We start from the raw sequence: 144179 nt of genomic DNA, 5'->3' as shown, positions 1-144179 counted from the left end.
CGCACAAGCCCGCGGCAGCCCTGAAAACCATTCCACTCGTCTGGCCCTTCGCTGTTTGGGGGCTGGACATGGTTGGACCACTGAGAACGGGCAGGAGTGGCTTCACTCATGTGCTAGTAGCAGTCGACAAGTTCACCAAATGGATTGAAGCTAAGCCTATCAAGAATCTTGATGCTTGCATTGCTATCAGTTTCATCAGAGAGTTGATATTCAGATATGGAGTTCCGCACAGCATCATCACTAACAATGGGTCAAACTTCGATTCCGACAAATTCAGGGCCTTTTGCGCCTCTCAGGGCACACGAGTCGACTACGCTTCGGTCGCTCACCCCCAGTCGAATGGACAAGCGGAAAGAGCAAACGGCTTAATTCTCAAAGGACTGAAACCTCGATTGATGCACGATGTCAAGCACGCAGCAGGTGCATGGGTCAACGAGCTTCCATCAGTTCTTTGGGGATTGAGGAAAACCCCGAACCGATCGACCGGAAGAACCCCATTCTTTCTGGTCTACGGGGCCGAAGCAGTTTTGCCGAGTGACCTGCTTCACAACGCACCCCGAGTCAAGCTCTACTCTGAAGATGAAGCAGAACAAGCCCGGCAGGACGCAGTCGACCTCCTAGAAGAAGAAAGAGAAATGGCCATGATCCGATCGACCAACTATCAGCAAGACTTGCGTCGATTCCATGCCAGAAATGTGAAGAGTCGAGCCTTCCAAGAAGGAGACTTGGTCCTCCGAGTGGATCAACAGAAACCACACAAACTCGCTCCTACTTGGGAAGGTCCCTTCATAGTCACCAGAGTCCTCCACAATGGAGCGTACCACCTTTATAATGTCGATCGCCAGATTGATGAGCCACGAGCCTAGAATGCGGAGCTGCTCCATCCCTTTTATACTTGAATTCTCACTCGGATGAGATGTAAAACTTCTGTAGTTTATTTATCAAAGACAAGAGCGTTATAATTTTCCCAGTGATTGTTATTGTTTTTGTTTGCAAATCCCCCAGTGGGTGGCTTAGCTGCGAATCCGCTTCGCCTAAGTTTATAAAAATAATTTCCAACCGAGTGGTGAGCCAGCCTCTCACTCGGAGGCTTAGCTGCAAACCCGTTTCGCCTAAGTATTTGAAAATCCTACCGAGTGGTGAGCCAGCCTCCCACTCAGGGGCTTAGCTGCAGTCCAGTAATCGCCTAAGTATTTGAAAATCCTACCAAGTGGAGAGCGAGCCTCCCACTCGGGGGCTTAGCTGCAGTCCAGTACTCGCGTAAGTATTTGAAAATCCTACCAAGTGGTGAGCCAGCCTCCCACTCGGGGGCTTAGCTGCAGTCCAATACTCGCCTAAGTTTGAAAAATCCTACCGAGTGGTGAGCGACCTTCCCACTCGGGGGCTTAGCTGCAGTCCAGTACTCGCCTAAGTTTGAAAAATCCTACCGAGTGGAGAGCGACCCTCCCACTCGGGGGCTTAGCTGCAGTCCAGTACTCGCCTAAGTATTTGAAAATCCTACCAAGTGGTGAGCAACCCTCCCACTCGGGGGCTTAGCTGCAGTCCAGTACTCGCCTAAGTATTTGAAAAATCCTACCGAGTGTTGAGTGACCCTCCCACTCGGGGGCTTAGCTGCAGTCCAGTACTCGCCTAAGTATTTGAAAATCCTACCGAGTGGTGAGCCAGCCTCCCACTCGGGGGCTTAGCTGCAGTCCAGTACTCGCCTAAGTTTGAAAAATCCTACCGAGTGGTGAGCGACCCTCCCACTCGGGGGCTTAGTTGTAGTCCAGTACTCGCCTAAGTTTGAAAAATCCTACCGAGTGGAGAGCGACCCTCCCACTCGGGGGCTTAGCTGCAATCTAGTACTCGCCTAAGTATTTGAGAATCCTACCAAGTGGTGAGCAACCCTCCCACTCGGGGGCTTAGCTGCAGTCCAGTACTCGCCTAAGTATTTAAAAATCCTACCGAGTGGAGAGCGACCCTCCCACTCGGGGGCTTAGCTGCAGTCCAGTACTCGCCTAAGTATTTGAAAATCCTACCGAGTGAGGAGCCAACCTCCCACTCGGGGGCTTAGCTGCAGTCGAGTACTCGCCTAAGTACGAAACACATCTCAATCCACAAGGACGACGAGGTGCAGGTCGACTACCGCCTTCTCCTTGGGAGCTTCGCCACAAATACAACATGCGCTCCATCTCAATCCACAAGGTCGACGAGGTGCAGGTCAAATGCCACCTTCTCCTTGGGAGCTTCGCCACAAATACAACGTGCGCTCCATCCCACTCCGCAAGGACGACGAGGTGCAGGTCGACTGCCACCTTCTCCTTGGGAGCTTCGCCACAAATACAACGTGTGCTCCATCCCACTCCGCAAGGACGACGAGGTGCAGGTCTACTGCCACCTTCTCCTTGGGAGCTTCGCCACAAATACAATGTGCACTCCATCGCCGACCTGCAAGGACGACGAGGTGCAGGTCGACTGCTACCTTCTCCTTCGGAGCTGTGCCACAAATACAAAAGTTGTCTCGAGTGAAGAACGAGTTCCACTCGACGGAGGATTCGTGAAGATATTCAACGATAAACCAAGTTCAGATAAATCCTAAAGGTTCCGGACCACAGATCGAAGTGCTCGGGCATTCAGCCCGAAAGAGTTTAACGGTTACAAAAACCACTCAGCATTCCGAGGCAAATTTAAGGTGGGGCATAAAAGTTTGTTCACTCCGCAGGAGGAGGACTGCCAGGCTCGACGAACTCGTCCAGGTCGACGCCGTCCGTGATCCGAGTTGCTGCAACAATGAAAGTCTACATAAAAGTTTGGAAGTCATGCTTCTGGGTGTTGGTGACCTTGATTGCTGCCAGCTTATCGTGTGGCACATCCTTGCAGTGGACACGAACCAAAGACAGAGCCACATCGGCACCACACCGGGCAGAAGATTTCTTCCACTCCTACACTCGTTAACTCGAGTCATCAGGGACTCAAGATCATTCTGGAGCGTGGCCTCTGGCCAAAGTGCCGTGTCGATCCGTGACATGGCGACCTTCAGTCGAGCCAAGTAGTCCACAACACCATCGATGCGGGATTCCAGTTGGAGCAGATTCATGGCCGTTTCATCTTTCACGGGAGAATTGATTGGGTCCAAACCTGGCTCAATCCGCCCAGTCTCCCCTTCGAAGTTCTGGCAAAACTATGCATTCACGATCCAAGGATAAGTCAATTTTCGTATGCTGAGTCGACAAAAAACATCAGTCGGAACAAAATGTGTACCTTCAAGCTTGATGAACAACTTCTTGGCAAGGCTCCTCAGATAGCTCTCCAGATCGTCCCTCCTACGAGTGATGCCTTCCATCTTCTCGTACAGGTTGAGATTGTCCTTCTTCAAGCGCGTGCACTCCTTGTTGGCTTCGTTCAGAGCAGATTTCATCTTGGTGTTCTCTTCTTCCAGCTGGCCGACCGAAGCCAGTTTCTGTTCAGCCAGAGCGGTTCTGTCATCAGCTTCCTTTTGAGTAGCAGCCAAATCCTGATCCTTCTTCGCCAGAGCTTCTCTCAGTTTTTCTGCAAAGAAACGGTGCTTGATTCAGAAAGAGCAGAAGGGTACTCAAGCCTAAGACAAACCAGTCGACAAGCTCGTCTTACCATTGGCATCCTCCTTGGCCTTTTGCTGCTCTGCCTTGGCCAATTCCAGGTCAAGGTTCAGTTGGATCTGCTGTTTCTCCAAGTCAGCAAAGCGAGCTCCAAGATCACAAGATTTCTGCAATCAGGGAGGAGAAGTTATTTCACAGCGAAAAACGACAAAGACAATAAATACTAAGACTACGGTCGATTGTCTGCAGTACACCATAGTCTCGGGGACTACACCCAGTGGGTGCACTTTGCGTGCCCCCACCGGTTATGATCCCACTCGACCGGCCCACCGGAGTCGAGTGCAGGGAGTAAAAAAAGAAGGAGAGAAAGAAGAACTCATACCATAAAACTCAGACCACAGTCCACTGCCAGCAGTCGACCGCGGTCTTGGGGACTACACCCAGTGGGTGCACTTGGCGTGCCCCCACCGGTTCTGATCCCACTCGCCCAGACTGAGTAGAACATACAAACTACCAGTTCGGTTTACACTCGATGCGGCCACACCACATCGAGCGAAAGAATCAAAATACAAAGATTACAGTCGACTGCCAGCAGTCCACCGTAGTCTCGGGGACTACACCTAGTGGGTGCACTCAGCGTGCCCCTCTAGTTCAAAAATTCAATCGACGCACCCAGTGGGTGTACAGATGCAAAGATTTTCGGAAAGAGAGTCTTCAGATAGCATATCCTAACAAAACAAGCAGTGACCAACTAACCTGAATGTTGCTTTGGAGAGCCGAGCTGGCGTCGTAGGCGGCCTGACTGGCTCCTGCACCGTCTTCATCTTCTCCATCATAATGCCCGCCTGGCGTATGGCTTCCTTGGCAGCATTCACTTCATCCTCTGGGACATGATGGGTCGCAAAAACCGAAGGTGGGTGGACAGGGGCCTAAGCAGTCGACGAAGAAGGCAAGGCACTCGACAATGGCACGGCAAAAGTGACAGAACCCCGATTGGCATCACCAGCGTCCTGAACGACTGGTTCGGCCCTCGGCGTCGACTGTGGCACCTTGCTTGCAGGAGCTTGCCTATTTTTCCTCTTCAAAGGCCTCTCAGGCTCTTCATCATCATCATCGGGGAGGTCAATAATGTTAGGAACTGTTCAAAGTTCAATCGCCAAAATCACATCACCCAATGGTAGACATTGCAGTTGAGTCGACCAAATAAAGACAGAATGGAAGAAATCATACCCAGATTGGAAGTGACCGCATCCTCCATTACCTCATCATCGTCCCTGTAAGCTGAGGTCCCGTAAGTAGCAGCGCTGCCAGTTCCAAAGTTCGTCCGATTAAAGCAAGAAAAACAAACAGCATGGGGCGTCGAGTGAATACAAAGGGAGACACTCACGCAGAAGCGACGGGGATGTCAATCTTGATCTTCGGCAACGCCTTCCAAAGCTTCGGCTCGGCAACTTTGGGATGCTTTGAAGCTTTTTCAGTTGGAGTTGGCGAAGAGGTCCGAGGACGCTTTGAAGACTGACCAGCCTGAGCAATCGCCTTTTCACGGGCGCTCGGTCGTTCTTGGTCAAGCTTGGACCGCCTCTCCCTGCGAGGAGGCGACTCGACTTCTTCTTCGTCACTTGGGTCGCCGCTTTCTTCGTCCCCTTCACCGTCAGAATCCCATTCGCCACTGTTGCCGCCACTCGCCTCTCCTTCCGGGTCTTGCTCTTGCTCTCCGTTGGGCATTGAATACATTTTGATAAGGGCCTGAAAGAAAGCAGGGAGAACAAAGTCAGTCGATGCAGTATAGGCAACTGCGCGAGTGAATTCAGATTACAATCAGAAGCTCAGGATCGGACCTTCTCTGGTACATGGGACTGGTCGAATGGAGGAACTCTCCTGGCTCCCCTGGGGTTGTCCTTGTTTCCGGTCATGCCCGACAGCCACTTCTCCAATGTGTCGTCATCGACCTCCTCCGGGTGAATCCGAGTGGAGTCGTCAAGACCCGAATACATCCACATCGGATGGTCTCGTGCTTGAAGAGGCTGGATGCGCCGCTGAAGGAAAACCTCCAAGAGATCCATACCGGTGACCCCGTCACGGATAAGCTGGACCACTCGTTCGACCAGCACCCTAACCTGCGCCTTCTCCTCCGGGAGAACCTTCAAAGAGGAGGGTTTCCTCACTCGGTCCATGGTAAAAGGAGGGAGGCCAGTCGACTGGTCTTTGCAGTAAAACCAGGTCGACTGCCATCCGCGAACCGAGTCGGGAAGAATCATGGCTGGAAAGGAACTTTTCCCTCTCATCTGAACACCAAGACCCCCACACATCTGAATCACTTGTGTTCTCTCGTCACTCGGATTGGCCTTTTTTACCGTATGAGAACGACAGGTGAAAATGTGCTTGAAAAGACCCAAGTGAGGCCGACAACCCAAGAAATTTTTACACAAAGACACGAAAGCAGTGAGGTACACGATTGTGTTGGGAGTGAAGTGGTGGAGTTGTGCCCCAAAGAAATTCAGAAACCCCCAAAAGAAAGGGTGAGGAGGCAAGGAAAATCCACGGTCGACGTGGGTGGCAAGGAGAACGCGCTCACCCTCCCGAGGTTGCGGCTCGGACTCCTTCCCCGGAAGCCGCGCCGATCCATGGGGGATCAGACCTCCTACGGCTAGGTCGTCGAGGTCTTCTTGGCGGATCGCCGAGTGGATCCACTCACCCTGGATCCAGCCCTTTGGCAGGCCAGCTCGCGAGGAAGATCCACCCCGACTGGTCGCCTTCCCCTTCGCCTTTGCCGTCGCCTTCTTCGCCCACTCCAGAGCCACCGTCTTCCCCTTCCCCATCGTCGCCGGCGAGATGCGTACGGAGCGGTGGCGCTGGGGCGAGAGCGAGCGCGACGAAGAAGCTTGAAGAGGAGAAGAGGGAATGGGAACGCACTGTCCAAGAAACCCCCATCCGACGCCTTATATGAGGTCGCTTCCGAGTGGCTGACTGGTAGGCCCGGGCGGTCCTGTCAAATCCCGTAACAATCGCGCGCGCGATACGTGGCGAAAAAGGTGGCGCGGAGATCAAGGCGGCTCCACCCTATCCCATCCGATTACTGCGGCCTCCTCCGTCCCACGCGCTTCCCAAAATCCGAATCCCGCGAAATCTGCGGGCAGCAGAACAACTTGTCAGACGGAAGATCTCCTCCATGCCATCACTCGGAGCCTTTCAAGTAAAGAAACTCACTCGACAAAATACTAAGAATGGATCAAGGCGACTGAAAAGGAAGTTGTTGTCATCGCTCAGGTTCATTGATCCGAAACAAGATATGCTCATGGCATGAAAAATGAGTCGGAGAAATTCTCAACTCCTTCCCCACTCAAACCTCGATCCATTCAGGGGCTAATGATGAAGCTATGTACCTAGGGGAGGGTCATGGACCTGTCCCAACTGCCCTACCCAAGGACATCTCTAGATGTAATCACCTTTCAATCGACTTGGAGGTGTTCCACTCGACAGACTCGAAGACACTCGACCAAGAAGCAATCACTCGACCAAGACCCAACCACTCGACGGCCAGGAGACCTAAAGGCACTCCGCACGCTAACGGTCGGTTATTAAGTTGCTTTTATGGTCATCATAGCACTTTATTAGGGGCGTTACCAGTAACACCTGACCTTAATGTATTTAAAACCCTGCACAACTGAGGGCCGGAGGGGTCCGGCAAACTCTATATAAGCCACCCCCCTCCTCAGTGTAAAGGGTTCGCACCCCTGTAATTCATACACGCATAATCCAGTCGACCACCTCCAGGCTCCGAGATGTAGGGCTATTACTTCCTCCGAGAAGGGCCTGAACTCGTAAACCTCGTGTGCTTACAACTACTCCATAGCTAAGATCTTGCCTCTCCATACCTACCCCCCTAGATTACTGTCAGACTTAGAACCACGACAGCAGTGCCATAAATAAGTTGCACTATCATTATTAACTTTGCATCTTTTGGCTTCAATATTATGAATATGTGTATCACTACGATCGAGATCCAACAAACCAATTTCATTGGGTGTTTAACCATAGAAGGTTTTATTCATGTAAACAGAACAACAATTATTCTCTAACTAAAATGAATAATAGTATTGCAATAAACATGATCAAATCATATTCATGCTCAACGCAAACACCAAATAACATTTATTTAGGTTCAACTCTAATCTCGAAAGTATAGGGAGTGTGCGATGATGATCATATCATTCTTGGAACAACTTCCAACACACATCATCACTTCACCCTTAACTAGTCTCTGTTCATTCTGCAACTCCCGTTTCAATTTACTACTCTTAGCAACTGAACTAGTATCAAACACCGAGGGGTTGCTATAAACACAAGTAAAGTACACATCAATAACATGTATATGAAATATACCTTTGTTCATTTTGCCATCCTTCTTATCAGCCAAGTATCTAGGGTAGTTCCACTTCCAGTGATCATTTCCTTTGCAGTAGTAGCACTCAGTTCCAGGCTTGGGTCTAGCTTTGGGCTTCTTCATGGGAGCAGCAACTTGCTTGCTATTCTTATTTGAAGTTCCCTTTCTTTCCCTTTGCCCTTTTCTTGAAACTAGTGGTCTTGTTAACCATCAACACTTGATGATATTTCTTGATTTCTACCTTCGCCGATTTGAGCATCGCGAAGAGCTCGGGAATTAATTTCATCATCACTTGCGTATTATAATTCATCGCGAAGTTCCAGTAACTTGGTGATAGTGACTAGAGAAATCTGTCAATCACCTTTTTATCTCGAAGATTAACTCCCACTTGATTCAAGTGATTGTAGTACTCAGATAATCTGAGCACATGCTCACTGGTTGAGCTATTCTTCACCATCTTGTAGGCAAAGTACTATCAGAGGTCTCATACCTCTCGACACGTGCATGAGTATGAAAACAATTTCAACTCTTAGAACATCTTATATGTTCCGTGGCGTTCAAAACATTTTTGAAGTCCCGGTTCTTAGCCATAAAGCATGGTGCACTAAACTATTAAGTAGTAATCATACCGAGCTTTGTCAAACATTCATAACGTGTGCATCTGCTCCTGCTATAGGTCTATCACCTAGCGGTGCATCAAGGACATAATTCTTCTGTGCGACAATGAGGAAGTTGATGATAAATTATCATAAATTATCACCTAACTACATCGCAAGCTATTGATCTACAACATAGATATGCAAATACTATCAGGACTAAGTTCATGATAAATTAAAGTTCAGTTTAATCAAATTATTAAAGAACTCCCACTTAGATAGACATCCCTCTAATCATCTAAGTGATCATGTGATCCATATCAACTAAACCATGTCCGATCATCACGTGAGATGGAGTAGTTTTCAATGGTGAACATCACTATGTTGATCATATCTTCTATATGATTCACACTCGACCTTTCGGTCTCCAGTGTCCCGAGGCCATATCTGCATATGCTAGGTTCGTCAAGTTTAACCCGAGTATTCTGCATGTGCAAAACTGGCTTGCACCCGTTGTATGTGAACGTAGAGCTTATCACACCCGATCATCACGTGGTGTCTCCGCACGACAAACTTTCGCAACGGTGCATACTCAGGGAGAACACTTGTACCTTGAAATTTAATGAGAGATCATCTTATAATGCTACTGTCGATCTAAGCAAAATAAGATGCATAAAAGATAAACATCACATGCAATCAATATAAGTGATATGATATGGCCATCATCATCTTGTGCTTGTGATCTTCATCTCCGAAGCACCATCATGATCACCATCGTCACCGGCGCGACACCTTGATCTCCATCGTAGCATCGTTGTCATCTCGCCAATTATTGCTTCTAAGACTATTGCTACTGCTTAGTGATAAAGTAAAGCCATTACAGGGCGATTGCATTGCATACAATAAAGCGACAACCATACGGCTCCTGCCAGTTGACGATAACTCGGTTACAAAACATGATCATCTCATACAATAAAATATAGCATCATGTCTTGACCATATCACATCACAACATTCCCTACAAAAACAAGTTGGACGTCCTCTACTTTGTTGTTGCAAGTTTTACATGGCTGCTACGGGCTGAGCAAGAACCGTTCTTACCTACGCATCAAAACCACAATGATAGTTTGTCAAGTTAGTGCTCTTTTAACCTTCTGAAGGACTGGGCATAGCCACACTCGGTTCAACTAAAGTTGGAGAAACTGACACCCGCTAGCCACCTGTGTGCAAAGCACGTTGGTAGAACCAGTCTCGCGTAAGCGTACGCGTAATGTCGGTCTGGGCCGCTTCATCCAACAATACCTCTGAACCAAAGTGTGACACGCTGGTAAGCAGTATGACTTGTATCGTCCACAAATCACTTGTGTTCTACTCGTGCATATAACATCTACGCATAAACCTGGCTCGGATGCCACTGTTGGGGAACGTAGTATTTCCAAAAAAAATCCTACGCACATGCAAGATCATGGTGATGTATAGCAACGAGAGGGAAGAGTATCGTCCACGTACCCTCGTAGACCGTAAGTGGAAGCGTTATGAGAACGCGGTTGATATAGTCGAACGTCTTCACAATCCGACCGATCCAAGTACCGAACGCACAACACCTCCGAGTTCAGCACACGTTCATCTCGATGACATCCCATGAACTCCGATCCAGCAGAGCTTCACGGGAGAGTTCCGTCAGCACGACGGCGTGATGACGGTGATGATGTTGCTACCGACACAGGGCTTCTCCTAAGCACCACTATGATATGATCGAGGTGGATTATGGTGGAGGGGGGCACCGCACACGACTAAGGGATCAATGATCAACTTGTGTATTCTAGGGTGCCCCCTGCCCCCTTATATAAAGGAGCAAGGGGGGAGGTCATCGGGAACGTAGTAATTTCAAAAAATTTCCTATGCACACGCAAGATCATGGTGATGCATAGCAACGAGAGGGGAGAGTGTTGTCTACGTACCCTCGTAGACCGAAGAGGAAGCGTTGACGCAACGTAGAGGAAGTAGTCGTACGTCTTCCCGGTCCAACTGATCCAAGCACCATTACTCCGGCACCTCCGAGTTCTTTACACACGTACAGCTCGATGACGCACCCCGGGCTCCGATCCAGCAAAGCTTCGGGGAGGAGTTTCGTCAGCACGATGGCGTGGTGACGATCTTGATGTTTAACCGTCGCAGGGCTTCGCCTAAGCACCGCTACAATATGATCGAGGTGTAATATCATGGAGGGGGGCACCGCACACGGCTAAGGAACGATCACGAAGATCAACTTGTGTGTCCAAGGGTGCCCCCTGCCCCCGTATATAAAGGAGCCAAGGGGGGGTGCGGCCGGCCCTAGTAGGAGGCGCGTAGGAGGAGTCCTACTCCTACCGGGAGTAGGACTCCCCTCCCTTTCCTTGTCCAAGTAGGAGAGGGGGAAGGAAGGAAGAGAGGAGAGGAAGGAAAGGGGGGGCGCCGCCCCTCCCTCCTTGTCCAATTCGGACTAGGGGGAGAGGGGGGGCGTGGCCTGCCCTGGATGCCTTTCCTCTTCTCCACTTTAGGCCCATGAGACCCATTAACCCCCCGGGGGGTTCCGGTAACCCCCCGGTTCTCCGGTTTTATCCGAAACTTCCCCGGAACACTTCCGGTGTCCGAATATAGCCGTCCAATATATCAATCTTTATGTCTCGACCATTTTGATACTCCTCGTCATGTCCGTGATCACATACGGGACTCCGAAAAACCTTCGGTACATCAAAATACATAAACTCATAATGAAACTGTCATCATAACTTTAAGCGTGCGGACCCTATGGTTCGAGAACAATGTAGACATGACCAAGACACATCTCCGGTCAATAACCAATAGCGGGACCTGGATGCCCATATTGGCTCCTACATATTCTACGAAGATCTTTATCGGTCAGACCGCATAACTACATACGTTGTTCCCTTTGTCATCGGTATGTTACTTGCCCGAGATTCTATCGTCGGTATCCAATACCTAGTTCAATCTCGTTACCGGCAAGTCCCTTACTCGTTCCGTAATACATCATCTCACAACTAACACATCAGTTGCAGTGCTTGCAAGGCTTATGTGATGTGTATTACTAAGAGGGCCCACAGATACCTCTCCGTCAAACGGAGTGACAAATCCTAATCTCGAAATACGCCAACCCAACATGTACCTTTGGAGACACCTGTAGAGCTCCTTTATAATCACCCAGTTACGTTGTGACGTTTGGTAGCACACAAAGTGTTCCTCCGGTAAACGGGAGTTGCATAATCTCATAGTCATAGGAACATGTATAAGTCATGAAGAAAGCAATAGCAACATACTAAACGATCGGGTGCTAAGCTAATGGAAATGGGTTATCTCAATCAGATCAGTCAACTAATGATGTGATCCCATTAATCAAATAACGACTCTTTGTTTATGGTTAGGAAACATAACCATCTTTGATTAACGAGCTAGTCAAGTAGAGGCATACTAGTGACACTCTGTTTGTCTATGTATTCACACATGTATTATTTTTCCGGTTAATACAATTCTAGCATGAATAATAAACATTTATCATGATATAAGGAAATAAATAATAACTTTATTATTGCCTCTAGGGCATATTTCCTTCAGTCTCCCACTTGCACTAGAGTCAATAATCTAGATTACACAGTAATGATTTTAACACCCATGGAGCCTTGGTGCTGATCATGTTTTGCTCCTGGAAGAGGCTTAGTCAACGGGTCTGCTACATTCAGATCCGTATGTATCTCGCAAATCTCTATGTCTCCCACCTGGACTAGATCCCGGATGGAATTGAAGCGTCTCTTGATGTGCTTGGTTCTTTTGTGAAATCTGGATTCCTTTGCCAGGGCAATTGCACCAGTATTGTCACAAAAGATTTTCATTGGACCCGATGCACTAGGTATGACACCTAGATCGGATATGAACTCCTTCATCCAGACTCCTTCGTTTTCTGCTTCCGAAGCAGCTATGTACTCCGCTTCACATGTAGATCCTGCCACGATGCTTTGTTTAGAACTGCACCAACTGACAGCTCCACCATTTAATGTAAACACGTATCCGGTTTGCGATTTAGAATCGTCCGGATCAGTGTCAAAGCTTGCATCAACGTAACCGTTTACAATGAGCTCTTTGTCACCTCCATATACGAGAAACATATCCTTAGTCCTTTTCAGGTACTTCAGGATGTTCTTGACCGCTGTCCAGTGATCCACTCCTAGATTACTTTGGTACCTCCCTGCTAAACTTATAGCAAGGCACACATCAGGTCTGGTACACAGCATTGCATACATGATAGAGCCTATGGCTGAAGCATAGGGAACATCTTTCATATTCTCTCTACCTTCTGCAGTGGTCGGGCATTGAGTCTGACTCAACTTCACACCTTGTAACACAGGCAAGAACCCTTTCTTTGCTTGATCCATTTTGAACTTCTTCAAAATCTTGTCAAGGTATGTGCTTTGTGAAAGTCCAATTAAGCGTCTTGATCTATCTCTATAGATCTTTATGCCCAATATGTAAGCAGCTTCACCGAGGTCTTTCATTAAAAAACTCTTATTCAAGTATCCCTTTATGCTATCCAGAAATTCTATATCATTTCCAATCAGTAATATGTCATCCACATATAATATCAGAAATGCTACAGAGCTCCCACTCACTTTCTTGTAAATACAGGCTTCTCCGAAAGTCTGTATAAAACCAAATGCTTTGATCACACTATCAAAGCATTTATTCCAACTCCGAGAGGCTTGCACCAGTCCATAAATGGATCGCTGGAGCTTGCACACTTTGTTAGCTCCCTTTGGATCGACAAAACCTTCCGGTTGCATCATATACAACTCTTCTTCCAGAAATCCATTCAGGAATGCAGTTTTGACATCCATATGCCAAATTTCATAATCGTAAAATGCGGCAATTGCTAACATGATTCGGACAGACTTAAGCATCGCTACGGCTGAGAAGGTCTCATCGTAGTCAACCCCTTGAACTTGTCGAAAACCTTTTGCGACAAGTCGAGCTTTGTAGACAGTAATATTACCGTCAGCGTCAGTCTTCTTCTTGAAGATCCATTTATTCTCAATTGCTTGCCGATCATCGGGCAAGTCAACCAAAGTCCATACTTTGTTCTCATACATGGATCCCATCTCAGATTTCATGGCTTCAAGCTATTTTGCGGAATCTGGGCTCACCATCGCTTCTTCATAGTTCGTAGGTTCATCGTGATCTAGCAGCATGATTTCCAGAACAGGATTACCGTACCACTCTGGCGCGGTTCTCACTCTGGTTGATCTACGAGGTTCAGTAGTATCTTGTCCTGAAGTTTCATGATCATTATCATTAGCTTCCTCACTAATTGGTGTAGGTGTCGCACAAACAGTTTTCTGTGATGTACTACTTTCCAATAAGGGTGCAGGTACAGTTACCTCATCAAGTTCTACTTTCCTCCCACTCACATCTTTCGAGAGAAACTCCTTCTCCAGAAAGTTTCCGAATTTAGCAACAAAACTCTTGCCTTCGGATCTGTGATAGAAGGTGTATCCAATAGTTTCCTTTGGATATCCTATGAAGACACATTTCTCCGATTTGGGTTCGAGCTTATCAGGTTGAAGCTTTTTCACATAAGCATCGCAGCCCCAAACTTTCAGAAATGACAACTTTGGTTTCTTGCCAAACCATAGTTCATAAGGCGTTGTCTCAACGGATTTCGATGGTGCCCTATTTAACGTGAATGCGGCCGTCTCTAAAGCATAACCCCAAAATGATAGCGGTAAATCAGTAAGAGACATCATAGATCGCACCATATCTAGTAAAGTACGATTACGATGTTCGGACACACCATTACGCTATGGTGTTCCGGGTGGCGTGAGTTGCGAAACTATTCCGCATTGCTTCAAATGTACACCAAACTCGTAACTCAAATATTCTCCTCCACGATCAGATTGTAGAAACTTTATTTTCTTTTTACGATGATTTTCAACTTCACTCTGAAATTCTTTGAACTTTTCAAATGTTTCAGACTTATGTTTCATTAAGTAGATATACCCATATCTGTTTAAGTCATCTGTGAAGGTGAGAAAATAACGATATCCGCCACGAGCCCCAATATTCATCGGACCACATACATCTGTATGTATGATTTCCAACAAATCTGTTGCTCTCTCCATAGTACCGGAGAACGGTGTTTTAGTCATCTTGCCCATGAGGCACGGTTCGCAAGTACCAAGTGATTCATAATCAAGTGGTTCCAAAAGTCCATCAGTATGGAGTTTCTTCATGCGCTTTACACCGATATGACCTAAACGGCAGTGCCACAAATAAGTTGCACCATCATTATCAACTCTGCATCTTTTGGCTTCAACATTATGAATATGTGTATCACTACTATCGAGATTCAATAAGAATAGACCACTCTTCAAGGGTGCATGACCATAAAAGATATTACTCATATAAATAGAACAACCATTATTCTCTGATTTAAATGAATAATCGTCTCGCATTAAACAAGATCCAGATATAATGTTCATGCTCAACGCTGGCACCAAATAACAATTATTTAGGTCTAATACTAATCCCGAAGGTAGATGTAGAGGTAGCGTGCCGACCGCGATCACATCGACATTGGAACCGTTTCCCACTTGCATCGTCACCTCGTCCTTAGCCAATCTTCGCTTAATCCGTAGTCCCTGTTTCGAGTTGCAAATATTAGCAACAGAACCAGTATCAAATACCCAGGTGCTACTGCGAGCATTAGTAAGGTACACATCAATAACATGTATATCACATATACCTTTGTTCACCTTGCCATCCTTCTTATCCGCCAAATACTTGGGGCAGTTCCGCTTCCAGTGACCAGTCTGCTTGCAGTAGAAGCACTCAGTTTCAGGCTTAGGTCCAGACTTGGGTTTCTTCTCTTGAGAAGCAACTTGCTTGCCGTTCTTCTTGAAGTTCCCCTTCTTCTTCCCTTTGCCCTTTTTCTTGAAACTAGTGGTCTTGTAGACCATCAACACTTGATGCTCCTTTTTGATTTCTACCTCCGCAGCTTTCAGCATTGCGAAGAGCTCGGGAATAGTCTTATTCATCCCTTGCATATTATAGTTCATCACGAAGCTCTTGTAGCTTGGTGGCAGTGATTGGAGAATTCTGTCAATGACACAATCATCTGGAAGATTAACTCCCATCTGAATCAAGTGATTATTATACCCAGACATTTTGAGTATATGTTCACTGACAGAACTGTTCTCCTCCATCTTGCAGCTATAGAACTTATTGGAGACTTCATATCTCTCAATCCGGGCATTTGCATGAAATATTAACTTCAACTCCTGGAACATCTCATATGCTCCATGACGTTCAAAACGTCGTTGAAGTCCCGATTCTAAGCCGTAAAGCATGGCACACTGAACTATCGAGTAGTCATCAGCTTTGCTCTGCCAGACGTTCATAACATCTGGTGTTGCTCCAGCAGCAGGCCTGGCACCCAGCGGTGCTTCCAGGACGTAATTCTTCTGTGCAGCAATGAGGATAATCCTCAAGTTACGGACCCGGTCCGTGTAATTGCTACCATCATCTTTCAACTTTGCTTTCTCAAGGAACGCATTAAAATTCAACGGAACAACAGCACGGGCCATCTATCTACAATCAAACATACATAAGCAAGATACTATCAGGTACTAAGTTCATGATAAATTTAAGTTCAATTAATCAAATTACTTAAAGAACTCCCACTTAGATAGACATCCCTCTAATCCTCTAAGTGATCACGTGATCCAAATCAACTAAACCATATCCGATCATCACGTGAGATGGAGTAGTTTCATTGGTGAACATCACTATGTTGATCATATCTACTGTATGATTCACGCTCGACCTTTCGGTCTCCGTGTTCCGAGGCCATATCTGCATATGCTTGGCTCGTCAAGTATAACCTTAGTATTCCGCGTGTGCAACTGTTTTGCACCCGTTGTATTTGAACGTAGAGCCTATCACACCCGATCATCACGTGGTGTCTCAGCATGAAGAACTTTCGCAACGGTGCATACTCAGGGAGAACACTTCTTGATAATTTTAGTGAGAGATCATCTTATAATGCTACCGTCAACCAAAGCAAGATAAGATGCATAAAAGATAAACATCACATGCAATCAATATAAGTGATATGATATGGCCATCATCATCTTGTGCCTATGATCTCCATCTCCGAAGCACCGTCATGATCACCATCGTCACCGGCGCGACACCTTGATCTCCATCGTAGCATCGTTGTCGTCTCGCCAATCTTATACTTCCGCGACTATCGCTACCGCTTAGTGATAAAGTAAAGCATTACAGCGCGATTGCATTGCATACAATAAAGCGACAACCATATGGTTCCTGCCAGTTGCCGATAACTCGGTTACAAAACATGATCATCTCATACAATAAAATTTAGCATCATGTCTTGACCATATCACATCACAACATGCCCTGCAAAAGCAAGTTCATGGTGATGCATAGCAACGAGAGGGGAGAGTGTTGTCTACGTACCCTCGTAGACCGAAGCGAAAGCGTTGACGCAACGTAGAGGAAGTAGTCATACGTCTTCCCGGTCCAACCGATCCAAGCACCATTACTCCGGCACCTCCGAGTTCTTGACACACGTACAGCTCGATGACGCACCCCGGGCTCTGATCCAGCAAAGCTTCGGGGAGGAGTTTCGTCAGCACGACGGCGTGGTGACGATCTTGATGTTTAACCATCGCAGGGCTTCGCCTAAGCACCGCTACAATATGATCGAGGTGTAATATCGTGGAGGGGGGCACCGCACACGGATAAGGAACGATCACGAAGATCAACTTGTGTGTCCTAGGGTGCCCCCCTGCCCCCGTATATAAAGGAGCCAAGGGGGGGTGCGGCCGGCCCTAGTAGGAGGCGCGCAGGAGGAGTCCTACTCCTGCCAGGAGTAGGACTCCCCTCCCTTTCCTTGTCCAAGTAGGAGAGGGGGAAGGAAGGAAGAGAGGAGGGGAAGGAAAGGGGGGGCGCCGCCCCTTCCTCCTTGTCCAATTCGGACTAGGGGGAGAGGGGGCGCGCAGCCTGCCCTGGCTGCCTTTCCTCTTCTCCACTTTAGGCCCATGAGGCCCATTAACCCCCCGGGGGGTTCCGGTAACCCCCCGGTTCTCCGGTTTTATCCGAAACTTCCCCGGAACACTTCCGGTGTCCGAATATAGCCGTCCAATATATCAATCTTTATGTCTCGACCATTTTGAAACTCCTCTTCATGTCCGTGATCACATCCGGGACTCCGAACAACCTTCGGTACATCAAAATACATAAACTCATAATGAAACTGTCATCGTAACTTTAAGCGTGCGGACCCTATGGTTCGAGAACAATGTAGACATGACCGAGACACGTCTCCGGTCAATAACCAATAGCGGGACCTGGATGCCCATATTGGCTCCTACATATTCTACGAAGATCTTTATCGGTCAGACCGCATAACTACATACGTTGTTCCCTTTGTCATCGGTATGTTACTTGCCCGAGATTCTATCGTCGGTATCCAATACCTAGTTCAATCTCGTTACCAGCAAGTCTCTTTACTCGTTCCGTAATACATCATCTCACAACTAACACATCAGTTGCAGTGCTTGCAAGGCTTATGTGATGTGTATTACTAAGAGGGCCCAGAGATACCTCTCCGTCAAACGGAGTGACAAATCCTAATCTCGAAATACGCCAACCCAACATGTACCTTTGGAGACACCTGTAGAGCTCCTTTATAATCACCCAGTTACGTTGTGACGTTTGGTAGCACACAAAGTGTTCCTCCGGTAAACGGGAGTTGCATAATCTCATAGTCATAGGAACATGTATAAGTCATGAAGAAAGCAATAGCAACATACTAAATGATCGGGTGCTAAGCTAATGGAAATGGGTTATCTCAATCAGATCATTCAACTAATGATGTGATCCCATTAATCAAATAACAACTCTTTGTTTATGGTTAGGAAACATAACCATCTTTGATTAACGAGCTAGTCAAGTAGAGGCGTACTAGTGACACTCTGTTTGTCTATGTATTCACACATGTATTATGTTTCCGGTTAATACAATTCTAGCATGAATAATAAACATTTATCATGATATAAGGAAATAAATAATAGGGCGACGGGCGGCGACGACGGGATCGAGCGGCGCGCACGGCGATGTCTCGCGAGAGGTTGGAGACGAAGTGGGGAGATGAAACTGAAATTTTCGTAAGTGCTATATATATAGGATGGGCCTTTAGTACCGGTTCGTGGCTCCAACCGGTACTAAAGGCCTATTTTCGCCAGGCCAAGCAGCGGGAAATGAAGGCTTTTAGTACCGGTTGGAGCCACCAACCGGTACTAAAGGGGGGGCCTTTAGTACCGGTTGGAGCCACCAACTGGTACTAAAGGCCTTGCGCTGCCACCCCAAAGTTTAGTCCCACCTCGCCCGGCGAAGGGCAGCCGCACTGGTTTATAAACCCAGCTGCGGCTACCTCTTCGAACTCCTCTATATAGCAGGCTTCTCGGCCTAATTAATTAAGGCGCGCTGCCCTGTGAGTCTGCTGGCCCTTCTGGGCCTGCATTTGCACACCCTAGGTCTGGCAGGCCTACTGGGCAGCGCGCCAACAAATTTTTTATATAGTTTTTTCTTTTCTGCATTACTTATTTTCTTCTATTTATTTTTGAGTAGTTTTTTATATAGTTTTTTCTTTTCTGCATTATTTATTTTCTTCTATTTATTTTTGAGTAATTTTCTTGTATAGTTTTTTTATTTTCTGCTGGAAATTGAATGCTGCATACTGAACAATTAGGTAAATGACCGAAAAACAACAAATGATGTCAGAACATGTTGGAAATTGATGACATCGCTTTAAATGCTGGATACTGAACACAAAAGAAGTCCGGAGTTCAAATAAGTTTAAAAAACATTGAAGTGGCCATGTAACAGATGAAGTGCGTCCAGTTTTTGCCGTGACCCTCTCTACTCTTTCGCGCATGCTATGCGGGTGATATGATGATACCATGCCAAGTTTCAACATTTTCAGATTCATTTTGTAGTGATTTTCAATTTCACGGTCATTTAGCTCTCTAAACAATTAGGTAAATGACCGAAAAACAACAAATGATGTCAGAACATGTTGGAAATTGATGACGTCGCTTTAAATGCTGCGTACTGAACACAAAAGAAGTACGAAGTTTAAATAAGTTTAAAAAACATTGAAGTGGCCATGTAACAGATGAGTTCTCGTCCGAAACCCTGATACTCGGAAAGAGTATGTCCAGTTTGTACACGAAGTGCGTCCAGTTTTTGCCGTGACCCTCTCTACTCTTTCGCGCATGCTATGCGGGTGATATGATGATACCATGCCAAGTTTCAGCATTTTCAGGATTCATTTTGTAGTGATTTTCAATTTCACGGTCATTTAGCTCTCTAAACAATTAGGTAAATGACCGAAAAACAACAAATGATGTCAGAACATGTTGGAAATTGATGACGTCGCTTTAAATGCTGCATACTGAACACAAAAGAAGTCCGGAGTTCAAATAAGTTATTAAAAATAAAAAAGAGGTGCAATGCTGGTTAATTTGCTTCAAGCCATTCGGAATAGTGTAGACTGCACTGCACATAGCTCAGTGCAATCTATGCTATTCCACAAGGCTTGAAGCTAATAAACATGTAGGTGAGCATTGCAACTCTTCGTCATTGTCTGTGCACTCACGGCTTATAAACCGCTCATACTGCCTCTCTCTTGGCGAAGATCACAAGATAGTTTGGTTAAATTGCATTACTTGTAAGTCCAGTTAACATGGATGCTTATGATGCAAGAGCAACAGCAAAAGTGAAAATTTGGCACAAATAGGTAGTTGTGTAACTAAAATAGGTAGGAGGAGAGATAGCTCTTATGTCACAAAAAAGAAGTTGTATCAAACCTTTTATGTCGGATCTAGAACAAACCAATCAGTATCGCCATCATACAGCCCAACCGTGGCTCGTGATGCATATATATGCATATCAAATGCACGGTTGGACGTATGATGGCGAATCCGAATGATTTGTATTCAGTCGATGAACTGGTAGATGTATGCAGTCGATGAACTGGTAGATGTATGTAGTCGATGAACTGAAAGACTTATGCAGGGAAGGCGAGAGGTGGGCTATATATAGGGTCGTCTGGCTCACAAAGTGATTGTGGTAGTTTCGATCCAACGACTCACATGAGCTAGGAAGAAACACACCCTTGATCCAACGACTCGCAAGAGCTAGAAAGAGTTTGTCCAGTTTGTACACGAAGTGCGTCCAATTTTTGCCGTGACCCTCTCTACTCTTTCGTGCATGCTATGCGGGTGATATGATGATACCATGCCAAGTTTCAACATTTTCAAGATTCATTTTGTAGTGATTTTCAATTTCACGGTCATTTAGCTCTCTAAACAATTAGGTAAATGACCGAAAAACAACAAATGATGTCAGAACATGTTGGAAATTGATGACGTCGCTTTAAATGCTGCATACTGAACACAAAAGAAGTCCGGAGTTTAAATAAGTTATTAAAAATAAAAAAGAGGTGCAATGCTGGTTAATTTGCTTCAAGCCATTCGGAATAGTGTAGACTGCACTGCACATAGCTCAGTGCAATCTATGCTATTCCGCAAGGCTTGAAGCTAATCAACATGTAGGTGAGCATTGCAACTCTTCGTCATTGTCTGTGCACTCACGGCTTATAAACCGCTCATACTGCCTCTCTCTTGGCGAGGTGGGACTAAAAACAGCTTGCCATAACCTCATTAGTACCGGTTCGTGGTACGAACCGGCACTAAATGGTGATGGTGGGGCCATAGCCTGACCGCAGGTTGACACAGCCTCTTTAGTACCGGTTCGTGGCATGAACCGGTACTAAAGGTTCACCACGAACCGGTACTATTGATCGCCGCCACGAACCGGCACTAATGTACACATTAGTGCCGGCTCTAATTCAAACCGGCACTAATGTGCTTCACGTTTGACCCTTTTTCTACTAGTGCTTTGTCATCGGTATGTTACTTGCCCGAGATTCGATCGTCGGTATCTCAATACCTAGTTCAATCTCGTTACCGGAAGTATCTTTACTCGTTCCGTAATACATCATCCCGCAACTAACTCATTAGTTGCAATGCTTGCAAGGTTTAAAGTGATGTGCATTACCGAGAGGGCCCAAAGATACCTCTCCGACCATCGGAGTGACAAATCCTAATCTTGATCTATGCCAACTCAACAAGTACCATCGGAGACACCTGTAGAGCAATTTTATAATCACCCAGTTACGTTGTGATGTTTGGTAGCACATAAAGTGTTCCTTCAGTATTCGGGAGTTGCATAATCTCATAGTCATAGGAACATGTATAAGTCATGAAGAAAGCAATAGCAACAAACTAAACGATCATCGTGCTAAGCTAACAGATGTGTCAAGTCAATCGCATCATTCTCTAATGATGTGATTCCGTTAATCAAATGACAACTCATGTCTATGGTTAGGAAACATAACCATCATTGATTCAACGAGCTAATCAAGTAGAGGCATACTAGTGACACTTTGTTTGTCTATGTATTCACACATGTACTAAGTTTCCGGTTAATACAATTCTAGCATGAATAATAAACATTTACCATGATATAAGGAAAAATAAATAACAAATTTATTATTGCCTCTAGGGCATATTTTCCTTCAGTTATGCCTTGCAGTATGCAGAAGATATGAAGCGGTTCTTCAGATGTTCAAACAAAGTACAAGCGAATGTACGAAGTTGACATAAATCATTCTGCTACTTTCTCGAGCAAGGTAGATGTATTTGAACATATCATTAGCAGCACAGGTTATCCGTACTATGTTATATACTTAGTTTAAGTTTCAACCCTATTGTTTTAATTTTTTTGCAGGTTGCCTCTCATCTCTGTCCACAAGGCCTTGCTGGGTCATTGATCTACATGTCCTCCTCTGAACAAGTATCTATGTTATGAATTCAGACATGATGTTATTTAAGTAAATACTTTTGCATTCACACATATATAGATATGGCTCCTTTGTGACTCAATTAGTACCATGTTACCCTACTATATTGTAGGGATAAACTTCCTTTTGTAGATCTGAAGTATACATAGATTAAGATTGGTTTACTTCTTGATGTGTGCATTACCATTTATTCTTTGCAGATCGTAAGCACACAAAGTATCTCAAGAAAATTTGTACATTCCATTCATAGCGTCCCCATTTCAGAATCATTGTTCTTAGTGTACTTACATTCATTAATATTTATGTAAGTCACATGAGATTGCTTATATGTAATATTCTGATCACATAACTAACATTTTCAATCTCTATAATTGTCCTCCAAGTACTATGTCTATAGCAATTTTTTTCATCTTAATATCATATATCTACTGTGCAAACAAACTTATTCAATTTATGTAGTATCATGTGCATATGACTAATAGCTCCCGCAGCAATGCACGAGGTATTATCTAGTTATATAGAAATGAAAATTACTAAACCGGTTTCCACATTCAGAGACTTTAGAACTAGAATTTAAAGGAAGGAAATAACATGGGAAGAGGAAATCATTAGGAACTAAAGATCAAGTTTCAGTCAAGGCAAATCGGTAATCGATCCTCGGACTGTGAGAGCTCCAGCCCCCGCGTCGCTCCTAGGAACGGCACGGGCGGATCCCAGTGCCGGCGCCACCACTACTCCCCATCCCCTCCCTTCCTCTCGTCATTGCCGGCGCACGCTGCTACATCTTGAGCTTGCGTTGGTTTTCCCCGAAGAGGAAGGGATGATGCAACAGAGTAGCATAAGTATTTTTTTCAGTTTTTGAGAACCAAGGTATCAATCCAGTAGGAGGCCACGCTCAAGTCCCTCGTACCTGCACACAACGATAGCTACTCGCAACCAACGCGATTAGGGGTTGTCAATCCCTTCACGGTCACTTACGAGAGTGAGATCTGATAGATATAATATTTTTGGTATTTTTGGTATAAAGATGCAAAGTAAAAAGTAAAGGCAAAGTAAAAAAGAAAAGCAAGATTAAAGTAATGGAGATTGATATGATGAGAATAGATCTGGGGGCCATAGGTTTCACTAGTGGCTTCTCTCAAGAGCATAAGTATTCTACGGTGGGTGAACAAATTACTGTTGAGCAATTGACAGAATTGAGCATAGTTATGAGAATATCTAGGCATGATCATGTATATAGGCATCACGTCCGTGAAAATTAGACCGAAACGATTCTGCATCTACTACTATTACTCCACTCATCGACCGCTATCCAGCATGCATCTAGAGTATTAAGTTAAAAACAAAGTAACGCCTCAAGCAAGATGACATGATGTAGAGAGATAAATTCATGCAATATGAAATAAACCCCATCTTGTTATCCTCAATGGAAACGATGCAATACGTGCCTTGCTGCCCCTACTGTCACTGGGAAAGGACACCGCAAGATCGAACCCAAAGCTAAGCACTTCTCCCATGGCAAGAACTACCAATCTAGTTGGCCAAACCAAACGGATAATTCGAAGAGACTTGCAAAGATAACCAATCATACATAAAAGAATTCAGAGAAGATTCAAATATTATTCATAGATAGACTTGATCATAAACCCACAATTCATCGGTCTCAACAAACACACCGCAAAAAGAAGATTACATCGAATAGATCTCCACAAGAGAGGGGGAGAATTTTGTATTGAGATTCAAAGAGAGAGAAGAAGCCATCTAGCTACCAACTATGGACCTGAAGGTCTTAGGTAAACTACTCACACTTCATCGGAGGGGCTAGGATGATGTAGAAGCCCTCCGTGATAACGGTCCTCTTCCGGCGGAGCTCCGGAACAGGCCCCAAGATGGGATCTCATGGATACAAAAAGTTGGGGCGGTGGAATTAGGTTTTTGGCTCCTGTTCTGATCGTTTGGGGGTACATAGGTATATATAGGAGGAAGGAGTACGCCGGAGGGGCACCGAGGGGCCCACGAGGCAAGTGGCGCGACCTAGGGGGGCACCCCCCACCCTCGTGACCGCCTCTTTTGTTCCTTAGAGCAGGGTTTATTCCATTTGGACTCCGTGTGATATTCCGTTTCTTCGAAACACTAAAATAGGCAAAAAAACAACAATTCTGGGCTGGGCCTCCGGTTAATAGGTTAGTCCCAAAATAATATAAAAGTGGAAAATAAAGCCCAATATAGTCCAAAATAGTAGATAATATAGCATGGAGCAATCAAAAATTATAGATACGTTGGAGACGTATCAGGCATCCCCAAGCTTAATTCCTGCTCGTCCTCGAGTAGGTAAATGATAACAACAGAATTTTTGAGGCGGAGTGCTACTTGGCATAATTTCAATGCAAATCTTCTTAATTGTGGTATGAATATTCAGATTAGAAAGATTCAAGACAAAAGTTTATATTGACATAAAAATAATAATACTTCAAGCATACTAATAAAGCAATTATGTCTTCTCAAAATAACATGGCCAAAGAAAGTTATCCCTACAAAACCATATAGTCTAGCTATGCTCTATCTTCACCACACAAAATATTTAAGTCATGCACAACCCCGATGACAAGCCAAGCAATTGTTTCATACTTTAACTATTTCAAAACATTTTTAATCTTCACGCAATACATGAGCGTGAGCCATGGATATAGCACTATAGGTGGAATAGAATGGTGGTTGTGGAGAACACAAAAGGAGAAGATAGTCTCACATCAACTAGGCGTATCAACGGGCTATGGAGATTCCCATCAATAGATATCAATGTGAGTGAGTAGGGATTGCCATGCAACAGATGCACTAGAGCTATAAGTATATGAAAGCTCAAAAAGAAACTAAGTGGGTGTGCATCCAACTTGCTTGCTAATGAAGACCTAGGGCAATTTGAGGAAGCCCATCATTGGAATATACAAGCCAAGTTCTATAATGTAAAATTCCCACTAGTATATGAAAGTGATAACATGAGAGACTCTCCACTATGAAGATCATGGTGCTACTTTGAAGCACAAGTGTGGTAAAAGGATAGTAACATTGTCCCTTCTCTCTTTTTCTCTCATCATTTTTTTATTTGGGCCTTTTCTCTTTTTTATGGCCTCTTTTTATTTGGGCTTCTTTGTCCTCTTTTTTTTATTTTATTTTTCATCCGGAGTCTCATCCCGACTTATGGGGAACTCATAGTCTCCATCATTCTTTCCTCACTGGGACAATGCTCTAATAATGTTGATCATCACACTTTTATTTTTCTTATAACTCAACAATTACAACTCGATACTTAGAAAAAAATATGACTCTATGTGAATGTATCCGGCGATGTACCGGGATATGCAATATGACAATGATGAATGTGTCATGATGAACTAGATGGTGGAAAGTTGCATGGCAATATATCTCGGAATGGCTATGGAAATGCCATAATAGGTAGGTATGGTGGCTGTTTTGAGGAAGTTATATGGTAGGTGTATGATACCGGCGAAAAGTGCGCGGTATTAGAAAGGCTAGCAAAGGTGGAAGGGTGAGAGTGCGTATAATCCATGGACTCAACATTAGTCATAAAGAACTCATATACTTATTGCAAAAATCTAGAAGTTATCAAAGCAAAGTATTACGCGCATGCTCCTAGGGGGATAGATTGGTAGGAAAAGACCATTGCTCGTCCCCGACCGCCACTCATAAGGAAGACAATCAATAAATAAATCATGCTCCGACTTCATCATATAACGGTTCACCATACGTGCATGCTACGGGAATCACAAACTTTAACACAAGTATTCTTTAAATTCACAACTACTCAACTAGCATGACTTTAATATTATCACCTCCATATCTCAAAACAATTATCATGCTTCAATCTTTTCTTAGTATTCAACACACTCAAAAGAAAGTTTCACAAATCTTGAATACCAAGCATATTATTATTAAGCAAATTACCATGCTATTAAGAGACTCTCAAAATAATTTAAGTGAAGCATGAGAGATCAGTAGTTTCTTTAAAACAAATCCACCACCGTGCTCTAAAAGATCTAAGTGAAGCACATAGAGAAAAATTATAACGCTCAAAAGATATAAGTGAAGCACATAGAGCAAAACTACTTAGCTCAAAAGATATAAGTGAAGCACATAGAGTATTCTATCAAATTTTAATTCATGTATGGCTCTCTCAAAAGGTGTGTCAGCAAGGATGATTGTGGCATACTAAGACACAAAGACACAAATAATACAAGACGCTCCAAGCAAAACACATATCATGTTGGTGAATAAAAATATAGCTCCAAGTAAATTACCGATGGAAGTGGGCGAAAGAGGGGATGCCTTCCGGGGCATCCCCAAGCTTTGACTTCTTGGTGTCCTTGTATTATCTTGGGGGTGCCATGGGAATCCCCAAGCTTAGGCTCTTTCCACTCCTTGTTCCATGATCCATCAAAAGAATTCACCCAAAACTTGAAAACTTCACAACACAAAACTCAAAATAGAAAACTCGTGAGCTCCGTTAGCGAAAGAAAACAAAAGACCACTTCAAGGTACTGCAATGAACTCATTCTTCATTTATATTGGTGTTAAACCTACTGTATTCCAACTTATCTATGGATTATAAACTATTTTACTAACCATAGATTCATCAAAATAAGCAAACAACACACGAAAAACAAAATCTGTCAAAAACAGGACAGTCTGTAGTAATCTGTAGCTAGCGCAAGATCTGGAACCCCAAAAATTCTAAAATAAATTGCTGGACGTGAGTAATTTATATATTAATCATATGCAAAAATAATTAACTAAATATCACTCTTCAAAAAAAATTACAGCAGTTCTCATGAGCGCTAAAGTTTCTGTTTTTACAGCAAGTTCAACAAGACTTTCCCCAAGTCTTCCCAACGGTTCTACTTGGCACAAACACTAATTAAGCACAAAAAACACAACCAAAACAGAGGCTAAATAGTTTATTTTTTACTAATCAGGAGCAAAAAGCAAGGAATAAAAATAAAATTGGTTGCCTCCAACAAGCGCTATCGTTTAACGCCCCTAGCTAGGCATAAAAGTGAGGATAGATCTAGGTATTGCCATCTTTGGTAGGCAATCCATAAGTGGCTCTCATGATAGTTTCATCTGGAAATTTTATTTTCTTTCTTGTAAAGTGTTCCATGCCCTTTTTTAATGGAAATTGAAATCTAATATCCCCTTCCTTCATATCAATAATCGCACCAACCATTCTAAGGAAAGGTCTACCAAGAATAATAGGGCAAGAAGGATTGCAATCTATATCAAGAACAATCAAATCTACAGGCACATAATTCCTATTTGCAACAATAAGAACATCATTAATCCTTCCCATAGGTTTCTTAATAGTGGAATCCGCAAGATGCAAGTTTAGAGAGCAATCATCAAAATTACGGAAATCTAGCAAATCACACAAAGTCTTGGGAATAGTAGAGACACTAGCACCCAAATCACACAAAGCATAAAACTCATGATCTTTAATTTTAATTTTAATAGTTTTTCCCACTCATCATAGAGTTTTCTAGGGATAGAAACTTTCAACTCAAGTTTTTCTTCATAAGATTGCATCAAGGCATCAACAATATGTTCGGTGAAGGCTTTATTTTGACTATAAGCATGTGGAGAATTTAGCACATATTGCAACAAGGAAATACAATCAATTAAAGAACAACTTTCATAATTAAATTCCTTGAAATCCAATATAGTGGGTTTAGTAACATCTAGATTTTTATTTCTTTCAATTCCACTTTCATCAATTTCATCATTAAGATCTAAATACTCCGAATTTTTAGAACGCCTTCTAGGTAAAGGAAGATCATATTCAGTTTCATCAAGATTCATATTGCAAAACAAAGATTTAATAGGGGACACATCAATAACTTTTAGATCTTCATCTTGATTTTCATAGGAATTGGAAGAACACGCTTTAATAAAGGCATCTTTGAAAGCACGCATCCTAGCGGTTCTTTCCTTGCACTCATCAATGGAAATTCTCATGGCTTTGAGAGACTCATTGATATCATGCTTAGGAGGAATAGATCTAAGCTTTAAAGAATCAACCTCAAGAGAAATTCTATCAACGTTTCTAGCCAAATCATCAACTTTAAGCAATTTCTCTTCAAGCAAAGCATGAAAATTCTTTTGTGAATTCATAAACTCTTTAACACTATTCTCAAATTCAGAGGGCATCTTATTATAATTTCCATAAGACTTTTTGTAGGAATTCCCATAATTATTAGAAGGATTACTAGGATATGGCCTAGGATTAAAATTCCCTCTATAAGCATTGTTACCAAAATTATTCCTACCAACAAAATTCACATCCATAGATTCATTGTTATTCTCAATCAAAGTAGACAAAGGCATATCATTAGGATCAGAAGAAACACTCTTAGTAGCAAATAATTTCATAAGTTCATCCATCTTTCCACTCAACACATTGATTTCTTCTATCACATGCACTTTTTTATTAGAAGATCTTTCAGTATGCCATTGAGAATAATTAACCATAATATTATCTAGGAGTTTAGTAGCATCTCCTAAAGTGATTTCCATAAAAGTGCCTCCCGCGGCCGAATCTAAAAGATTTCTAGAAGCAAAATTCAATCCGGCATAAAAATTTTGTATAATCATCCACAAATTCAAACCATGAGTAGGGCAATTACGTATCATTAATTTCATTCTCTCCCAAGCTTGTGCAACATTTTCATGATCAAGTTGTTTAAAGTTCATAATATCGTTTCTAAGAGAGATGATCTTAGCGGGACGAAAATACTTAGAGACAAAAGCATCTTTGCACTTGTTCCATGAATCAATACTATTTTTAGGCAAAGACGAAAACCAAGCTTTAGCACGATCTCTAAGCGAAAAAGGAAATAGCTTTAATTTAATGGCATCATTATTGACATCTTTTCATAACAAGATTCAACAAAGTAGTATTAATTTCACAAGATTCAGCATTGGTAAGAGGAGCAATCGGAGTGCTAAACAAATCATTATTATTGGTATTGGTGAAGTCACACAATTTAGTAGTATCTTGAGCCATCGTGACAAACAAGCAATCTAACACACGGGCAAACAAAAAGCAAGCGGGCAAAAGAGGCAAATAGAGAGGGAGGATAGAGAGAGAGAGGGTGAATAAAACGGCAAGGGTGAATTGGGGGGAGAGGAAAAAGAGAGGCAAATGGCAAATAATGTAATGCGAGAGATAGGGATTGTGATGGGTACTTGGTATGTTGACTTTTTACGTAGACTCGCCGGCAACGGTGCCAGAAATCCTTCTTGCTACGTCTTGAGCTTGCATTGGTTTTCCCTAAAGAGGAAGGGATGATGCAGCAGAGTAGAGTAAGTATTTCCCTTAGTTTTTGAGAACCAAGGTATCAATCCAGTAGGAGGCCACGCTCAAGTCCCTCGTACCTGCACAAAACGATAGATACTTGCAACCAACGCAATTAGGGGTTGTCAATCCCTTCATGGTCACTTACGAGAGTGAGATCTGATAGATATAATATTTTTGGTATTTTTGGTATAAAGATGCAAAGTAAAAAGTAAAGGCAAAGTAAAAAAGCAAAGCAAGATTAAAGTAATGGAGATTGATATGATGAGAATAGATCCGGGGGCCATAGGTTTCACTAGTGGCTTCTCTCAAGAGCATAAGTATTCTACGGTGGGTGAACAAATTACTGTTGAGCAATTGACAGAATTGAGCATAGTTATGAGAATATGTAGGCATGATCATGTATATAGGCATCACGTCCGTGAAAATTAGACCGAAACGATTCTGCATCTACTACTATTACTCCACTCATCGACCGCTATCCAGCATGCATCTAGAGTATTAAGTTAAAAACAGAGTAACGCCTGAAGCAAGATGACATGATGTAGAGAGATAAATTCATGCAATATGAAATAAACCCCATCTTGTTATCCTCAATGGCAACGATGCAATACGTGCCTTGCTGCCCCTACTGTCACTGGGAAAGGACACCGCAAGATCGAACCCAAAGCTAAGCACTTGTCCCATGGCAAGAACTACCAATCTAGTTGGCCAAACCAAACGGATAATTCGAAGAGACTTGCAAAGATAACCAATCATACATAAAAGAATTCAGAGAAGATTCAAATATTATTCATAGATAGACTTGATCATAAACCCACAATTCATCGGTCTCAACAAACACACCGCAAAAAAAAGATTACATCGAATAGATCTCGACAGGAGAGGGGGAGAACTTTGTATTGAGATTCAAAGAGAGAGAAGAAGCCATCTAGCTACTAACTATGGACCCGAAGGTCTGAGGTAAACTACTCACACTTCATCGGAGGGGCTAGGATGATGTAGAAGCCCTCCGTGATGACGGCCCTCTTCCGGCGGAGCTCCGAAATAGGCCCCGAGATGGGATCTCGTGGATACAGAAAGTTGCGGCAGTGGAATTAGGTTTTTGGGTCCTGTTCTGATCATTTGGGGTACATAGGTATATATAGGAGGAAGGAGTACGCCGGAGGAGCACCGAGGGGCCCATGAGGCATGGGGCGCGCCCTAGGGGGGCGTCCCCCACCCTCGTGACCGCCTCTTTTGTTCCTTGAAGCAGGGTCCAAGTCTCCTGGATCACGTTCGGTGAGAAAATCACGTTGCCGAAGGTTTTATTCCGTTTGGACTCCGTTTGATATTCCATTTCTTCGAAACACTGAAATAGGCAAAAAACAGCAATTCTGGGCTGGGCCTCCGGTTAATAGGTTAGTCCCAAAAATAATATAGAAGTGGAAAATCAAGCCCAATATTGTCCAAAACAGTAGATATATAGCATGGAGCAATCAAAAATTATAGATACGTTGGAGACATATCACATGCTAGCGGGCAAAGCCCCAGCCGGTGGGATTTGTTTCCCCCACACGCGTAGGTGGTGGACGGGGCTCGGTGCTGCAAGTCAACGGCGGCTCTAGTGGCGTGGATCTGGCCCCTGGCGGCGCTCAGGCGGCTCTGTCTGCGTGGATCCAGCTGGTGGCTGCATGGGGCGGGCGGCTTCTACTGCTCGTCATTGGCCCTCGCGGTGGCTGCCGCGGGAGGTGCGGGTTGTGGCCCTCGGAGGTGGGCGGGCGTGTATCTGCTCGCGGGCGGCTGCGATGGAGGTGCGGCGCGGGCGCTCTTGAGGCCCGCGACGCAGATCTGCCTCCTGGGCTCGTGGGCAGGGACCGGCGACGTGGGGCAAGCGTGCGGGGATGTGCTTCGGCTGCAGTGGGGCGGATCTGAGAGCGTGGTGCTTGGACGCCGCGGCCCCGGACCTCTTCTTTGGCAACAGCGGCTTGGGTGGCTGCGTGGGCAGCGCCATGGCTGGAGCGCGGGGGCGTCGGTGCTCTGCGGCAGTGCGTCGGCCGTCGGTCACGCCAGGGACGCTTGGTGCTGGCCGGAGGGTTGGCTGCTGCTGTTGCGCGGGGCTTCGGATCTGACCAGACGTGGCCAGTTCTGGCTCCTACAGTGAAGATGGCGTAGCCTGGTCGACGGCTCTGCGTGGTGCGGGTGGCGGCGGCGAGGCTGTTCTGATCGGTGGCTCCGGGCTCTGGAGGTCGGTGGTGGTTCAGGCAGGCGGTGGCTCTCGTGTGCCGGTTCGAGGGAAGGGCTTCCTTTGGCTGCTCAGGGCGAAAGCCTTGCTCCGGCCTTGGCCGAAGCCGGCGGCGGCGACGCCTATGGGCGCCGCACACCTTCTTGGAGGCGTCGTCGTTCGAGGGCATTCGACCTCTTCTCTCACACTCCGGGGGAAACCCTTGCTCCAGTTCTTGGAGCGGATGATGGCGGCGCTCCGGTGTCGCGGTCCTTCATGGAGGCATCGTTCTGGAGTGGTCTTGGCCTAGGAGAGTCATCGGCTCGGGTGGTGCGCGGCCTCGGGGCCGGCGTGGAAGTCGGAGCGGCGGCTCCGGATCTCTTCATCTTGGAGGGGGTGCCGGCATTGGTCACGTGGGTGGCAGTGTCGTTGGCCAGCCTGGTGCGCGGCCTCGGGGTCAGCGTGGATGTCGGAGCGGTGGCTCCGGATACGGTGGTTTGGTGTCGGCTCCGGTTGCTCGGGTGACGAAGCTGACGGCTCGCCTGGTGCGTGGCCTCGGGGTCGGCGTGTGGGGTTTCTATCTGTACGTCGGAGTGGCGGCTCCGGAGATGGTTGTAGGGTGTCGGCTCCGGTTGCTCGGGCAGCAGAGCAGGCGGCTCGCCTAGTGCGCGGCCTCGGGGTCGGCGTGGATACCGGAGCGGCGGCTTTGGTCTTGGTTGTTGGGTGTCGGCTATGGGTTGCTCGGGTGATGGAGCTGGCAGCTCGGCTGGAGCGCGGCCCTGGGGTCGGCGTGTGTTTCTTTCGGTTATCCTTGATTAGCCGTGAATGTTTGGTTTTCGGGTCCGGTTTTCCTTATAAACTGGACCTACTCTCTTCTTTTTAATGAAATGCAGGAACCCCTGCCCCTTTCGAGGTGTTCTCGAAAAAAAAGTCAAGGCATCAAACAGCGGCATCTAACAAGAGCAGTTGGGATTTGGGAGAGCCTAAGACGGGGATACCCTTTGGGCCTGAGCCGCTGAGGTGGATTGATGAAGGGCACCGGCCGCCATGACTAGACTGGATGAATAGGACCGCCGCCTCACCAGGTAGCATGTTGCCTTGTCGAAAGAGAGGGCCTGCCGCCCAGCAGGACAGGACATGGAAGTGGAGTATTGCCCGCTGCCACACGTGGTTGGCCACCTGGCAGCGACAATGAGACGCAGCGGCGGCTCAGCAGGGTAGGGTTCTTCCACACTGGTTCGTTTCTTTCTTTTCTAGTACTACCTCCGTCCCATAATGTAAGAAACAATCTTACATTATGGGAAAGAGGGGGTAAAAAAAGACTCATGCAGGCAATGTCACGCATATCATCGTTCTTTTCACCTTCGCGCAGTACCCCGAGCAGCAACCTTTTTTCATCGGAGGTGATCTTGGGTGTGTGATCAGCCGAACAGTACTCTGAGCAGCAACTTTCAGCACCCCAGGCACTACTTGGGCCCTCGATATGAAATCGGATGGAGATGACCTAAACATCATTTTTCTCCATTTTGATGAGATGGAGATTTTTCATGTTGATCACATTCTCATTCTAGGCCATCCTATTTATTTTTATTGCCATGCCAAAATGTGGTGTCAACATGTTTTAAACTTTTCTTATAGTTATTAAGAACTCAACCGGAGAACATTGCATTTGGTACCAGTAACGTCCTTGACAAAGAGGTGAAAGATTGAGGAAGCTTTAATTTATTCCCAAAACAACAAACTCAGATCGAAGACAGTTCACGCGTGCGCACCATCCATGACGATCAGACCCTAACAACCAAGTAACAACAGTTCAACGAGCACAACACATCTGGAAAACATCAACTCAATCTGAAGGCGAGTGTAGCAAAAGCGATGGAACAAGATGACATGATCTCTAATTAGTTTCCGGCGCAGTGAGCGCGGCCTTCCACTTTGGATAAAGAACTGTTGAGATGTACTTCTCCACCTTGTCCGCCTCAGGCAGCAGCCCCCAGATCGGCTCGGCGGCCCTGAACCACTCCGCCCACGCGGCCAGCTTCGGTGTCCTCGTTGCGTCGAGGAACGGCGGCATGCTGGCAAGGCAGCCTATCGCTTCGATCCAGGGAAGATAGCACCCAAGCGCGATGTCGAGCAGCCCGAGAGAGCCACCGCCAAAGAACAACGCCTCCGCCTCCTCTTCAATTGAGCATTCCGCCAAGGCAGCCTCTAGGAGCCCGAGCGACGACAAGGTCTCCTCCACCTTGTCGGCTCTTTCCTGCGGCTTCCTCGTCTTGAGGATGCCGGTGCACGAAGGGAACAGCTGCGGCAGCACATTGATTATGTGATTTTTTCAATAACCGATATTTTTCATTCAATGGATATATAAGATAATACAACTCCGACCGAATGCCCAACATATGCATAACACAATGCATGCAACCAACATGTCCAACTCAAAACAAAAAAAAAAGTAGTATCAATTTAATGAAAATAAAGTCAAGATGGGCCAAACTAGACGAGAGGAAACAAACCTTGTTGTCCACATAGGTAGCCCAGAAACGAGCAACAACACGGTGGTAGGGGTCAGTAGGGAGGATGGAGACGCCATTTCCGGGGAAGGCGTCGTCAAGGTACTCCAAGATGATCAGCGACTCGCAGATGGGCCTACTGCCGTGGATGAGGACAGGCAGCTTCTTGTGCACGGGATTGGACGCAAGGAGCAGGTCGCTCTTGCACCGGGGGTTCTCGGGGAGGTAGTCGTAGGTCAGCCCCTTGATGCCGAGCGCCATCTGGGCGCGGATCACGTACGGGCTCACCCCGGACGCCGCCCCCAGCAGCTTCAGCCCTTGCTCTTGAGCGCTTGCCATCATCATCGTTGAATGATCTCTGTAGCTACGTGTTGATTAAGTGTAGTATGTATACGATATGGCACTGCGTCGTCATACGGCGAGTGTGCATTGATAGCCGTCCATGCGCCTTGAAATGTGCAATGGGCCATCACTTTATCGCAGCAGCGTTCCACGATCGTTATCCAACCACCAGCCCATTCTCAAAGGCCACGAGCTAGTCATGGGGAAGGTGTGTGGCCTCTTTACTTTGTGGCACAAGGACCAATGAAGCCATGTGTACCATTGATCTAGTTATGTCTAAAGTGTGCATTGCCACGCCGTTCTTTAGTTGTAATAATTAAGTATCATCTTTTTAGTTTGCACTAGCAAAGTGGCCTTCGCAAATGTGAGGGCAACATCTTTAATGTCTTAAAATTAGTTGAAAATGAGCTAATAAATTAGCATAAATTTTTAATATGTGAATTTAACTTTTTTTTCATACTGGTTCCTGTATTTCTGCGTACATGAAGAAATTTCATCTAATAGTTTACACAAAATTCAGTAGGGAAATGCTGTGAAGTATCAGATCAAATGTTGAATATGTAAAAGTATCAGATCGGATTAATTGGAAATTTTCAATTGAAATTATGCCAATACACGTGTAAGTAGATGAGAACTCATGTGTTTTCTTAAACAGAAATATACATGCAGTTGATCTATTACATTCGGTTTTTGGTATAGAATTTATCTATATCTCTGAACATAGGAGTGGAACATTACGGTTTATAGAGAATGTTCCTATTGTACTTCTGTTCTATGTTGTCTAAAAAAATTCCAAATAGTAAATCATTTGGATAAGCTACTATATGCTAGTAATAGGAATGTGATCGTGTTTTGTGCCTCAAGAGGGATCTTTGGTCTTGAAACAATGATGAAGCCAACATTTCTTGAAACATATAAATGCTTATTTGCCATTTACATAGTGGGAAATAAGCCAAAAGAAGCTATAGCTAGCTAGATTGGAACTAGGGTTTGATCGAAGAAAACTAGTGGATTTGATCGAAGAAAACTAGTGGGTTTTGCCGTTTACATAGTGAGAAATAAGCCAACTAGAAGCTATAGCTAGATTGGAACTAGGGTTGGAATGTAAAAGATTGCATCAAAGTCTTGGACGGTCTCCCCTGAGTATTCAACAAGCGTGCTCGTGTCATGGTTGTAATATCTCAAGGCTTCCATGTGAAACATAATGTCAACTCCTTGAGGAGTTTGCCGCCATAGAGAGTCCGAAATGTCTCGGAACACTATCTCGTCATTAGACGTGCCTATCAGCTGGTGAAAAGAAAATGGGAAGTTGAGTACATGACGTCTTTCCCATCGTGGTGGGCTAATGCTTTCCACATCATCACACATCCATATCTGGACTGATTTATAACCTGGACGCGGCATGGCTAGCTCCCCGTTTAGCTCGGCTAAGGGCATCTCCAGCCGTTGGCCTCTCAGGAGGGGCAAAAAATCGCCCCCGGGGGGCGCGCCGGCGCTAAACCGCGCACTGGGGGCGTGATGCCCCCCAGTCGCAAACACGACTGAAATTTAACGCAAACATCGGCGAGTTCGTTCAAACTTAAACATATTTTACAAAAAAAGAAAAAAAAACTTCCGCGGGCTACCCCCGCCGTCTCCCTCGCCGCCCGCCTCGCCGCCCGCCCACGCGGTTTACATGCCGAGGAGGCTGTAGAACCGCGTGTAGTCACCGCCGTCGTCGTCGTCGTCGTCGTCATCGCCGTCATCGTCGTCGTCGTCGTCGTCGTCATCGCCGCCCCCGCCTGCGCCTCCGCCGTCCCTGCTGCATCCCTCCCCCTGTTGGCGTGGCGGGTTGGACGGTCCGGGGTCGTCGTCGCTGTCGAGGACCACGACGCCGTGCTCGTCCTCGCGCCCACGCTTGCGGGCGGCGATCTCCTCCAGGGCCCGGCGCTGCCGGACCATCTCGTCGTGGAGGTAGTCGTCCCGCGCCCACCGCAGGGCGTCCTCGTCGGAGATGCCACGCCGGGCTATCTCCTCGTACTCCGCGGGGAGGCCGGGCTCCGGCTTGGGCTCGACGAGGACGAAGCGGCCGGTGGGTGGGGAGGCGTTGGCGCCGATGCGGACGCCGGAGCTGCGCGTGCGGGCACTGACTGGCGTGCCCTGGGGCTCCGGCTTGACGGGGCGGAGGCAGGGCGAGCCGCCGGACGACGAGGAGGACCCCCCGGTCTCCATGCGCCTCGGGGTCCAGGAGCTTCCCCGGCGGCGTGAGAAGGACGGGGGAGCGGGGTACTCGAGGCGCGGCGTGTTGCCGCCCTCGATGTACTCGAGGACGGCCTCCAACGTGCGCCCGGGCACGCCCCACCACCGGGCCGGCCATTGCAGTTGAGCCTGCCGGAGGGCATGACGCCGTTGGTGGCCTCGAGCTGCTCGGCGTGACGGCGGCGGAAGTAGGGCTCCCAGAGCGGGCTGTCGGGGACGTACCGTGGCCCCTCCCTCGCCGCCCGCGGCAGGGACGCGCGGATGCGTGTGATCTCCGCACGCCGCGCCGCCCCGGTGGGTGGTGGTGGCACCGGCACGCGGCCAGCGCTGATCCTCCACGCGTCGGGCACCCGCATGTCCGGCGGGACCGGGTACTCGGCCTCGTAAAGGAGGCGAGCCTCGTCTTCGTGGAGATGGCGGCGGCCAAAGCCGTTCGCCGCCGCGCCGTCACCAAGGAAGCGCTCGGCCATGGGTGATGAACTGGAGACGGCGAGAGAGAGGAGAGGGAGGAACGACGACGGCGAGAGAGTGTGATCGCCGAGCACACTGGTGCGCGTCTTATATAGGCCGAGACGCCGCCCGTACGCGTGGCCGCCGTGTGTACGCGTGGCAGGCGAGGGACGCGCGTCGTCCGGCCTTCACTGCGCCGCCCGTGAGGCATCAATGGCGCAGGCTGACCGGCGCGGCAGCGCGGCAGCTTTGGCATTGATTCGCCGCGGGAAACGAGGCGATGAGGACGACGAAGGGGCGAGAAGGGAGCCGTGTCGCTGACGCGGCGGGCCTGCAGCTTTTTCGCGCCAAAAAAGTTCGCCCGGCGCCCCCGGGCGCCCCCCAGCGCGCCGGGTTCGGCCTGGGTCCGCCGGCACTGTTTTCGGCCCAGGCCGGCGAAAATCGGGCTCCTGGGGGCGCGACTGGGCCGATTTTTCGGCGCCGGCGCAGAAAAAACGCCTGGGGAGGCCTTCCTGGGGGCGCGACTGGAGATGCCCTAAGCCGGGTGATGAAGCTATGTACCTAGGGTAGGGGCACGGACCTGTCCAAAGAGCCCTACCCGAGGACATCCCTAGAAGAAGTCACCTTTCAATCGACTTGAAGGTATCCCACTCGACGAATTCAAGACACTCGACCATGAAGCTAGCCACTCGACCGCCAGGAGATCTGAAGTCACTCCGCAGGCAAACGGTCGGCTATTAAGTAGTCTTTATGGTCATTATAGCACTTTATTAGGGGCGTTACCAGTAACGCCCAACCTTAAATGTACCTTAAACCCTGCATTACTGAGGGCAGGAGAGGGCCGGCGAACTCAATATAAGCCACCCCCCTCCTCAGTATGAAGGGTTCACACCCCTGTTATTCACACACGTATAATTCAATCGACCGCCTCCGGGCACCGAGACGTAGGGCTGTTATTGTTGGGGAACGTAGTAATTTCAAAAATTTCCTACGCACACGCAAGATCATGGTGATGCATAGCAACGAGAGGGGAGAGTGTTGCCTACGTACCAACGCAGACCGACTGCGGAAGCGATCACACAACGTAGAGGAAGTAGTCGTACGTCTTCTTTCCGATCCGACCGATCCAAGCACCGTTACTCCGGCACCTCCGAGTTCTTAGCACACGTACAGCTCGATGACGATCCCCGGGCTCCGATCCAGCAAAGCTTCGGGGAGGAGTTCCGTCAGCACGACGGCGTGGTGACGATCTTGATGTTCTACCAACGCAGGGCTTCGCCTAAGCACTACAACGATATGATCGAGGTGGAATATGGTGGCAAGGGGCACCGCACACGGCTAAGGAACGATCTCAATGATCAACTTGTGTGTCTAGAGGTGCCCCCTGCCTCCGTATATAAAGGAGCCAAGGGGGAGGGGTGCGGCCAGCCCTATGGAGTCGCAGGAGGAGTCCTCCAACCGGGAGTAGGACCCCCCCCCCCAATCCTATTCCAAATAGGATTCCCAAGGGGGAAAGAGAGAGAGAGGTGGCCGGCCACCTCTCCTAGTCCTAATAGGACTAGGGGAGGGGGGAGGCGCGCAGCCCACTATGGGCAGCCCCTTTCACCTTTCCACTAAAGCCCAATAAGGCCCATATGGCTCCCGGGGGTTCCGGTAACCTCCCGGTAATCCGGTAAAATCCCGATTTCATCCGGAACACTTCCGATATCCAAACATAGGCTTCCAATATATCAATCTTTATGTCTCGACCATTACGAGACTCCTCGTCACGTCCGTGATCACATCCGGGACTCCGAACAACCTTCGGTACATCAAAATGCATAAACTCATAATAACTATCATCGTAACGTTAAGCGTGCGGACCCTACGGTTTGAGAACAATGTAGACATGACCGAGACACATCTCTGGTCAATAACCAATAGCGGGACCTGGATGCCCATATTGGCTCCTACATATTCTACGAAGATCTTTATCGGTCAGACCGCATAACAACATACGTTGTTCCCTTTGTCATCGGTATGTTACTTGCCCGAGATTCGATCGTCGGTATCCAATACCTAGTTCAATCTCGTTACTGGCAAGTCTCTTTACTCGTTCCATAATACATCATCCTGCAACTAACTCATTAGTTGCAATGCTTGCAAGGCTTATGTGATGTGCATTACCGAGAGGGCCCAGAGATACCTCTCCGACAATCGGAGTAACAAATCCTAATCTCGAAATACGCCAACCCAACATCTACCATTGGAGACACCTGTAGAGCTCCTTTATAATCACCCAGTTACGTTGTGACGTTTGGTAGCACACAAAGTGTTCCTCTGGCAAACGGGAGCTGCATAATCTCATAGTCGTAGGAACATGTATAAGTCATGAAGAAAGCAATAGCAACATACTAAACGATCGGGTACTAAGCTAATGGAATGGGTCATGTCAATCAGATCATTCAACTAATGATGTGACCTCGTTAATCAAATAACAACTCTTTGTTCATGGTTAGGAAACATAACCATCTTTGATTAACGAGCTAGTCAAGTAGAGGCATACTAGTGACACTCTGTTTGTTTATGTATTCACACATGTATTATGTTTCTGGTTAATACAATTCTAGCATGAATAATAAACATTTATCATGATATAAGGAAATAAATAATAACTTTATTATTGCCTCTAGGGCATATTTCCTTCAGTCTCCCACTTGCACTAGAGTCAATAATCTAGATTACACTGTAATGATCCTAACACCCATGGAGTCTTGGTGCTGATCATGTTTTGCTCGTGGAAGAGGCTTAGTCAACGGGTCTGCAACATTCAGATCCGTATGTATCTTGCAAATCTCTATGTCTCCCACCTGGACTAGATCCCGGATGGAATTGAAGCGTCTCTTGATGTGTTTGGTCCTTTTGTGAAATCTGGATTCCTTTGCCAAGGCAATTGCACCAGTATTGTCACAAAAGATTTTCATTGGACCCGATGCACTAGGTATGACACCTAGATCGGATATGAACTCCTTCATCCAGACTCCTTCGTTCGCTGCTTCCGAAGCAGCTATGTACTCCGCTTCACATGTAGATCCCGCTACGATGCTTTGTTTAGAACTGCACCAACTGACAGCTCCACCGTTTAATGTAAACACATATCCGGTTTGCGATTTAGAAACATCCAGATCAGTGTCAAAGCTTGCATCAACGTAACCACTTACGGTGAGCTCTTTGTCACCTCCATATACGAGAAACATATCCTTAGTCCTTTTCAGGTATTTCAGGATGTTCTTGACCGCTGTCCAGTGATCCACTCCTGGATTACTTTGGTACCTCCCTGCTAAACTTATAGCAAGGCACACATCAGGTCTGGTACACAGCATTGCATACATGATAGAGCCTATGGCTGAAGCATAGGGAACATCTTTCATTTTCTCTCTATCTTCTGCAGTGGTCGGGCATTGAGTCTGACTCAACTTCACACCTTGTAACACAGGCAAGAACCCTTTCTTTACTTGATCCATTTTGACCTTCTTCAAAATCTTGTCAAGGTATGTGCTTTGTGAAAGTCCAATTAAGCGTCTTGATCTATCTCTATAGATCTTTATGCCTAATATGTAAGCAGCTTCACCGAGGTCTTTCATTGAAAAACTCTTATTCAAGTATCTTTATGCTATCCAGAAATTCTATGTCATTTCCAATCAGTAATATGTCATCCACATATAATATCAGAAATGCTACAGAGCTCCCACTCACTTTCTTGTAAATACAGGCTTCTCCGAAAGTTTGTATAAAACCAAATGCTTTGATCATACTATCAAAGCGTTTATTCCAACTCCGAGATGCTTGCACCAGTCCATAAATGGATCGCTGGAGCTTGCACACTTTGTTAGCTCCCTTTGGATCGACAAAACCTTCCGGCTGCATCATATACAACTCTTCTTCCAGAAATCCATTCAGGAATGCAGTTTTGACATCCATCTGCCAAATTTCATAATCATAAAATGCGGCAATTGCTAACATGATTCGGACAGACTTAAGCATCGCTACGGGTGAGAAGGTCTCATCGTAGTCAACCCCTTGAACTTGTCGAAAACCCTTTGCGACAAGTCGAGCTTTGTAGACAGTAATATTACCGTCAGCGTCAGTCTTATTCTTGAAGATCCATTTATTCTCAATTGCTTGCCGATCATCGGGCAAGTCAACCAAAGTCCATACTTTGTTCTCATACATGGATCCCATCTCAGATTTCATGGCTTCAAGCCATTTTGCGGAATCTGGGCTCACCATCGCTCCTTCATAGTTCGTAGGTTCATCATGATCTAGTAGCATGATTTCCAGAACAGGATTACCGTACCACTCTGGTGCGGATCTCGCTCTGGTTGATCTACGAGGTTCAGTAGTATCTTGTCCTGAAGTTTCATGATTATCATCATTAGCTTCCTCACTAATTGGTATAGGCGTCGCAGAAACAGTTTTCTGTGATGTACTACTTTCCAATAAGGGAGCAGGTACAGTTACCTCGTCAAGTTCTACTTTCCTCCCACTCACTTCTTTCGAGAGAAACTCCTTCTCTAGAAAGGATCCTTTCTTAGCAACGAATGTCTTGCCTTCAGATCTGTGATAGAAGGTGTACCCAATAGTCTCCTTTGGGTATCCTATGAAGACACATTTCTCCGATTTGGGTTCGAGCTTATCAGGTTGAAGCTTTTTCACATAAGCATCGCAGCCCTAAACTTTAAGAAACGACAACTTTGGTTTCTTGCCAAACCATAGTTCATAAGGGGTCGTCTCAACGGATTTTGATGGTGCCCTATTTAACGTGAATGCGGCCGTCTCTAATGCATAACCCCAAAACGATAGCGGTAAATCAGTAAGAGACATCATAGATCGCACCATATCTAGTAAAGTACGATTACGACGTTCGGACACACCATTACGCTGTGGTGTTCCGGGTGGCGTGAGTTGCGAAACTATTCCACAATTTTTCAAATGTACACCAAACTCGTAACTCAAATATTCTCCTCCACGATCAGATCGTAGAAACTTTATTTTCTTGTTACGATGATTTTCAACTTCACTCTGAAATTCTTTGAACATTTCAAATGTTTCAGACTTGTGTTTCATTACGTAGATATACCCATATCTTCTTAAGTCATCTGTGAAGGTGAGAAAATAACGATATCCGCCACGAGCCTCAATATTCATCGGAGCACATACATCGGTATGTATGATTTCCAACAAATCTGTTGCTCTCTCCATAGTACCGGAGAACGGTATTTTAGTCCTCTTGCCCAAGAGGCACGGTTCGCAAGTACCAATTGATTCATAATCAAGTGGTTCCAAAAGTCCATCAGTATGGAGTTTCTTCATGCGCTTTACACCGATATGACCTAAACGACAGTGCCACAAATAAGTTGCACTTTCATTATCAACTCTGCATCTTTTGGTTTCAACATTATGAATATGTGTATCACTACTATCGAGATTCATCAAAAATAGACCACTCTTCAAAGGTGCATGACCATAAAAGATATTACTCATATAAATAGAACAACCATTATTCTCTGATTTAAATGAATAACTGTCTCGAATTAAACAAGATCCAGATATAATGTTCATGCTCAACGCTGGCACCAAATAACAATTATTTAGGTCTAATATTAATCCCGAAGGTAGATGTAGAGGTACGTGCCGACCGCGATCACATCGACTTTGGAACCGTTTCCCACGCGCATCGTCACCTCGTCCTTTGCTAGTGTCCGCTTATTTCGTAGTCCCTGTTTCGAGTTGCAAATATTAGCAACAGAACCAGTATCAAATACCAAGGTGCTACTGTGAGCTCTAGTAAGGTACACATCAATAACATGTATATCACATATACCTTTGTTCCCCTTGCCATCCTTCTTATCCGCCAAATACTTGGGGCAGTTCCGCTTCCAGTGACCAGTCTGCTTGCAGTAGAAGCACTCAGTTTCAGGCTTAGGTCCAGACTTGGGTTTCTTCTCCTGAGCAGCAACTTGCTTGCTGTTCTTCTTGAAGTTACCCTTCTTCTTCCCTTTGCCCTTTTTCTTGAAACTGGTGGTCTTGTTAACCATCAACACTTGATGCTCCTTCTTGATTTCTACCTCCGCTGCTTTCAGCATTGCGAAGAGCTCGGGAATAGTCTTATTCATCCCTTGCATATTATAGTTCATCACGAAGCTCCTGTAGCTTGTTGGCAGTGATTGGAGAATTCTGTCAATGACGCAATCATCTAGAAGATTAACTCCCAATTGAATCAAGTGATTATTATACCCAGACATTTTGAGTATATGCTCACTGACAGAACTGTTCTCCTCCATCTTGCAGCTATAGAACTTATTGGAGACATCATATCTCTCAATTCGGGCATTTGCTTGAAATATTAACTTCAACTCCTGGAACATCTCATATGCTCCATGACGTTCAAAACGTCGTTGAAGTCTCGATTCTAAGCCGTAAAGCATGGCACACTGAACTATCGAGTAGTCATCAGCTTTGCTCTGCCAGACGTTCATAACATCTGGTGTTGCTCCAGCAGCAGGCCTGGCACCCAGCGGTGCTTCCAGGACGTAATTCTTCTGAGCAGCAATGAGGATAATCCTCAAGTTACGGACCCAGTCCGTGTAATTGCTACCATCATCTTTCAACTTTGCTTTCTCAAGGAACGCATTAAAATTCAACGGAACAACAGCATGAGCCATCTATCTACAATCAACATAAACAAGCAAGATACTATCAGGTACTAAGTTCATGATAAGTTTAAGTTCAGTTAATCAAATTATTTAAGAACTCCCACTTAGATGGACATCCCTCTAATCCTCTGAGTGATCACGTGATCCAAATCAACTAAACCATAACCGATCATCACGTGAGATGGAGTAGTTTTCAATGGTGAACATCGTTATGTTGATCATATCTACTATATGATTCACGCTCGACCTTTCGGTCTCCATGTTCCGAGGCCATATCTGCATATGCTAGGCTCGTCAAGTTTAACCTGAGTATTCTGCGTGTGCAAAACTGGCTTGCACCCGTTGTAGATGGACGTAGAGCTTATCACACCCGATCATCACGTGGTGTCTGGGCACGACGAACTTTGGCAACGGTGCATACTCAGGGAGAACACTTCTTGATAATTTAGTGAGAGATCATCTTATAATGCTACCGTCAATCAAAGCAAGATAAGATGCATAAAAAGATAAACATCACATGCAATCAATATAAGTGATATGATATGGCCATCATCATCTTGTGCTTGTGATCTCCATCTCCGAAGTCCCGTCATGATCACCATTGTCACTGGCGCGACACCTTGATCTCCATCGTAGCATCGTTGTCGTCTCGCCAATCTTATGCTTCTACGACTATCGCTACCGCTTAGTGATAAAGTAAAGCATTACATCGCGATTGCATTGCATACAATAAAGCGACAACCATATGGCTCCTGCCAGTTGCCGATAACTCGGTTACAAAACATGATCATCTCATACAATAAAATTCAGCATCATGCCTTGACCATATCACATCACAACATGCCCTGCAAAAACAAGTTAGACGTCCTCTACTTTGTTGTTGCAAGTTTTACGTGGCTGCTACGGGCTTAAGCAAGAACCAATCTCACCTACGCATCAAAACCACAACGATAGTTCGTCAAATAGACTACGTTTTAACCTTCGCAAGGACCGGGCGTAGCCACACTTGGTTCAACTAAAGTTGGAGAGACAGTCGCCCGCAAGCCACCTGTGTGCAAAGCACGTCGGGGGAACCGGTCTCGCGTAAGCGTACGCGTAAGGTTGGTCCGGGTCGTCTCGTCCAACAATACCGCCGAACCAAAGTATGACATGCTGGTAGGCAGTATGACTTATATCGCCCACAACTCACTTGTGTTCTACTCGTGCATATAACATCAACATATAAAACCTAGGCTCGTATGCCACTGTTGGGGAACGTAGTAATTTCAAAAATTTCCTACGCACACGCAAGATCATGGTGATGCATAGCAACGAGAGGGGAGAGTGTAGCCTACGTACCAACGCAGACCGACTGCGGAAGCGATCACACAACGTAGAGGAAGTAGTCGTACGTCTTCTTCCCGATCCGACCGATCCAAGCACCGTTACTCCGGCACCTCCGAGTTCTTAGCACACGTACAGCTCGATGACGATCCCCGGGCTCTGATCCAGCAAAGCTTCGGGGAGGAGTTCCGTCAGCACGACGGCGTGGTGACGATCTTGATGTTCTACCGACGCAGGGCTTCGCCTAAGCACTACAACGATATGATCGAGGTGGAATATGGTGGCAGGGGGCACCGCACACGGCTAAGGAACGATCTCAATGATCAACTTGTGTGTCTAGAGGTGCCCCCTGCCTCCGTATATAAAGGAGCCAAGGGGGAGGGGTGCGGCCAGCCCTATGGAGGCGCAGGAGGAGTCCTACTCCAACCGGGAGTAGGACTCCCCCCCCCCAATCCTATTCCAAATAGGATTCCCAAGGGGGAAAGAGAGAGAGAGAGAGAGAGAGAGAGAGAGAGAGAGAGAGGTGGCCGGCCACCTCTCCTAGTCCTAATAGGACTAGGGGAGGGGGGAGGCGTGCAGCCCACTATGGGCAGCCCCTTTCACATTTCCACTAAAGCCCAATAAGGCCCATATGGCTCCCGGGGGGTTCCGGTAACCTCCCGGTAATCCGGTAAAATCCCGATTTCACCAGGAACACTTCCGATATCCAAACATAGGCTTCCAATATATCAATTTTTATGTCTCGACCATTTCGAGACTCCTCGTCATGTCCGTGATCACATCCGGGACTCCGAACAACCTTCGGTACATCAAAATGCATAAACTCATAATAACTGTCATCGTAACGTTAAGCGTGCGGTCCCTACGGTTCGAGAACAATGTAGACATGACCGAGACACATCTCTGGTCAATAACCAATAGCGGGACCTGGATGCCCATATTGGCTCCTACATATTCTACGAAGATCTTTATCGGTCAGACCGCATAACAACATACGTTGTTCCCTTTGTCATCGGTATGTTACTTGCCCGAGATTCGATCGTCGGTATCCAATACCTAGTTCAATCTCGTTACTGGCAAGTCTCTTTACTCGTTCCGTAATACATCATCCTGCAACTAACTCATTAGTTGCAATGCTTGCAAGGCTTATGTGATGTGCATTACCGAGAGGGCCCAGAGATACCTCTCCGACAATCGGAGTAACAAATCCTAATCTCGAAATACGCCAACCCAACATCTACCATTGGAGACACCTGTAGAGCTCCTTTATAATCACCCAGTTACGTTGTGACATTTGGTAGCACACAAAGTGTTCCTCCGGCAAACGGGAGCTGCATAATCTCATAGTCGTAGGAACATGTATAAGTCATGAAGAAAGCAATAGCAACATACTAAACGATCGGGTGCTAAGCTAATGGAATGGGTCATGTCAATCAGATCATTCAACTAATGATGTGACCTCGTTAATCAAATAACAACTCTTTGTTCATGGTTAGGAAACATAACCATCTTTGATTAACGAGCTAGTCAAGTAGAGGCATACTAGTGACACTCTGTTTGTCTATGTATTCACACATGTATTATGTTTCCGGTTAATACAATTCTAGCATGAATAATAAACATTTATCATGATATAAGGAAATAAATAATAACTTTATTATTTTCTCTAGGGCATATTTCCTTCAGTTATTTCCTCCGAGAAGGGCCTGAACTCGTAATCCTCGTGTGCTTACAACTCCTCCATAGCTAAGATCTAGCCTCTCCATACACACCCCCCTACATCACTGTCAGAGTTAGAACCACGACAGTTGGCGCCCACCGTGGGGCATGGCGTCTATCGAGCCATGATGCAGATGGTTATTTCTTCTACCACTAGCGGAACATCTGTTCCGGCTGGTGCCCTCTATTTGGTTTGATCCAGTGGCGGAGCCAGAACTTTTGTGAAGCCTGGGTGAATTTGAGCTGAGTGTCTAAGCTAGAAATCAAAATCGGGTGTTCGGATACGCAATATATAAAACAACATCAAAGTTTCAAACCACAAATCCATATTAATGATGTAGTGAAAATATAACCATAGAAATCAAACAAATGTAATTTTAAAGTAAAATAATTTAATATGTACTCCCTCCATTTCAAAATAAGTTTTACTGATTTTGTACTAAATTAGAACAAATTTTGAACTAGATCAGTGACACTTATTTTGGAACGGAAGAAGTATTTATTTGGTTTCATAGGGCAAAATGAAGTTGAGACTTGAAAACATTAAGTTATAAACCAGGGCTGCAACCAAACTCATCATATTACCGGCGGAAATATAACTAAACAAATTACCATTCAAAAATCCTAAAAGACACTAGAAGATAAAAAGAATGACTTGTAATTCACATATTGTTATTTGCGAATATATTCAAAATAGAGAGCTTGCAACCATCTCACAAGGCAATATGAGATGGTGGTTGTGGCTCTATTTATGTTTTCGATTGCATACCACTCACATTTTCACTGCCAAGAACCTCCATATCTCTCAAATATAATAATTTGAAATTTGAAATTAACATCAACTATCTAAAACAAATCCCTAAACAAAGGATTAAGCTCATAAAAGTGGTAATCATCCCCAATGGCCAATTCCCGTCGCCGTGACCTCAAAATAAGTCTACTAATCTCACATAATTACGAAGACGGGGACAAGCAGCCGCTGATGCAAACCGTTCCTCGGAATCACGCTTGGATGCTCTCCGGCTCCGTCCCCACCGCCGGCGGCTCGCCCAGGCCAGCCTACGCTCGCTGACGACCTGTCTCTGTCTCTAATCGATCGAGGATGCCGCCGTTTCGAACAGAAGCTAAACGAACGAACGCCCCTCAAAGAAAAAGAAAAGAAGCTAAACGGACGAGGGGTCGCAGGGAGGTGGAGCGATCAACTGATCGTTGCCTTCTCGTTTCGAGTAAAAAAACAATCGAACCGAACAAGTAGGCCTGTCTCACGTGGGTACTAGTGGCCCATCCGTCAGTGTTTAATTAAATAGTAATTAATTAGTACTGTTGACTAGAGAGAAAATGGAAGCCCATTGGCCAGCTGCTCGCTGCCCGGGTAAACCACCCTGCGAGGAGTATTTTCCCTGTTTTGATAGAGCCATCGTAGCATGTAGCACAGCTCGCGAGCCCGGGCAACTGCCCAAGCTAGCTGGGCGGTGGCTCCGCCACTGGTTTGATCTTCATCTTCTAACACATTTTCTATACTGTTCATCTGCACAACGAGCAAAGCATCGCAAGCAAAAGGAAAACGTACATCCATCCAAGCACGTACAAGGAGAACTATCAGCCTTCAGGTTGGCTGGCCTCCCATCCGCATGAGCTGATCACTTGAATTGGCGCGAAAGCAAGAAACCGACTGCGCCTTCACGGACGACCACCGGCGCCATCCGCCACGTCGTCACCTTCGACCTTGTCACAGCCGCGTGCGGTCGTCGTCGTCTCCAACCTCAGCACAGCTGACTGCGCCTCCACGGACGACCTCCGGCGCCATCCACCCCGTCGTCGTCCCCGACCTCGGCACCGCCGACTGCGCCTCCGCGCGCAGCCACTAGCGGCGTCCGCGTCATCATCGTCTCCAACCCAGTCGCTGAGCCACACACACTTCCGTCGTCGCCGTTCACCTCGCCGTCGACTCCGGCCTCGTGTTCTCGGCTGCTCGCCGGGAACCTCCGCGGTGGCAGTGCGGGCAGGCAGCGCTCCTGCCTCCGGTGCCAGTCGTCTGCGACGGTCTCGGTGGTGGAGGCGCGCTGCGGCGGCCTCGGCCGTTGCCTGCCTCCGGTGCCAGTCGTCTGCGACGGTCTCGGTGGTGGAGGCGCGCTGCGGCGGCCTCGGCCGTTGCCTGCCTCCGGTGCCAGTCGTCTGCGACGGTCTCGATGGTGGAGGCGCGCTGCGGCGGCCTCGGCCGTTGCCTGCCTCCGGTGCCAGTCGTCTGCGACGGTCTCGATGGTGGAGGCGCGCTGCGGCAGCGACGGCCGTTCGGGATTGAGGCAATAAATGGCTGGTAAGTGCTTGCATAACGTGGGCCACCTAATCAAGCATTAACTGCATGCAGGGAAAACGAAATCAGAAGGACATTTCCGGATCTCCCACACGTACGCGGCTTCACCGGCAATCATTAAATGCACGCCTATAAACGTCGGTCTCATAATTCCGCCAAGGATTGACCGCTTCGTTAAGGTAATCGCCTTATTAACCGGCCAATTGATGGAGATTATTAATCGCCTTATTAACCGCCAAGGATATCTAATTGCTTCCAACAACCCACCGATTCCGCACCAGTAAATTCATGCATGCATGCATGTATAACCGTTCGGCCTTCAACTTCGCGGCCGTACTTGCAATTAACTTGCAGGGTCACCCGATGGATTTTTCAGTCGGTATAAAGCCACTCAGACACAGACTCAAGTTCACTCGGCCTCGAACCCGAATTCACTCGAACGGATTGCTCATCCAGTACCTGAGCGCAAGCCAGAGGACAAGGCGCGTCATCACTTCGCGGGACATGTTTATATTGCTTGAACGCGCCGTGCATCAACACTTCATGCGACACGTCATTTGGATGCCCCGAGCGTTGCGACTCGACGGGACATGTTTACATCACTCGGACGCCCCGCGCGTCGCCACTTAGCGGAACACGTCTAAATCACTCGAACGCCCCGCTCGTCGCCACTCCACGGGACGCGTCTACTTCACTCCGACGCCCCGCGTGCCTCGCCACTCAGCGGGACGCATCTACTCCATTCGGTCGCTCCGTGCATCGTCACTCGATTGGTCACCTCATAACCATTTGACCGCCCCGCGCGTCGCCATCGGTTAGTCACCTCATAACCATTCGGCCGCCCCGCACGTCGCCATCGGTTGGTCACCTCATAACCATTCGACCGTCCCGCGCGTCGCCATCGGTTGGTCACCTCATAACCATTCGGCCGCCCCGTGCGTCGCCATCGCCAAAATCCCCCAGTGGGTGACTTAGCGGCGAATCTGTTTCGCCTAAGTTCAAAAATCCTACCGAGTGGAGAGCAAACCTCCCACTCGGGGGGCTTAGCTGCGGTCCAGTACTCGCCTAAGTTTGAAAAAACCCTACCGAGTGGAGAGCAAACCTCATAACCATTCGGCCGCCCCGCGCGTCGCCATCGGTTGATCACCTCATAACCATTCGGCCGCCCCGCGTCGCCATCGGTTGGTAACCTCATCACCACTCGGCCGCCACGCGCGTCGCCATCGGTTGGTCACCTCATAACCATTCGGCCGCCCCGCGCTTCGCCATCGGTTGGTAACCTCACCACCACTCGGCCGCCCCGCGCGTCGCCAATCGGTTGATAACCTTATAACCACTCGGCCGCCCCGCGCGTCGCCATCGGTTGGTCACCTCATCACCACTCGGGCGCCCCGTGCGTCGCCATCGCCAAAATCACCCACTGGGTGTAACACCCAGTGGGTGTACAGATACAAAGATCTTCAGAAAAGAGATTCTTCAAACAGCATATCATAACAGACCAAGTGTTGAGTCGACTGACCTGGACGTTGCTCTGAAGAGCCGAGCTCGCGTCATAAGCTGCTTGGCTGGCCTCCCGAGCCACCTTCACTTGCTCCATCATGATCCCCGCCTGGCGTATAGCCTCTTTTGCGGCAGCCGCTTGGTCCTCAGGGATGGGGTACGCGGCAAAAAGCGAAGGCGGATCCGCAGTCGACGTCGAAGGCCGCACACTCGTCAGAGGAATGGCGAAAGTCACAGAAGCCCGAGTGGTGTCACCACCATCCCGAGCTACGGCCTCAGACGCCAGAGCAGATTGGGGGGTCTTGTCAGCCGACGCCCTCTTGTTCCTCCTCACTCTCAGCGGTTCGTTGTCGTCGTCATCCGGGAGGTCGATAACATGAGGAGGGGATACAAGGAAAACATTCAATCGACCAGAGTTGCAATAAATGTTCAGTCGACTCAAAGCGGAACGTCAGTGATCGTACCAGGGTTGGAGGTAACAGCATCCTCCATCTCTTGGTTGTCGTCCTTGGCGGAGATCTCAGAAGTAGCAGCGCTGCAAATCTCGAAAGTCAGTCAGTTGGCTCAATGAATCGACCAAGGATTTGTCCACGGTCGACGAAGGAAAGCAAGTTTTATTATTACCCGGAAATGGTAGGGACAGCCATCTTCATCTTGGGCAGAGCCTTGGGCGGCATGGACGGCGTCGCGCGTGGGTACTTGGGAGCCTTTCCAGTCGGCGTAGGAGAAGAGGTCCGAGGGAGTTTCGACGACTGCCCAACAGGAACAGTCGCCTTACCACGTTCCCGCGCTGGATCGTGTGTGAGCTTGGATCGCCTCTCCGGGCAGGGGGGTTCAACCTCCTCCTCCTCCTCTTCGCTGGAGTCGACGTCGTCGCCTCCCTCTCCTTCGCCGTCGGACTCCCACTCGCCTTGATTGTCTCCGCTCTCACCTCCGCTCGCCTCCCCTTCCTCAGTTGGCTCCTGTGCCCCGTTGGGCGTCGAGTACATCTCAGTAGTCGCCTGAAAAACAACAGACAAGACAAAAGTCAATCGACCAACTCAAAGAAGACCAATGAAGAAAACAAGATCTCAGTCGGGAGCATAAAGACATACATGGTCCACTCATACGAGTTGTCGAGTGGAATTACCCTCCTGGCTCCTCGGGGGTTGTCCTTGTTCCCTGTGATGCTCGACAACCACCCCTCCAGCATCTCATCGGTGACCTCCTCCGGGTGGATCCGAGTGGTGTCGTCGAGACCCGAGTACAGCCACATCGGGTGGTCACGAGCCTAGAGCGGCTGGATGTGCCTCCGAAGGAAGACCTCCAGCAGGTCCATACCAGTCACGCCCTCGCGGACAAGCTCAACCACTCGACCAGCCAGCACTTTGACTTGGGCCTTTTCTTCCGGCGTCACTTTCAGAGAAGCAGGTTTTTCAGCTCGGTCGAGAGAGAAAGGGGGAAGACCAGTCGACTGTCCTGGGGTCGCCTGGTCTTGACAGTAAAACCAGGTCGCCTGCCAACCGCGGACCGACTCCGGGAAAGTGATAGATGGAAAACAACTCTTTCCTCTCGTCTGGATCGCCAGGCCCCCGCACAGCTGGATCACCTGCGTCCTTTCATCACTCGACTTGGCCTTCTTGACCGAGTGAAGAAATATAGCTACAGCAACACAATGTAAAGACTACAGTCGACTGCTAGCAGTCCACCGTAGTCTCGGGGACTACACCCAGTGGGTGCACTTAGCGTGCCCCCACTCGTCCAAGAATTGGCAAACACACCCAGTGGGTGTACAGATACAAAGATCTTCGGAAAAGAGATTCTTCAAACAGCATATCATAACAGACCAAGTGTTGAGTCGACTGACCTGGACGTTGCTCTGAAGAGCCGAGCTCGCGTCATAAGCTGCTTGGCTGGCCTCCCGAGCCACCTTCACTTGCTCCATCATGATCCCCGCCTGGCGTATAGCCTCTTTTGCACCCCTGTTATTCACACACGCATAATTCAATCGACCGCCTCCGGGCACCGAGACGTAGGGTTGTTACTTCCTCCGAGAAGGGCCTGAACTCGTAATCCTCGTGTGCTTACAACTCCTCCATAGCTAAGATCTAGCCTCTCCATACACACCCCCCTACATCACTATCGGAGTTAGAACCACGACAGTTGGCGCCCACCGTGGGGCGGGAATCTTATCGCCTAGTTGGAGAAGTTGCGATCTTTTCCGATCCCTTTGATCATGGTTTCTTGCGGAGTTTTGGTGGAGGGCCGCGAGATCCGTCTCGGCATGCTCACGTTCATCGCCGACGACTCCGCCTGGCTTCAGGAGGCACCACTCGACATCGACGTGCTCCCCGTCCGCGGTGCGACGCACTTCCGCGCATGCATTCGTGGCGTCCTCCTGCGGCAGCCGTCGACCCAGTATCAGTCGGCCCCCGTGTCGTCTCCCCGCCCTGTCTCCCACCAGCGCAAGCGCTCCGGTCGGTCGAGACTTCAGCGGTGGGTGAGGCATGCCGTGGCCCGACAGTCGGCAGCCCCACAAGTCGCGGCAATCGAGCCCGACGAATCCCTCTACGGCCGGTTCGACCTGTCGACTGGCTCTGCGGAGACCGCATCCGAGTGCGACAGCAGCGACCCAGCGGCTGAGGTTCTGGCGGTCGATGGAACACACAGTCCTCCCGGTTTCCCTCGCGCTGATGGAGGCACGGGTGGGGGCGACCCGTCGCATCCCCATGATGAGTATCTCCCCGAACCTCTCACGTCATTGCAGCGAGAGGAGCTTCGCCGCCGGAACATGGGCGCACTCCACACTCCTATTGTCGGAGAAACTCCCGAGGCCCGGGCCTTGGAGGACGCGCGCTTGGCTAACCTGACCGAGCGCACTCGACTGGAGAATCTACAGTGAATACTCGACGAGCAAGCGCGTCAGCGAGCTCCCGAGTCCAGTCGACGTCAGCAGGCTCCCGAGTCCAGTCGACGTCAGCTCTTCCCGTCGCTGCAGGTATATCGAACCCCAGTTCAGAATTTGGCCGTTGCGGCCCGTATAGCAGAATCAATTCAGCCCTCCCAGTCGGAGGCTGGCAGGGGCTTGTTGCAGATCAGAGCGTTGCTCCGGGCGGCGGGAAACCAGAATTCCGCTGTTTCTTAGTCGCGGAATAGGATCCACAGTCGATCCGTGGCAACGGACACAGTCCAGTCGGCTCACAGCCCGAGATCGCCCCCGAGGCGTGAGGGACGTGGAGACCGGCACGATCAGTACAGAAGAAATGAGCAGTATGATCACCGATCCGATCGTGATGATCGACGTCGAGTGCCAACCCCTCCCCCAAGGAGTGGGTCGTATGCGCCTCGACGGCAAGATGATAGACTCCCTCATAGTTTTGGGCAGAGGATTCCAGTCGACCCCAGGGACCCAGGCTTTGATGCGAGATCCATCCTTGTTCAAGGTTTGGTTGACAGGAACAGAGCTCATCGAGAAGGCCACAACAGAGATGCGCCTGCCAGCAGCAGAGTACATGCTTCGGGGCCAGAGTGTTTCAGTCGAGCCATCAGAGCCGCAGTGATTCCTCCCAACTTCAGGCTGGCGACTGGAGTTAGCAAGTTCACCGGCGAATCTAAGCCTGACACTTGGCTCGAAGATTACCGAGTGGCTGTATAGATTGGCGGTGGCAATGATGAGGTGGCCATGAAGCATTTGCCTCTCATGTTAGAGGGCTCAGCCAGAGCGTGGCTAAATCAGTTGGCACCCAGCAGCATCTACACTTGGGAGGACCTCTCCCGAGTGTTTGTCACAACCTTTGCAAGCGACCCGCAGGCCTTACAGAATTGCGGTCTTGCGTGCAGAAGCCGAATGAAACTCTGAGGGATTACATCCAGAGGTGGATCACATTGCATCACACAGTTGAGAATGTGCCAGACCATCAAGCAGTTTGTGCCTTTAAGGAAGGCGTTAAATACAGAGAATTGAATCTGAAGTTCGGTCGAACTGGAGAGATGTCTCTGAATCGAATGATGGAGATTGCCACCAAATACGCTAATGGTGAAGACGAAGATCGACTCCGGAGTGGCAAGCACAAGGCAGTCGCCCAAGAAACCGGAGGGAACTCCAGTCGGAAGCAGAAGCAGAAGGCCGAGCTAGCCGCCCCTGGGGAGGCCCTGGCCGTAACCCAGGGAAAGTTCAAGGGAAAACCCAAGGGACCCTGGAAGCCCAAGAAAGTCAAGGATCAGGATGGGAATGATGTTTTGGATCTGCCATGTCACATCCACACCAAGAAAGATGAAGAGGGTAATTTTATTTACCCAAAGCATACCACTCGACAGTGCCGGCTCCTGATCCAGCAGTTTCAGGGCAAGCAGTCCAAAGACAAGGAAAAGGAGTCAGACAGGGTTGAGGACAAGGAAGATAGTGACGACGGATATGGTTGCTCCGGCAACGCCCAGTTATCTGAAGTGGTCTCAGACTGCCATCACATTCGACCAGTCTGATCACCCAACGCACATTGCCACCCCTGGGAGGCAAGCTTTGGTGGTCGACCCAGTTGTCGAAGGCACTCGACCGACCAAAGTCCTGATGGATGGTGGCAGTGACCTGAACATACTGTATGCTGAAACTTTGAAAGGAATGGGCATTCCGATGTCCAGGCTCAGTACCAGCAACATGAGCTTTCACGGAGTCATTCCTGGCAAGAAAGCCGAATCACTCGGCCAGATTGCTCTTGATGTGGTTTTCGGTGATTCAAAGAATTACCGCAAAGAAAAGTTGACATTCGAGGTTGTGGACTTCCAAAGTGCTTATCATGCCATTTTGGGCAGGCCAGCTTATGCACGCTTCATGGCTCGACCGTGTTACGTGTATCTCAAACTGAAGATGCCTGGCCCCAAAGGTGTGATCACTGTTACAGGCAACCGAAAGAAAGCAGAAGAGTGTTTTTAGAAAGGCTCAAAGATAGCTGATGCTCAGATGGCAGTGGTCGAGCTGCAAGAGTACCAGAAGACTGCTGATCCGAGTGAATTGCTACGAGCCAAGAAGCCTGCTTCAGAATCAGCTTTTCAGTCGTCCGGTGAAACAAAGTCAGCCCACATTCACCCGACCGACCCCGATGCTGCCCCGACTCACATCTCAACGACGCTCGACTCCAAATAGGAAGAAGCGCTCGTCCAGCTCCTCCGTGAGAACTGGGACATCTTCGCATGGAAACCCTCTGACATGCCTGGAGTTCCCAGAGAGCTGGCTGAGCACCGTCTACGAGTCGACCCAAAATTCAAGCATGTGAAGGAACATCTTCGACGGTCCGCCGTCCAGAAGAAGCAAGCCATTGGCGAGGAGGTGGCTCGGCTCTTAGCGGCGGAGTTCATCCGAGAGATTTACCACTCCGAGTGGCTCGCCAATGTCGTCATGGTCCCCAAGAAGGACAAGTCACTTCGCATGTGCATTGATTTCAAGCATATCAATCAGGCCTGCCTGAAAGATCATTTTCCTCTCCCTCGCATCGACCAAATAGTCGACTCGACTGCGGAGTGCGAGAGATTGTCTTTTCTAGATGCCTATTCCGGGTACCATCAGATCCGTCTGTATGGACCCGACGAGATCAAAACAGCTTTCATCACTCCATTCGGATGCTTCTGTTACGTCACCATGCCGTTCGGCCTCAAGAACGCCGGAGCCACGTTCATGAGAATGATTCAGAAGTGTTTACTCACTCAAATCAGTCGGAATGTGGAGGCATACATGGGTGATATTGTGGTCAAGTCACGGAAAGGTTCCGACCTGCGGACTGACCTTGCTGAAACCTTTGCCAACCTCAGGAGGTATGATATCAAGCTCAATCCATCAAAGTGCACATTCGGAGTTCCAGGTGGAAAGTTACTCGGTTTTCTCGTTTCCGAACGGGGGATCGATGCCAATCCTGAAAAAGTTGGCACCATACTCCGGATGAAGCGTCCTGTACGCGTGCACGATGTCCAAAAGCTTACAGGCTGCTTGGCCGCTCTAAGTCGATTCATTTCTTGTTTCGGTGAAAAGGCGCCGCCTCTTTACCGACTGATGAAGAAGTCTGACAAGTTCGAGTGGACTCCAGAAGCTGATGCAGCATTTGCAGAGCTCAAAGCTCTGCTCTCCACCCAGCCGGTGCTTGCTGCCCCAATCAGCAAAGAGCCTCTGCTGCTTTACATTGCAGCCACAGGACAAGTTGTCAGTACAGTACTTACAGTCGAGCGGGAAGAAGAAGGAAAGGCCTTCAGAGTTCAGCGCCCAGTCTATTATGTGTCTGAAGTTTTGACCCCTTCAAAACAAAGATACCCTCACTACCAGAAGCTTGTATATGGGATTTATATGACCACGAAGAAGGTTGCACATTACTTCTCTGACCACTCCATTACAGTCGTCAGCGACGCCCCACTGTCAGAGATTCTGCATAACAGAGATGCAACTGGTCGAGTGGCCAAGTGGGCGATTGAACTCCTTCCCTTAGATATCAAGTTTGAAGCAAAGAAGGCTATCAAGTCCCAAGCAATTGCAGATTTCATCGCCGAGTGGATTGAACAGCAACTTCCGACTCAATTTCACTCGGAGCACTGGACCATGTTCTTCGATGGATCTAAGATGCTGAATGGTTCCGGTGCTGGGGTAGTATTAGTCTCCCCCCGAGGAGATAAGCTCAGATACGTTCTCCAGATTCACTTCGATTCCTCCAATAATGAAGCAGAATATGAAGCACTTTTATATGGGTTGCGCATGGCCATTTCACTCGGCGTCCGTCGCCTCATGGTCTATGGCGACTCAGATTTGGTGGTTAATCAGGTGATGAAGGAGTGGGACGTCAGAAGTCCGGCTATGACTGGTTATTGCAATGCAGTGAGGAAGCTAGAAAGGAAATTCAAGGGGATAGAGCTTCATCACATCCCCCGACTAAAAAATCAGGCAGCTGACGATTTGGCAAAGATAGGCTCCAAGAGAGAAGCCATTCCCAGCAACGTGTTCCTGGAACACATTCACTCGCCGTCAGTCCAAGAAGATCCTTTTACAGAAGAAGCCCCGCAGCCGAAAAGTGCCACAGATCCGACTGAAGTCGAAGTTCCTGCTGTGGTCGACCTAATCATGGAAGTCTTGGCAATCACTCCCAACCGGACGATACCATACATCGCGTATATCCTAAGGAAAGAACTCCCGGAGGACGAGGAAGAGGCTCGACAGATCGTCCGCCGATCCAAGGCCTTCACAGTCATAAAGGGACAGTTGTATAGAGAAAATGCGACTGGAATCGGCCAGAAGTGCATAACACCAGAAGAAGGTCAGATAATCCTTGATGATATCCACTCGGGGACCTGCGGTCACCATGCGTCCTCTCGGACCATTGTGGCTAAAGCATACCGAGCGGGATTTTACTGGCCAAGAGCGAATGAGATGGCAAAAGAGATAGTCAACAAGTGTGGAGGCTGCCAGTTCTACTCCAACATGTCACACAAGCCTGCATCAGCCCTGAAGACCATTCCACTCGTCTGGCCCTTTGCTGTCTGGGGACTAGACATGGTTGGTCCACTGAGAACAGGCAGGAGCGGTTTCACTCATGTGCTTGTGGCAGTCGACAAATTTACCAAATGGATTGAAGCTAAGCCCATCAAAAATCTTGATGCTTGCACTGCTATCAGTTTCGTTAGAGGGCTAACATTCAGATATGGAGTCCCACATAGCATCATCACTGACAATGGGTCAAACTTTGATTCGGACAAGTTCAGAGCTTTTTGCGCCTCTCAAGGCACACGAGTCGACTACGCATCGGTCGCCCATCCCCAGTAGAATGGACAAGCTGAAAGGGCAAATGGTCTGATTCTCAAAGGACTAAAGCCTCGACTGATGCGTGATCTCAAGCACGCTGCAGGTGCTTGGGTCGACGAGCTTCCGTCAGTACTGTGGGGATTGAGGACCACCCGAACCGGTCGACTGGAAGAACTCCGTTCTTTCTGGTTTATGGAGCCGAAGTAGTTCTGCCGAGTGATCTTCTTCACAACGCACCCCGAGTCAAACTTTATACCGAAGATGAAGCAGAACAAGCCCGACAAGACGCAGTCGACCTCCTAAAAGAAGAGAGGGAGATGGCCATGATCAGATCGACCATTTATCAGCAAGACTTGCGTCCATTCCACGCCAGAAATGTGAAGAGTCGAGCCTTCCAAGAAGGAGATTTGGTCCTTCGAGTGGATCAACAGAAACCACACAAGCTTGCTCCTACTTGGGAAGGCCCCTTCATCGTCACTAGAGTCCTCCACAATGGAGCATATCACCTCTACAATGTTGATCGCCAGATCGACGAGCCGCGATCTTGGAATGCGGAACTGCTCCGCCCCTTTTACACTTGAGTTCTCCCTTGGACGAGATGTAATAAGAAAAAATTTCTGCAGTTCATTTTTATCAAAGACAAGAGTGTTCCAATAATTGCTGTCACTTTTTGTTTGCATACGAAATCCCCCAGTGGGTGACTTAGCTGCGAATCCGTTTCGCCTAAGTATGATAAATCCTACCGAGTGGAGAGCCAGACTCCCACTCGGGGGTTTAGCTGCAGTCCAGTACTCGCCTAAGTTCTCCCACTAAGAGACTTAGCTGCAGTCAGACACTCGCCTAAGTTTGAAAAAATCCTACCGAGTGGAAAGCCAGACTCCCACTCGGGGGCTTAGCTGCAGTCCAGTACTCGCCTAAGTTCTCCCTCTAAGAGACTTAGCTGCAGTCAGACACTCGCCTAAGTTTGGAAAAATCCTACCGAGTGGAAAGCCAGACTCCCACTCGGGGGCTTAGCTGCAGTCCAGTACTCGCCTAAGTTCTCCCGCTAAGAGACTTAGCTGCAGTCAGACACTCGCCTAAGTTCGAAAAAATCCTACCGAGTGGAGAGCCAGACTCCCACTCGGGGGCTTAGCTGCAGTCCAGTACTCGCCTAAGTTCTCCCGCTAAGAGACTTAGCTGCAGTCAGGCACTCGCCTAAGTTTGAAAAATCCTACCGAGTGGAGAGCCAGACTCCCACTCGGAGGCTGGGCTGTAGCCCAGTGCTCGCCTAAGTGTTTAAAAATCCTACCGAGTGGAGAGAAAACCTCCCACTCGGGGGCTTAGCTGCAGCCCAGTGCTCGCCTAAGTGTTTAAAAATCCTACCGAGTGGAGAGCAAACCTCCCACTCGAGGGCTTAGCTGCAGCCCAGTGCTCGCCTAAGTGTTTAAAAATCCTACTGAGTGGAGAGCGAACCTCCCACTCGGGGGCTTAGCTGCAGCCCAGCGCTCGGCTAAGTGTTTAAAAATCCTACCGAGTGGAGAGCAAACCTCCCACTCGGAGGCTTAGCTGCAGCCCAGCGCTCGCCTAAGTGTTTAAAAATCCTACCGAGTGGAGAGCAAACCTCCCACTCGGAGGCTTAGCTGCAGCCCAGTGCTCGCCTAAGTACAGGACACAACCCAATCCGCAAGAGGTTACTCCACAAATACAAGGTTATTCCGAGTGAAGATCAAGTTCCACTCGACAGATCAAACCATGAAGATATTCAACGAGAAATCAAGTTCGGATAAAGCCTAAAAGGTCCCAGACCTCAGATCAAAGTACTCGAGCCCTCGGCTCGGCAGAGTTTAACGGTTACAAATCCACTCGGCATTCCGAGGCAAATTTAAGGCAGAGTTTAATGGTTACAAATCCACTCGGCATTCCGAGGCAAATTTAAAGTGAAGCATAAAAGTTTTTCATTCCTCGGGAGGAGGACTGGAAGGGGCGACGAACTCATCCAAGTCGATCCCGTCTGCAATACGAGTGGCAGCAGCGATGAAAGTCTCCATGAAGTCTTGAAAGTTGTGCTTCCTGGTATTGGCAACTTGGATGGCGGCCAGCTTTTCTTCTCGCGCCTCCTTGCAATGGACGCGGACCAGAGACAGAGCGACATCAGCACCACATCTAGCGGAAGATTTCTTCCATTCCGCCACTCGACCTGGGACTTCATTAAGTCGAGCCATCAGGGACTCGAGGTCGTTCTGAAGCGTCGTCCCAGGCCAGAGTGATGTGTCGATCCGCGACATCGCAACCTTCAGTCGAGCAAGATAGTCAACCACGCTGGCAATACGAGACTCCAGACGGAGCACGTTCATTGCAGCCTCGTCCTTCACAACAGAGTTAGCAGGGTCCAAGCCTGGCTCCACTCGACTGGTCTCCTCTTCAAAGTTCTGAAAGAATTCTGCAAACACGATTCAAGAATAAGACAGTGGCCCTACACAGACTTGGTAACTGCAAGACAGTCGGGGTAGAGTAATTACCTTCGAGCGACGAACAGCTTCTTGGCGAGTCCACCGAGATAAGCCTCCAGATCGTTCCTCTTTCCCGCCAGCTCACCCGCCTTGTCGTGCAGAGCCACGTTGTCGTTCTTCAGTCGGCTGACCTCTTGATTGGCTACCTCGAGAGCAGCTTTCAGTCTGGAGTTCTCCTGCTCAAGAGCTCCGACCGAAGCCATTTTCTCTTCAGCAAGCCTCGTTTTGTCCAAGACCTCCTTCTGTGCCTCTGCAAGATCTTGATCCTTCTTCTTCAGAGCTTCTTCCAGTTTATCTGCGGTACGTCGAGTGAAATCAACATCAAGAATGGACAAGGAAGAAAAGCCACTCGTCAAGAATGGAGAACCTCACCAGCCATACCTTTTGCTTCTTCTTGCGCCTTCTTCAAATTCTCCTGAGCAAGCTTCAAGTTAAGGTTGAGCTGGATTTGCTGATTCTCCAACTCAGTATAGCGAGCTACAAGTTCGCAGGATTTCTGTAAAAAGAAAAATCAGTCGACAGACGTCCACGATAAGTTGCTTCCGAGTAACTAAGAGACAATGATGACGTTTCTAAGACCACAGCCGAATCAAAAACATTCGACAGCAGTCTCGGGGACTACACCCAGTGGGTGCACTCAGCGTGCCCCCACTGTGAAAAAAAAAGTCGACTGCCCGCAGTCGACCGGATACAGTTCCATTTGACATGGCCTGACCAGACCGAGTGAAGAAATACAGCTACAACAACACAATGTAAAGACTACAGTCGACTGCCAGCAGTCCACCGTAGTCTCGGGGACTACACCCAGTGGGTGCACTTAGCGTGCCCCCACCCGTCCAAGAATTGGCAGACACACCCAGTGGGTGTACAGATACAAAGATCTTCGGAAAAGAGATTCTTCAAACAGCATATCATAACAGACCAAGTGTTGAGTCGACTGACCTGGACGTTGCTCTGAAGAGCCGAGCTCGCGTCATAAGCTGCTTGGCTGGCCTCCCGAGCCACCTTCACTTGCTCCATCATGACCCCCGCCTGGCGTATAGCCTCTTTTGCGGCAGCCGCTTGGTCCTCAGGGACGGGGTACGCGGCAAAAAGCGAAGGCGGATCCGCAGTCGACGTCGAAGGCCGCACACTCGTCAGAGGAATGGCGAAAGTCACAGAAGCCCGAGTGGTGTCACCACCATCCCGAGCTACGGCCTCAGACGCCAGAGCAGATTGGGGGGTCTTGTCAGCCGACGCCCTCTTGTTCCTCCTCACCCTCAGCGGTTCGTTGTCGTCGTCATCCGGGAGGTCGGTAACATGAGGAGGGGCTACAAGGAAAACATTCAATCGACCAGAGTTGCAATAAATGTTCAGTCGACTCAAAGCAGAACGTCAGTGATCGTACCAGGGTTGGAGGTAACAGCATCCTCCATCTCTTTGTCGTCGTCCTTGGCAGAGATCTCAGAAGTAGCAGCGCTGCAAATCTCGAAAGTCAGTCAGTTGGCTCAATGAATCGACCAAGGATTTGTCCACGGTCGACGAAGGAAAGCAAGTTTTATTATTACCCGGAAATGGTAGGGACAGCCATCTTCATCTTGGGCAGAGCCTTGGGCGGCTTGGACGGCGTCGCATGTGGGTACTTGGGAGCCTTTCCAGTCGGCGTAGGAGAAGAGGTCCGAGGGCGTTTCGACGACTGCTCAACAGGAGCAGTCGCCTTACCACGTTCCCGCGCTGGATCGTGTGTGAGCTTGGATCACCTCTCCGGGGGGGGAGTTCAACCTCCTCCTCCTCCTCTTCGCTAGAGTCGACGTCATCGCCTCCCTCTCCTTCGCCGTCGGACTCCCACTCGCCTTGATCGTCTCCGCTCTCACCTCCGCTCGCCTCCCCTTCCTCAGTTGGCTCCTGTGCCCCGTTGGGCGTCGAGTACATCTCAGTAGTCGCCTGAAAAACAACAGACAAGACAAAAGTCAATCGACCAACTCAAAGAAGACCAATGAAGAAAACAAGATCTCAGTCGGGAGCATAAAGACATACATGGTCCAGGTCATACGAGTTGTCGAGTGGAATTACCCTCCTGGCTCCTCGGGGGTTGTCCTTGTTCCCTGTGATGCTCGACAACCACCCCTCCAGCATTTCATCGGTGACCTCCGGGTGGATCCGAGTGGTGTCGTCGAGACCCGAGTACAGCCACATCGGGTGGTCACGAGCCTGGAGCGGCTGAATGCGCCTCCGAAGGAAGACCTCCAGCAGGTCCATACCAGTCACGCCCTCGCAGACAAGCTCAACCACTCGACCAGCCAGCACTTTGACTTGGGCCTTTTCTTCCGGCGTCACTTTCAGAGAAGCAGGTTTTTCAGCTCGGTCGAGAGAGAAAGGGGGAAGACCATTCGACTGTCCTGGGGTCGCCTGGTCTTGACAGTAAAACCAGGTCGCCTGCCAACCGCGGACCGACTCCGGGAAAGTGATAGATGGAAAACAACTCTTTCCTCTCGTCTGGATCGCCAGGCCCCCGCATAGCTGGATCACCTGCGTCCTTTCGTCACTCGACTTGGCCTTCTTGACCGATTGAGAACGGCAGGTAAAAATGTGCTTGAAGAGTCCCCAATGGGGGCGGCAACCCAAGAAACCCTCACACATGGAAATGAAAGCAGCAAGATATACGATGGAGTTGGGAGTGAAGTGGTGGAGCTGCGCTCCGAAGAAGTTCAGAAAGCTCCGGAAAAAAGGATGGGGCGGCAGAGAAAACCCGCGGTCGATATGGGTGGCTAGGAGCACGCACTCACCGGCGCGAGGCTGGGGTTCGATCTCTCTCCCCGGAAGACGCGCAGCTTCGTAGGGAATGACTCCCCCCTCGACCATGTCGTCGAGATCTTCTTGCCGGATCACCGACGGCACCCAGTCGCCCTGGATCCAGCCTCGGGGCAGAGCAGACCTTGAGGAAGATCCGCCCCGAGCAGACCTCTTCCCTTTCCCCTGCGCCGCCGCCTTCTTCGCGCGCTCCAGAGCGGATGTCTTGTCCTTCGCCATCGTCGCCGGCAAATCTCGCACGGGCCTGCGGCGCTAGGGTGAGAGCGGAGGTGGCGGAGGAACTTGCGAAGGGAGAGAGGAAGAAGAGAGCACTGTTTGGAAACCCCGAGCCGGCGACTTATAAGAGGCCGCTCCCGAGTGGCTGACTGGTAAGCCCAGGCTATCCAGTCAAATCCCGCAGCAGACGCGCGCGCAGTACGTGGCGAAAAAGGTGGCACGGGAATCGAGGAGCTTCCGCTTTATCACTTCCGATTACTGTGGCCGCTCCCGTCCCGCGCGCTTCCCGAAATCCGAATCCCGCGACATCCGCGTGCTGCAGAACAACTTGTCAAAACAGAAGACCCCGCTCGCGCCGACACTCGGTATGTCACAAGTAAAGAAATTCACTCGGCGAAAGGCCTGGAATGGATCAAGGCGACTGAAAGAGGTTGATGGCGTCATCCGTGACGATTGTCCAATACGAGGCACTCATTTAGCCCAAAGAACCAGTCGGAAAGATCCCCAACTCTTTCCCCATTCTAACCTCGATCCATTCGGAGGCTAATGATGAAGCTATGTACCTAGGGTAGGGGCACGGACCTGTCCAAAGAGCCCTACCCGAGGACATCCCTAGAAGAAGTCACCTTTCAATCGACTTGAAGGTATCCCACTTGACGGATTCAAGACACTCGACCATGAAGCTAGCCACTCGACCGCCAGGAGATCTGAAGTCACTCCGCAGGCAAACGGTCGGCTATTAAGTAGTCTTTATGGTCATTATAGCACTTTATTAGGGGCGTTACCAGTAACGCCCAACCTTAAATGTACCTTAAACCCTGCATTACTGAGGGCAAGAGAGGGCCGGCGAACTCTATATAAGCCACCCCCCTCCTCAGTATGAAGGGTTCGCACCCCTGTTATTCACACACGCATAATATCGACCGCCTCCGGGCACCGAGACGTAGGGCTGTTTCTTTCTCCGAGAAGGGCCTGAACTCGTAATCCTCGTGTGCTTACAACTCCTCCATAGCTAAGATCTAGCCTCTCCATACACACCCTCCTACATCACTGTCAGAGTTAAAACCACGACACCGGGCTTAAATTTATTGGGCCCTCGGTACCATGGAGGCCCAGTAATAATATTGAATGACTCGTCTTCGAGGCTAAAGCGGACAAAGCACGGCATGTCTGCAATCTCATCCGGACTCAAGTCTTCATACATGAGCGACTCATGGTCAACTGTCCAGATCAAGGAGCCCTTGAAGAAGGTTGCCGTTTGCATTGCTACGAAACAGAACGGCGGTCGTGTAACCGTCTCACGCCAACAGTCGTCCTTTCCAATGGTGAACACCTCCATCCCAAGAGCATCCTCGGCGAGACACTCGCGGTAGAAGAAGCGAGCGACCTTGTAGGCGTTGGTGCCATGATCCCGTCCGAAGCCAAACGCCTGGTGGCCTTCGGTTCCCCAGCGCCGACCCGATGTGACGATGTTGGGGCTCCAAGGCAGCACGACGGCCTGGCGCGTGGCCGGGTTTAGCACGCGCACGGTATCCTCTGCTGGCAGCATCACAAGCCCGTCGCAGTGCGCGAACCGGTGCCTTGCCCACTTGTCCTCCGCGGGGAACGATGAGGTGTCGTGCAAGAGGGCTGCCACGTCCGGCTTGCTCTCCTCCCACAGGTACAATCCCGGGGCAGAGACCTCGTGGCTGATCGTCCAACTCCAAGGTTCTGCGGCTTCGACGGTGATACGTGGTGTAATGAGTAGGCTGCACGGCTTCTTGTTTTGTTGGTGGAGCCGGTGGAGATGCGCCTGAGAGAAGGATGGATCGTCGGAGATGGTGGTGCGCCAGGCCTTGCAGACGCAGCTTAGACGCAACAGGGACTTTGCGGGCAGCCGGACCAGGATCTCCGACACGATCAGGTCGTGAGGCAGCAGGCTCGTCATCTTGGCTGTAGCTGGTTGACAATCCTCGGATGATTACTTCTCTTCTTCTTTGTGCTAACTGAAACAGCAGGCCGTCGTACCTCTGCCAAGTGCTACATTATGAGCGCTATAACCGCAAGTACTCCTATATACGAGCAGAGACTCAACCGTGTCTAAACCGAGTCGCACACGTGAACCAACTCAAAACTGCAACCTCGAAACTAACTCAAACTTTTTTTTTAAACCGAAACTAACTCAAACTTGCCTCCTGAAATTTGGCATGTCCAGGTTATTGGGCCTACTAATGATTGGAAAAACTAATTTTGTTTACCACAACATGGCAAACGTGGGACCACACGACATATGTGGTAAGCAATCTAAACTACTAAAAAAAATAGACAAACGTCGTAAGCAATCCAAAATAGATGAAAACAAAAAAAAAAGCATCACTGTTTTTAAAACAAGTATGAATAGCGTTCATCAATTAGAGTAAGAAAAAGGCTTAAACTCGTCCGACGGGTCATAGCGCCCATGTCGGCCACATCCCTCGCACAATATGTGCTCTCTTCCACACACTTTCTATCTCTTCTGTGTTCCCATATTTACATCGGGGCCATCATCACCGACTGCTGCTGTGAAACGAGAGGGGTCGACACCGACCACCGCCAACTGCATCCCTACCACAACAGATCCGATCGAACAAAACACAGTGTGGCATGGCCTCACCATTGTTGCATCCTGCCCATGGCTGCGATGATGGTGTTGCAAACGGTGGCAGACGTCGCCGACCAACGTAACAACGCCATTTGCTGCAAGCTGAGGGAGGGGCGACATCGACCACCACGGCTGCAAGGCTCCCACATGCCCCCATCCTGTAGTGATGTAGACACCCGCGACAGCAAGTAGGGAGTCATGTCGTCGGATAAGTTGTGAGCCGGTGTGGTAGGCGGCGCCACCGTGGTGGGAGCGGGGGCTGCAATGGCGGCGGCAATGCTGCATGTTGATGGCCTGCTTTTTCGCAACAACGGCTCTTATTTTTTCAACAGGGCTATATTGGCGTGTTGATGACTGCAATGTGTATGATGTTGTGTAGCAACCAAAGCAACGTTGCGGAAGTTATGATGGCTTCAATGGTTCGGAGACAACTAAAACGACGATGACACTGTGTTGGGCGAAGATGGCACTGCAGCGATGACGCTGTTGCGATGGTTGGGACCACCATGATGAGAGACGATGCAGCGACAATGGCCGACGGTGATGCGACATGGGAGTAACCAATGTGGTGATGACTGTTTAGGGGGTGGAACCCTTAAGTGTATTATTTTTACACCCAAGATTGTGCAACAACGATAAAACACAGGAAAGTCTGTCAGTAGATATATACACATCCATTCAATATTGTTCCCTCTCATCTGGACTAACTGCCAAGACGCCACTTTCTATGGAGCCACAATTGCAGGAATGCCTAGCAGTGGAGGAGGTGCACACTCCACTGCTAACATGGCATCAGTGGCGGGTGCGCTCCCGCCACTGGTAGAGCCTCTGTAGTGGCGGGTGTATCTTGGCACCCGCCACTGGTATATATTGTTAGTTGTGGCGGGCAACCAAAGGCACTCGCCACAACTACATGTCCAGCCACCAGCATAAAACCAGACATTAAACAACAACTATTGTATGCGATCATACACATCACAATAGATGTATCTCAGATTAGCCGCAACATATTTTACCATAACAATAATCCAAATATAGTAAAATAGATGGACTCGTTAGAGTACAACTTATGTAACATCATTAGTACACATAGCTTTCTAAGCGAAGCCTCCAACATGTTGCATGTTACATACATATACAACCCCGTGATAACAACAACATCATAATGAGAATGAATTGGATAAAGATAATCAAATTCTTCACTCATCCACTTGTCAACATAGTCTTGCATACTTCGTAGTTGATTTTCTCTATGGAAACAAAGTTGGCGTGATCCTCCGCTTCTTTTTTAGTCTTATATCATTTATTGCAGTTGTTCTCCTAATCGTGCACTTGTTCATTGCATCTCGCGTGAATCATAGACTCCTCGATTCTTCCCATAGTACACCACATATCACTTTTACTTCATCTATGAAAATAAATAAATAAACTAAAATAAAATAAAGGCAATTCAGAAGCATTGATGATACAAATAAAATAAAGGCAGTTCACTAGTAGTTCAGTAGCAAAAGTTCAGCTCCATCATAGCAACATAGAAATTAAGTTCACATGTGTCGATCATATAGATCACATAAAGGTGGTGCACTAGTCGTTTAGAAGTAAAAGTTCAGCTCCTTCATGAGCTCTCCTCGCCTTACAATATCTTTGAGATCTCGGCTTGGGCGGTTCTCGCAGCTTTGACGGCTACTCGTGGACTCTCGGCAGCTGCTCTAGTGCTCTCAGTGGTTGTTCTCGTGCTCTAGACATATGTCGCATCTGGATAAGGTGTGAGAGACCGCGTGGGCATCAGGTAAGTGGATAAGGTCAAAAATAACAGTGACGGGCGATAGTATCCACCCGCCACAGCTATATTTGAGTGGCAGGTGGCAGGGGGCTGAAATATAGCTATGGCGGGCAGTAAACTACACACGCCACTGCAAACTAATGGAGAAGTTGAAAATTTTGGGCGTGGGTCGCCGAAATATAGCTATGGTGGGAGACGCTCATCACCCGCTACTGATTGTCTAGGCATCAATGGTGGGCTATTAGGTCGTGCCCGCCATTGCTATTTTTTGCCTGCAATGAAATTCAAAAGAGTGTAGTATTGGCGGCTAATTATCCGATGCTAGGCAGCGCCCGCCACTCATCAGAGGCCACCTATAAGCCTTTTACCAGTAGTGAGTAAATTCCTACATTTCTACCTTTGTGTTTGTTTATCAAGATTCGCATGTGTCTTCATCTTTAATAAGAAATTTTGAGACTTCACTGATACAGTTTCACATGAAAGTGAATTATTTTTGGGAACAAGCTTAGCAACTCCTTGCAACTTCTTCCCCCTCATGTTAAGAACAATCACCACTTCCATCCAGCCTTGGGGCAGGTCTTGGACATCATGCATGTAGATAACAACATCATCTATGCTCAAGGTGGGGAAACCAATGATGAGGCATTATACTAATGTTGTTGATTTGGTGGGGTCATCGTTGCGCAACCTAGGAAACAAGTCAAAATGCATTGGATCCACAATGATGTATGCAATATCAAAGGGGCAGTCAAAATTACAATCTGCTGATGGAACAATCGAGATAGATAGGCTCCATGTGGTGCCCTTCTAGCATGTGCTAGGAATTACACACTTCTCTTTGTGGCATTTTCGCAATACAAGTTCAAATAGTACTCGGGAGGCTAGTCGGGGGGCAATCGGTGGGCAAACTTTGATGTCGATGTACTTGACGGGATCTTTGCGCAGACCAATAGTGACATCCCAAATGATGTACTGGTGGCAATTTTGGTAGAGACTCTAGTAATCCCTTGCCAGCAGCGGCAATGACACGTCATGGGCAAGGGGATTTTGCTAGAGTACATTCTAGAGATGATCACATGTCGAAGGTTAACAGAACCGAGCATGCCATGCCAAAGTCAAGCAGCAGTGCATATCTACTCTAAAATAGCAATGAATGGGAGGTAATGATTAGTACTATAGGGATAACAAATTGCACATCTACCGGGGTGGAGCAAGGATTTGAGTATTGGGGGGGGGGGGTGTCTAGGTTGTTGCTATCATAATACTACAATAATGTGACAAAGTGGCACTATAAAAACATACTTATATTTCTATTCGATTAAACTATTTCCCTACACTTGTTAGTGGGATGAAATATCAATAATTGTCAGAAGAAAACTTAACTGCTAGTTCCCTTTCGATGTAAATTATTCTGCAATGCCAAAGCGGCCTTCCATTTTAGTTTGAATTAATCTTGACGGCACTTAGCAGGGGTTTTTCTCTACATAACTTAAAGTCTCAAAATTTGCATCTAGATCGCACAAAACACAATCAAAAGAATTAGCTTATGTACAATTTGACAAGTATAAGACACTTGTTTTTAAAGAATTTAGTGGAGAGTGGTCAGTAATGCAAACATTGGGCAGTTGGATGGGGAATTGGCGACCAAGAGAGCACCGACGACCAACCTCCAGCTGGTGCCGTTCCTTCTTAGACGGTCGTGGCCTGAGGCGCTTCTTGGCAGCGCCGACACCCTTCCTGATGTAGTTACTCGCTTGGTCTTCCTGACTTCCGCGTGGCTGAGCAGTTGCTTGGTCTTGTGATGGAGGTGTATATACTCTGAATTAGATCTCCAGAAACTGCACGGGGTAGGAGGCGGCAGGAGGACAGCGAGGCTACTCTAATCACACGTTAAACATGGGAGAAGGGTGATTAAGTCCACTACATTCCCTAGTTTTTCTTACTTGTGTTTGAGTTGGAGGGGGCCCATTACAGGGCAGGCCCCTTCTCGCCCCCTGTCTCCACCGCTGCACATCTAGCCATATTTCTACCCCTCAAAAAAATCTATCCATATTTCAAGCAGTCAACTAGTTACTCTCTCCATTATTTATGTGTTCTTGCTTTTGAATTTTCGGTTTTGATTGATGGTGTGTCACATGGAAGTCGGTGTTGCGGAAGACAGTCAAAGCTCCTCTGAGGACGCTTTCCACATGTCTACGCCCCTAGGTTGGGCAAACCTTCTGGACAGCCTTCTCTACGAGATCATTGCTCTCTTCAACTTCTACAATCACATCCTTGTCAATGTTTGCACGAGTACTCAAGTCAGAACACTTCAGATACCACTCAATAACAACTCTAAGATTAAACTACGCCTCTCAAATTGCCCATCACATATCTGCTAGTTTGCAACAATTTCTCCCTTTTCCAGTGGTAGAAATACCTACCAGATTGTGGTATTCTGGGGTACGGTCTTCATGCTGGACTATGAAATGCTCTTTAGTATGCGCTTGAGCCATCGACTCGGTGTCCAGGATGTGGCATCTTCATGGGCACAGATCTGCAAATAACCTCCTGGCATCCACTGTAGTACATGGTTGGTTGTGTGTGGTGGATGATCAAATTCTCTGTAACCTACAAGTTGGTTACCTTTGAGGCCTTCCAAGTCAATTTGTCAATTGAGCTAGCCATGTTGGTGAAGGTGGAGAAATTGGAGTAGGCTCTCTTTGTTGGCACTGACACAAGGAGCCCTACCTTTGCTTTCAAGAACGCTAAAAGATGGGTAGAAAGAGTAACTGTGTATACATTTCATGCTCTCACTATGACTCCCCTGAGCCTTGGGCTATGGTTGAGCTGGATTAGAAAACGCATCATGTGATAGTAGGGCTCGAGCCCCAATGCGCTGGACTATGCACGGAGATATTGATGAGCTGTTGGAAAATGCCCTAGAGACAATAATACTTGTATTATTTATTTCCAAGTTTATATTCTATGCTATAACTACTATGGTTCTTGAATATGTGATTCCTAGTCTTGCCTCTAGGACTAGCTCAAGTGTTAATCTTATGATTCCGTTTTTCTGATCATAGTCATGAAGTCAATGCCAGTAACATTTAAGAGCATGATGTTGGTAGAACATTCCTGTTGAAGACCCAAGTTGTATGTTATACTTAGAGATTATATCATCTGAAGTCTATAGTTTATAACATGGGAGTTAACATATGTATGATTCCTTAGACCATGCGAGTATCGAATCACTCAATACCGAATGTTGTGCTTTGGGGTTGTCCGAACCTCATCCGTAACAGGGTGATCATTATGAAAAATTACGCGTTCGGTCCAGATGGTTAACAGAGGAAAGTTTATTTCACACCAAATACCCCTCAAGCTCAGAGGATAAGTGTGAAGAATTTGCTTCATATTGCAGTGGAGGCATTCAGCGAAAGATATCTTGGTCTTCCTACTATAGTTGGAAAAATTACAAGTGGCAATTGAAGAGAGGTTGAGAACTATTATGAGGGGGTGGTCAGAGAGAAATCTTGCCTGTGTTGGGTGAGGGACTTTGCTGAAAACTGCGATACAAGCAATCCGCACATACAGTATGAGTTGCTTTAGGCTTACAAAGAAAGGATGTAAAGGCATCACGTCAAGTATGGAACAATATTGGTGGGGCGGTTCTCTGGACAGACGATCTTTGCATTGGGTGTCATGGAAATCACTCGCGAGCCCAATGATCAAGCTTGGAATAGGCTTCCAAGATCTAGAGTTATTTAGCTTGGCACTTCTTGGAAAGTATGGTCGGAGGTTCATGACTAACCTTGGGTCATTGTTTGTTTGAATGATGAAGGTGAGATACCTCCCGTAGACGGATTTATGCATGCCCCAGTGCCACAGCCGGCCTCACCAATTTGGTGAGTCATTGTTGTGGGACGGGAGGCTCTGCGAGCTGGATTATTTATGCTGATTGGCAATGGACAATCCATATCAATTTGGCATGACAAATGGATTCCGGCTACTCTTCGTATTTATCCTATGTTTCCGCCAGCCGACTCACCAATTCAGATAGTGAATGAACTCATCGACGAGGAAAATTGGACTTGGCGAGCTGACCTAGTGGCGGGGAGTGACGGAATATCCCGATTCAGACAGTGATACTTTCCTCCCACCTGATGCAGATGCTATATTGAATATCCCAACTTGGAATGGAGTCCAGGAGGATTTCTTAGCTTGGGCTTTCAAAAACCCAGGTACCTTCTCTGTAAAATCGACGAACCGTGCTTCATGAATCAAAAGGAGTGTGCAACTCTCTAGGAAGGGGCGGTTAGCAGAACCTCATAGACAAATGAATAGATGTGGAAATCCTTGTAAAATCTCAAAGTTGTACCTAAAGTTAGGGTCTTCTGGTGCAGAGTGGTTCATGGTATTTTCCCTGATGAAGCAACTTTAAAGCGTCGACATATTATGCCAATCAGCTTGTGCAACATCTGCAAGGCGGAGTAGAAGGATCTCATGCATGCATTAATTGAGCGCTTCCATGCAAGGCGTTTCTGGGATGAAGCCATGTCCTGTTTTGATTTCCGCTTACCCAGGCTCCATAAAGACACTTGGGTGCGGGATATATTGTGTGATAGGTGATTCTTAGATCCAGGGCCCTCTCCAGGAATTCGGGGCCCCTGGCGAAAACCGAAATGGGGTCCAAAATTTCGAGCAACTCATATCATAGAAAAAATATTATCCGTAAAACATAATCTCACTTTATTATATAATCTCAAGTGTGTTTTATTTCGTACAATATTAGGCATGTGTCAAATCTAATGCTAAAAAAGGTGAAGGGTACTAAAGTAATAATCTAACCTCATGTTCTACCAAAAAGGAACATCTGTTTTAGATTGAGCATCAACTTCCAGCCTTTGTTTCTTCTTACGCTTTGCAGCACCAAAATATTTTTTGCTAATTCCCATAGACATGATAAAGATTTAGGTAAAAAGCCAAAAAATTATAAAAGGTCAAACAATATATAATTAGTTTCAAATATTGCTAGATGACTAGATCATTCCAATATAAGAAATAAACTGAAAAAAGACATTGCTCTTCTCTACTACATAAAAAGAATGAAACGTTTCCATTTCACTTTTCTTCACACCACCCCTTCATCCAACCTTTCATGTATATGATAATCAATCACCTTAATTTACTTACCTTCTGAACCAATTCCACTTGAATTTACTTACCAAACTTCTAATCAAAATATAAGGTAATTCACAGGCAGAATTTGAAGAACATTTATTTACACAATCGCATTATTACCGACAGGAAATCACAAGCTAACGTACTAGAACATTTATATCTCATTGGAACGCACATGCATTGTTCTAGTCGTGATTAAAACACGTTAGGTAGTCCGGGCGTGGGCATGTTCCTGATCGAAGCAACGAAAGGCACCACGGTCTGCGACTTTTGCGTCTCACGGCAGCAAGAGATTAACCGATGGGAACGGATCGGATCATCGGAGGCAACTGCGCCGGCACGAGGAAGAATGCTAGGGTTTCGGCGCCTCGCTATATTCGCCTAGGGCTTCGCTAATCACGGATCGCCGGACACCAGTTCGGCTGCCTGTTCAACTGCAACGAAGCGGAATCCATGGATCTGCGTCGTGTCCTGGCTCCCGATCGGTGCGTTGGGCATTGATATTTATTTTTGGGCCTTTGGCCTTTCGTGCTTCATGCAGCCATCGAGTAGACAGGGGCACCTATGTTGTTTTTTGTTAGACCCCTCAAAAAATGTAGTGGTCTTTTAGTGTCTTTTTAGCGGCAACCGAGACAATTAACCAAGCTTCCATCTACAGGTTTTTCCTTCGATGGGGCCCCACGATTTGGGGGGCACTGTGCGGTCGCTCAGTTCGCTCCCCCTCATCGACGGGCCTGCTTAGATCATGTAAAACATGACAGTAGTGGGTGATCTGGAATTCGAGGAACAAATGGACTTATCATGAGGTGCAAATTGATCCGATGTTTCCTATCCGCCGAGTCGGAGAGGATCTAGCGGCGCTTGATATCCCAAGTGATCAAGTTGCTGTTCTTTCAGGTTATGGTTGGAGACCACCTGCTGGCGGTTGGGTTAAGATTAACGCGGATGTTGCTTTTAATTTTGAAGCTGGGTTGGCTGCTGTCAGAGGTGTCCCTCGCTCGCCAATGGCTTTGGGAGGTGCATGATGCAAACCTCACCCCTGGGCCATGGACCGTTGATCTTGGAATCCTTATCACTGCGTGTCGGAGTTATCTTCGCATAATTGGGGGTTACTGACATGTGATTTTGGGAACATACTCCGCGGAGGTGGTGAACCTCTGGAACTCTCGCCATGGCTCACAAACAGTTGTGGCTCGTATCCAATTAGAAATTCGAGAGCTCGCTTCATCATTTACTTCATCTATTATTCAACATGTAAGCAGGACAGCTAACTATCCAGCCAATCTTTTGCGCGAACCATGCCTGCTCGCTGATGGTTACAGAGAGTTGGCTGGACTCTGAACCCCCCCTTCCTGATCACATTCACCAGCCTTATGGCTGATTGTCCCATGAGTACTTTGTTTTGAATAAAGGTCTCAAAGTTCCCCGCAAAGAAAAAGCAAAAACTAGCAGTTTGTTTGTTTTTTCAGGATCAGGAAACAATCAGTAGTATCTTTTTCTTTAGAACAAGCAGACCCATGCAAACCCAAGTCGGCCCACAACGGAAAGCCTTATAATAAGTAACGAGAGTCTGAGAGAGAGAACAGCCCGTTTCCCTTCCAGGCGAAGCGGCCGGGCGGTTTCTGGAAGCGATCGAGCCACAGCGCCACAACGCCGGAGATCGAAGACGCCGTCGAGAGCCCACCCCCACCGCCTCCCCCTCCCAACCTGATCCGCAAGGTCTGAGTTGTGCTCGTTCTCTCCCGTACGCATTTCCCTTGTTTCATCTGTATGGGGTCATGCATATGCCTACGAATCATCTAGAACTCGGCTCGCGCTGGATCTTTTGGTGGCCTGAATTAGAATGGACTGATCCGGTTAGGCTTTGATTTTCCTCAGAAATTGGCGCTCCATGAAATGATCTTATTAACATATCATCAACATATCCGTCTCACGGCTCTTTTAGCCTCATGTTCTTGTAAACATAATGATGGGATTCGTTAAAAGTGTTTACTGTTGTGAGACGTTTGCTAGACAGTACAGGTTATTTTTCTTGCATGCTCTTATTAACTGATGGACGGTCTGAACATGACACCCCACAAGAGTGTAGTCGTGTCAAATTTCTTATTTTCTAGTGTATAACAAGTTTCTTCATGCATAGGCGTATTTTAGGACCCTGAGGAAATATCCATTGTTCTTGCATGCTATATGTCTGTTTATTTTATCATATCCTTGAAATTGTTCTTCGGTTCTGATATTAGGCCCTGAATTTGCTATGTGATGCAGACAAATTCCCATCATGCAGAGCCCCAGCAGATTGTCAGTAGTTTCTACTTCAATTAGCCCTGTTGTGTCTGGATTACAAGGTTGGGCCGATCTTCCGGATGGCCCGCTTTACTCCATTGTTGCTCTGTTGGGATCCTCCATTGACATTCTTGCCTTTGCTGCAACCTGCCACTCTTGGCGTGCAGCATTCTTCTCCTACCGAACTGCATCTAACTTATGCACATTAATCCCACCTCTTCTTATCCGACCTGCTGGTCCTAACCAAGGTTCTTCACTTCCTTCCATTTTTTCTGAAAAATGTTCTTCTGTTCCTGAGAATTCTCGATACATGCTACGCATACGTAAAGTCATTGATGTAGCTAGCAACAATAGCACCCTTCGCTGCCAGATTCCTCAAGAAACTTTTGAGAACATGCACTTTGCTGGCTCTTCACATGGCCATCTCATCTGCTGCTACCGTGGAGATTGTCTTGTTATCGATGTGTTCACCGGGGCCATGGTTTCGCCTCCACGTCTCCCTTTCAGCAATGGCTACTATGGTGGCACTCTCACCGCTCCACTTACATCTCCCAACTCACATCTCCTTGTAAGCACTCAATCCTCCCTGTTTGATTGGCCCCTCGGAAGTGACTCTTGGCAGGAACTCCAACTTCCTCATGGATGGATATTTCAGATCGTGCAGTTCAACAGTCAGTTCATCGCCATGGACCACGATATGAGAATCTATACTCTGCGGTTGGCCCCTCGGTTAGGCCTGCGGGAGATACCAACTGAGTGGTGCAGCGAGATAGAGCCAGAATCTTTTGTGCAGGCATGGCTTGTGGTCTGCGGCGACGATCTCCTCATGGTCGACCACTTTGTGCACCTATCGTCCGTAGATCCTGTGTGCCACCGCCTCGACATGTCAACCGAGCCCGCGAAGTGGGTGAAGGTGAAGACGTTGGACAACTGGGCGATCTTCGTCGGGGGAGATGAGCGGAGCCCTCCATTTGCTTGTGTGTGCCCTGAGCGATGGGGAGGGACGAGCAACAACTTGTACTACGCCCATCACTCTCAGCCTTGGAGCGTGCATGAGCTGTGCGGCCATGTGGACCTTGCTCCAACCAGCCATCCCAACTTCAACTGGCGTAAGAGGTTTGTGCCCACAGCCATGGCCTTGTGGGTGTACTCGAGCATGTTCTACTCCGATGGCCGGTGATTGTGGTGTCACACACCACTATATTTATTTGTCCTGATGCTTTAGAAGTTCGTTTTCTTTTCTCAAGTGCCGATGCTAGGCAGTGGCAATGGCAATGGCAAGCTATTGAATTTATTTTGTTTATTCTTCTAGGCAGAGCAACAGCAGCCAGACTTGGACATTTTTGCTTGAATCTCTTTTTCTTTTGTTGGCTTGTAATAAGAGATAGCTTGCCTTGTGAAGACTTGGACATATATATGCAGTGGGTGCAGAGTTCTCTGTGCTCTCCATGCTCCCATGTGGAGTAGCATCATAGATTTAAATTGCCCGCTATTTGGCCGCGATCTCCCGCTAATCGCGGCTGAGAAATCTTCCAGCGATTTTCCAGTAGTACAAATCGCGGGAGATAATGCCGCTATCACACGAGATCGCTCCATTCCTTCATTAGCCATCGCCGGAAAGTTCTCTGCCGCTAAACGTTTTGCCCGCGATTTTAATCTGTCAGTAGCATCCATCAAAACAAATGTGTGTTCATCAATAGGAATGATTTTCATGAAGAGCGACTACTAGTACATGCGCTGATAGCTAGGCAGGTATTTGCCTTGACTGAAGAAATTCAGACTGAGAATGAAGCACACGCAGTGGGGAGCTCGTTGCTGATGCGATACATACGCTTACACGTTGGGCCTTGTATTGCGTGTACCGGCCGGCCCAATCTTCAGCTGGGCTTTCGCAGCATGCCGGCCCGGCTCACGCAGAATCACTCACATTGCTACAAAGTGTGCTCATGCGTGGAGGCTGTAGAATGAGGTGCTATTGAAGCTGATCGCACATTTTAACCCTGGTGGTTTCGCGTTTTCCTAGTTTGTCCCTCACGCACGTGTGCAACGATCCCAGGCACGTTCTGGTTGCAAGAGCTCAGATCGAGTTGGTGGTCGGCCAAGATACACTACTGTTGCTACCCGAGGCGACCAACTAACGGCAGCGCAATGTCTTGTTTATAGCGAGACCTAGCATGCCCTCGCCTCAGGCGTGTCACTAAATGGGCCGGCCCAGTGAGCAAGAAGTCACCGGGCCTCATTTTTCTTTTATTTTCAGGGTTTTTTTCGTTATTTCTTTCTTTTTCCTTTACTTCTGTTTATGCTTTTAAATACACTATAATTTATATTTAAAGCCACTTTACACAAAACAAGTGAAAAAATATTAACCAAAAATTTATAAAGTGTTAAATGTGTATAGAAAATATGTTTCTGATGTATACAAAAAAAATCTATAACAAACATATATGTTCAGTATGAAAAAAGTTGATCATGTATTTCAAAAATTTTAATCAAGAATTTAATTTTTTTTTAAATGTGTATAGAAATGTTTGTCATGTACAAAAAAACAATGTGTATGAAAAAAATGTTGATCGTGCATTTTAAAAATGTGAAAAGTGTGTCAAAAATATATTCCTGATGTGTATCAGACCAATATTCCTGCTGTATAAAAAATGTACAAAGTACATTAAATAAAAGTAGACACCGAAGCATATATTTTCACAATTTTACTTATGTATTTGAAAAAACTTCAAAAATGTATATAGAAATGTTCGTGATGATTACGGAAAAAAATGTATGTTGTGTGTGAAAAATGTTTGTTGTCTTTAAAAAATGTTCATTGTGCATTTAAAAATATTGACCATGTATTCAAAAAATGTTAATCATGTAACTGAAAAATGTTAAACACATATTAAAAAGATGTTTTAGATCTGGAAAAAAATGTGCAATGTCTATGCAGAAAACTAGATATAAAAAATATAAGTTTTGAAAAATCTTAATCATCTATTTGAAAATGTTAAACATGTGTATAAACTATGTGCCTGATGTATATGAAAAATGTTGAACGTGTACTATTTTTTTACATGTGTAAAAAATAAACTATGAAAATTAACAAAGAAACGAAGTAAAATGTAAAACCAATAATGAAATGAAATGTACCACTGTTTTTTGTTGAAGTCTGGTTAGATTTGTACACGTTGTTTTTCCTGTTCATGTAGAGGCATAGTAGTATCTAGTATCAATATCAAATAGTCCATATTATGTAATTGTAGTCTGACCTGAGATGGAGTACAACCGGCGGGCTCACATAACTTCCATTTCATTATTATTTTGTGACCTACCTCTCTATCTACATTTGTTTCATTGGGTACTGATATGTTGTAGTTGTAACCAAATTTATCATGCTCACTATCTATGTCTTTTTTCGCGTAAATTTCTTGTTACATTTTTTTTTCAAATGTTAAGAACACCCTGTAGAAAACCGAAAAAAGAAAAAAACATCTAAAAAGCAAAAAATGCATCCGAAAAAACAAAAAAAAAATCATAAAGAGCGCCCTCAGCAAAACATGTGGCGGCGCTGAGAGCGCCGTAGGTGACCTTTGGGGGCAGATACTATTTGACGCCCGCAGGCATCAAAAGGATGGTCCTTCGCTGAAGCAATTCGCCACTTGGGCCGCCCAACGTACAGATTTCGTTCACTGTTGTTTCCTTGTTTCTTGCAGGGTTTATCTTTTCGTTTTTCTTCCATGTTTTTTTTGCTTCCCGTTTTTTCACAGTTCTGTCCGGGTTTCAGTTGTTTTTTTCTTACTGTTTTGGTTTCTTATTTCCTTTCATTTTCTTTCTTTTAAGTTTCCTTTTTTTTCCGTTTCTGTTCTTTTTATCATTTTGTGTATTATATAAAAAGTTCACTGTGTGTTACGAAAATCTTCATCGTTTTAAGAAAATGTTCATCGTATATTATGAAATAGTTCAGCTTGCACTATAAAAATGTTCATCGTGTATTACAAAAATGTTCATCGTATATTATAAAAATATTCAACGTATATTAGAAAATGTTCATTGTGTATCTAAATTTTGTTCATCATATATTAAGAAATTGGTCAATGTATACTAGAAAATATCCATTTCAGTATTTAAAATATGATCAGTAGTTTAAAAAACAGTTGTATTTAAAAAAATCAATGTACATATAAAAATGTTGAACGTTTTCTTAAAAAGGATTTGCCACTGTACTTTGCACTTCAAGTCTGGCACTGCATTTATAACGTTCGAGGTCGATTGCCTGGCTAGCCTCACTGGAATCCAGCATGAGGTCCCAGGTTCCATCCCACGCATGTGCTTCTTCTTTTTTCGAATTTTCCTAATGGTGTGATGATTGGGCCTGCCCGTGTGCACGTCGCTTAAGTGAAGCCGCAACGATCGCACGCACACGGGCGATGTATAAGAGCTCTCACCTTTGGGTCTCTAGGTGTGCCCCTTTTCTTCCTGATTTTTCAATCTGCGTGCTCTAAAATGGGTCAGCCCAACATTGTTTGCCTCAACACGAGAGAGTCTAGACCACAAAATCCCAACCGGGCCGAGTTTAAAAAAGCCAGTCCACGAAATCCCAAGCTCTGGCCCGGCTCGGCTCGCAGCCAGGCAAAAAGGCTTTTTTGTCTGCTAGAAAGAATAAAATAGCTAATTTTGAGGCTAAATACTACCATATTAGACCTATACTAGCACAATGCCCGTGCGTTGCCACGGGCCTTTTAATTTTTTTTTCTGATTGCATACATAAGCATAATGCACTTCCAATTTCACATGTATAGAAAAAAAATTACAGTAACAATCGAAAAATGTACTTGATGCAATGTATTTTCATTATTCCACTTCACTTGCATCTCCTACAATATCAGGAATATTGTCTTCAGCTTCCTTCGCACAGTACTTAAACAATTATAGTAAAAAAATCTTCGTTGACTTGTAACCATCCTGCATGAGTACTTCATACAGTTAGCATGAAGATTCCACATGAAAATGTAAGAACGTGCAAACATAGAGTACTCAACTTGTAAATTGGATGAACCAATGTTTTACCATTCCATGAGAGCATATTAAAATCAAAAACAAAATAACTCAACACATTACTGGAATAAATAAATATTTATTATCTCAATTATAATGATGATAAATAATTGTATGTATCTTGAATATAAAAATAGAATAGACAAATATGAACAACCTCCCATAAAAAGGAAAAGCCACTCCTTGCCTCTCACCACACAAGCACATCACACATCCCTTATCCCCACCGCATAAGGCACAACTTCAGCAACTCACATGACGTAGTCTCCACCTTCTCTCCCTGCCACTGCGCCTCTTGTCCCGCCACAACACGTCCCCCGGCTCCTCTCCCCACCAGCCATCGCCTCCTTTCCCTGTCTATGGGTCGATCTGTAGTGTAGATCAGCGACAATTGCTGGCCTAAATTCTATTGTCTGCACGCAGTGGCTGGTGGACCACGCCCGACCGAGGAAAGCAGCAACGGGGCCATAGGTAACAGGCATCGACAACGTCGGTGGAACCAGAAACAATGCCATCAAACATGAGCGGCGACCTTGACCAAGCTCCATGTAGGTTAGTTCTTCCCCTTTCTTGCCATGTTTTGTCTCTGTTCTCAAATGAATTGTTCATATATTCAACAAACATAAATAAAAATAATAATCTCACGTGTATCTATCAAATAAAAATTGTGCAACAAACTTGCAGTGAACTTCGCTGATAGTGAATTTAATTGCTATATGACGAATGCAGAAAGAATTTCTAAGAGATGGTAACAACTGACATGAAGTAAATCCGGTAGTCCATTGGTGATTAGAAATGTATGCTAATATGGCTCAGAGATGCAACAGAACAAAGGAAGGGTTGCACTTGAAGATCAAATAGGACAACTCTGAGCAGTCTATGGTCACAAATTGTTTAGGCCCTAGATCTCAAGCATCAACTCTAACAGGAAGGGAATAAAGTGAACCAACATCACAAGAAACAAAAATATTGGATTTCTGTTTATATGATATGGGAGTCATAGACAATTGACATGTGATGATATTTCATGCTTGTGATGTGGTAGATAAATGCATCTCCTCGTCATCTTTCTCTTCCCCTCCCTCCCTCACAATCGTTCTTCTTCGTGTGTTTCTCATGGCTTCGTGTGTTTCTCATGGGGCCAAGCATAATCATTGATATGAATAGTCATTAAAATATCAAATCACTACAACCAACCATCCATCATCTGCTCCAAAATTGACACCTATGCTTATCATACATACCGGAAAAAACAACTACAATGTTGCAGTCATGAAAAAAATTGGAAGCACAATTCTGTCAAATCAGTATTAATGGATCAGGCATTGACAAATGATTCTATTAGTGTAACGAAGACCAAATGACATGGCACACACACACACACACACCAATCTATTCAGGAGTGTTACATTAATCAGACAATTTGTTCAGCACATGGTAGCTATATAAATAGTCCAAATATCATTCATGTTGACAGTAATTAGCAATGCTCACAGCTACATATGAAATTGGCTCAGAGACAATTTTCTAGCATCTTCCTATTTTAACACATCGTCAGATGCCAAGTTCCAAAGATTGAACTTCTCTCCAAAGACATGCCTTCACGTCCATGCAGGAGCTTTAGTGTCGATCTGGCTAATAAATTGCTCCGATGCTGGCGAGGAATCTTCCGTTCGAGCGTCCGTAGCCCCTCCGCCACACAGATCTGGCCTGGACCTCAAGTTCCAAATAAGGAATAATGAAAAAATCATAATAAATGGCATGTCCCACTTGCAGCCTGATCAAGGGCAATTAACTCAAAACAACGTACAATTGGGAGGTTGGGCAGTGCCGCTCCTCTTTGCGGCAACATGAGGGTCTATTTACATGGGAGAGATATGGCAGGTTACACTAATATGAAGTAGAAAGACATGTACCCAATTTACATGGGAGGAGTCATGTACTCTATAACAGAAAAATATCTAAAGCTGATGAACCTGAGATTATTCTTGACCTGATATGCTTCACAACCTGAGGGATATTTCTATTTGGTTCTCAATTTACTCAAGCTCCTCCATGCTAAGTGGACCCAGATTCTCACCGAAATATTTGTACGATAGGAGAACGAGGGCTGATAAGTTGGATCAACATTGCAGTATATATACAGAAATTGTAACCTGAAAACATTGTATACTTGACATGGCTATTGCAGAAGATAAGCATCAGATCAAAGTTGATATAAGAGGTGTGCAAAAATAACAACGCACATACACAAGGGATAACCAACTAATTATGTGACTATTAACAGGAAACATCACATGTGCATTAATCTAAAGTAGGTGGTCGCGGACATACAGATGCGTAATAATCTGAATATATACAATGCATAATTGGAAGCGTTAAATCCCTCCAATGGGTTGGCGTTGCACATCATAATATTTACTCAACATATTAATCTTTATCATTGAAGGTACTTGGTCGACAAAACGATTGATGTAGTCCAAGAGTCCGTTGCAGAGGGTCCATGTCATGCGAGTTCAACTCGCAGAAAATCTTCAAAATCTTAACAACGTTGAATTGAAGGAAGAAGACATGGGAAAGCTCGATGTCCCTCAGGCAGTTAGGGGCCTAGCCCAGTTATCTTATCGTTATTAGGGGCTTAGCCCAGTTATCGTATTTGGAGATTATATAAACTCATGTATGGACCCGTTTTGAGATTAAGCAGAAGCAATCATAATTTGCTCGGCTTCCCGAAGGGAGCCCGGAGACCTAACCCTAGCCGCCGCCCCCTGCACCCTCTCTCTCGCTCACGCCATGTGGTCGCCCCAGCGTCGGCGACCACGCCATCCCTCCTTCCACCCCTACAACCTGAGAGCTCGTCCTGGTAGGGACCCGGTTCCTATCAATCTCGTATCAGGTAGCTTGGGATCGATCATGTCTGCGCCACCGCCCACACCCTCACTTCCGCTGCCAATCACCCGCTCATCACCGGTGACCACCGCGGGCGTCACCCCGCTCCTGGTTGCGCCGGTCTCTTCCGCCGCCGGGACGGCCCCCGGTGTCACCCCCGCCGTCCTCACTCCGGAAGAGATGACCGAGGCGCCCCGTGACCTCTGCTTGGATACAAAGAAATTTACTCATGACAAGAGGATACTCAAAAAATAAATGGAAGGCACTTAAGATTCTTTCCTTCTAAAAAAACATATAAGATTCTTATCCTTGTAATAAGAGGAATTCTAATGCCCGTGCTGGGACCAGAAACATTGATCAAACAATGTGTGCATTGCATGTCTCTGGCCTTTCCCAGCAGATCAGTATCGCCAACCTACAAATTAACATTTTTTGTGTGTATTAGTGATTAAACGAAAAGACAATGGTGTATCCCTTGCCGTTTTGAAGTTATAAGAATGTTTTCATGGCCTGAATCTGAACTTGGCTACCCAAATTATAGTTCTTTGTTACATGGACAAGCAACAATGAAATGATTCAGTTGCCTAGTTTACAAAGGTTAGATGATCTGATTTGATCAATTTTCCACTTAAACTAAATATCATTAAACTTCGGTTCAACTAAGCGGGGTGACATTTTGGGAGGCGTGGTGAACTTTTGTTCAGAGGTAGTTTTATGTTTCTTGCTTTTCACCTCTGCATTTTGAGCACCACCCAAATATATTTAACAAGAAAATACTTACAGTACTAAACCTGAACATTCCTTGAGAATACACAATAGGAATCATCAATATTTTCAACAACGGTCTGGTTACCTCTAATGAGAACCACGCATGTTGAGTTCCCTTCTTCTAAGGGCCCAAGATAAGGTGCCTGCAAAATAAGTCCCAAACTAAGGTAAAGTACAGAAACAAAATATCCAAAATCATATTAAAAAATATGCTATAAAGCAGCGAATGCCAAGAGAGCACGAAGCCAAGTAATGCATAGCAGATGAGTAAGTGGTCCTAGAAATGACAATACCTTTACAATTTAAAATCAAAGATATCAAGATCGTGTTCTGTCTACAAGTACATATGCACTTTAATTGCTTACTTCTAGGCTTCAGCATGTAATCTATTTCCAGGAACCTCGTTCAGATAGGAAGATTTCTCACACGATATTATTTTTTAGAACCATATAGACTTAGTAACAATCAAAGTCAAAGAATGGTTGCCTGTGGTGGACAATGACAGTAACAAGATTGTCAAGCATCCGAGTATCTTTGTTTTGATAATCAGGATACATGTGGTGGATAAACAGGTGCAGGAGCTCATTATTTAGGTGAGTGCAGATTTCCAAGTATCAGCACAAGAAACTCTTCTGTTGTAATACACTCTAGCTATGCTTGAAACAAATAGGATTATTGGAATGGCTTGCTCAGCAAATTGTTACCCGAGTATTCACCTTCGTCTATTTTGATCAAATGGGCTGGATAGATTAGTTAGTACTTCCAAAATGAAAATAAGATCACATGTGAAGAAAATAATATTCAAACCTTCTTTCTCCGACACTATGAGAAATTTAGCTCTCTCACATATATAGATGAATGCATTATGAGAAAGTTTATCCCAACCATGAGAGATTGAGATTTACTCAATAGGATAGCTAAAACTTATAAGCAACCATTTTAGAAATGTAATAAAGACCTAAAGTGCACTCTCAAGTTACCTTTACCATAGTTTCTACCAATGTTTTAAATAGCGGGCTATTGAAAATAGCGGAGGGCTCTCCAAATCAGCTATAGCGGGCTATTTGTGAAGACGACCATTTAGCGGTACCCTGCTGAAAAGGCTATATAGCGGGCTACAGCGGAGCTACAGCCCGCTACAGAGGCCAATCCAATACCTCCCTCAATTGTTTAGCCCAGCACTGCTGGCCTCTTTTCCTTCATCCATATCACCCTGCAATGTAGGAAACTCCACTGAAATATTAAGATGTATACCTCCCTCAATGTAGGAAACCATTTTAGAAATGTAATTCAAGCCGTTAGAATTTAGTAATGAACAATTAGGGTACTGCATAATATATTGCAATAGCTCATTAGGGTTAGGCCTCCGCAGTGAAGATGTCTCAGACAGTTACTGAAAGTGGCTATCAACCATGAATAAAATTGTTTCTCGCTTCATGGGCCAATTCTTACCAGACACAGTGTGTGCTTCTGAAATTCGGCGTGCAGATCACTACAGGCCGCGTGTTAGTTTATTGCTTGCTGAACATACCACCCAAAAATGACTTCACCGGTGCTACCGCCCATCTCTCTCACCATCATATCAGGCAGGCAGACGGGCAGGCAGTCTACAGACTCATCTCTTTCCACTACTGTTCTAGCCGGCATGCAGCAAGCATTTCATTTCCCTGTCTAATTTGGGGAATTTTAGGCCTACCACTCTTGTGCACCATACTGACAAATAGAAGACAAATGCAATTATGCTTTGGAGCAGAAATTATGCATGTTTGGGAATTGATTAGTGGTAAGTAAGAGAAAAGATTAATTATTATTACCGCGAGGACTTTCTTGTACTCGGAGATGATAAAGGGGACGTAGTCGTGGATCTCGAACTGCTAGGACCTAGCGGAGAAGGGCACCCACCAGGTAGTAGTTGTTGACGAAGTCGTTGCCGCCGAGCGTGATGAGCACCAGCGACTAGCTCACGCACTCCCTCGCCGCGTCCTCACCGATGTACGCCGTCAGCCTCCGCTGGTCGTCCTGGAAGTTCTGCATCTGCTGCGCGATCCTGATGATGTTCACTTGCACACGCACACGTACATCATTATTGTCATCTCCGTTGCGCTATTGTAGATACGTATACATCAAGATGGCAACGGGGACGAAACCCATCGGGTTTTGTCTTCCCAAACCCATCCCCACGAGAAAATCGTAAACCCGTACCCGTCCCCATCACCGTGTGCGGGGCTAGTTTTCTGCCCGTCCCCTAAACCCATCGGGTTTCGGGGAACCCACGATAAAATCAAAATATTTAAACAAACACAGTGACGACAAAGAATAACACTTACAACAAAACAAGCACATTTCAGCAGCATAACTTGAGTAAATTTCAACAAAAAACAATAGTAGATGGTTCAACAGCTATATAAGTTCTGAAGTAGAACTAATAGTTCACAAATCACTTTAAAGTTGGAATCATCATGGTATCTTTCACATCTCCAAGCCTCCAAACGACCATCTTCAAATCTTCCAATGCCAAATCAAAGTGCCAAGTACTAGGAAAGATCAAAACTCGCTCAAGCTAAAGTTAAACATGAGAAAAATATGCACAAGTCCAAAAACTTTGTCCTTATTCATTGTCAGCATCTATGAGAATCAAGTAACTAGTAACGAACATCTTATGAAATATTGCAACAAGATAATGATAAACTTTATGATGATATGTAAAGAAAGACACACCTTTATATTTGTTTCTTATCCAATCTTGTGAACACATCAAGGCCTCTGAGATTTCGGGGGTAAGATGACTACGGTGATAAAAAAATAATGTAATTTCGCGGGTATTGCCGGGTTTCGGGTTCGGGGACTACCGAAACGGGTGTAAACCCATGAAACGTGTCGGGTTGTATAATGTGCCCAACAACAGCCCCGCGGGGATGAAAAGATGCCCATCCCCGTCCCCTAATAGGGTAAAAACCCACGGGGACGCGGGTTTCGGGACCCCATTGCCATCTTGACGTATACATGATTCGTGTGTGCGTGCGTGCGTGCGCGTGGATCTTACAAATTGCACGCCTGTGTCATTGAGGATGCCGACACCGGCGGACGCGAAGTTGGCCCCGATGAGCAGGTTCTCGCCGCGCATGTAGGGGCTCAGGTACGGCAGCGCGGGCTCTGCCCCGAGGTACTCGCCTGATCAAACATGTGTCAATGTCAAGAACTACTCTCCCAACGGAAAGAGAAATGGTGCAGCGGGGAGGATAACGTACTGATGATGTCGGGAAAGGACCGGGGGGGGGGGGGGGCGGAGCCCAGGAGGCGCCTCACCTTGACGCGCGTGGCGGGTTCCTCACGGTGCGGAACACTCCTCCTGCCCGGCGGCGGGGTCGTCGGCCAAGCGGCGACGGACGGAGTCCACGAGGCCCTCGCCTCGGCGCGCATGGTAGGTTCCTGGAGGCGATCGATCATGACCGTGGGGCGCCGTACGCTTCGTCGCCGGCGACAAGCTTGGAGGGAAGAGAGGGATGGAGCGGCGGCGGCGGCGGGATGGATCTGCGGTGGCGAAGGGATGGAGGGCGGCGGCGAAGGGATCTGCTGCGTGAGTCGTGCGTGCGACTGGTCGCTCGAGGGCAGGAGGCCTCGCTCGTGCGATTCCTTCTCGGTTTTGGTTTTTTCGTAGATTTTTTTCATAGGTTATGTTTGTCGCTGGTTACTCGTCGTAGGTTCGGGCCTCGGGAGGAGGTTTATTCGGTTTGTGATGTCTTAGTCAGAGGTGGGAGGAGGTACCAAAATAAACCGTGGGAGGTGGGACTAAAAAAACCTGAAAGCGAGACTACCAACTGCTCCCTTAGAAGTAGAGATTTTCAAAAAATAAGTTTTACCTGGCTTTTCCTGGGCTTCAGCCCGGGCTTGGCGAGAAAAGTGAAGCCCGAGCCTGGCCCGGACGTTGGGCTTCACGCGTCGGGCTGCCCGGGAGCAACTAGTTGGTGAGCTCTTCTTCGGGACCCTCCCAACGATCACTTGAGGTGGGCTGAGAGCGCTCCCTCCGTTTTTTTTATTGTTTCGCATGAGTTTTTGACTTTTAAACGGTTTTTGAGAGTGCTCCCTCCCATCTTTAGCTGGGTTTTGGCAGCACGCCGGCCCGACTCACACTACGCTACAAAGAAAGGGTGGGGCGAGGACTGGAGAGTGAGATCCGACGGATGTACAAACCGCCGGAGAAGCAGAGGAGGCGGCGGCGGCGGCAACAACCAGCCACCGCGTCTCCATCGCCGGCCGCCATCGCCAACGCCGCAAGGTCTGCTCTCTCCCCCTCTCGCTCTCTCTACCCCGCTCCCGTCCCTCTCCCCCCTCTCCCACGCGCACCCACACGCACTTGAATCCTAGTTTTCTCGTTTTCAGTTTGCCATTTCGCAAGAGCAAAGAACGCATTTTTGGATGTTGTTTTGGTAGGGCAAGATGCTGTGTTGTTGCTACCGGAGGCGATTTTTTGTTGTTGCAGGGAGAACACATCGATTATTAATGTAGTGGTTAGGTTTCTGGGTCATGGATAAATTTGTATGGCTCGGAAACTGGTACATGAATCGGCTCCGATTTGGGTTGGGTGGAGACAGAAACAACAAATTTCAAAACATGATTAGAGTTTTCAATTGTCTCCCATCGATCAGCAGCCCAAGTGCAAAGCCGTTTGGCCGATGGGCATTCCCAGTATAACGCCATGTCCTGTCGCAACACCAGTAGATTAATTAGGATGAGCCAAACTAGGGATAGAATCATAGAAGCTGAATCATTTAACGCCCTTACAGTAAGGAGTTTTGCCCTCCAATACCCTCTGCCACCGTTTGTCGATTTCTCAAAAAGATTTAACTGCATGGAGGTGTTTGACTGAAATAGGTCCTTTTTTCTACACATGGTAGTATCTTATCCTGAACATAAAAAATATTGAAATTTGAACAAGTGTGTATCAGAACTTTTATATGTGTACCCAGTAGGAATTTCTTGGAAAAGAATACATAGGCAGTATGCATTAACTACATATGAAGAACAACACATGCTGAGTGTTCAATGATTTGGCTAGCTGTGGTCCTTGTGGATGGCAAATTCCAGCTCTATAGCGAAGAAAACATTGTTGATCAGATAGCCAATACATCATCCTCATTCTGCTAATTGAACATCTCAATGAGTGCCACACTTACATGTGATCGAAATTACTTGCAGCTGCCTGGGAACTTCTTTGTTCCGCTTGAACCCTTAAAGCTGCTATAGTGCTGATGTGTCAGGATGTGACAGCCGTTCAATGTTTACACTGCACGGATGTTGGATTTGGTTATAGAAGTCATATTAGTAGGGAAATAGCTCATTCAAATCTAGTCATATAAGTACTTTGCAGGTTTATTGCATTATTAGAATTTTGTATGCTCTATTGTTCAGGAACAATACATGCACTGGCTATTTTTTCTTAGCACTTCATATCGTATTAGTTCCTTTTTTTTTACCAAATTCATTCTTCTAAGAGAGTGTCCTTTTAGAACCCGGGTGCCTAGGCACCCTCTTATCAGTCCGTTCATCCAGAATCTGGCGCATTGAGATATGTACCATGTACTGTAGCACGCATTTGATTAGCAGATCAATAGGTTCGACAGATTTCAACCTGCACCCATCCTAGCACTGTTTGGTATAGGCTGATTCCACCTATAGCAAGAAAAGAAAGGGAGATGTCGGAGTTGACATGTCGGCCAGCTGGTACTCACCGACGAGACGAAACGAGTTGTGCCCTAGATAGACCTGGTCGCACTATTCCTGTGGCAGGAATCTTTCTACCGGAGCTAGCAGGCTGGTGGCATGCAGCTGTATAGATGCATTGGTGGCACAATATTTTAGGACTCCTTTACCGCGCGTTTGAACTGCAAAGAAAATAATCTCGCACACCACGATACAGTGTCTAATATCGGTTCTGTGATTGAAGGAGAGACACCCGTGCATGGCTGCATGTTCACGTGAATATATACTCGGAACCCATGCTTAATTTTTTTTATCGCATACAGAAAAAGCTGACCAACAGCTATACCCGATGGCCCGCCTGGCCTCCTGCCAGGTCTACCACAGCCTAACAGTGCCCTACTATGCTTACTACAGCCTAGCCCTGTCCCTGTCCCTATTTATGTCTGCAAATTGCCTGCTTAATTACCTTGCTGCCGCAAGTGGCCAGCTGCTGGGTAAGGGGGTGCCGGGACACCCGGGTGCCATCGCACCTTTTCGTTCTTCTAATGTGTGTATCTTCTTATTTTGTAATGTGCTGCAGAGAAGCTGGAATTACTTCCTGGAGCAAGGGCTGTTGTCTTTGTGTCTAAGCCATGTCCGGGACCCAAGGTTGGGCAGACCTCCCAGAAGGCCTGCTGCACTCTATCGTCGCTCGGATGGGCCTGGGCTCTGCCCCAGATCTTCTTGCATTTGCTGCCACCTGCCGTTCTTGGGGTACTGCTTTTGCCGGCTCCATAGCAACATTCCCACCTCTCCTTCTCCAACCTGATGTCTCTTCCTCCCCTTCTAATGCTAGCCCCTTTAGCAACAACCTGGTGCCCAATCGTCCATATCTTGTCACAGATATAGCCAAAGTCAACCATGGTGCCAACCTTTGCTCTGAGATTCCTCTACGTCTGGAATGGTTTTCCTTCATGGGGGCTTCCTTTGGCCATCTCATTTTGTACAACAAAAAATCTTGTATCGTTGTTGATGTGTCTAGAGGTGTTAGCGTCTCACCTCCACAACTACCACTCGTCAAATGCGCTGAGCCCAATTATGGTGCTCTTACTGCTCCTCTCACATCACCCAACTCTCATCTCATTGTCGAGGCTGGACCACATAATCTGTTTTGGCGTGTTTGTAGCGACTCGTGGGTGAGATGTTCTACTCGTCATGGACATATCAAGCAAATCGTGGTCTTCAAAGGACGGGTGTTTGGCATGGATTCTGATCGCAGAATCTTCAAAGTGCACTTGACACCCCAGATTAGCATCCAAGAACTACCAGTCATCGAGTCAAGCATGATCAGTAAGCGGAATCTTTCCAATGCATGGCTGGTGGCTTGCGGCGATATGCTTCTCTTGGTCGGCTGTCGGGGGTCTATCGTAGTATCAGGGGTAACCTTTGAAGTCTTTCGCCTTGACCTATCATTTGAGCCTGCATTGTGGTTCAAGGTGGAGAAGCTAGAGCATTGGGCGATATTCATCAGCACGGACAAGAGAAGCCAGGCTTTGTCTTGCATGAACCCAGAGATATGGGGAGGGCGGAGCAACTGCATATACTGCTATAACCATGAGTCTGGACGTTGGATTGCACTTGAGCTCGGCAAGCCGCTGCAGGGAGATGTCTTTATTTTCATGGGTTGTGACGCCAAGGTGCAACCTATGTGGGTTGTCCCCAGCATGCTCTCTCTGTGTAGGTGATTATGATGATCATGATGGGTGGCTACTATATCTTATATTGAAGCAGATCCTATTATTGCAAGGATGTGTAAGAACCTTGTAAAATTGTTGTTAAGCGTATGCCTAGCAGGGACGCGTTGCGTGTTTATATAGCCATAGATGAGGGTTACAAGATTTGGTAGTTAGGTCGTGGATTGATCCCCAAGTAATCTATACAGGGATAAGGATCGATCACAACAACCTAACGAACCAGGATTACAACACGCACGCCAAACTCTATCCCTATTGTATATACGGTTTATACACACCGTATATATGTACAGATATTCTAACACTCCCCCTCAATCATAACTTTACTAAGTTGAGATTGCCTTTGAAGTCTTCCAACTTGCGCCATGATAAGGCTTTGGTAAAACCATCGGCAACTTGATCATTAGTGGGAATGAAACGAATATCAAGTAATCTCTTGGCTACTCTTTCACGCACGAAGTGATAGTCAACCTCAATGTGTTTTGTTCTTGCATGGAACACAGGATTTGCTGAAAGATATGTGGCTCCAATATTGTCACACCATAATCGAGCAACTGGAGAGGAATTCATGCCAAGTTCATTTAGTACTGCTTGAACCCATATCAATTCAGCTGTGGCATTGGCCAAGGCTTTATATTCAGCTTCTGTGCTAGATCTTGAGACAGTAGCTTGCTTGCGTGCACTCCAAGAAATTAGATTGGGTCCAAAGAAAACAGCAAACCCACCAGTTGATCTCCTGTCATCTGGACAGCCTGCCCAATCCGCATCAGAAAAGGCACTTACCAGTGTTGAGGTTGACTTTGTAAATTTCAGTCCAGTACTCATAGTACCTCTAAGATATCTAAGAATCCTTTTAACTGCAGTCCAGTGTTGGAGTGTAGGAGAGTGCAGGAACTGGCATACTTTATTCACAGGAAAAGATATGTCAGGTCTTGTCAGTGTCAAATATTGCAATGCACCTACTACACTTCTATAATTCGTAGAATCTTCGGTTCCCAATGGTTCACCATTTTCCTTTGAGAGTGTTTCCGAAGTTGAGAGAGGCATGTTTGCAACCTTACAATTCATCATACCTGCTCGCTTTAGCACTTCTGCTACATATTTTTCTTGAGTCAAGAGTATGCCATTATCAACCTTCTTCACTTCTATTCCCAAGAAGTAGTGCAGGTCACCAAGATCCTTCAAGGCAAAATCCTTCTTGAGATCTTCAAGCAATGCCAAAGTTGCTTCCTGTGAAGAGCTAGCCACAATAATGTCATCAACATAGACTAGCATGAAAATAGTGATTCTTCCCTTTTTATAGAAGAAAAGTGAAGTGTCAGCTTTTGAAGGTTTGAAACCAAGTCTTTGTAGTTTCTCACTCGACCTGGAGTACCATGCTCTAGGTGCCTGTTTCAAACCATACAAAGCCTTATCAAGTTTACACACATAATTATGCTTTCCTTTGACTTCATATCCAGGAGGTTGCCTCATGTATACTTCCTCCTTCAGAACGCCATGAAGAAACGCATTCTGCACATCCAATTGACGAAGACTCCAATTGTTTGACACTGCAATAGATAGAACAAGTCTGACAGTAGCTGCCTTCACAACTGGACTAAAGGTGTCCTCATAATCTATGCCATATCTTTGTTTAAATCCTTTAGCAACTAGTCTAGCCTTGTATCTGTCTATTTCTCCACTAGCTTTTCTTTTAATTCTATAAACCCATTTGCAGTCAATGATATTTCTACCTCTAGCAGGAGGAACTAAATGCCAAGTTTTATTTCTAACAAGAGCATTATATTCTTCATCCATAGCATTTTTCCAATTTTTACTTTCAAGAGCATCATGCAGGTTGTTCGGTTCGCCAGAAACTGCAAGTCCAGCAAACTTACCCTTGTCATACCTGACCGTACCATCTGTATGTATTTTTGGTTTTGCAATACCGTGTTGAGATCTTGTGCGCCGTGGTAGCGTAGAAACTGCTGTATTTGCGCGCTGCACAGAAAATCCCGGAGAGGACGCTGCAGCCACACCAGATCCCGCAGCAGACGCACCAGGCTCACTGGATCCAAGACGGATGCTGTCGGGGGCAGCTGTGGCTGAGACGGGCGCGCCTGATCCAACGCAGATTCTCTGCGCCTCGGTTTCAGCCCGTGGCACCCGTTGGGCCACCTGGTTCTCCTCCGTTGGCCCGCTGGTGTGTGGAGAGGGCCGCGCCATCTGGCGGCTTGGGGAGGCCGCCGTACCACCGCTGGGCCCTCCTGTGGCTGAGTGCGCTGGCCCGCTGCCGTCTGTGGGCCCTGATGCGGGTGCGCGATTGGGCGACGCGCTGTCGCCTCCAGGAGCGGTGCCGCTGACCTCGTTATCTGGCGCGGCAGAGGACAGATCGTCATCGGGATCTCCGCCGCCAGCTCCTGAATCATTTTCGTGTTCTGTGCCTGTCTCTTGCTGCATAAAATCATGGCCAACAACAGGATTTCCACCAAAATTTATAGCAGGATTTAATGCATGAAAATCAACCGATGGATCAGCCATACACTCGCCCCCATGATCAGAAGTAGTATTTTCAGAAAGAAGGAGAACTTCAGATCTGAGGAGGGCTCCGGCATTTGGATTTAAGGAGGCAAAAGGGAACACTGTTTCATCAAAAACAACGTCCCGAGAGATATAAACTCGTCCAGCAGCAACGTCAAGGCACTTAAACCCTTTATGAAGATTACTATATCCAAGAAATACACACTGTTTGGATCGAAATTCAAGTTTCCTAGCATTATAGGGTCGAAGATTTGGCCAACAGGCACAACCAAAAGTACGGAGAGCATGGTAGTTTGGTTATTCATGAAACAATCTTTCTAGAGGAGTTTCAAGGTTGATGACTTTGCTAGGAGTTCGATTGATGAGGTATGTGGCAGCTATGAACGCTTCATCCCAGAATTTCAAGGGCATTGAAGCATGAGCCAAAAGTGAAAGGCCAATGTCAACAATGTGACGATGCTTTCTTTCGGCAGACCCATTTTGTTGATGGGCGTGAGGGCATGAAACATGGTGTGTGATGCCTATTTGACGAAAAAAGGAATTTAATCGTTCATATTCACCACCCCAGTCGATTTGCATGGTGATAATTTTACGATCAAACAGTCTTTCAACAAGTGCTTGATATTCATGAAACACTTTAAAGACTTCGGACTTATGCTTAAGAATATAAATCCAGGTAAACTTGCTGAAATCGTCAATAAAGCTCACATAATAGTTTTTTTTATTAATGGAATCACGGGCAGGCCCCCATACATCAGAAAAAACTAGCTCTAAAGGAGCATTCGAAACACTATTGGAATTTGGATAGGGGAGTTGATGGCTCTTGCCCATTTGGCAAGCATCACACACTCCCTCTTTATTCAACTCACTACTTGAAAACGGAATTTTATTCTTCCTAAGGACATGCTGAACGATTGTTGACGCTGGATGACCTAATCGATTGTGCCACCTTGATGGAGAAATCTTGGTGACGCCAAAAGCTTGCCTGCCCGCACTCAAAGGAGCTGCTGATGATGAAAGGGGATAGAGGCCACCCCTACATCTGCCGTGAAGAAGAGTTTTCTTCGTTTCCTTGTCCTTAATAAAAAAGAAATACAGATGAGTTTCAAGGAAAGTTTGATTGTCACGAGATAAGCGGTGAGCAGATATCAAGTTTTTGGTGGCGTGTGGTACATGCAAGACGTTTTTGAGATGAAGATTGCGAGTAAGAGTACGAATATAGGCTTGACCAATATGGCTGATTTTCATACCTGCACCGTTTGGCATGTTCACTTGGTCATGGCCGGTGTGTTTCTCCCTCATCGTCAGCTTGTCCAGTTCGCCGGTGATGTGTTCTGTAGCTCCAGTGTCGACGTACCAGTTGGTGTCGACGCCATATGAAGAGGAGTTGGTGACGGCGCTTGCAGATTTGTCTTTGGTGAAGGCGATGTCGAAACGACGATAGCACTCCATGGCGGTGTGGTTGGGCTTGGAGCAGATCTGGCAGAAGACTTCTGGGAGGTCGTTGTAGCCTCCTCCATTGCCACGGCCACCACGGCCTTGGCCGCCGCCACCACCGCCGTTGCCCCGGCCGCCTCCATTGCGGCCTCCTCCGTTGCGGCCACCGCCACGGCCGCCGCCACGACCAGGTCCGCCACGGCCGCGAGTAGCAGCATTGGCAGAGGAGTGGGAGGACGAGTTGCCGCCCTCGAACATGGCAAGTCTGTTTTCGAAGCTGATAAGCTGGGAGTAGAGCTCGCTGACCTTGATGGGATCGGTTCTGGCACAGATCGAGGAGACAAACGACATGTAGTCGTAGTCAAGCCCCGCGAGGATGTAGGAGACCATGTTGTCGTCGCCGAGAGGTTTCCCGGCTGAGGCCATCTCATCACCGAGCGCCTTCATGCGCCCGATATATTCTGCAACTATGGAGTTGCCCTTCTTGGTCATGGACAAGGCAAGCCTTGTGTTCACGACTTGTGCTTGAGTTTGGGAGATGAACATCTCCCTAATCGCAGTCCATGCTGCTGCTGCCGAGGTACAGTGCGCGACCTGAACCATCACAGGAGGTGAGACGGAACTAAAGAGAAAGCTCAAAACCTGGGAGTGCTGGGCCTTGGAAGTCTCATATGCTGGGTTCGGCACATCGGTGGGCTTGCCGTCCTTATCGGTAAGCTTGGGTTCTGGCTCCTGCCGATTTGGGTCGAGGTAGGAGATGAGCTGCGCGCCGCGAATGGCCGCCAGAGCTTGCGCACACCATACAAGGAAGTTGGAGCGGTGAAGCCTGTCAGCGATCGGGATGAGCGTGGTTGTGGTGGCGGCGGCAGAGCTCGAGGAAGACATGCTTGCGAGGATGTGCTTTAAAGGAGGTAGGCTCTGAATACCAAGTAAAATTGTTGTTAAGCGTATGCCTAGCAGGGACGCGTTGCGTGTTTATATAGCCATAGATGAGGGTTACAAGATTTGGTAGTTAGGTCGTGGATTGATCCCAAGTAATCTATACAGGGATAAGGATCGATCACAACAACCTAACGAACCAGGATTACAACACGCACGCCAAACTCTATCCCTATTGTATATATGGTTTATACACACCGTATATACGTACAGATATTCTAACAAACCTATCCACGTTTGGTAGTTGTCGATCGTCAAATTTCGTAACTTGTAGTAATGCATTATGTTGGTCTCAACAGATTCTAAATTTCAGCATGATGGTCTTGAATTATTTCCTCATGTGGTTGCTATGTTCGGTGATGTTGTTGCATTCATCGTGATGTTGCTAATTTAGGTAATGCGCATGTAGTGAAGTCCTTTCTGTGATTAATTCGTGTTCAATGGGTTTCTGCCATTGGTTATGCAGTTATGCTCAAGGCCAAGTGTATTTAGGTGGGGTTTCCTGTTATTGTTTAAGCTTTTTTCCACATTTCCCTGCTAACTCTGCAAGGCTTTATATTTCCTTTTTCTGGAACGGAAATTGCCAACGTCCGGGTTTGAACAATGTTTGTTCATATTTCAGTCATATTGTTTGTCGATTGTGCTTTGTGTGCCTCAACCTGAGCACTAGAACTGTTATTTCAGTGAGCTGCACAATGTTGGTTCTGAAAGTGGGATTTTGTATGTTGCAGCGGGTTTGGTTTTATCCTTCTTGTGGTTTCCCTTTTTATACTTTTGGTTTGCTAAATTTGGTTTTAGGAATGAGGGGTGACAACCTGAGAAACAAATCTTGCATTTCTAGTTCCATTCAGTTTCTTGATTTAAAGTATTTGTAGGCTCTCTAAACCCCTAAAAATCTTCAGGAAGAAGATTACATCTTGCACTTGGAAGAAGTCATCTAATCTAGAATAATCCAGTAACTCTGCCAGACTTTGATTTCCTTTTTTACGCAATGGAAATTGTGAGCGAGACCTGGTTCGAACAACGTTTGTTCATACTTCAGTACTGAACTGAACAGAACATTGCTGCTTGTGCCTGAACCGACTACTGAACTGAACTAATATTTCAGTAAGCTGCACAATGCTTGTTCTGAAAGTAAGTTTGTTTTTCTTGATGCTGCAGCAGGTTTGATTTTGTCTTTGTGGTTTCCCTTCTACTCTTTTGGTTAGCTGAAAATTTAGTTTTCTGGCCGAGCGACGACAACTCCATAGAAATCTTGCGATAAAGGGGTATTCCTACTTCTACCAATTTCCTGGAAAACAATTGAGAGAGGGGAAGGGAGAGAGATCCTGCAGTGGGGCAGCCCATTAGTTGTTAGGAATGTTAGTTTAGTTCTTCCATCTTTTCCTTTTTATTTTATTATTAATTTTTGTTCACATTCCAAAATATTATGTATGTGTAAACATTATTAAAAAATTATTTTAAAAAACATTTATCACAATTTTAATAATGTACATGCAATGTAAAATTTTGTTTGCGGAATTTTTAGAAGAATTCGCACCATGTAAAAAACAATGTTCATTTAAATGTAAAAAATTATTCATGTAATTTGTAAAAAAACTGTACCATTCAAATAATTATTCATGAATTTAAATAGATGATCCGGCTTTTAAAAATATATCTCATGACATTTACTTAAAAGGTTCATGAAATGAAAAAATATGTTCTGAAACTTTAATAAAAATGTATATAACATATGAAAAAATTATGCCATTTAAAAAAATGTTCCAACAGTTAACACGTTTAAAAATATTATTCATGGCATTTTTTTTAAATGTAAACATTTGTATGAAAATGTTCACTTTGTATTAAAATTTTCCAATGTGCATTTTACAAATGCTCAACACTGATAAATATTCAATTTGTATTTACAAAATATTCAATGTGTGTCTATAAAATGTTTAACATGTATACAACATTGTTCAATGTCTTTTCAATAAAATTTTGACATGTATTTCAAAATTTGGAAAAGCAGAAAAAACCAATAGGGAAAGGGAAAAAAAGAAAATAATAAAACCCAAAAATTCCGATGAAAAACTGAAAGAGAAAAGTATATAAAAGAAGAAGGCTCCCATAGCTGGTAGTTTTGGCCCACACTGTAACATGTTGCACGGCGAGAGTAGCGAGTGAATGAGGCTCCACCACTGTGGACCTTGTGGGTTTGTTCTAGTTTCTTCGTGTACTAACAAATTAAGGCAATACCAATTACAATGTACATTACCGCGCGAAGTACTAGAAGTGTGATGCGATAGGGAGCACATGCATGCTTCACATATTGTAGCAGTTGTGGTTCACGCACTATAACATGTGTGCTTCCCGTACTATAGGAGGTGTGTTGCTCGTATTAGGAGCACACAAAGTGCACTGCACGAAGAGCACCAGTGCAATATACTTAAGAGAACAAGTGCAATACATGGGGAGCACAGGTGCACCGTAGTGGGGAGCACAGAGTGTATTCCGCGGGAACATAAGTGTAGTACATAAAAGCAAAGCACAAAGTGCACTACTATCGGGGTTTTCGTGCCTGACAGTACCGTCGAGGGACGGTCGATTTTTTTGGAAGGGCAAGCACACATGGATTATGGTGAGGCGAAAAAGAGAGGATTTACCCAGGTTCAGGTCTTCTAGCAGGTGGAGGTAAGACCCTAATCCAGCCTCTAGTGCGTCTACTGCTCTGCTTTTCACCGAAGATCAGAAGGATCACTGGTGAGCGGTGTTTCCCTTGGGTTACCAGCTTTCCGCCTGGCGGCCGGGAGGTTAAGGATGTGGTTGTAGGTGGGGAAGAACTAAATCTAGGGTTTTCCTTGATTCTCTCCTCCCTTTCCTAGGAGAGTCCATGTTCCGCCTTATATACTTGTCGAGCTACTGTTACGTGAGTTCACGCCGGGTGAGATCTAATTAAGAGGGGTTCCTCGCTGCTTGGTTTCCTGGCCCATGTCTTGGCATCCCTCTCCTCGGGTGTGTGGCCCAAACGTTGGAGCACATACCCCGATCCATATCAGGCTTCCATGAAGTGAGCTAGGACATTCTTATCTAGACGTGCGACTCACTATTCCTTGGTGTTCAGTCAATGTGTCGTTCGCTCGTCAACTAAGTTGGAAGCACAAAAGAAGTGTAGTAGGGAGCAAAGAGAGCGCTACGCGGGGAGCACGAGTACACTACAGAAAGGGAAGCACAAGTGCACTACAGAAAAGGGAGCACATATGCAGTACAGTAGGGAGCACAAGTTCAGTACCGAAGGGAGCACACGTTCAATACACTAGGGAGCACAAATTACGATGAAACAAAAGTTCATCCAAACCTATCAACATGAGATCTAGTTTCGAACATCTCAATGAGAGAAACATACCGGTAAACATGGTTCGTAATTTGCATGCACGGTTCAACAGATGTTTCATATAGAAATACAGATCTACAAAAGAAGAAAAAAACATAAACAACCCACCCATCCATCGTTGTGGGCAAGGGGAAATTACACCCAAACTCCCGGGTTGCAAAAGGTACATTTCCACACTTATCAACAATGGAGGAGTTTTGGATAACATTTGCAAAAAGGTACCCCACAATAGTTTTTTTGGGATAATCTATCTCTCTTTATTACTCAGTGTCACGGGGTACCATAGAGGTATATGTGGAATCTAGGAGCCCCAGATTGCGACAATTAAGCAAATAAAAAGAATGATGAGCAAGATTATGAGGATGAAAATTAGACGACCTTCCTTCATGAACAAATGATACTTTGAGGAAGTCATTTTTGCGGTAATGGAAATTGCAAATCAGCACCTAATGCAAGGGCATCGTGGCAGGCAAGAGCTTCCAAAGTAACAGTCTGAAATACCTAGGCATGCGAGCTGAGATGATCCAATATACTTGCCTATCGCATGCGAGAGCAGAGACCACACATCGGTTCTCCGACACTAGAACAACATCATCAACATTTACTTTCGTCGTATTTTCTGGAGGAGGGATCCAATTGGGTGCACATGGGCAGGGCTGCCGGTGAACTGCTGATGGTTGTATTGGTGCTTGAACTAGACAGATCAGACAAGAAGTTGCCAAAATCAAGTTTTCCACAACAAATGAGGTCTGAAAGATGTCCTCACGAATCGCTTTGCCGACGTGCTACCCAAATTGCCCACATAGCTACCAGAGTTTTGATAATCTAAGCATATGATAATGACTCCATTGGGGAAAAAAATGCTCTTCCACTCATTGACCGATAGGTGCTTGGCAAGATCGTCGTCTAAGATAGCCCAAACACTACGAGTCATTGCGCGCTAATTATCTTCATCAACATGACGAAAGTAGCATGCGGCGGAAGTGGCCATACATACTGTGATTTTGATTTATTTATTGGACGTGTCTAGTGGGCGGCCGGCTACCCACTAGTGCAACCGAGCGGCCGGCTGAAAAAGGAAACCCCTATCCCTACGAAACAGAAAAGGAAGGGGCTCATCAAACAGACTGATCGACCGGCCACCAAACAAATTGATCGAGCCCCACGTAGCCAGCTGTCCCCAGCTCGCACCCACGCCCCTGCTCGCCCCCACGCCTCAGCCCCTCTCACGCTGCCTTTTCCTTCTTCTCCATGCCAGAAGCAGATCCAACAGAAATCGCCCCCAACCCTTCTTCCTCCTCCTACACAACCGTCATGGGAGCCCCAAAGTAGAAGGAGCTGCTTCAAGATCTAAAGGGCAGGGTGGACAGAGCCATACCAGGCAGTAAGATCAAGCAGGTAAGCCCCCTCTGCATCTCTTCACTTCCCCCTTTCTTCTACTGCATAGGCATATGTAAACCCCCTTCTTCATGGATCCATGGAGAATCTGCTTCAAAAAAGAGGTGAATCTGACACATCACACCAGCCTACTTGATGTTACTGCTGGATGTGTTAAACATGCCAAAAACTACTTGATGCATGCGAGACAAGTTTCTACCACCTGGATGTGTTAAACAAGCCAACTAAAAACAAGTTCTCTGGCCAATTAAAACATGATTAAAGCCAACTCAACAAAGCATTGTAGCCAAAAACTAAACATGCATTCTACCAACTTGTAGTTATTGTTTGCAAAATGAACAAAAAATTGACTGCCCAATAGATATCTGCAACGAAAAATTCATAAATGTGCAACTGAACATGCATCCCAGCCAACTGAACCTATATTCTGGCAACTCGGCATGCATGCTAGCCAAAACTAAAACATGCATTGTACCCCACGTGTTATCTGGCCAGCTAAAAAACATGTATTCTGGCCAACTAAACATGTATCCTGGCCAAGTAAACATGTATATTTCGCAATACATGTTTGTGAGTGAACACTTTGGGAAAACTGTAGTATATGTGCAAATAAAAAACATGTTTTCTGGCCAACTAAACATGCATGTTGGCAAAAAACTGAGAAAATGTATCCGGGCCAACTGAGACATCTATTCTAGCCAACTGAATGCATTAATTGTCCAACTGAACATGCATGTTGGCCAAAAACTGAAATAAATGCAACCTGACCAGTTGATACATCTATTCTAGCCAACTAAAAACATTGAATGTCCAACTGGGTATGTATGCTGGCCAAGTGAAAAGATGCATCCTGGCAATTGAGACGTCTATTCTAGCGAAAACCAGAAATCTGTAGTGCAACAGGAAAAACACAAGAACTTTTGTCCATGGCTAATGAAGCCACAAACCATATTAACATATCCACACATATAATCTTGCCCCACGCATATATTCTGGTCCCACAAGTATGAGGCTATGACACACACGCACTTTGAGAAGTTGTACGAATACAGGTCAACTTGGGTGCCGTGCTACTTCAAACACAGGTTCTTGCCCTTCCTCCAGTCTACACAGCGTAGTGAGGGGTTCAACGCCGTCCTGAAAAGATATGTGAACCCACACAACTCAGTGCTGAACTTCGTCAAGCAATATGAAAAAAATCCAGAACCACATCCTTGCCAAGGAAGGCTGCAATGATTATAGGACAGAATACCTTGAGATTGAGTTGTGGTCCAACTTCTCAATAGAGAAGCAAGCTTACAAAACCTATACTAGAGACCTTTACCGCAAGTTCAGGGAAGAGTTTGAGCTGATTGGACGTTATAATGCATTCCAAGTTGGTGCTGATGTGTTTGAGCTCAGACCGAACCAGGAATTTGTTGCGAAATATGGTTCTCGAAACTACTTGGTGCAGGCAAGGGTGGAGGAGGGTTCCTATTTGTGTGAGTGCTGTAAAATGGACAAGGACAACATCCTCTGTTACCACATCCTCAAGGTGTTCACCCATGTTGGCGTTGATGTCATACCGGAAAGGTACCTGCTAAGACAGTGGACACCTACTGCTGTACCTAGTGCGCCAGGGACTGGTTATGAGCAATCGGATGAAATGCCTCCTCAATCAAAGAAGCAGATAAGGGAGAGGAACATGATATACGATTTTCAGAAACTAGCAAAGTTTGCGAGTGGTTCTGATCCAGCACAAGCTATTGTATACAAGCATATGCATGCAGCACGTACCGAGATCGGCCACCTGAAGAAGTCCGAGAAAAAGAAAAAACCGACTGCTGCAACGGGGCCATCAGATGATGGCAACCCTCGACGACCTCCTCCACCTCCAGGCAGCAATCAGGGGGCTCATCATCCAGGTAATTACCTGCCCCAACTCCTGATCTAACTAGGTGTGTAACTTCAGTTGCACACATCATTGTGCCCAGTTGCACACACCATGGTAGCCACTTGGACAGAACATATTGCCTAGTTGCGCACGCTGTGTTAGTTCAAGCATCAAGATAACACAACTAACTTATTTTTCCAGTTCTGGATATAGGTGATGTCAACCCTCAAGGACCTCCTCCCCCTCCTGGCTGTACACGGCATCCTCCGCCACCTCCTCCCCCGCGTGCTCCTCCCAATGGCCCTACAGGCAGCACTCAGGGGGCTCGTCGTCCAGGTAATTACCTGCCCCCAACTCCCCATCAAACTAGGTCTGTAACTCCAATTGCACACATCATGGTGCTCAGTTGCACCGAACATGCTACCTAGTTGCGCACCTATGTTAGTTCGAGCATCAAAAGATAAACACAACTGACTTGTTTGTCCTGTTCTGCCTATAGGTGATGCCAACCCTCAAAGACCTCCTCCCCCGCCAGGCCCAACTAGCAGTGCCCTTTGTGCTACTCCCAATGGACCTACAGGCAGGACTCAGGGGGCTCATCACCCAGGTTAGTACCTTCACCGACTCCAAAACAAAAACTAGGGTGAGTGACTTTAGTTGCACATATCATAGTGCCCAGTTGGACAGAACATGCTGCCTAGTTGCGTGCGCTGTGTTAGTTTGAGGATCAAGCTAAAAATCTAACTTGTTTTCCATGTTCTGCCTATAGGCGACTACAATCCAAGTACCATGACAGGCCGTGCTACTGCAGGTATTTTTTTCAACTTAACTTGCACACAGCAACCAGTTAGTTGCACAAAATGTACTGTGTGGTTGCACAGAACATCAGTGCTGGTTGCACAATAACAAAAATACTAAACTTTTTATATGATTATTACACAGGTGATCGTGACGGTCCTACTACCCCGTTGGAGGCTGCATCCCTTGCACAAGCTTCTGATGATTTTGTGCCCAGGGATCCTCCAAGGTCTACTACAAAGGGTAGGGCAAAGAGTCGATGGTACAAATCGGTGCTGGAGCTACACCCAAAGAAGAAAAACAAATGCAGCCAGTGCCAATCTACAGAGCACACTGCTGGTGTGTGTCCACAGAGGCTCCTGTGATTCTATTTCCTCATTTGTAACTTTAGAACAAAAAAGGAAAAGAATGATGTTTTTTTAGCAATGTTGGGACCAAGTGGACACATTCAGCATCTATGATTCCTCTTTATCTAATTTATACTGCTTGAATTAGTTCATGCACTGTGTAAAAAAAGTTGCTATTTGTGCCTTTGTTGGCAACTGGTTAAATATTTAGTTGTTGAACAATTATATATCCAGTGCTCCTAATGTATCAACAAAAGTGATGATACTGAGTTGCAAACGCAATTACTAGTAGTGTGCAACTACAAAATCTGCTTAATAAAATTGTACAAACCAGCAACTTCCTCCATGGAGCAGAAAAAAAGAAAAAATAGTACTGACCTACTCCTTGTCGTATCTCAGCAACTTCCTCCATGGGGCGGTGTTGTGCACGCTGGTGACCCAATCATATGCCAACTTCTTCCTGATGTTGAGTACTTCCTTGGGGTCGTAGTTGGGCAGTTGGTTACCATTCCACTCGGTGGCGTTAAGCAGTGTGAACAACCCACCCTCATTACTGCAAAATGGGCAAAAAAAATTGTCACATAAAATTAAAACAAAATAAAGGTAATGCACTCTGTGCAACCGCTTATGTCCTACTGTGCAACTGCTTCTGTTCTACTATGCAACTGCTTATGTCCTACTGTGCAACTGCTTGTGTTCTACTGCAACTCATTATGTCCCACTGTGCAACTACTTATGCGCCACTCTGCAACTGGCTAGATTAGAAACTCATAAAAATGATAAAACAGATTGAAGACTAGTACTGTGTCTTAAAAATACTAAAGATTGCACATGTAGAAAATTTTAAAAACTACAAAATGATGGTATATGATTGAGAAGGAATGAAATTCTTATTGTCTTACTTGCCGAGCTGCTTCGGTACGTCAATGTCAATAATCTGGAAGTGCTCGATGCTGAACTTTGGGTAATGCTTCCTCCATAGCTGGCGTACTGCCCCCGTGATGATAGAGGCAGTGTTCATCAGCTCAATGTTGTCCAGCGTCCTGCTTGAATCAAGAACTTCGAAGCGTCCGTCCCTCAAGTTGACACTGAAGACCCAATAATGCCTCCCTCCGTCCTTATCGGTTACATCAGCGCAGTCGAGCACTGGCAGCATGACCTGCAACCGTGAACGATTTCAGACACAAAATACAGGCTGTAGCTAAGAAAAAACAGTAAAAGATTTGGTCAAGTTAAAAACAGGTTGCAACAAGTGTCTGCCAACTAACAGATGTGTCATGTGCAACTGGATATGCTGTGGGTGCCAACTAAAAAAAAGATTGATCATGTGGGCACAACACTCACCAAGTCTTTCTTGTCGAGACGGTTCTTGTAATCAAACTTCTTGTTTATCTCATTCACATTATGGATCCCTTGCTGTAAATTTATCTGCAGAGATTATAAAACATGGCCCAAAACTCCTTAGTAGGTGTAAGGCCTCCCTCAAATGGTCAATGAAAAAAAGTGCTACAGAATAAAGATGAGGGTAAAAAGAAGGTTTTGGAAAAACTTACAGAAAACCTTAGTGGCATAAGAACCTTCTTTGACCCTTCTGGTAAGTTATCCATGATGTGTAAGATTTCAGTCTCAATAACAATTTTTGACAACCATTGAACCGGCTTCATCGAATCAACTAACTCCTTTAAAGAAATGTAGAAAGCACCATACCTGATTATCTCAGGGCTGATTTTTTTGAAAGCAATAAAAAGACAAGTTAGTTCGAAGGGTCACAGCAGCAAAAAAATGTGCATGAAATTGAAAACAGAACAGTGTGCAACTAAAAGCCCTGTTCTGTGCAACATGCTATGCTTTCTGTGCAACTAAGTGGCTGGTCCTATGCAACTGAAAAAGATATGTATGTAGGCTGTGGGGAGTTAGTTTACCTGGTAGCTCCATCATCTGCTCCTTTGTGATGCCTGACCCAATACAAGAGGGCAGCGTAAAGCTTGTTCACTGACTCATTGGTGTTGAAAGTCTTCTTCTTGTTGTAGTCGATGAATGGAGACCTTTGAGATGCTGCAGGCCTTCTTACCCTCCTCTGTCTTCGTGCAAGAGGTGGTCCCGAAGAACTACTCGTGCCAAGTTCTGGTTCTGCGCATATCGGGGTGTTGCAATTCTCTGGTGAACCAACATCTAGTTCTTGAGCTATTGCCTTGCCAGCATCAGCAGCATCACATCCTTCATTCACAGCTGCTGGGTCCAACTCACACTCATCAATGCAGATCACACCGGCTTCCGCTGTTTCTGCTGCTGGAGCAGGTGCTGGAGCATCACCATCTATGCCGAGGTCAAAAGATGGTGCATCGCAGAACCCGCCACCATGATAAGACTTTGATCTTCGTAAGGGTTCAAGGACTAGGGCATCTCCTTGCGGCACAAACACGGGTGCATCATTCACTGACTTGGTTTGTAATAGTGTTGTAGTTGGCGGCCTTGGAGGCTTGCATCTACTTATAATGTCGAACAGCTCCTCTTGTGTTAATGGTTGCTGAAAGTTAGCTCTTGGGGACGGCACTTTGATAGTTGGATCACCTCCTTTTGTGCTTGGCATTGAAACATCTCTATGAGTAGGCACCTTGGGACTTGTAGTTGCAGTGGTGCCTTCCTGACCAGCTGTGGTGGTTTTGACTATGACCATGCTGCTAACTGACACATCAGTTGGCACACTGGTATCTGTAGTTGGCATCTTTCCAGTCTGAGTTGGCAGCAACCTAGCAGAACTTGGCACCCCTGCATCAATGGCTGCGGCTCATAGTTCTCTCTCGTCTTTGAACCCCAAATCTTTTGTGGCCTGTTCCCCCTTTGTGCCCCTGGCAAACTTGACAATCTTCTGCTTAGGTGGTTTTGGTGGGACTGTTGAAAGGGGAGTCTTCCCCTTGATCTGTTGAACTTCTCTGACATTGGTTGGCTCTCTGCTCACTACAGTTGGCATATCAGTTTGAAGCACAGCTTCCTTGACCATATTTGCTTCAGCATCTGCACTCACCATCTTCTCCTTGGTTTGAGGCAACTGCAGATTCTTCTTCATTGAAACTGCTTTACGCTTCTGGACCACGTGACGGTTTGCCATGGATGCTGCCTTGCTCTTGCTGGAGCTTAGGTCTGGGAGCTGCTTTAAATATTCCTTGTATTTTTTCTTTGAATGAACCCAGTCAAGACCCTTTCCTGCTTCCTCCATGTCAATTTGATTCTTTTCAGCTTCACTTGATAAGAACAGGCTCTTGTTAATGGCAAAGTTGATCTTCTCACACATATCTTTGTCGCTGAAATCTGGCACAGGAAAGGTGGTTGGCAAAGCTGGCTTCAAGTTGCAGAGCTTGAACATATTAATGCTGCCCTGAGACTCTGCTTCGTCATTTTTCTTTGACTTCGGCAAATCCTTGTCTTTCCAGCAAGTTTGTCAATCAACATCTGTAGTGTGCTCCTGCTACTCAATGAATTGCTGCTGCTCGCAGGGGTGGCAGAAGTGCTAGTCCTCCTGGATGTGTTGCCACCTGTACCACCAGAAGCAGGGGCGTTGTCATCATCATCGTTATCGCTGCTGTCGCTGCCTTCATTGGATCCCCCTTTATCATCACCATAACCATCCTCGTCTTCTTCATCATCGTCTTCTTCCCTCTCACTGCCATCAGCTGGTGCGCCTTTGTCTTCTCCCCTCTCACTGCCATCAACTGCTGCCCCTTTGTCCCCATCCCCCTCTTTGGCCTCACCTTCTTCTTCCTCCTCCTCTGCATCACTATCTTCTTCCTTGTCCTCCTCTCCTTTGTACTCTTCTTGTTTGTCCTCCTCCTCCTCCTCCTCCTCCTCATCTTCCTCTTCCTCATCCTCCTCCTCCTCTGCATCTTCTTCATTGTCATCCTCATCCTTGTCCTCCTCCTCTGATTCATCCGCATCTGTGTCCTCGTCGTCGTCAGCATCTATCGCTGCTTCCATTTCCTCATCTTCTTCTGACTCATCCTCAACAAACTCTTCTTCTTCTATAGTTGACCCCCGTCTCTTTCTTTTTGGAGCACGGCGTGACGCCCCAGTTTGCATTGATGGCTGCTGTACGTAAGGATCAATTTCTGGTTCCTCATCATCGATCTTGGCAACTGCTTCAATGAAGGTGCCAACCTGTTCAGTTACAGCCTTGCACAACTCATTGACCACTTTCGCAATCTTTGCCTTTCTCCGCATCAACAAAAAAAATTCAGTACTCATTCAGTTAGAAAAAATAATAAAAAGTAAAAATGTCTGTAACTGACCATGATGTTATAAGCAAAAATGACTAATACACACTTTCTGGCCAATTAAAAACATGATTCTAGCCAACTACACATGCACTGTGGCACAAACTAAAAAACATGCATTCTGCCAAAAGTTGATGACAATGGTTGTAAATGAACACTTTGACTGTCCAAAAAACATGTGCAACTACAAAAGCTTATATGTGCAACTGAACATACATCACAGCCAACTAAATTCTGTATTCTCGCAACTACAAAAGTTATACATGTCCAACTGAACATACATCCCAGCCAATAGAAAAATATTGGTAAGTGATACAAGTTTCTGTATGCAAAACACTAACCTGCGGATTGTATGTTATTGGTAACTTGGATGCCACGAATGCTTCAGCTTGCAAAATTCCACCAAACAGTGGTGTCTGCTCCGTGCCTCTATACTCCTCTTTAAGCTGATGTGAAAAAAAAGAAACAGAAAATAACAAGGTTATCAAAATAGATTTGTGTGTTGAACGAAACCACACATTACAACCTGTGCAACTACAAACAAGATACTGGGGTAGACAAATTCAACTATACATATATGCAACTGAACAAAAGACAGAAAAACTGTGCAACACACATGGCACCTAAAAAAAAGTTTCTACCAACTGATGCAACACATCTGTGCAACAAGATTAGTAAAACTGTGCAACTTAAAAAAGATGGTGTGCCAATTTAAAATGAACATGTGTGTAGATTGCCAAATTTAAAGCTACAATCTGTGCAACTACATGCATTGTTATGCCAACTGATGACAGTTTTCTGTGCAATTTCCAAAAAGAGTGACCAGACATCAAAAGAACATAGAAGGAAGACACTGTTGGAAAAAAAAAGAGCTCACTTGTAATTTGCCGAACACACCAGGAGAGATAGTATCCTTCTTGATCACCTTGGCAATTAGAGTACTATCCCATGCATTCGATCGTATCGCGCAGTTGCTTACTGGGATGTCATGTACAAGCGCATCAACGTATAGTATCTGCACCAGACCCAAACAAAAGAAAAAGCCAAGTTCAGTTATTGTTATCAGAATTTCAGCAAACTATAACTGCACAGAAAGAACAGGAATAGATGGAAAAAAGTGGTCGTTTTCACTAACCATCAAGCGATACAAGCAGCAGCAGACAGTTTGCTTCTCCTGGTCCATGTTCCGGAAAGCTTCGTTAATGTGTTCTGCTACAAAGAGGCAGATGTTTGTATTCTTTAGCATTTGATGATCTAGCACAAGTCCATAACACTTTGGGCTGAGCTTCAAGGCCGTGGTTAGTGCTAGAAAAGTGCTGAAGGCAACCGCAAGCCAGGCCATAAAGAATGTGTCATCCGTTCTTCCAGTCATATCCTTAATCATCTTGAGCCATGTAGTGATCTGGGGATGAGAATTTCCAGTTATGTTGAAAGCCTGTCTGAATCTCCTAGTGGCATCCTTGTCAACTAAATATCTGAGTTTTTGACCCCTGTTTGGGAGATCAAATACCCTCTAAACACTGTCAGCATCGACACGGATCCTTCCCCTTCCTGGGAAAACCATTTCAAAGGTCTGTGTCTGGTAGGACTGCACCAGGAACTTAGTGAGGTCCGCTAGAAGTGTGTCTGCTAAGTTCAATAGCCCCCCGAACAACCTCGAAACTAGCTCTGACTTGTGTAGTGCGGTTAGAGAGGCGTTGAAATTTGCAAAGCGCGTTGGTGATGCCCTTATCCTGCCTACTTGTGATGGTCGCTCCACATCTTCCCCTGGAGCCACCTCAACTCTTTCACCGCTGTCCTGTTGATTAGAAAATGAAAGCATTACACAAACATTAAACACAAGAGAAAAAGCAAGAATGAAAAAAAACTAGCAATCATCATTTGGATCAGTATTAGAATGAGCTATATATTCATAAAATGAATCATGCCAACTAATATGATGTATTTGTGCAACTAATAAAGCTCATGAGGACAACTGCAAGACTGCCGGTGTGCAACCTTAAAAAAATAAAAAAAAATACGAGACCTGGCAGCTACAAAAAGTTCTAGTGGATGTGCAACAATAAGAAATGATACTGCAACACAAGAAAAAACAGTAACTAAAAAAAAAGGTTTGCAAAGAACTATTCAAATAGCTCATCAACACACACAAAAAACCCACATACCTCAGCATCTGCTGCGGAAGATGCGACAGCTTCTCCAGCAACTGCTGCCTGCACAAAAAAATGACCACCGATGTCAACTATGAAAAGATGCCAAGTAGTGAACTACAAGATGCCAACTAATGCTAATTAATGTCAACTGTATTTAAACCAATATGACTAGAGATGTCAACTACAAAAGGTTGTTATTGACAAACTAAAAACAAAAATAGTGGTCCGAACTGCTGCATAATTTCATCACTATCTAAAAAAGGCGAGAAAACCACTTATATTCGAGATTTTACTTACCCTAGAAGATGACTCAGCTCCCTTGCCAAGTGCTGCACGTCTAATCCGCTTTACAACACGGAACTGATCAGCATCCTAAGAAAAAAATGAAAAACATGAGCATGGGAAAAAATAAAAAAATGTTATATGACCCAAACAAAACAAAAAGAAATGGACTTGTGTCATCAGCATGCCACTTACCTCAACATCCTCTCCCTGCTCAACACTCTGCGCAGGTCGTGGCTGGCGATTAGCAGGACGCTTCGAGTTCTGGCGAAGCGGCTGACTTCCAAAATGCTGATTAAGCAACCAAAAGAAAACATGAAAAAAAAGACATTAGCATACATACATAAGTTGAAAACAACACAAAAACAAAAGAAAAAAGTGAAAAAAATACATCTCCTTCATTGCCATCCGCATCTCCTCCTGTTATAACCATTTTTGCCCTGCGGCAGGAAATACAACAAAAAAAACACAGTTAGAAGATGTGGACAACCAACTACTACAATGATGCAGCCAACTGGGCAGTAAACCTTGTGCAAACTGGATATCAAATAAGCCAACTAACTTTTTTCTGCCTAGTTATTACTTGCCAACTGTGACAAGTAATACCTAGGCAGAAAAAAGTTAAGTAAAGGCAACAAGCTCAGTGAGATAACTTATTCTGAAAAAAGCGTCCCTAGTTGAACATGAAGGGAGACACATGAAAACAACCACGTCCACAACAAAAGACTTGCACATTGAGAAAAATTAAAATGGAAAATTGGCAAGCATTGGTACTAATTTGCACAAATCAAGGGGTCCTAGTTGCACAAAGCAAAAGAATAACACATAAACCACCACAGCCACCACAACGCTGGTGGATTGGGTAGATTATATTGGAAAACTGGCAAGCATTAGTGCTAAAATTGCACAAACAAGAGTCCCTAGTTGCACATAGCAGAGGGGGAAACAGCCAACTAGTAAAAGTGTATAACATATGCAACTAAGTAAAACCAACTAAGTAGAGCAACTGGCACAAGTGTATAACATATGAACAGCCAACTTAGTAAAAGTGATGCAGCCAACTGAACAGGCAACTTGTGCAACTGAACACCGTATAGACAACCACCTAGTACAAAAACAGTGAGCCAACTGACCAAAACAACTGCTGCAACTGCAGAGCATATGGACAGCCAAGTACTATATGGACGCAGCCAACTGAGGAGAATTTTGTGCAACTAACCACGTAAATCTCTAAACACCAACTACAAAATCAACCAATGCATTGCACACAACATTGCGCACATCTAATACAACTTACAGAATAACTAAGAATCATGAACAGATCTCAAATCTCTGCAAAATTGAATGGAACATGAACTAAACAGCCAAATCGCCCTAAAATTGCGCAACGGGCGCCGTGGACATGCATCCCTTCTACCTAACGACTACCGCGTACCCTGGCCAACTACACGTTGACCCTGTCCAGCCACCCCCGTGCCGTGAACTACGCCTCCAACGATTCCCCCGCGAGGAGAACCACCCGCAAGCCGTCGCCAAACTGAGCACTCCGCCGCGACGCCCCGTTCGGTGGAGAGGATGGCGAGGAGGAAGACAAAGACGGAATGGGGAGAGAACTCGCTGCGGCGAGGGATTTCAGGCCACCTTGTAGATCCCGACCACCGTTGGGCGCGTGCTACGAGATAGGAGAAGGGAACTCAAGGTGACCAAAATCGAGGATAAGCGGGGGTAGTTCGCGCCGTTCCCGAACCGCCGTTCCCGAACCCTAGAGAGCATTCCCCTCGCATTTCGGCACCATCCGCGCTCCGCGAGATAGAGAGAGGGAGAAGAAGCATGTAGAAGTGGAGGGCGAGCATACCTCCGACGGCGAGGAGCACCAGCGATTCCCTCACGAGGAGAACCACCCGCAAGCCGCCGCCAATCTGAGCACTCCGCCCGCCACGCCCCGTTCGGTGGAGAGGATGGCGAGGAGGAAGACGAAGACGGAATGGGGAGAGAGAGCACGCTGCGGCGAGGGATTTCAGGCGCAGATTTCGAAAACCGCCGCCCACAACCCCCACTACTCTCTCCTCTACCGCTTACAGGTGGGCCTCCCACGTCCGGATGCGGACAAAACTGCCCACGACCGCGGTGCGCGACCAATCCAGACCAGGTGGCACCTGACGGATCTGGGCGCGATCGCTCGCGCGGTCGAACGGCCACGAGCCGGCCGCCCGTTTCTGTTAATTGATGGCCGGCCACTTTTTAGATTTTAGGTTATTTATTTTAACGGAGAAGAAGAGGGATTGGGCGCAATGTCGGCCTGGCCCATTAAATGATGTCCGACTTGTCCAGGGCTCAGCCCACCTTGGCCTATGTATATGTCGCTGCTGTTCCTACCAAAAAGAAAACGCAGTGGAGCCTGAGCCGGAGGCCGCCGCCACTTCCGCCGCATCATCACGGTCGCCGTCGTCTCGCCTGCACGTACGCGCGCCCCGTCCTAATCATGGTCCCTTCTGTCCATAGCTCAGGCATGTCGTCTCTTATCTGCGTACATAACTAGGGCTACCCTCCCTCTAGGCTAGGACGAGGGCTAGAATTTAGCCGGGTAGAAGTTGCCGAGTATCGTCGATGAGACCTTGCGACGCTCAGTTTTAAAGTTCAGGCCGTTGGCACTCTCAGAAATACGGTTGCATCTTCAGATGGCAACGGGGACGAAACCCATCGGGTTTGTCTTCCCAAACTCATCCCCACGAGAAAATCACAAATTCATCCCCGTCCCCATCACCGTGTGCGGGGCTAGTTTTTCGCCCGTCCCCTAAACCCATCGGATTTCGGGGAACCCACGGGGAACCCATGAGAAAATAAAAATATTTAAACAAACATAGTGGCAACAAAGAATAACATTTGAATAGCAAAACAAGCACATTTCAGCAGCATAACTAGAGCAAATTTCAACAAAAAACAATAATAGATGGTTCAACAGCTATATAGAGTGTATTTTAGCATATTTAAACAACATACATAGTATATTTCGGAGGCAGCAAACATAACATAGTAGCAACAATGATATCATTTCAGCAGCAACATAGTATATTTCAGCAGCAAAACAACTGCAAATTTCAGCACAATACTCACGAATAACATCAGCTAAAAGAAGCCTATTTCAGCACAACTATAGCCCATTTCAACAACGAAGATAAGTATATTTCAGCAACAAACAGGAGCATATTTCAGTAAAAAAATGTATTTTGCCGGGTTTGCCGGGTTTCGGCTTCAGGGACTACCGAAACGGGTGCAAACCCATGAAACGTGTCGGGTTGTATAATGCGCCCAACAACAGCTCCGCGGGGATGAAAAGATGCCCATTCCCGTCTCCTAATGGGGTAAAAACCCGAGGGGACGCGGGTTTCGGGGCCCCGTTGCTATCTTGAGTTGCATCTGATTATCGATATCTTACACCCGAGTGTAGCCACACCTTTACGTAGCTGTAACACTTATACTGTATGTTGATCCAGTGTTAACGATCAGTTCTGTATGTTGGAATCCGGCAGCTCTCTCTCTCTCTCTGTGTGCGCGCGCGCGTGCGCTTAGGGCTTTATATCCACACCTCAGTTACTTATTTTGTGTTGTCCAGTTCATTCTTCTAATGCGTGTCTTTTATTTTATTGTTGTGTTACAGAGGAGCTACAGTTATTTGCAAGAGCAAGACCTGATATATCTGTGTCTCTGCCATGTCTGACGGATTTTGTGGCTGGGCAGACCTTCCGGACGGACTGTTGGACTCTATCATTGCTCGGCTTGGCGCTTCCCATGATCTTTTTGCGTTCGAAGCCACCTGCCATTCTTGGCGTGCCGCGTTTTCTTCATGTCCAGCAGGCTTCCCACCTCTTCTTCTTCAATCTGATATCTCTTTGTGCTCTCCTCGTTCTCCCACCTTCAGAAAGAGCCTGGTGCCCACACGCCCATGTCAGATCACTGATATAGCCAACCGAGACACCACTCGCCAGTGCTTTGAGATTCCCATATTTTGGATTCCTCGTGGAAAGAAAGCCCTGCCAAGTCCTCTGGAAAACTTTTGCTTCATTGGGGCTTCCTACGGTCATGTTATTTTTTCCAACAATAAATCATGTGTACTTTTTGATGTGTTCACAGGTGTGACTACCTCATCTCCACAACTGCCGGTATTGGGAGTCGGTGGCCCCATCTATGGTGCGCTCACCGCTCCTCCAGGATCAGCGAACTCATATCTCATTTAAATAAATTCGAGGCACGTTGATCATTTGAGAACCAAGCAATCACACAAATACGACATCGAGTTTGTTAACGAAGTTGGGGGCTTGACTACGGATGCTTCTCCCCGTGACACCGTCACAATACTGCACCCGGTCGCTCTGGACACCGGCACATGCCGCCGGCTTCCCCTGCGTTCTGGTACTATTATGTTGGCATAGGTTACATAGTGTGTCTAGCCCCGCTATATATGAGAGGCCTAGGATACAAGTGTCCTACTAGGACACGACTCCATATCCTATCTAAACACAATACAACTCAGAGTCCAAATGTAACCTAACTTGTACACAATATTCGACACAACTCTAACAAACTCCACCTTGACGAATATTCTCCACCACCTTGAATTCGTCAATGTGTCAAACTTCCATGTACATTGGACTTGAGCTTATCCCATGAGTACCGCTGCTACTCCAAAGACTCCATGTGACTCCACCTGCAACTTGTAGTCTCTTCTTTTCTTGACCAGAGTCAACACTCGAACGAAATTAAGTTCCACATTACTCTAGTTTGCGCTCCCAACTTCCAGAGTATTCGTCCAACGCCATCACACATTGATCACTGATCTGCGTGAAAGTGAACAACTCACATATTGGATGTCACACATAAGAGTTACCTGAACTCAACATCACCGCTCCTTTCTTGACAGTCTGTCTGAAACTTGAAGAAATTTCATCATTGCTTGTAGTCATCCCGAGTCAAATTCGCAGTTGTCTCACCACATGTATGACCACCAGAGCCCTGACCCGTCTCCATGTCCCGTGCATGCCGCATGCCTCGCCGCTATTACTGCGTCGAACCTCCGCTATCCTGGTCGAGTCTCAAGGGTCGCAAACCCACACCACTCACTACTAGGGAAAACCCTATACACAGAATCTTAGCAGCAGCATGGCTCAAAAAGGAGCGCTGCTGCTAATTAGCAGTAGCGCGGGTGTGGAAAACCCGCTACTGACAAGTTCTTAGCAGTAGCGCGCTCGGCGTAACCCGCGCTACTACAAATATTGACCGATAGTGCCCACCCAACTCCATTTAGCAGCAGCGCGGTGCCGCGAGCCGCGCTACTGCTATAGCTGTAGCAGTAGCGCGGTTTTTCTGAGGTTGCTGCTGCTAATTTTCAAATCGGGCACACTTTTGGTCCCGGTAAGCAGCAGTGCTTGTACCGAAAGCGCGTTGCTGCTACTTTCTTAGCAGCAGCGCGTTTTACGTACCGCGCTACTGCTAATCCGCACCCACCACCTTTTCCCCACCCGTCCTCCCCCTCCCCCAAATCCCTCCTCTCTTCCGCCACTCCCTCCTCTCTCTCCATACGTTCTCACATTGACCTCTTGCCCATGCGCCCCTCCTCCTCCATGGCACCGAAAGAGGGCGCCGCCTCGCGCCACCGGCGTCTAGGAGCTTGCCGGTCTTCCACCGACGTCTAGGAGGCCGCCGCCTCACGCCACCACGCCGACCTAACCACCGGTGACCAGCCCCGCTACTCCCTCCATCTCCTTCCTCTCTCCCTCGGTTTTCTTTCTTTCTCTCTCTCTCCCCCTCTGGTTTGACTCACAATCCCATGTCCATGCCCGTGCAGGTAGTCGCCATGGACGACCATATCTGGCATGGTCGGGAAGAGGATCCCCACGCCGCTGCCTTGCTCTTCCATGGAAACAGGCCCTCCTCCAACAGCCACCGCCGGATCTGGTCTACCGCGGCTCGTTCATGCCTCCGGCGACCCTAACCATTGCTGGATCGAACAACTACTGCCATTGACAACATGCACGGGATCGAGATATTTTTTTTACTTTTGAAAGTAATAGTAGTAGCGCGGGGTATAAGACCCGCTACAGATAATTAGCAGTAGCGTTGTACTGCAATGCACGCTACAGCTAACCATGTATAGCAGTAGCGCGTGTCAACACGCGCTGCTGCTACAAGTTAGCTGTGGCGCCGTATCAGTAGCGCGGGCGCCCGCGCTACTGATACACCCAAAACCCGTGCTACTGCTAGGCTTTTCCCTAGTAGTGACTCAACCTCCACTGCAGAGTACCATCGATCATCACCGACCGATGACGAGTTTCAAGCTTCCATCAGACCACTGGGCTCCAGTCCGAACTGCATGTCACTCGCTTTTTCCCCCTTGCTAAATAGGCTTCGATTCCCTGGATCCTTACATCGTAGCCCCTCAATCCAGCTCCACCTTCAACATGACTCCATGGTACATGATCAGTCCACCCTCACGCCCCGTCGACTTCAAGCTCCATGTGTACATCACCTTGAATCAACCCCGCGACATAGTCTTGTCGAAGCCACACAAGCCCTCAGGCATGCGCCACGTGTTTCCACGCCCCAGAAGTCAGTCACCATCAGCATCACGCTCCTATGTCGTTGTCACCGATCTCATCACCGTCTTCTGTACCAACCGACTCACGTCGATCCGTCAGACTATCTAGTCCAACCAAGCCGAACTTCTTCGACTGCATGACACGCTTGAGGCTCCCAAATCGTCTTCCGAGAATTTCCATCCATCACACATAATTCCATCTTAGCTGACATGACTTCCTGCAACGCCGTCAAGCATCTTTGTTGTGCCAATAATCTTTCACCTATGTCTGCCATAACCCAAGAGTTCCGATGAACTTCTCCACCTCAAACTTGGTACCCGTTGACGCCATAGTTCTTTGTACAACTGACCATGTGAAAAATTATATGAGCTTTCCACACGATGCTCCAAGTACACAAATACCGCGTACTACTAATAATTCCAACTAGTTGGTCTTCATGTGAAATTTGGATCCCTGTCTTGGCTAAACCTCCCGATGCTAGCTATTTGCTTTGTCATATCCTTGCACTATGGATCCGTATCAATGGATGCCTTCTCCGCCGATTGGGTCTGCCATGTGTTGATTTTTTTTGTCAAACAAATCTCCAACATCGTCAGTCTCCAAGCTCCCTCGAACGCAGAAAACCCCCGCATGGACCGCTTGCCAACGGCCTGAACCTCGTCCAGCCCGTGCGTCCCATCGGGTCTCTTCCTGATCCAGCTGCGTTGACCAGCAGCCACACACACGTGCTACAGGCGCCTCCGGCCAAGGCCGCTGCGCGATCGCTGAACCAAATGCGCACCCAACCGAGCCGCTTCCAGGTACCGCGCCGATCGATCCACTGCTGTTTGCACCATATGCCGCCGCCGTCTGCTGCTGTCCGATCCTCTCGAGAATTCGGCCTCGACTCAATTTGCTTTGTGTCAAGCTGATACCACGATCGCCTCTCGTGACGGACAAAATCAGCACTCAGCCTCCTCTAGATCAACTCTCGCCGCCTGCGAACAACCTAGCTCATGATACCACTTGTTACAATAAGTTCGAGGCATACTGTTGATCATCTGAGGACCAAGCAATCACACAAGCACGACATCGAGATTTGTTAACGAGGTTCACCGATATGGCTACATCCCCGTAGCTTGACTACGGGCGCTCCTCCCCGTGACACCGTCACAATACCGCACCCGGTCGCCCTGGACACCGGCACATGCCGCCGGCTTCCCCTGCGTTCCGGTGCTATTATGTTGGCATAGGTTACATCGTGTGTCTAGCCCCGCTATATATGAAAGGCCTAGGATACAAGTGTCCTACTAGGACACGACTCCATATCCTATCTAAACACAATACAACTCAGAGTCTAACTGTAACCTAACTTGTACACAATATTCGACACAACTCTAACATCATTATTGAAGACTGGTCACAAAACCTGTTTTGGCGTGTTGGTAGCCAATCTTGGGTGGCACATTCTCTTCGTCATGGACCAATCAAGCAAATCGTGGTATTCCAAGGGCAAGTCTTTGGCATGGATTCTGATCGTAGGCTCTTCAAAGTGCACCTGACACCCAAGATAAGCATATAAGAACGAACTTCCAGTTACTGAGTCAATCATGATCGCTAAATGGCATCTTTCTGACGCATTGCTGGTGGCATGTGGCGATATGCTTCTCTTGGTGGCCATGTGGGGAGATACTTTACTAACCTTTGAAGTGTTCCACCTTGACCTATCGACTGAGCCTGCATTGTGGCTGAAGGTGGAGAGGTTATTGCATTGGGCGATATTCATCAGCCATGACAAGAGAAGTCAGGCATTGTCTTGCATGAACCCAAAGAAATGGGGAGGACGGAGCAATTGCATATATTTCTATGACCGATGGTCTAAACGTTGGATCGCTTTCGAGTTGGGCATGCCGGGGCACATATATGGGTATGTTACCGGTGACTGTGACAGAAGGGTGCAACCTATGTGGTTTTTCCCCAGCATGCTCTCTCTGCACCGCTGATGATGATGAACGTGTTGTATTCCTGATATATCTTAATTGGAGCAGATTCTGTAATTCCAAGCATGTGTAAGAATCTCCCAACCGTTTGTAACTGTCGTCGATCTATATTAAGATGTTGGCTATGAACATCCTGCTTCTGCATCCATCGCACTGATATTCATCCTGTGCTATTTTCATGGATGTGCATGTAGTGAATCATTTTTCTTTGCTAAGTTGGTGTTTACCTTTGAGACAACTTGTGTTTTCTCAACCAAGTAGTAGATCTTCCATGCGAGTTGCTCTTCCAATAAGCCTGCTGCTATCTGTAGGGATGCTATGTATGTATTTATGTCAAGTCAAATAACTGTTGTTGTGACACAACTACAATCAGCACCTCTATTTCCACTCGCTGTCTGCCAGGTATACATAAATATACATCCTTCCTAGCTTTCCCTATCGAATCATGCCTTTTTCTCCCTGTCCGACCATGTACTTCCATGGCTTCTCTGAACTCACCAGTGCAAGAACCCTTAGGTGAGTTTGGAAGAGAAACATTAAGTAGCCGCAGAACACCAAGCACCAAGCAGAAACATTATACAGGGTGTGTTGATCAGAAAGGCAAGACTTGGGATCACAAATGGAGATTGATCCGATTAGGCCAGACCACCCCTTACACATGCTGTTCAACTAAATCGCTGGCTACAGCAACAGAGACAAGTCATCTGTTCAGATATCTTCCGTCTGAATTCTTCGTGCCGTGCCTGAACAATTCACTGTGTATCTCCACTTAGTTCGCAACAGCTTCGATATTTCTTCTTCGATCACATGCATTCTTTTTGTTCCTTCCATTCTAACACAGCCGTACTTAAGTGCAACCCGAATGCATTTGTCCATGCCATGTTTCACCTGTGCTAGTACAACATCAGTAGGCAATTAGTCTGAGTTCATGGAGTGTTTAAAGGTTTAGGCTGCAGTGGAGCCTGGAGGAGGCTGTTTCAGAAGTACTATTGCATTTGTTTATTATTGTTATGCAGGTCACATTAGCAGCAACGTTAGATGTATGAGATGCAAATGCAATGTTAGATTGTATATTACAGCTAGCATATCAAGAATTTTGTGTTGGTCACTCTATTAGTTTTTTGTATTCTAGTCCATTCTACTAATACATGCCTTTTACAGTTTTACCTCGCGGAGGGTCTGCTGGACTCTATCATTTCTCGACTGGCCCTGATCTAATTCTTTGATCTTGTTGCCTTTTTTGCTACCTGTCACGAAGGAGTACTATTATGCTCACACTCTGACAGCTCCACCTACATTGCCCAACTCACATCTCCTTGTCACCACTCTGTCCTTCCTATTTGTTTGGCCCGTTGGAAGTGACACTTGGCATGAACACAAGCTTCCTCATGGATGAATACAACAGATGGTACAATTCAACGGTTTGTTCATTGCCATGGACTATGATAGGGTGATCTAAACTTTGCGGTTGGACCCTCGAATGGGCCCGCAGGAGATAGCAACCGAGTGGTGCAGCGACATGGGCCCTTTCCTAAAAGCGGCACCATCCCACCGTTAGATCTAAAAGTGACACCATCCTGCCGTTCATCCCATGTCATCGGGCCATATAAAATGCTTCCTTCCTTCTCCTCCTTACACCCTAACCCTAACCGATCCTCCTCCTCCGCCACCGCCGCCCCTCCTCCATGGCTGCCCACTTCTATACCTAGTCCATGTCTCACCAGATATCGCTCCTACGAGTACATTGAATGTGGCACTACATCATCACCTCTGCAAGGTCTGCTCTCCCCTCCCCTTCCTCCTTTCTTCCTCTCCCTCTCTCACGTATGTGAATGCATTTAAACCCTAGTTATTGTGTTATCCAGGTTCATCATATGGCGTGGATGTGTGTTCTAATTAGAATTTCCGCTTGGTTGGTCTCATCACAAGAGCTCGGATCACGCTGGTAATAGGGTAAGTAAGATGTGTTACTGTCACTAACCAAACAAGTTGATGAGCTAATCCTAGAACAGACAAATGTAGTTGGTTTCAACCTCGTCAATTTCAGTGGAGTGAAAACTACAACAAAATCAGCTCTGATTTAATTTGAGTCTGGTGTAAATTGAAACAAGACTCGTCACAACGTAAATAAAAAGTCCAGTCCATTATTGGGTATTTGGGTATACATTTCTACCACTTCATCTGGGACTGCAAATCCCGCCGCCTGTAGTCAGGTGTGACCAATGGACTTTTCCGCTGAACTATATGTTTTTCTGCAACACTACTAATAGCGGGAGAGAATTAGGAACAATTAAATCAAGGTAGGATGCCCATGGGCTGCAAGTAGGAGATAAAATATGCACCATAGTAGAGGAGCTCCGTCGCTGACATGATTTAAGCTGCAACTATCTGCCATATATTAACGGTTTTACCATCAATTACGGGTTTTACAATTTGGTGAGGAACATGAGCACTTGAACATAGGATAAGATAATAGTAATAGTTTCATTTTGGTAATAATTTATGAAAATAGTGATCTGGAATTGGAAAGAAGCATCAAACATAAATAAATATTCCATTGTCCCAATATTGGGTAGTATTTCCATATTGGTTGTGCATTGTTGTCACTTATGGCGCATTGTCTCTTCTTAAAGGGAATAGGATCCATCACCATTTTATTCTCATGTTCCAAAGATAAATGTAGGTTCCACAAAGAAGTTTTAACTACCGTGACAGATTTGACACCTTTTTCACATGTTATTATCTATTTATCTTGCCCCGAACACAAGAATACCAGTCACAAAAAAATGTTCTGAATGTAGAAGATGCAATCATGGATAAGTCTCAAGTTTTAACTGGAGGGCCTGAGACATTCGCCAAAAGCAAATCTTGTTTTGTTGAATTTTATATGCTTATATTAAACATGAGAACCCACCAAAGTGTACTCTGAAAACATTATTTCTCAACACTTATGTATAACAAGTTTATTGATATACATATATTATTCATTAAATCTGAAGATCAAGTTATTATGCGTATACATGGTTATAGCATGCTATTTTCTGAATTTTTCCCCCTGAATTGTTGTATTTTTGCAGAGTGTTTCATCATGCAAACGCACAGCAAACTGTGTGTCTCCGCACGTACTACTCTATCTGGACTCCAAGAGTGGGCAGACCTCCCAGATGGTTTGTTGCACACTATTCTTCATCTCTTAGGCTCTGTACGTGATCTTCTTGCCTTTTCTGCAACATGCCGCTCTTGGCGTGTTGCATTCTTGTCATACCCATCCAAATCTACCCTCTGCACCCTGTTCCCCCCTCTCCTCATCCAAACCAACATCCGTGTTGACGCTCCTCATGTTCCATCTAACGATATTCATTGCAAGTTGCGCACCTGTAAGGTCATTGACCCATCCAACCAAAACATCACTCTTCGCTGCCAGATTGATGAAGAAATTCTACAAAAGATGTATTGTGTTGGCCCTTCCTATGGTCATCTCATCTTCTTTTGCTCCCGTGGATATTGTCTTGTTGTTGACCCTTTCAGTGGTTCCAAAGTTTCACCCCCATGTCTTCCAATCAGTGGCTGCGAGCGGGTTAGTCCTACCAAAATACATGCTCAACATTCAGAGATTGCAGAGTTGTACTTCTTCGGTGTTCTAACAGCTCCCATTACATCACCCAATTCACATCTCCTTGTGGGCACTCGATTCTCTCTATTTGATTGGCCAGTTGGAAGCGACTCTTGGTCAGAACTCAAACTTCCTTCTGGTGCACAGATAACTCAAATCGTGGAATTCAAGGGTCAGTTTATTGCCATGGATTACCATAGAAGGATCTACTCTTTCGAGTTAGCGCCCCAGCTTGGCCTACAAGAGATAATAACTGAGTGGTCTCCCCACTTGATCAGAACTCCATACCAAACATCATGGCTAGTGGTTTCTGGTGACATGCTCCTCATGTTCATCACGGTTGACCATTGGAGCAGACGTATTAAGGATGGTGGTATTTTGAAAAAGGTTTGTACACTTCACCTCGACATGTCAAGCAAACCTGCAAAATGGGTTGTCAAGAAAAAGTTGGGCAGCTGGGCAGTCTTTGCAGGATGTGATATGAAGAACATGCCATCATCTAATATGAACCCAGAACGATGGGGAGGGAGGAGCAATTCATTGTATTACGCCGAGAGTTCTCCACCTTGGAGAGTACACGAGCTGGACAGCGCACATGATCCTTGGGACGCTTCCATCAGGCAGTGCGTAATATATTGGGGCCACTACATGAAGCCCCTCTGGGTGTATCCAAGCATGCTCTATTCAGATGGGGCCAGTGATCATTGTGTAGAACGATAGCTTTTGTTATCCTTTTGCAACCTGGATAGATCTTGGTAACAGATGTTCATGGTGGAGGTGGTATTAGTTAGTGCTCAGAGCTTGTTAGCTACACTCAAGCCTTCGAAAGTGTGTTGTTATAAGTGTTGTTTAATGTTGCACTAGATGGATGTGTGAGCCGTTTAGCTACTTATAGCTTCTTCTTGTTTTGCAACAACTGCTAAGTTTTAGGGTTCCTTAGTATTCATGCATGATTTTGATCTATGGCATTTCGCCTTACAAGATGTGCTTTGATCATCTGTTAGAAACTTTGAGATGTGATATTATTATTTCTTTAGTAGTTCAATGCTCTAGCTGGTAATGCACTCCTTCGTTGCCAATTGATACCAGTGGTTTTTGTTCTACTTGTTTGTTCACAACTTCATGCAAAAGAATGTAACTGCATGATGTGGTTGCGATTATTGGTGAGGCTTAGTTATAACTAACTGTTAAGTTAGGTCACATTGGTTGACCTCAAGGAAGGTAACCGTAATTTCTGAAGTCAAACGCCAATGGAAGCAAACCATTACAGGCATGATACCTTGTTCCTTCATTCTGTTGAACAATAAAGATGCCTCTCTTAAGAAATTGAGCGAAATAGCATGAATGAGTAGGGGGAACTTGTAGATGGTAGAAAAGTAATCTTGTTTCAATCGCCTACACAAGGTGGAAGAAACTGACAAGCTTTTCCATACAAGTTAAGCATGTTAGTGTATATTTCACGTCGTTGGCTAGCCTATAGACCATGTTCAGCACTGAACCAGAAAACTGAAGCTAATGACAATGGTATCAAATCTCAGCACAAGTGTAAAAAAATAAGAACAACAATTGCACACTTCCAGCTCCCATAATGTTATGTGTTTTATTAATATTATCTACCTTATCATTATGTTTTCCTGTGTTTAAGGTCTGAGGATTATTAGATGATATCATTCGAATGTACTTGTATATATGTTGTTAGCTGACTAGCCGAGTATAGCAGTAAGTCATGACATGTAACGAACCCGGCTCTCGACTGGGATCGTACCACTAGTGCAGAACCGGGCAATAGCACCGGTTCATAAGGCCCTTTAGTCCCGGTTCGGTAACCGGCACTAAGTGTGGGCACTAAAGGTCCCCCCCCCCCCCCCCCTCCCCTTTAGTACCGGTTCAGCACGAACCGGTGCTAAAGGGCAACCACGTGGCACGAGCCAGCTCCGGGGGCAGGGAGCCCTTTAGTATCGGTTGGTGACACCAACCGGTATTAAAAGGTTGGGGGGGGGGGGGAGGTTTTGGGTTTATGATTTCTTTTTCACTTAATTTTATGTTTTCCATTTAATTCTTTTTTGTTTACTGGTATTTTACGATGCTACATATTGTACACGTTATCCATATATATAAATAGAATTTCTAGTAGAACCGATATATATATATATATATATATATATATATATATATATATAGTGTTACTATTGATCGCCCAGGGTCCAGAATAAGTTATTCTTCACCCGAGGTAATCTTACGATCATTTCATAATTAAATTACGTTTGGAATTCAAATAGTTACATTCCTATTGATTCACTACGTAAAATTTGACATAAAAAATAAAAATATAGGTCATAAGACAAGAAAATTTGCAGTTTATGTGTATTTTAGACTATGTTTTTACGTTTGTAATTTTACATAACATAAAATATTTTTTACGGCATTTATATATTTTTTCTTACGGTCCCTTTTTGTGTCGGAAATAAGACAAAACTTACGAAACGTAAAATTACGGTGCATTGATGGTAAAAAAGAGGGGGTGAAGAATAACTATTTTGACATCAATTCGCCGTATTTTTACGTTTCGTAAATTTTTTCTTATTTCATACATAAAAAGAGAACGTAAAAAAATATGTACTCACCGTAAAAAATATTTCATGTTACGTAAAATTACGAATGTAAAACACAGTGTAAAACATACATAAAATGTGATTTTTCTGGTCTTATAACCTATATTTTTATTTTTTATACCAAATTTTACATATTGAATCAATATACATGTAATTATTTAAATTCTAAACACAATTTATTTAGAAAGCGGTCGTAAGATTAACTCAGATGAAGAATAACTTATTATGCATCCTGGATGATGAATAGTAACACTATATATATATATATATATATATATATATATATATATATATATATATATATATATATATATATATATATATATCATCGAATGTCTCACAACCACCATTAATTCACACATATATACACACATGTATATATGTATACAATTAGGTAGCTATATACAATTTCTCCTAATTGGTGCCTTCGGAACCAGTGGCATTAGCCTAATTGGTGCCTTCGGAGCACGATGACAATTGGAAGTGGTTCATGGGGGCGGTAGCGGGTAAAAGTATTCTCCTTTGGGATCTATGACCTGGTCGAGCAAAAATCCCGCTATTTTCTCTTGAATTGCTTCTATGCGGTCCTCTGCTAGGAGCTGCTTCCGCACCTCTTTGAACTGTTAAGGAGATCAATATGCATGTGTATTAGTTGTGTGACTAGATATCGATAATGGTGTAAAAATTGTGAACAGTGTTCTGACAAACGTACCCACTCCTGTCTTTGAGATATGCTCCTTTCGGACGCCATCATGCGAATGTTCTCGCACGTAGTATGCACACAGATTATTCCCCGGCGCCTTCTTCAGGGCATTTACGAGAATGGAATTTGATCAGATAATAATTAATCAAGCATGATAATTAAAGTGATGGCAGCTAGCTAGTTAGTACTACTTAATTACTTACCTTGGGTTGATACCATTTCAGCTTTCGTTTCCATTGGCCTGGAGTGACGCTGATGAACTTTGCCCAAGCCCTGCTCGCCGACAAAGAAAATGAATAAAGGGGTTATTAAATAGTTCATATCAGGAAATGACGAACTAAATAGGCCGATATAGTTAATAATGATTGAAATTACATGTTGACTATCCCAAACAAGATGGTGTAGTCACTTGCTTTTTTAAGTAGTGAGTCCAGTATTTCAACTGTTCCTTCATCAACTTTAATGATTAACAAGATCCAGTGAAATCTGCATGCACACACGTTTGCATGTCTTAATTAAGCGGGCGTATGTAAGCAAAAACATGTAGCTAGCTAGTAGGCAAAAACAGAATTTGTAGTACAGGACAGTGTGACTCACTCGAAGTTGTAAGGAAGTAGTATATCTTCATTGGTATTGAGGCACTTGAAGAACTCTAGCATGCTTTCCTCTACACTTTTTTCATAATATGGATCTAATTTCCATGTGTATTCATTAATGGTATTTGGGTCAATGAACCCAATGCCATAGCGTCCACATTTTTTCATTTCATAAATCTTCATCCTGCATAATACCACAGAAAAGAATATAGTGAGGATAATTACAGGTAATGATTGATCAAAATGATCACTACAGCTAGTTTGAGACTTAAATTACAGAAAGAAATCACTTACAGACAATAGCAACTGACGATAGATTTGTCGAGTGTGTCTTGATTATATAACTGAAATAGTTCTGAATACTCAACGGACATAGCTTTCTCATGGTAGTAATGATCCTTCTTGACATTCACCATGAGGGACTCTCGATTGGAAATCTTGGTAATGTCCATGTACCATTGATGCAATTCATACATTCTCGTTGGGAGCTTCTTGACCTCGTCTGGCTCGACCAAAAGTTGGCCCCGAACATATTTCCGTTTTATTTCCCCCTCTCTAATCAAAGACATGGGCTCGATATCGAGGAGTTGTCCAATAGTGATCATGAGCCTTTTAGCCTGCTCAATATGCTCCTCGGTTATTACCACATCGCCCAGCCTGGGAACGTTAACGGTTTGCCCACAATAATATTGGGCGCGCGTACTCTCGTGTGTTGTTGGCACAACAAGCGGGGGGATTGATTGCGCCGCCTGTTCTCCCAGCTAGGGAACGGTTTTACCGCTCCTTTTGCCAGCTGATTTGCTCGTGCTTGAGCTCGCCTCTTTCTGTAGACGTGCTCGATTTAACTTCCTGAGGTGGCGCTCATAGTCTGTGTCAACAGGCTTGGGAGCTGGTTCTCTAGCCATACGAATGAAGTGGTCAATCTTTTCCTCAGGCACTTTCTCACTTGGCGGCGTGGCGGTTTCGGTGCAAAATGGGCTTCCACCTCGGCCTTCGATATAGCTGCATTTTCCTCCTCGGACTTGTCGTAAGGCCTCTGTGGAAGAGGCGCGAGGCTGCTTGGACCATATTGAAATCGCTTGCCTCCGCCTGTACCTCCAGTACTACCTCGACTTGTACCGCTACGCACCATAGCTGAGGCGGCTCTCTTCCGTGATTGCTGAGGCGGCGAAGACGGCTGACGTGGCTGAGTTGGAGGAGGAGGAGTGGCCTGAAGCTGTGCCGGACTTGGAGGAGTAGTGGCCTGACGCTTTGCCGGACTTGGAGGAGGAGGAGTGGCCTGAAGTTGTGCCGGACTTGGAGGAGGAGTGGCCTGACGCGTTGGTGGACTTGGAGGAGCGGGACTCTGCTGACTCGGTGGCGGACTTCGACGAGGAGTCGGATGACGCGGTGTCGGTGGCCTTCGAAAGATGATGCCATCCTTTCTCCATAGGATGATACGATGGTTGGCCTCTCCCAGTGTGTGCTCCTCGTCACCTCCAGGAATGTCAAGCTCTAGCCCCGAATATTGGTCCACCACCTCATCAACCAAGACACGAGCATAGCCCGCTGGAATCGGGTTGCAATGGAAGGTTGCCTCGGGGGGATTTGTAAAAGCAACGGCGTCCGCCACTTTCATGGATATGTTCTTCATTTTGAAGTGTACCTCGCAGTTAGTGTTCTCCATGATGTCATCCACTGGGTAGCTATCCAGCAATGCGTCGCCCGGGCGGAACCCACGCTGCTTCTCGGCATGGATGGGACGGTGCTATCCAATGTTGGATCATCCGCTAGCTGCTGCAGCTACTGAGACCCCCTTTGCTGGCTAAGTGAGTCGATCTGCTCCTGCTGCCGCTAGAATTTGACTGCCAAGTCTGCATGCGCTGATTCTAGGCCTTGAAGGCGTTCATAGTCCAGCTTCCTCTGCTCCTCCTCCATCTTCCTCTTTTTCTCCTCCGCAATCTTCTTTCTCGCACGGGTTCTGTAGTCGGCGTTCCAGTCCGAAAACCCCTCATACCACGGAATAGCGCCCTTGCCTCGTGTTCTTCCCGGGTGTTCAGGATTTCCCAGGGCACGCGTAAGCTCGTCGTTCTCTCTGTTGGGCTCGAACACTCCCGATCGAGCCTCTTCTATTGCAACAAGTAGCTTATCTTCGGCTCCGTCCAGACATGCCTTCTTCGAAACTTTGCCTGTCTTCGGGTCTAACTCCCCCCATGCGCATAGAACCAAGTCCTACACCTGGGGGGCAGCTCAATGTTTCCGTTGTGACACCTGCATCCTCCATCTCTTTCTCATACTTATCCCACTTAGGCATTCCCACCGCATAGCCACCTGGCCCCAGCTTATGGAACTTATCATTTTTTGTGGCATTGGCCTTGTTTATTCTCGACCGTTCCTTAGATAATTCCGATTCCTTGAATTTCATGAAATCGTCCCAATGAGCACTTTGCTTCTCTAGTGTTCCCTTGAATACTTGAGTCTTCTTTCCTCCCTTGACGTACTGGTCCCATACACGATTCTTGTGGTTGTTGAATGCAACCGCCATCTTCCTAAGAGCAGCGTCCTTGACTTTCTCCACATCTGCATCTGTGAAATGATCTGGTAGGGTGAAATGTTCCATGAGCGTTTCCCAAAGCAGAAGTTTTTGTCTGTCGTCGACAAAAGTAAGATCTGGACGTGGCTTTGCTGGCTCTCTCCATTCTTGAAGGGAGATCGGGAGTTGGTCCTTCACAAGAACTCCGCACTGACGAATGAACTTGTCCGCAATCTTCTTAGGCGCTAATGGTTCGCCATTAGGTTTGATGGCCTCGATATTGTACTTTACGCCCTCCTTCAACTTTTTGTCCGGGCCTCGTACTGTCCTGCTGCCTGAAGATTTGCCCGATCCGGATGGCTGAAAGAAGAAAGATCGATTCGTTAATATATATCTTCAAGTCATTTAAAACATGTGATGATCACCAGATGCCTGCTTATATAAATATACCTCGCCGGTCTTTGTTGTTTCAAGATCAACATTTTCTTTGTCATGTTCATAGTTCATGACTTCATCAATTCGGTCATCGCAATCGAATATCATATCACCCTCCCCGGTGTTGTTTAGATATTCGGAGCCGTCATGATCTTCCTCATTCTAATCATCATCTGGCCCGCGAGGATTGCGTATGATATTGAACAGGGCCTCTTCTCCCTCTATGCCGGTATTGTCCGCCATAGGTTTTATTTAACTAATCGAAAAGAAATATATTCAAATTACAATGCATGGATGCAATCAATTAATAAGGAAAAACTGAATCAATCATAGTACATAAGAAGCATCATCGAATATAATCTCGAATACGTCGTCTCGAATAATAGATATAATCTCGAATGCATCGTCTCGAATAATATATATAATCTTGAATAAATCATCTCGTATATTATATATCGAATACATCACTAGCTAGCTAGCTAGCTAATAAAGATCAAATACTAGAGAGTAATCTAGGCGGTGGACAACCAAAGTGATGGAACCATCACTGGATCATAGCTCGGGTGATCTCCCAAAAGAACCTGCCAGGTATTGGAGAACCTGACGTCCATAGCGGCCATGTAGCGATGGACGTGCTCGTCCTCCTCCCTGACACGGCGGCGTACCACCTCCGGCGGGGCCGGCTCCCTCCGCACCGAAGGAGATGAGGGTCAACGACGGGACCCGGGGACGGGTTCCTCACCAAGCGTCGTGCCCCTGAAGGTAGCACCTCCCAGTGCCAGCCCGGCGGAGCCCAGTCCCGGACATGGGTCCTCTGAAGCAGGATGTCGTCACGAACGGGTCGACGGCGAGGATGCGGGCCGGGCATCGTCGACAACAAATACTATATGCAAATGTAACACTAATTATGCTATCATTGCATATGTCAAAATTCTATATGCTATTTCATACTAATTTAGCATCTAACACTAAAAATAGAAAAACAACTTCTATACATCCATTAAAAAACAGAAAAACAACATTATATTAAAAAATTCCATACTAATTAAACACTAATTATATCCATCTAACATGCATTCATACATATATACTAGTGAAAAAATAATAATCTAAAAAATCTAAACTAATTGAACATACAAAATACATATATACTAATTAACTTAAGGAAATGTGTGTGTGTGTGTTCATCATGCTTGTGTGTGTGTATGGGCTCGGGGAGGGGCGGCGCCCATGGTGGCCGCCGGGGGTGAGGGGGAGGGGTTAGAGGGGGAGAGCTCACAGCGGGGCGACGACGACGGCGAGGCGACGGGCCGGGGAGTGATGGGGGCGGCGACGCGGGGACGGCGCGACGGGGACGGGCCCCGGGCGGCGACGGAGACGAGGGCGGCGACGGGGATGGGGGCGGCGATGGGGATGGTGGCGACGACGGCAACGGCGCGCGACGGGGGCGGCGCGGGACGGGGGCAGCGACGGGGACGGGGGCGGCGACGGCGTCGATCGATCGGGGCGGGCGGTGCTTCAATGGGGAAACAGAGGAAGAAACAGAGGGAGAATGAAATTTTTCAAAGTGATGTATATATATAAGGCACCTTTAGTACCGGTTGGAGCCACCAACCGGTACTAAAGGCCTGTTTTGGCCAGGCCAAGCGGCGGGAAGGGCAGGCCTTTAGTACCGGGTGGTGGCTCCAACCGGTACTAAAGACCCCCCCCTTTAGTACCGGTTGATGCCACGACCCGATACTATAGGGGGTGCGCTGCCAGGCGAGGGGCGCAGAAGTTTAGTCCCACCTCGCTAGCCGAAGGGCGCTCGCACCTGCTTATAAGCCCCGCCACCGCTGTTGTCTTGAGCTCCTCTCTAAAGCAGGCCTTCTGGGCCTACCTCTGCTACTCTGCCATGTGGGGCCTATTGGGCTTGCGAGCCTGCATCCTAGCCCAACAACAGGTTGGGTTTCTAGTCGTATGCAGGCTGCTGTGGCCCGGTAGATGGGCTTTTTTTATTTAGTTTTTTCTTGTCTGCTTTATTGATTTTGTTTTATTTATTTTTAGTTGTTTTTGCTGTATTTAGAGTTTCTTTGTGAATATTTTTGATAGTTTTTAGAAACTTTCAGTTAGTGCCGGTAGTTTTTAAATTTGAATAATTTAAATTTTGAATTATTTGAAATTTGTGTGAATCACTAGTTTGTGAATAACTTAACTTCAAAAATAAATTTTTCAGTGATTCTTTTTATTATGTTTAATATTAGTGTGTTTTATCATTATATTCAATTTGGTAATGCTTAGGTTATTTAAAAAACGAAATGCCTTTTTAGCTGAAAAAGTCAGTAAAGGCATGAAAGAATTTGTTTGCACATAAAATTTCTTCGCGTTCAAATGCCAAAACACATAACTACCCTAACTATTACAGAGATTCCCTCCTGGGTGTGAAACACAGAAGAAAGTGATAATAGTGAAGCCGATCACATCCCAGATCTTTGGGTGTGAAACTTTTTCTACGCGTGTGTCCCTTTGCGCCGTAACCATGGAAAATCTTCATCATTTAACGGGATGCTCGGGTCAATATTCACTGTGAATGGAGCAATTTCATCAAACTTTTCATAATCTCCTGACATGTCTGTCTTGTCATCCACTCCCATGATGTTTCTCTTCCCAGAAAGAACTATGTGTCGCTTTGGCTCATCGTACGATGCATTCGCTTCCTTATCTTTTCTTTTTCTTGGCTTGGTAGACATGTCCTTCACATAGAAAACCTGTGCCACATCATTGGCTAGGACGAATGGTTCGTCTACATACGCAAGATTGTTGAGATCCACTGTTGTCATTCAGTACTGCGGGTCTTCCGTTACCCCGCCTCGTATCATATTGACCCATTTTCACCGAAACAAAGGGACCTTCAAACCACGTCGATAGTCAAGTTCCCATATGTCATGTATATAACCATTATATGTTTCCTTTCCCGTCTTGGTTTCTGCATCAAAGCGGACACCACTGTTTTGGTTGGTGCTCTTCTTATCTTGGGCGATCGTGTAAAATGTATTACCATTTATCTCGTACCCTTTGGAAGTCATTATATTCGAAGATGGTAACTGGGATAGCAAGTACAAGTCATCTTCAATAGAGGCGTCATGCACCGCATACCGGGCAAGCGTTCAAATCCTCGTACTCACCGCGGTAGAGGATGCAATCATTAGGGCATGCATGTATCTTCTGCACCTCTAACCCTTGAGGGCAGACAGCCTTCTTTGCTTCGTACATACTCTCGGGCAATTCGTTATCCTTTGGAAGCATATTCTTTTTCATTACCAGCAACTTTCCAAATCCCTTGTCAGATACACCATTCTCTGCCTTCCATTGTAGCAATTCCAGTGTGGTGCCCAGCTTTTTCTTGTCACCTACGCAATTCGGATACAACAATTTTTTGTGATCCTCTAACATGCGCTGCAACTTCTTCTTCTCCAAATCACTTGCTCAGTTTCTCTTTGCATCAGCAATGGCCCGACCTAGATCATCAACGGGCTCATCCGATGCCTCTTCTTCAGCTTCTTCCCGCATTGCCGACTCAGCTTCTTCCGGATTACCAGCTCAGCTTCTTCCCTCATTGTTGTATCATCGTATTCAGGGAACCCATGGCCAGGATAGCTGTCGTCATCCCCTTCTTCTTCATTGTCTTCCATCATAACCCCTCTTTCTACATGCTTAGTCCAAACATTATAGTGGGGCATGAAACCGGACTCAAACAGGTGGACGTGCATGGTTCTTGACGTAGAGTAATTGTGACCATTCTTACAGCAAGCACATGGACAAGGCATAAAACCATCCACCCGCTTGTTTGCCTCAGCCGCAAGCAGAAAAGTATGCACACCATTAATGAACTCGGGAGAGCATCGGTCATCGTACATCCATTGCCGGCTCATCTTCAATACACAGCACCGAAAACACCAAATTAATACAATACATAAAGTTCATACAACACTTAAATGCAACAAACAAATAACTCTCTAGCTAAAGAATTTAAATGCAACAACAAATGCGATCAAGATCGCAACTAAGGTAACAATTGATCCAACAGCATAATGATACCAAGCCTCACTATGAAAGGCATATTTTCTAATCTTTCTAAACTTCAAGCGCATTTTCTCCATCTTAATCTTGTGATCATCGACGACATCGGCAACATGCAACTCCAATTCCATCTTCTCCCCCTCAATTCTTTTCAATTTTTCCTTCAAATCCTCGTTTTCTCTTTCAACTAAATTTAACCTCTCGACAATAGGGTCAGTTGGAATTTCCGGTTCAACTACCTCCTGCATACAAATATCTATGTCAGCTTGATGGGCATAATTTGTCATAAACACGAAATGCAACAAATAGTTTTAAAAGAGAATATACCACATCCGAATCATAACAAAGGCGAGGGTCGACGGCGACGGATATCAAAACCATGGCACTATGTATAACAAACAACGTACGGGTAAGATAATTATACAAGTAACTATATATCCAAATCACACAAACATCAATTTTTTTATATAAAATTTCATGAACAAGAGGCTTACCACAAGGTGGTGCTACCGACGGGACGGTGCGGGCGTTCGACGGTGGTTACGACGGAGATTTAGAAGGCACTAAGTAAACCACACCTACATATGCAAACTAAGTGTTATTTTGACCTCAATTTGCATATAAATCGAATACTACCACATATAATTCCTCCCAAATTACTAAAACCCACAATTAATCACTACATAAACCAATGCAAGAGCTAATCTAGCAATGAGAGATGAAAGGACAAAGTTGCTAACCTTTGTGATCATTTGAATGGATGGGGGGCTGCAAATCTTGACAAATTTGGGGCAAATTTTGTGATGAACTCGAGAGGAAGAAGGGAAGAACAGAGGAGAGGGAGAGGGGAAAGGGGGAAGAGAACAGAGTGCTGGTGGATGAAGGGTTTATATAGGACGACCTTTAGTACCGGTTCGTGGCACGAACTGGTAGTAAAGGTGTTGGAGGGGCCCCACTTTGACAACATCCTGCCACCACTCTCATTAGGACCAGTTCATGGCACGAACCGGTGCTAAAGGTTCGCCACGAACCGGTACTAAAGAGCTCCTCCCGCCTAGCCGTTGGAACCGGCACTAATGGACACATTAGTGCCGGCTCTGTTACAAACCGGGACTAATGTGTCGCACATTTGACCCTTTTTCTACTAGTGTACGGGCAGAATTGGGAAGGAGAAGGGGATGAGAACGAGACTTGTAGAGAAAGTAGGTGGGAAGAGAGAGCAGAGGGATGAGAGGAACAAGGCAACACTCAATTCACGCCTCACCGCGGATCTAGATTTGGTGATAAATACACACAGGCACTCCACACTGGATTGGGCCCACACCTAGCTCCAGTAGGCACCCAGGCCCAAGGCCCTAGTGTCGGTGTCAAAACCGGCCGATCTTGGGTAGGGGGTCCCGAACTATGCGTCTGAGGATCGAAGGTAATAGGAGGCAGTGACACGATGTTTACCTAGGTTCGGACCCTCTTAATGGAGGTAATAGCCTATTTCCTGTTTAATTGACTTTGATGAGTATAGGGGTTACAAGAGTTGATCTGCCTCGAGATCGTAATGGCTAAACCCTAGATGTCTAGCCTGTATGATTATGACCGCCTCTATGGACTAAACCCTCCAGTTTATATAGACACCAGAGGGGCCTAGGGTTGTACCGAGTCGGTTTACAGAGAAAGGAAACTTCATAACTGAACGCCAAAGCTTGCCATCCACGCAAAGGAGAGTCCCATCCGGACACGGGGAAGGCCTTATATCTTGTATCTTCACGGCCCATCAGTCCGGCCCATGTCACATAGCCCGGAGGCCCGGGGACCCCCTAATCCAGGACTCCCTCAGTAGCCCCTGAACCAGGCTTCAATGACGATGTGTCCAGCGCACAGATTGTCTTCGGCATTGCAAGGCGGATTCCTCTTTCAAATATTCCAAAGCAGCTGAACAAAAGAACTATATCTGGTTCTGTACAATAGTTACAACCCTGAACCACAAGGGTGAAATACTTAAACAAAATAGTCATGCCTTATTATTATTTCGAACCGTTTTTAGCCTCCTGCTTCACATTTCGAGGCGCGGTCTTCATTGCCACGTCTTGTCAAAGCAGAGATCGTGTCCCCTTATTGCGGGATTCTCATCAATACGGGTTTGGGTAATCCAACCGTGCCATTTTGCACGACCCCTTGGGAATAGGCGAGTTTAAAGGCTCATGAGGGGGGCACTTGATATTCACTGTCTCTATAAGAGGATAAGGATCCATCTTTTTACCCCACGCCTTCTTCTTCCTTAGCCCATCCGCCCTCGAGCTCCAGCACCCAAATTTCAATCTTTCCCATCAACACCAAACACTATAGCCATGTCCGGATCTGGCTCTGAAGGAAAGTGGGTGGCCTCCTCTGTGATAGATAAGGACATCAAGGAGCTTCGAGAGGCAAAGTATTTGACCGCAGAAATCACACACAGGTTCCCAGCGGAGGGGCAAATCATCCCCACATCAGAGCCCGACGAGAGGGTGGTATTTATCCCTCACTTTCTCCGTGGCCTAGGGTTTCCACTTCATCCCTTTGTATGCGGACTCATGTTTTACTACGGGCTGGATTTCCATGACCTAGCCCCAAACTCCTTTCTTCACATCTCGGACTTCATCATTGTGTGTGAGGCATTCCTCAGCATTCCACCTCACTTCGGCCTATGGCTCAAAGTTTTCAATGTGAAGCCAAAGGTGGTCGACGGACAGCACGCCGACTACGGCGGCGCCATGGTGAGCAGACTTCCCAACACCACTTGGCCCAAGGGAGCCTTTGTGGAGACCGTGAAGGTGTGGCATCAGGAGTGGTTTTATATCACCGAGCCTCGTGGTACAAAATGGGCGGCCACTCCCGAATTAGATCTAGGCCTCCTATGTGGCTCGCGTCTTGGACCAACAAGGGTCTGGTCTAGGGGTCAACCGACAAAGTGATGACGCTGCAGAAGCACATCAAGAGCATGATGAAGAAGAATACCAGTCTCACTGATGTGATTCAGGTGATGCTCTTCCGCCGGATCCTCCCATTCCAACGCCGATCTCTCCGCATGTGGGAGTTAATCCGGCTGGCCCCCAAACCCTGCAGCACTTCTTCAGTAAAACACACAAAGAGTTAAGACCTAGAAGTCGTGGCCGGAGAAGATCGAAGATGTTGGTCTCGACAGCGCACATCCGGTGACTGAGGTAAGCTTCTTACTTTCGAACATAATCCCGATCCGTAAGTCAAGGGGTATACTGAGACACTAATTCCTGATTCATGGCTGGATAGCAAGGGCGGAGCGGATCAGGTGTTCGGCCCCACTACCAGAAAACCTAGCTGATCCTCTATTAACGAGGATGCTGGTCCCGGCGCCATACCAGGCACCGGAGAAAAAGGCCAAGAAGGAGGGTAAGGAGGCTAGAGGTGGCCTCCGCCGAAAAGGTACCACGGACGCTTTGTCCGAAGATACCGAAGCTCCCTCTTCCCATGAGGGAGATGAAGATGAAGAGGGGGAGGAAGAGAGCAACCCTCCCCTCGAGGAGAAGAAAAGGGAGCGGCCTCTGCTGACCTAGAGGCGGAGGCATCCAAAAGGGGGAAGATATCCCTCTCAGATGGTTCAGACTCAGACGCTGAAGCCATCCCACAGTGGCGTCCCAGGGCGAAGCCCCTGGCCGAATCGTAAGTATTTAAAGATACTATGTATATATCTGGCCCTTTACAGATTGTAGTATAACATATTGTTTATGTATTATAGTTTGGCCCGTGATCTTCCCCGCAATCATCGTCTTTGAGGAATTCTTTGGCAGCGGAGATGATGGAGAGCAAAACACCTCCGCGAGCCTCTCCACCACGTGCCGCAGATGACACCGAGGTGTCATCCAAAAGGGACTCTCTGGGCCAGGGAGAGACGTGGAAGGCCGCTGAAACGGTGCCAGAGGATAATGCCTCGGCTGCCGAGAACATGGGGGGCACAATCCCCATGGAAACCAATGGCGGGGGACCGGACCAGTCCGGCCCCCAGCCAGATACAACTCTAGAGACCCATACGGCCCCGGACTCGAGCGAGCGACCCACTTTAAAGGAGGGGGAGTGCCAACTCCACCGGCGACCTCCGTCAATCCGGAGGCGCCAGACACTTTGAGGGAAGCACTTCAACGTGCTTCCGTCATGGAGGAGCACCGTACCCTGATGGGTACGGTGGTTGAGAAGGTTCAGTCCGCCAAAAGCGGGCTGAACGAAGCCTTCACCATCCTGTTAACAGGTTTTGAGGTATACAATGTAAAGTCTTTAGCTGTTTTTCATATGATAAATATGCCTGTGTATAGATAGTAGCCCGTGAGACTCTGTTCGGCTTTTGAAAAAAGGCCAAACAGAGGATCGATAATATTTGTAGGAGATAATGTACTTGTCTATTTTGAGAAACATGCTTCACTATTAGCGGCAACCGCCCAGGCCGCCGAAGTAACCGAGCTCAAGCGGAAGCTGGGGCTGGCCGATGAGGATCTCGTCCGCATCAACAAGAGATTTGATGAGGCGCAAGGTATGTTGTGGAAAGAATGTTTGCACATCCGAAGTAGTATGCCCATGCGGAGTCCAAGCTCCTGTGTTGTCCTATTCATTATTGCAGGTAGTGCGGCTGCGGTCGAGACCCTAAAAGGCGAACTTGCCTGAGCCAAGGATCAGGTATGGGTGAGTCAGGTGGCTGCTGACAAAGCGGTCGCAGATTTACAGGCCGAGCAAGTTGCCCGCCGCCGCTATGAGGAGCGGGTGACCGAAGTAGATCAAGAGCTCAAGGACACCGCCGGCAAGTGCGAGTCTTTGGAAGAGGAGAATAAGGCCCAAGAGGTCGAACTAGCCAAGGCTCTCCAGGGGGCCAAGGAGGCGCGGACAGAGTCCCGTGCGGCGCGCGAGGAGAAGCATGTCAAACAGATAGCGGCTGGTAAGCCCTTTCTTTTACAGAGTAAATTCGGCAATCAGAAGTATGCCTTGCTCACTCAACTTTGGAGTGCTCCAGACGCCTTTGCGGATCTCCCGAAGAGCGCCACCGACGCCGAGCAGTACTTCGAGGCCCAGGAGGGACATGCAACGAAGAAGCTCTTCTGGTCACAATTCGCGACGCGGGAGCGCCCAGCGTTGTTTAACGACCAGATGATGCAGTGGGCCGAGCTGCATAGGATGTCCAGGTTGGCCATGAGGGACGTCATGGTCCGGCTGTGGCCAACCAAACCCATTCCGAGCAGCTACTTCGACCTGGTGCAACGACTCGTCGACGTGCTGCCCCGAATTGACGCGGTCAAGCGGTCAGTATGTATAGAAGGTGCGTGGATGGCCTTTGCTCGTGTCAAGATGCACTGGGCAAAAATGAAGGCCGCTGTCGTGGCAGTTGAGGGTCTGCCCGGAGGCAAGGACCACCGCAAGCCGGAGCGCTATTTTGAGGATGTTTTAGAGGGTGCCCGTTTGATAGAGGGTCAATGCTCGAAGGATATTATGCTCGGGTGAATGTACCTGAGCTGCCCAGACTAAACCAAGGCTTTTGCAATATATCTATGCTTGCATCCAAACTAATTTCCTCCTGTGCGGTCGTATGTTATTATTCTGAAAGTTTGCCAGTCGTCGGCTTCAGCCCCCATGTAGATACTACGGGGGTGTTCGGAATGACGTGTAATCACTCTTGACCCAACCTCTTGATCCATAAAGGAGGTGATTGACGTAGCGAACCAGGCAATCAAACTATGCGGCTTTAGTACCTTCACTTAGCCATAGGAGTTTGACCAGGGGGGAGGGGGTTAAGTACTAGCCCCGGGTGCGCATGCGGCTGTCCGAACTGGGATGCCTTAGGCGCGCGACCGAGCCGAAGCCAGTCCTTCGTGTAATATGGAAAAAATCGCAAAAGATTTATATTAAGTCACCGAATAGCTGACCAGCTCTCGCCACATCATGACAGTCAGTTTTCGGCTTTCTCTACTGAGGTGTTTGACCGGACGAGCCGGGAACACAATCGCAGTAGTTCTCCCTTTACTACCCTAGCCGAACGGGCGAAACATAAGGTAGTAACCATAGGAGCCGGGCAACCCAACTATTGAACAAAGACATGATTCGGAGCCGATGCATATAATGCTATATTCGGGACGCCGAAGTGTACTGTAAAAGTGTTCGGACTTCTTTTTTGAAAAATATGTGCGGCTGGGTAGGGCCCCTGGCAATTTAAGTCGTGCCAAGGTGTATAAGTCAATCGGACGAAAAGAGGGAATGCAGATTAGGAGATAAGCCAAGACCGAATAGGTTGGGCGAAAACTGTTTCCATTATAGTCTGATTGATACGTCAAGATGTATTTTTTACAGAAGATGCCATAGGCCTCAAGGCTATTTTACATGCCGATAACAAGGGAAAGCTGTATACATGTCCTAAAAAATGAAAAGGTGATCTTGAAGATCCTTTGGATACTCTGCCACACGTCTGTGCTGCTTTTCGCCTTGATGTGTGATCCTTTGAGAGGATGGACGATCGAGTACACTTAAGGGGCCTGGAAAAGGTCCCTTGGTACCATTGAAAAGTGATGTGGGTTGTAAAGAACCTGGAAAAATAAAAATAGGAAAAAGAAAGGAAGAATATGAGGGTCCAGGTAGGACCGAGCCGTATTGTGGACTTTAATATGCCTCCGTCCTTGCCTATGGTATCTTTAGTGCGTAGCTATGTACGCGCGGTACATATGCCGCAATCCAGTTGGGGCTGTGACGGAGGCTGAATTGCTAGTCTAGCTCTTGACAAGCCGGACTGTCATTATGCAGGGTAGACCGGACTCGTTTGACAGTGTCCAGTGGCTTGACTGCCGATGTAGTATTCGGCTTGCTAAGGCCACCCTGTACTCCGCTGTGAGGGCCACAGTGTGCTCCTCAGTACGGAGGGAGCACTCCATGTTTCCATTGACTGTTATAATGCCACGGGGTCCGGGCATTTTGAGCTTTAATTAAGCATAATCCGGGGCCGCATTGAAGCGGGCGAAAGCGGTTCGTCCGAGTAGCGCATGATAGCCACTGTGGAAGGGGACGATGTCGAAGATCAAGTCTTCGTTGCAGAAATTATCCGGTGAACCGAAGAGTACTTCCAGTGTGATGGACCCTGTACAACAGACCTCGACGCCGGGTATACTCCTTTAAAGGTTGTTTTAGTGGGCTTGATCCTTGACAGATCAATACCCATTTTTCGGACAGTGTCCTGATAAAGCAGGTTAAGGATGCTGCCGCCGTCCATAAGGACTCACGTGAGATGGAATCTGTCGATGATTGGATCGAGGACCAGTGCTGCCGGACCTCCGTGACGGATACTGATCGGTGAAGGAAATATGCACTAGAGGCAATAATAAAGTTATTATTTATTTCCTTATTTCATGATAAATGTTTATTATTCTTGCTAGAATTGTATTAATCGGAACATAATACATGTGTGAATACATAGACAAACATAGTGTCACTAGTATGCCTCTACTTGACTAGCTCGTTAATCAAAGATGGTTAAGTTTCCTAACCATAGACATGAGTTGTCATTTGATTAACGGGATCACATCACTAGGAGAATGATGTGATTGACTTGACCCATTCCGTTAGCTTAGCACTTGATCGTTTAGTATGTTGCTATTGCTTTCTTCATGACTTATACGCGTTCCTATGACTATGAGATTATGCAACTCCAGTTTATCGGAGGAACACTTTGTGTGCTACCAAACATCACAATGTAACTGGGTGATTATAAAGGTGCTCTACAGGTGTCTCCGAAGGTACATGTTGAGTTGGCATATTTCGAGATTAGGATTTGTCACTCCGATTGTTGGAGAGGTATCTCTGGGCCCACTCGGTAATTCACATCACTATAAGCCTTGCAAGCATTGCAACTAATGATTTAATTGCGGGGTGATGTATTACAGAACAATTAAAGAGACTTGCCGGTAACGAGATTGAACTAGGTATTGAGATACCGACGATCGAATCTGGAGCAAGTAACATACCGATGACAAAGGGAACAACGTATGTTGTTATGCGGTTTGACCGATAAAGATCTTCATAGAATATGTGGGAGCCAATATGAACATCCAGGTTCCGCTATTGGTTATTGACCGGAGACGTGTCTCGTCATGTCTAGATAGTTCTCGAACCAGTAGGGTCTGCACGCTTAAAGTTCGGTGACGATCGGTATTATGAGTTTTTGTGTTTTGATGTACCGAAGGTAGTTCAGAGTCCCGAATATGATCATGGACAGTTGAGGAGTCTCGAAATGGTCGAGACGTAAAGATCGATATATTGGACGACTATGTTCAGACATCGGAAAGGTTCCAGAAGGTTTAAGACATATACTGGAGTACCGGGGGTTACCGGAACCCCCCCCCCCCGGGGGGGGCTTCATGGGCCTACACGGGCCTTAGTGGAAATAGAGGGCAGCAAGGGGAGTGTGGGGCGCGCCACCCCAAGGCCGAAACCGAATTGGTTTAGGGCAAGGGGGGTTGGCCCCCTCTTTCCTTCTCCTCCTCTCCCTTTCCTTCCCCCTCTCCTACTCCTAATAGGAAAAGGAGGAGTCCTACTCCTAGTGGGAGTAGGACTCCCCCCTTGGCACGCCCTCCTTGGCCGGCCGCCTCCTCCCCGTTGCTCCTTTATATACGGGGGCAGGGGGCACCCCATAAACACAAGTTGATCATTGATCCCTTAGCTGTGTGTGGTGCCCCCCTCCACCATAATCCACCTCGATCATATCATAGCGGTGCTTAGGCGAAGCCCTGCGTCGGTAGCAACATCATCACCGTCAACACGCCGTCGTGCTGATGGAACTCTCCTGTGAAGCTCTGCTAGATCGGAGTTTGTGGGACGTCATCGAGCTGAACGTGTGCTAAACTCGGAGGTGCCGTGTGTTCGGTACTTGGATCGGTCGGATTGTGAAGACGTTTGACTACATCAACCGCGTTCTCATAACGCTTCCGCTTACGGTCTACGAGGGTACGTGGACGATACTCTTCCCTCTAGTTGCTATGCATCACCATGATCTTGCGTGTGCGTAGGAAATTTTTGAAATTACTACGTTCCCCAATAGTCGGGTGGTCTCTGCGATCAAAGGTGATTGGCCAAGCTGACCATGGGTTGAATTTTCGGGCGACTGGCTCTATGGCGTAAACTTCCCTGAGTGCGCACTTGCGCTCCCGCCTCCCGCTTGGGGATATGAGTGACATAGATCATGTTCACTATGTTTAACTCAGGGGGAAATTTCTTTTGCCCCCCCCCCCCGTGTT

The 144179-nt window shown here is 46.5% G+C and overlaps 7 protein-coding genes and 3 pseudogenes across 7 annotated transcripts; 6 read left to right on the top strand and 4 right to left on the bottom strand.

Annotated features, from left to right (window-relative positions):
* The first annotated feature begins 31785 nt into the window (after nt 1-31785).
* Nucleotides 31786-32770, top strand: LOC125534857 (uncharacterized; annotated as a pseudogene).
* A 1041-nt stretch (nt 32771-33811) lies between these two features.
* On the bottom strand, nt 33812-35039 carry LOC125524938 (putative glutathione S-transferase GSTU6). Its single transcript, XM_048689967.2, has 2 exons — nt 34619-35039; nt 33812-34407 (listed from the first exon to the last, which is right to left on the bottom strand). The coding sequence occupies exons 1-2, from the start codon at nt 34958-34960 to the stop codon at nt 34003-34005; spliced, it is 747 nt and encodes a 248-aa protein (XP_048545924.2). The 5' UTR covers nt 34961-35039; the 3' UTR covers nt 33812-34002.
* Nucleotides 35040-36037: 998 nt separating this feature from the next.
* Nucleotides 36038-66368, bottom strand: LOC125518142 (F-box protein At5g10340-like). Its single transcript, XM_048683076.2, has 2 exons — nt 65536-66368; nt 36038-36410 (listed from the first exon to the last, which is right to left on the bottom strand). The coding sequence occupies exons 1-2, from the start codon at nt 66366-66368 to the stop codon at nt 36038-36040; spliced, it is 1206 nt and encodes a 401-aa protein (XP_048539033.2).
* A 9893-nt stretch (nt 66369-76261) lies between these two features.
* LOC125518143 (uncharacterized) lies at nt 76262-77791 on the top strand. Its single transcript, XM_087537561.1, has one exon. It carries the CDS (start codon nt 76286-76288, stop codon nt 77468-77470), a length of 1185 nt encoding a protein of 394 aa, XP_087393687.1. The 5' UTR covers nt 76262-76285; the 3' UTR covers nt 77471-77791.
* A 13531-nt stretch (nt 77792-91322) lies between these two features.
* On the top strand, nt 91323-92414 carry LOC147957133 (uncharacterized). Its single transcript, XM_087537564.1, has one exon. It carries the CDS (start codon nt 91323-91325, stop codon nt 92412-92414), a length of 1092 nt encoding a protein of 363 aa, XP_087393690.1.
* Nucleotides 92415-92738: 324 nt separating this feature from the next.
* Nucleotides 92739-97265, bottom strand: LOC147957132 (uncharacterized). Its single transcript, XM_087531592.1, has 2 exons — nt 96194-97265; nt 92739-95044 (listed from the first exon to the last, which is right to left on the bottom strand). Exons 1-2 carry the CDS (start codon nt 97263-97265, stop codon nt 92739-92741), a joined length of 3378 nt encoding a protein of 1125 aa, XP_087387718.1.
* LOC125526123 (small nucleolar RNA Z247) lies at nt 96650-96788 on the bottom strand (annotated as a pseudogene).
* Nucleotides 97266-103934: 6669 nt separating the features above from the next.
* Nucleotides 103935-105129, top strand: LOC147957131 (uncharacterized). The gene is made up of 5 exons (XM_087531591.1): nt 103935-103997; nt 104180-104302; nt 104466-104613; nt 104736-104777; nt 104909-105129. The coding sequence occupies exons 1-5, from the start codon at nt 103935-103937 to the stop codon at nt 105127-105129; spliced, it is 597 nt and encodes a 198-aa protein (XP_087387717.1).
* Nucleotides 105130-115524: 10395 nt separating this feature from the next.
* Nucleotides 115525-120389, top strand: LOC147957130 (uncharacterized; annotated as a pseudogene).
* A 1647-nt stretch (nt 120390-122036) lies between these two features.
* Nucleotides 122037-124968, top strand: LOC125517945 (uncharacterized). Its single transcript, XM_087537560.1, has 3 exons — nt 122037-122163; nt 122252-122339; nt 123464-124968. The coding sequence occupies exon 3, from the start codon at nt 123475-123477 to the stop codon at nt 124717-124719; it is 1245 nt and encodes a 414-aa protein (XP_087393686.1). The 5' UTR covers nt 122037-122163; nt 122252-122339; nt 123464-123474; the 3' UTR covers nt 124720-124968.
* Nucleotides 124969-144179: the final 19211 nt, after the last annotated feature.

The sequence above is a fragment of the Triticum urartu genome, chromosome 7A, assembly GCF_056163025.1.
Source record: "Triticum urartu cultivar PI428250 chromosome 7A, HENAU_Tu73, whole genome shotgun sequence".
Taxonomy (NCBI): domain Eukaryota; kingdom Viridiplantae; phylum Streptophyta; class Magnoliopsida; order Poales; family Poaceae; genus Triticum; species Triticum urartu.
This window is presented reverse-complemented; position numbering and strand designations above follow the sequence as displayed.

What these genes read in the sequence shown, in the direction of transcription:
- LOC125524938 (XM_048689967.2), bottom strand. Translation starts at nt 34,960, where the DNA reads ATGATGATGGCAAGCGCTCAAGAGCAAGGGCTGAAGCTGCTGGGGGCG. An exon ending in CTACCTATGTGGACAACAAG is followed by an intron (nt 34,408 to 34,618) that starts GTTTGTTTCCTC and finishes GTGCTGCCGCAG; the next exon opens with CTGTTCCCTTCGTGCACCGG.
- LOC125518142 (XM_048683076.2), bottom strand. Translation starts at nt 66,368, where the DNA reads ATGACGAGCCTGCTGCCTCACGACCTGATCGTGTCGGAGATCCTGGTC. An exon ending in GGGCCTCCATGGTACCGAGG is followed by an intron (nt 36,411 to 65,535) that starts GCCCAATAAATT and finishes GCCCCTCCTGAG; the next exon opens with AGGCCAACGGCTGGAGATGC.
- LOC125518143 (XM_087537561.1), top strand. Translation starts at nt 76,286, where the DNA reads ATGCAGAGCCCCAGCAGATTGTCAGTAGTTTCTACTTCAATTAGCCCT.
- LOC147957133 (XM_087537564.1), top strand. Translation starts at nt 91,323, where the DNA reads ATGTCCGGGACCCAAGGTTGGGCAGACCTCCCAGAAGGCCTGCTGCAC.
- LOC147957132 (XM_087531592.1), bottom strand. Translation starts at nt 97,265, where the DNA reads ATGTCTTCCTCGAGCTCTGCCGCCGCCACCACAACCACGCTCATCCCG. An exon ending in GAACATGCCAAACGGTGCAG is followed by an intron (nt 95,045 to 96,193) that starts GTATGAAAATCA and finishes TTGATGAAACAG; the next exon opens with TGTTCCCTTTTGCCTCCTTA.
- LOC147957131 (XM_087531591.1), top strand. Translation starts at nt 103,935, where the DNA reads ATGATGGCAACCCTCGACGACCTCCTCCACCTCCAGGCAGCAATCAGG. An exon ending in CAAAACAAAAACTAGGGTGA is followed by an intron (nt 104,614 to 104,735) that starts GTGACTTTAGTT and finishes TTCTGCCTATAG; the next exon opens with GCGACTACAATCCAAGTACC. An exon ending in GACAGGCCGTGCTACTGCAG is followed by an intron (nt 104,778 to 104,908) that starts GTATTTTTTTCA and finishes ATTATTACACAG; the next exon opens with GTGATCGTGACGGTCCTACT.
- LOC125517945 (XM_087537560.1), top strand. Translation starts at nt 123,475, where the DNA reads ATGCAAACGCACAGCAAACTGTGTGTCTCCGCACGTACTACTCTATCT.